We start from the raw sequence: 144179 nt of genomic DNA, 5'->3' as shown, positions 1-144179 counted from the left end.
TTTTTTTTTTTTTTTTTTCCTACCGTACGCTTACCGTAAGCTTACCGTACGCGTACCCCGTGATTTTTTTTAAAATCAATAAATGTTTTCTTTGTACTTTTCTGTCCTTCTTTGACCCCCTTACAAATGTTAGGGGGTCTGTAACTCTCCTCATTGCCCCCTTTCCTTGTTTTCACTCTTTTTTTTCAGAGTGAAATACACAAAATGGCGGCCGCCGCTTCCTGGTTTCGGCCGATTCGAATGTTTACTAAGATCTAAGAGCCAATCAGAATCGCGCTCGCGCACGCCACCGTACGCTTACCGTAAGCGTACGGTAAGCGTACCGTAAGCGGGCTCAGATATATATATTGATTTAAAGGCTATTTTCTCAGAATCTACTGAACAGATTTACACCAAACCTACAAAAGGCACTTCCTTGACCTAGGGACTACCTCTCTGCCAAATTTTGAGTAATTCTGTTCAGCCGTTCGGGCTGTAGCTCGTTCTAAAGGTCCTATGGAAAAATGCATGGGAAAAACGCGTTTTGGGACCCCCCTTTTATCTCAGCCCCCGCTTGACGGATCCCCCCGAGACTTTCAGGGTAGGAGCGGAGCGTAGCGCCCCACCTATTTTGAGAAATTCGCGAGGATTCGTCGACCGGCGCCAAAGTTATTCAAAATAGAATGTTGAGGTTTTCCTATGGAAACGTGGTCCTAACTATAACTACCTACTGGCGACCGCCAGTAGGTAATATATATATATATATATATATATATTTTTTTTTTTTTTAATGAATTTGTAACCCAAGTGAGCAACCCCTACAATTATGTGCTTCACTCTAGCCAAGTGTTCCATTAACTCCTTGTGCATCAGTTAAATATAATCTACGTAGTACACTGCTTCCTCATCAAAATGTTGAAGTAACTGTCACTCTTGATGGAAACAGCCCAGGACTATTCGTATACCCCTGTGGTAAACGTTAAAATTGTCACTAAGACCGAGAATGCGGTCAAGTATCTACTACCAGGTGCTATATTTTGGCCCAATAATCCATTTGAGATGTCTAGTGTTGGTTTGTATTTCTTCCCCGCAATGTTACTCATTAGTTTGGCACTATGTGCATTTTGTACTCCAAAAGTGCATGTGGAAGTGTTCAAATGTCTGCAGTCTAAGACTAGACGGTAGGAATTGTCTGGTTTCATTATGGGAAACAAGAGATTATTCATGGGTGAGGTGCAATTTTCTATTACACCCTGGTACTCTAGTTTGTCTAGTATTTCCCTAACTTGTTTTTTAGCTTCATTTTTTATTAGGTATTGTCTCTGGGGTTGAGTGACTGATTTTAATGGGATCTCATGATGAGGAGACTCATCATCCCACCCAACATGGTTTCGGTAACCTGCAGGAGCTATCGCCCACTCCTGCACATATGAACTTTTAACTGATTCTGGAACGAGTTCGGAGAAAGCCAGTAAAATTACTGTTTCTCCCATTGGGTACTCCATTATGAACCCAGCTGGCCAATCCTTTTCAGCGAAATGATTGTCTTAACCATAAGTTGGGCTCTACTAAAGGAGACCCTTAACTGTCCTGGGTATGTACCCATTTAATAGGAGTGTATTTTCGTATAAACGATGAGGGACACTTATCCTTGTATGAGGTGTTTTCACCATGATACGCTGTCTAGCATCGTCACTGCCTATTCCCCGTTCAGAATCGGAGTTCTCAGTAGTCTGGGCATGTCCTATTTTAATCCCCGCTACTTTCTTCTGTTTAGAATTGAGGTTTTTGAGTCTTTGGTTTGTCCTCTTTAAGGATGTAGTCTGAAGTGCGATGTGTTTCCCTTTTCGGCTTCACGTGCTCTTCTGATCTGCGCTCTAAACGTCCACCTCACTCCAAATGCGTATGGGACGAATCCTTAAAGGAATGAGAGGAACGTGTACCAGTATCCTGATACCGGTCAGGCTTTAAAATATTATCATGGTTTCTTAGAAAAAATTTTTTATCAGTGGGTTCCTGTTGAGGAGACCCACCCCGTGATTGTGTTTAATTTTGTTTATTGTTTTGGTTATTATCCCACTTCTTCCTGGAAGAATCGGGTGCTTGCTTGGAGTTATCCTTTTCAGAATTACGCTTAACCGTTGGTTTCCCAGGTCTGGCCCCTAAATTATTTCTATCCCGCGTAGCATAGGTTTCTTTAAACATTTTAGGTAGTTCTCACTCCTGTTGTGCAGGAGTGAGTTCCTTTAGGCGGTGGTGTACAGCCAACGCTGCTGCCTCCCCTTTTATGTTACCTAACAATATAGATGATACTGTGTCGAAGTTCTCTACCAGTTTCATCCTGAAGTCCAGGGCAGGTACTGCCCCATACTCATTCTGTACTTGTTTCAGTACTTCAGGTAGAACTGATATTGAAGGGGTACCATGTGTTCTTGTATAAATGTCAGCGAAGACTGTTCTCCAAGTGTCACAACCTTCCACCGTGATGGCCATCACCATCGGCAAGCAAATTGTTATTATTCTGTGTTTATCCTGTGGGCCTCTATGGGGAAAAACTGCTTTAAGCTGACCAATTTTTTGTGCTATCCAGAACGGACTTTGCTCCTGACTGGTGGGAACTTTACCCATATCAGCATTCAGTGTTTGAGGGCTGATACCCATAGCAGCGAATTGTGGTTGTGCAACCTGAGTCGCCTGTGCAGGGTTCACTGTGACTGTTTGGATAATGTACTGTGTGAGGTTTCAGTAAATATTTACTAGATCTTTGTATAGTATTCCTATTTCTGCCACATTTAAGTTAGCGAGATTAGGATGCGGTGTATAAGCAGCTAAGACTGGCCAGGTTACTCTTTCTGTACTGAGCAGAATGAGTCTCCCATTTTCTACGGTATAGAGGAGGGCGCCTTTAAACAAATGTATGTGTTCTTGGTAAGTTAACGGAATTTCTATGTCCACGTATGGGAAGTATTCCTCTGGTGTTTTATCCTCAATGTAAGTGTGAAACAATTGTGTATGTGCCACTGCTGGGAACTTAACCAAGAAGTAGAATACCTCTGTTTTGAATGTTTTGTGTGCCTCAACCATGAAGGTTGCATCCCCACCCGTTGCCGGGAGGCTGTAATGTAATAACTTCATAGTAACTGCATGACTGCAATTTTTTTTAATGTTTAGTCTAACTTCTTGATCGTCATCGTACTCTCTGTGTTCAGACATTGTGTGAAGCAAGAACAATTTTTGGTAAAAAACTAATTTAAGGGGAACGGGTGAGCACAATGTGGGAAGATTTTATCCTACAAGCTTGAATAACCTACAGCCAATACATAGGTATACCTACTTAGCTGAGGCAGATTTTCCCTACCACCACCGACTTCTCTGGTTTGGAGGGGAGTAGGGGTCTTTGAGCAAGCACGACTGAACTACTTGGATAGACTGTTGAATAAAAAACCCTATGTGAGAAGCTGGCCTGGTATATGATGTCCACTAATGAAAGTGGGCACCTTGCACCAGTCCATACAACCCTTATGGTGATTTAAGAGGTCTTAGATAACCTTAGAAAGCTCTCCAAGTGGTAGTTGTGGAGAGCAGCCTTCAGGCCTACTCCAGAAGGAGTGTAAAGCAGTGTGGTGTACCAGAATACAATCTTATAGTATACGTTAAGTGAAAAAGAATCACACCAAGTATTTACAAAAATATGTATTTATTATATAATCCTCTCTAGTACGTTCCAATATTTCCAAAATGGAAATAAAAACAATGCACACAATACTTTAACAAAGAAACACAGTAAATAGCATGAAATACACAGTGGCACCAAGAGGGGGGGGGGGGGGGAACCTTATACTAAGAAAGTGGTATAAGAACCACGACTCGAGTCAAGACCGTGTCAAGAGGATGTAGAAGTGCTGAGACCCCAAGCAACCACCCACGGTGAGTAGATAGGGACACTGTGGAGAGCGTGTGGAGTGTGGTAACACAAGCGGGTATGATTCTGACATGTTTGATACCAAACATGATAGGATTCGTTGCAGCCGTTTGAGATGGTCATCACATAATTATACGGTGCCCCTCTATATAGTATATGGCTACTTCACTGACAACCCGTAAGAATGGACGCTGTAGGCTGCAGGGGTGTCCTACTCATGCAGGGGCACCCTCTCACTTAGAACCAAGCACCCTACCTTCAAGATTGCAAAGGGCTACTATAGGGGTGGCATAGGTTTCAAGTGCAGTGACCATTTGATATAGTAAACGTATATCTTAAGTAAGTGGTGCAAGCACCAACTTACACATGCTGCAATGGCAGGCTTGTAGATCCATTTTGCATGGTCTACCATGGGTGGCATAATGCATGCTTCAGCCTATGAGAGACCTCTGGGGTATGTATGCCCTGGGTACCTTAGTCCCATGTACTTGGAACCGATAAGGGTACCCCAGTATCAAATCAAATCAGGGATCTTTATTGAGCGCACATATCACCCAAAGGTCTCATGGCACTGATGGACAACTCTGACTTTCCGGCTAGAGAAAAGATCTTGCTGGTTTAATGATCGAACACCCATGTTTTTAACTCCCTACAGAAGCAGTTGTGATCTGTTGCAGTGCGTAGGTGCGGGGGGGGGGGCAATTTGTTCCAGAGGGTGGGTGCCAAGAAGGAAAATGATTTTCCGCCATTTTTTGCAGTACGGACACTGAGAGGGGTAAGGAGAAATGTATTACTGGACCTCAATGGCCTTCGAGGCTTATACCAGCTGAGTCTCTTTGCCCAGTAGCTGGGGCACCTACCGTACATAATCTTGTGTGCTAGGCAGAGTTTTAAACCTGGTTCTCTTCCTTACAGGAAACAGGTGAAGGAGTTTTAAGCTAGGTGCTGAGGGTGATCTAGACAGGGGATTCAACACTAGCCTGGCCGCAGTATTTTGCAGAACCTGTAGCCTGAACAGCAGATCTTCGTTTATTGGTGTCAGCAAGGCATTCCCATAATCCATCCGGCTGATGATCCAAAGTACTCAACACAACAATTTAGGGAGACATCAGATAGACTGATCAGATAGGCTGGGGTCCTGATTAGCAGGATCCCAGTCAGACTAGTCAAAATACAGCTTAGCACCAGGCAAAAAGTGGGGGTACCCATGCAGAAGGATACTACCTTCCTACAACCCCCCCCCCCAACGAAAATAGATCAGGCTAACCTTGCCCTGTTGACTTTATTTCCTGAGTGGCCATATCAGGAAAGTCATGCAGGGATACTCCCTATCCTATGGTCCAATGAGAAGTTCCTACCCTGTAGGATCTTGGATCCTCTCAAAAATTTGGGGTCACTACCTATAATAAGCTGTTTGAGCCAAGAAAGGGGCTGGTGGAGTGTCTGATTAGGGAAGTGAGGCCCTAAGAGGGTTGGTCTCCGCTTCCGCAGAGCACTGGTCACCATGGATGCCTTTCTTTCCATGACTGCCTTATATCTATCCATAGGGGCCAAAGTCTGGCTGCCTACAACTTTTGGTTCATCCGTGCTGGTTGGAACAATGGAGGACCAGGTAAGGTTTGGAACAGCCTGGTCCCAGGTTTTACCTTTCCCAACAGAGTCCTTCTGGGGCATGTCAATTGCTAAGGGTAGGACGGATCCCTCAGAATGCTGAGAATTATCCACCTGGCTAGTACTACTAGGCTGGGGGTCCGTACTCTGTGGATGAGGGGATTCCTCTTGGCAGTGGGCCCTGTGGGGTCCACTGACATCCCTGACCTTTGCAGCCCTAGGCTAATCAAGGCTGGGTAGAGAGGGGCAGTATACCTGTTCCAGACAGGGTACCCCCTTTGAAGGTTTCCTTGCCCTCAGTGGCTCTGCCAGGACAGGCCTGACCTCCTCTGGGGCAGTTTCTTCACAAGGGGCAGGATCAGTCTCCTGAGGAGGCTGACACTCACCTAAAGTCTGGGGGGGGAAGACTTTCTACCCTGCTCTCATGTGGAGCAGAGTGGGCCATTCTTTCATGCTCCACTATTACTCTCTGGTTGAACTGGGGCCCTCAGGGGGTGGGGGGACCAAACCATATACTAAGAAAGTGGTATTCGAACCACGACTCGAATCAAGTCGAGAGGATGTAGAAGTGCTGGGACCTCAAGGAACCACCCAAGGTGAGTAGATAGGGATCCCACGGAGAGTGTGTACAATGTGGAAACATGACTGCATGCTCCGTACAACTATATGTGCAGGTCATGGTTGGATTTTTAAAGATTATGGTCCCTTCCCAGTGGACATTGAAGAAACCCCTTGGAAGACAGAATGTTGGAGGCCCTAGCAATCAGGGGAGCCCAAAAGTAACAAGTGTGACCCTCAAGTGGACCCACAGGCCAGAGGCACAGGAGTCGTGAGAGGACCTCAAGCAGCTCACCAAAAGATGCAGGGGAGGGTCTGGATAGAGGGATGTTACTCCCATGTCCTTTGTCGAGTTTTACGCCAGAGCTGGAGCCAACGGCTCCCAGAACTGGTTTGAACTGGACTATGCATGGGGACACCAACTGTGCCCCTCATACAGACTTTCTGGCACTGGCTAGCGCACCCACCCAGTCGCAATACACTAAATCCTGTCTGGGAGGTGGTCACACCTCCCTGTGACAGGATGCCTATTGTTCCACCTTCCTCTGCTCGAGCTTGGCTCAGCAGCAGGAGGGCAAGAAATGTGTCTCTGCTTGGAGACATACCTCCCACACAGTTTATGGTGGGGGGTGTTTGAATCCAACATGTTTGATACCAAACATGATAAGATTTGTTGCAGGCAATTTTGAGATGGTCATCGCGTAATTACGTGGTGCCCCTCTATATAGTATATGGCTGCTTCACTGAACCTGGGAGAATGTATTCCGTAGGCTGCAAGGGTGTCCTGCTCATGCAGGGGCACCCTCTCACTTAGAACCAAGCAGACTGCCTTTAGGATGGAAAACGGCCTGCTATAGGGGTGATCTCTAGGTTTTAAATGCAGTGACCCTTAGATATAGTAAACCTATATCTTAAGTTAGTGGTGCAAGAACCAACTTACACAGGCTGCAATGGCAGGCCTGTAGATCCATTTGGCATGGTCTCTCATGGGTGGCATAATGCATGCTTCAGCCCATGGGAGCCCTCTGGGGTAGCTATGCCCTGGGTACCTTAGTACCATATTCTAGGGACTGATAAGGATACCCTAATATCCAATCTGGAGTGTACCACAATATTCAAGACAAAACTTTAGGGAAAAAGCAGATAGACTGGGGTCCTGATTAGCAGGATCCCAGTCAGACTAGTCGAAATACAGCTTAGCACCAGGCAAAAAGTGGGGGTAACCACGCAGAAGGATCCGACCTTCCTACATCCAACCAACGTTGGTGGCACCATGTTGTGTAGTTCCTACTAATCCGTAGGATCTGTGCATTTGTTGGAAAACATATACTAGGGATTTGGGGCCTAGACTGATTCCGGACACCCAAGCAGGATATGTTGGCCTATAGACCAGCTAGCTCACTTTGCCACCGTAAGCCCCCATAACCTTATCTGGGAATGAATGGTTTCTGGCAACCACTGAACATGACAACCCTGACCCCTCAGGCATTGTGGAAACAGATCAAAACTCTTTGCTCAGTCACTTGTGCTTACTCGTGTTCCGAGAAATATACAGAATACACAGTGGGATGTTTTCAATATATTTATTGAACCCAACATTATTCTTGTATAGAATACATGTGCTGCGATAATCAGTAGAAAGAAGCAGTTAAAATTGATTACAAGCACCCAGAGCGTAAATAGTAGATATAGTTCTACCATGGTGCTAAAACGGTGTATATATGCAGGCATATAAACAAGGTAGTAATCTGGGGTACTACTTCTATGCAAGGCCCTACTCTAAGTGTACCTAGAGGGTGTGGGGGTGTAAAGCCAAGAATCCCTCAAGGGACAAGCCAACGCCATTATCTGGTGATAGAGAATGTAGGAGCCCGTCTTGGTCACCAACTGGATACCCCCCTCACTGAGCTGTCACACCGCTGCGTGTTGAAGTCTCAGCATGCAGGGACCTTCCGTGTCAACTGAAGTGCCTCCCCTGCTAATCTATAGGGATTCTCATTCTTTATAATAAAAAGCAGCCTTGCGATGTACATTGTAGATTAGCAATGTTATGGATATGTAGATAGCTGTCACCCATGGATGAATAGAGAACGGCATTTGTACATAGTGCATAAAGAGGCCTTGTACATGATGTTCGAGGCATTGTGATAATGTTGTGTGAAGCTAGATGTGTAAACAAAGTAGTTTCAGAGAAACTAATGCAACATTGTCATGCATGCAAATATGTGCAAACGTTCACTGCAAAAATTGTTATTGTGAAAAGATAGAACAATGTAAGAAATGAGCAGCTTTGCTACATGGTCCGATGCCAGGAATATAACACCACGGCCCCCAAACGTGAGAAACTGGGATCCTTGTGTGGGTGTTCATATTGACGTTTTGTACTAAAACTAACCATCTTAAAAGGATTATCAATCAAAATTGGCATTTGATTTCTAATCTGGATCAATATTTCACAAAACCACTGTTTGTGCTAAAAAAGGAGCACAGTATAAGAAGTCAAATGGTCAATGCATCGATTCCGCCACCATCAGCAAATAGCATTTTAAAACAAGTTTGAAATCTTACACGGATAGAAGGACATCACAAATGTGGAACGTATATTTGTTGCAATCAGACGATGGATGGCTTTGAATTTACACATAAAAATGTGGTTTATAAACGAAACCCGTTCATGAATTGTAAAACCAAAAATGTTGTGTATGGGGTAGTTTGTCATTGTGACAAATTACATATTGGAAAAACAAATCAAGAAGTGCATAAACGTATAACCCAACATAAATCAAGGATTCAAAAAAAGTGCTTACTGCTCTATTGGATCACCCAAAAAACTCAGAAAATGATTTACAATGGACTGCGTTGTCCATAATATGTCCGGATCCTCGTGGCTTATATTTAGAAAGATGATTGGTTCAATGAGAAGCCCATCTAATTGTGAAGTTTAATACCACAATAGATGGCTTAACCCCCTTCCATGTCTGGGACAGCCAGGAGCCATCCCACGTCACGGTGGGCATGTGCATCGGACGGCTCCTGGCCATCCTAGTACCCACCCACTGGGGACGCAAGGGAGGAAAGGATAGGGTTTTCATTTTCTCCTATGTCTCTTTTGAGCATTCCTGCTACACGATTGCGCATGGGGACCGATTGTTCAACAGGAATGTCCACTAGACACCAGCGATTTATTTATTTATTTATTCCATGTTTTTATTTTTAAACAAATTTGTAAAAAAGTTTTGTGATGTTTGCAGGGAGTAGCCCCTTGGGCAAGGGTTGCTCCCATTTGCCTGTTTCTGGCAGATTGGCCCATTTTTTAAATTTTTTTATATTGTGTGCCCCACTAGGGATTTTGTATTTAGGAATATATTTGCGGGGAGCGGCCCCATGGGGAGCATTTACTTTGGCCATTTCTGGCCCCCTGGGGGGCAGATCAGGTGTTTTTTTTTTTGTGGCCTACTAGGCCACCAGGGATTTCTATTTTAATGTTGGGGGAAACTCTATGTCTCTGAATGTATGGATGGACTAACAAGCAACACAAAATACATAGAAGAAATATTCTACACTGACTCTGTGGAAGTGAGAATTGTTTAATGAAGAATTTGTGGGTGCATTAGCGTGAATCATGTGGATGGTTATAAATGGTCTTATAAATTCCCGACCGTGTACGATCCATCATGGATATGATGTGATTGAGGCTTTTTTTACTGTTCCACATATGGATTGTTTTTTATAATGATTTTTTTTGTATATAATATTTGTTATACTTATGTTTTATGAATAATTTGGTGTATCTAGCCCTTTTTGGCTGGGTTTGGTGATGTGTATATTGTTGTGGTTTGTGTTATGGGGTCTTATGTGAGGATATTTAATTTGGGTTCTTAATGTTCCAGCCTAAGCAATAGGTGGTAATTCCATGAAAGGACTGTGTTCATGGAATTCACTTACTTACTGTGATCAATAATTTATAAATGTAAATAGTTTTTTATGTATTTGTCAGTGAATGTTGTTAATGTCTATATTTTGTTTTGTCAAGTATGGTCCTTGATGTCCTTGTTTTATGTGATTGATTTCAGCCATGATGAAGTTCCAGGAGTATATGGAACGAAATGCGTTGGCTGGATTTTACCGTTTCTATATATATTAAATTTAATAAAGGAGCTATTTTGAAATTCATATTGCAACTGGACTTCTTATTGGTGCACCTTCCTTTAATTTGCAACAGTTGCACATATTTGGAAAGAAAAACATATTTGTTGTGTTTACTCTAAATGAGTATTATTGTCAAGTATGAATGATTTTTTTGTAAGTGGTGTCATAATAGCAGCATATTTAGTTTGTTTTGAGTGTGAAATTCTTTTTGGATTTGTGCATGATGTGTTTTGCATAGTCTTATGCGTAATTTTCTTTTTTAGTGGGATATTGTTGGTCCTCGATGTGTCTGTGCAGAGTAGTTGGTGGTGAGTATAGTTGTTTCTGGCAAGTGAGTGGTATAGTTTTGGAGTATATAGGTCTTTGTGATAAAACCACATTTTGTTTAATACTTATTTTACGAAGTGTTTGTTGCTGTTGACTTGTTTGACAAGCTACCTATATTAGTAAGGATTATGGCTAGCCGCAGAATTACTACTCAGCAGGTGGTTGGTATGCTTTTTTTATCTTCCTCTGACCATGAATTTGAGACTGATACTGTATCTGAGGGAGAGGAGGAAGTGCAAGATTCTGGCAGAGAGTTTTCTGTCAATGAGGATTCATCTGATTAGGAAGCTACTTTCAGTGTGGATGAAATGCCTGTTTTAGAGGAGGACACTGATGTGTCGATGGTGCCGCAAGAGGCATCTGGATTGCAGGCTGGGGCTGCAAGGCTTCCCATTGGAAGTGCTGGACTCTGAGTTGATACAAACACGGTGCAGCCGGTGTTGCCTGCCTTAAGTGGTGATGCAGGGTGTAGAGTGAATTGTGAATTTATTTTGCCTATACAGTTTTTTCACTTGTTTATGGATGATGTATTTGTGGCTGAGATTGTTGAGCAGACTAATTTGTATGCTGAACAGTATTTGAGGGACAGCAGTGTCGGACTTAGGCCCCGCTCTAGAGCTCCCCGGTGGACTCCCACAAATCTGGATGAGATGAAGAAGTTTTTGGGTTTCACTTTTTTGATGGGCTTGATAAGGAGGCGGTCCCTGGCTTCATATTGGTCTACCACCCCCCTGGATGGCGTCGGCCATATTTCCTGCAATTATGAGTCTTGATCAGTATTTACTTTTCCTTCAGATGCTGCATTTTGTTGATAATGCTTCAGCGTTGTCACAAGATCACCCCGATTGTGACAGTCTTTTTAAGATTCGGCCTATCCTTGATTACTTGGCACAATCCACTCTAACCGTAAAGGTTACCCAAAAGAGCCCGTTTGCAAAAAGCTTCAGAGGGGACAGTGCAGTGCTTGTGTAGTGATGAGCTGCTAGCTGTGAAATTTGTGAACAGGAGGGATGTGTGTTTGCTGACTACCATCCATGATGAAAGTACTTCACCTGTGACTGCTTGGGGTCAGGTTGCAGAAGTGCGCAAACCTGTGTGCATTGTAGACTACAATAACCACATGGGTGGTGTCAATAGAGTAGATCAGAGGTTGGAACCTTACACTGCTGTTCGTAAAGCTTCCATTTGGTATAGGACGTTGGCCATCCATCTCTTCAATTTAGCAACCTTTAATGCTTTTGTTGTGTTCAAGGAGTGTTCTCCAGAATCAAGGATGACTTTTGTTCAGTTTCAGGAGCCTGTGATAGCCACCCTTGTTGTAGTGGAACAGGCAAGTGTTGTAGTTAGAGTAGTGGAGGATGTGGCTAGATTGAAAGATCGCTACTTTCCTGATTTAATTCCTCCCGCGCCCCCAAAATAACAATCCCTGTAAGAGATGTAGAGTCTGCTTGCGAAGAGGTATGCGGAAGGGGAGTCGTATGCATTGTGCTGATTTGTCCTTCTAATCCTGGGCTGTGTGTGCCCAGATGTTTCAGATTTGATCACTCAGAAGAGCTTTTGGGAGAAACAGTGAGTCTAATAGTGTACTGCCCAGTCTGTATGGTTTTAGATTTATTGTTCAGTTTCACGGTTGGCATTAGAATGATGTCTTTAGTTACCGCTGTTGTGTTTGTAGTTATAGGTTTGTATCTAGTTCCAATTGGTTTGTGTTTTCTCTCTTGTTAAAAAAGGTATTGATGACGGTGTGTATGGACTGGCACTTAGCTGGCGGTGTGCGTGGACTGGCAGTGTGGGTGGACTGGTGTTTGGCGATATGCATTGACTGGCACTGTGTGCGGGCTGGCATTTGGCTGCAGGTTTGCGAGTAGTGACTTGCTTCAGGTCGTTACACGCACTGCTAGCCAAACGCCACTGCACACATTAAGTCAATCGCCAGCCGGTGTAAGCTGGTGTCAGTCATGTGGGTGTATGAAAGTGATGGGCCCTTGAATGGCTCTGTCTGTGGATGTGGATGTGGATGTGGATGTTGTAATGTGGTGGGCCAGCAGCTGGCAGTGTGAATGTTCTTGTTTGTGTCAAGTATGAATGGTGTGTGAATGGCCTGTAAAGAGGTTGGTGCCTTGCCCTGGCTTTACAGCTCACAAGCTGCGAGTCATTGGTTCAGGTTCTTAACCTTTTAATTATTAACAGTGCATTTCCTTTTGGTGAAATCTCTTATTAAGAACATTTTACGCTCTGAACCTTCACTGACCCTCGTGCCAAATCCAACCAGTAGGTGTGTGTACTCAAGAAATAGTTCATTTTGAAGTAATATTTGTCTTTTCTGTCTTTCTCTGCCATGGTGTAGATTATCTCTAAATTGTCTGTTGATATAAGTGTTGTGTTGTCATGTGCTGGGCCTTCAGCTGGTGGTGTGAATGTGTATGTCAAGTATGAAAGGTGCATGAATGGCCTGTAAAGAGGTTGGTGCCTTGACGTGGCTTTACAGCTCACAAGCTGCAAGTCATTGGTTCAGGTTTTTAACCTTTTAATTATTAACAGTACATTTTCTTTTTGTGAAATCTCTTGTTAATAAAATATACATTTTGAACCTTTCACTCACCCTCGTGCCAAATCCAACCAGTATGTGTATGTACTTGATGAACGGATGGATAGGAAGTCATATTTGTCTTGTCTGTCTTTCTGTACTAAAGTGTAGTTTGTCACTAGGGAAAATCTGCCAACTTTAGATATTTTTGTAACCCAAAAAAATGGGGAGTGCTGGATGGTGTGCTCTCCTGGAACCCAACAAAGTTTTTTACTCACAATGCAATGCAAACCTCAAAATGTGACTATAGTCACACATTTTCCTTGCATTACTGAGTTATAATCTTCAGGTATCAGAAAAAGCACAATTTTCCTACCATCCAGCGTTATCTCCAGGTCTCCCGATAAAAATGGGACCTCACTTGTGTGGGTGGGTCAAGTACCCGCGACAGGCAAGGGCCCAAAACGTATATTGTGGTGACATCCAAATTACCTATGACAAAACAACCTGGTTTTGCAAGGGGGGGCACCTGGATTTTTGTCCCGGGCTCGGCGGAGATCTAGGGAAACCTACCAGACCCACACATTTCTGAAAACTAGACACCCGGGAAAGTCCAGGGAGGTATGGCTTTCATGGACACCCAACATTTTCCTACCCAGAAACCCCTGCATACCTCAAATTTAGCTGAAAAAAATCAAATTTTTCTCAAATTTCTGTGTGGGACAGTTGTGGAATCACCGGACTGACACAAATTTCCTACCACCCAGCGTTCCCCCAGGTCTCCCGATAAAAATGGAAAAATGGTAACTCACTCGTGTGGGTGGGCCAAGTACCCGCGGCAGGCAAAGCCCAAACATATTGTGGAGACATCAAAATTACCTGGTTTTGTAAGGGTGCATCCGGGCTGCCATCTAGGGAAACCTGTCAAACCCACACATTTCTGTAAACTAGACACCAGTTGGAGTCCAGGGAGGTATGGCTTGCATATACCCCCCCCCCTCAATGTTTTCCCATCCAGAATCCCCTCCAAACCTCAAGTTTAGCTGAGAAACAAATCAAATTTTTCTCAAATTTCGGCGTGGAAAACCAATTTCCTACCATCCAGCGTTCCCCCCGATCTCCTGATTAAAAATGGTACCTCACTTGTGTGCCTAGCAGCGAAAGGGTTAAATGAAATGACGGAGCTTCAAAATTTATAACACCCGACATCAGGTTGGGCCCTAGTTTGACCTAGATAGACACACTTAGATAGCTTGTGACCAGTTCAACAATCATCATAAATATAGACCCCCTATATCAACATATGGTATAGGTTTTGTTCTTTGATACGACACTGGTTTCAAATTATGTTCGAGTACTGTTGTACCTGAAATAGCTTTTTTTTTTTTTTTTAAATCAACATATGGGAAATGCTTGCCAAAAAACCACACATCCCAGAATTCTATGCATGAATAACAATCATATACTCACTATTGTATATGCATATTTAAATACCACTTTTTTTCTTTAATAATTAACAAAAAAAACAGAAAAAACTACAAATTCCAGAATGCCAAGCACGTGTAATATCAACTACTGACTTTACGATACTCACAATTTTAAGATAAGGCATTTCTAACCTCTTGTTAGTGGTTTGCCAATGAAGTTTAAAACATTGTGCAATGGGTAAAGATGATCAGTATATGTACATGACTGTTTTTCGAGTAATGGAGACCCTACCCCCGCTTCTGATGAACTGGCCATTACAAGGTACCGTTCTAAAGCTGTGGAGCAGCAAGCAATTCAGCTGTAATGAACGGAGACACCGAGGAGAATGCTCACGGCAGGAAAAATTTAAAAGTTATGACCGTAGTTGAAGTTTTTGTGTTTTTTCAACAATGCATAACAGGCACCCGCTGTACCGTGGAGCAAGTTTGTCACACCGGAAACAATAATAGACATTCTTCGATCGTGCTCTGAGTTCTGTTTAACTGAATGAGTGGATCAATAGCCACATGGCTCTAACATTCATAAAATCTTGCATAAAAGATTGCATTCGGGAGTTTGATTTAGCGTCTTTTTCAAATACGAACATTCTTGATGATTGTTAGATTGGGAGTTGGGAATAGTTTTAAAACTGATAAAGGTTATTTTGAATTATTGCAGGGGCATTACAAAGGTCATTTTAGATTGGTTCTTTCTCCCCCGGCGGGTGCTTCTTTGGAAGGAAAGAACCCTCTGATAAAATGGAGTTGTTTTACAGTTGATATAGGATGTTGTGTACTTAGTGATTTTAAATGTAGCTAGATATAATTTGGTACCATTTACATTTTTGCAGAGTGAACTCTGCCTAGTTAATGGGTTTAGGATAACCTTGAGAAACATTTTGCCGTGCAGTGCAAGTTAGCATGAGAATGAGAAAACGCAAAAGGTAATATGATGTGTGGTGGAATGTATAGTGTGTATTGTTTTGCATATTGGTATGTGCAGAGAAATTTTAAGAGTGTTTTTTTTAGTTCAGGGTGCTCAAATGGAGTCCTGAGGAGAACCCAAAAAAGAAAAGTGTTCAAAATGTGTCAACAGTTGTTTCATCAAACAAGTGCATTTCAAAATAAGTACTACTGGAGCTTAGAGCCATTAGAAATTTCAGTAGTAGTCAATTCTCCCCGAGTTCTGTAGAGGCACTGTTTTGCCATGGCACACTCAGTTAGGAGCTAAAAATTGAAGAAAATATATTGCGCTCCTTAAGGGTGGTAAAGAGTCAGAACTTGGGCTTAAGGAATGTTTAGAATCGTATTTTTTTGTGTTATATTGTCTAACTGTACAGTTTTAATGAATATGTATTGTTTTGTATTGATGCACATCAAAATAATTGCTGTATATGTTTTTGGATTATGAATGAGATTTTTTTTTCCTAAAGTCTTTTCAAAATTGATAAATAAATGGTGATCATGATGATTAAGGTGTGTGATCATGAATTAAAGTGAGAGTTTGTCAGTACTGGCATTTGTGAGGTTTGTTGAGTTCTAAGGGGGCCTAGCCTTACTGGTTATGGGCCCAACCCAATAAATAAAGGGCAAGCTCAGGGGGATAAGGTTCCCAGGGCCAAAATCAGGCCAGGGAAGGGACGCCACGTGGCGCCCCCCTTCCTTTGTTAAAAATGATTTTTTTTAAAGAATTAAAAAAAAGAAAAAGCTGGGCCCCAGCCCTAATCAGATTGGTGAGGGGGCTGCCCAGTTCCCCACCTCATTCTAAAAATACCTGGCCCCAGGGGATGGGGTTCCTGGGGCCAAAATCAGCCCAGGGAAGAGGGCCATACAGCCCTCCTTTCCTGATAATTACATTTTGTTTTTAAAAAGGTACCGCATGATGCCGCAGGCCCTACCCCCTTTCTTTATCATTTGGCAAATGTGCCTCCTGTTGCGCTGCTGGTTCAGGGATTAATTCCACTTTACTCCTGATCACCTCAAGACTAAAGTGGACTTCTTCCCCCAACCAGTAGTGTGCCAGGAGGCACATTTACAGAGTGGTGGAGAAAGGGGACGTGGCCTCTAAATACCTCTCAGCAATCATGCTGTGTGGGACTTAATGGAGGTAACAGGAGAAGTTGTTGGCCCCCAAGCACGTCCTTGGAGGCCTATAACTACCCCTCCTGTTACCTTCAGTAAGTCCCACACAGCAGGATTGCTGAGAGGTCTTTGGATGTCATTCCCCCTTTCTCCACCACTCTGTAAATGCACCTTCTGGCATACTACTGGTTGCGGCGGTATTTAGTCCTCTTTACTTCTGAGTGACTTTGGGGGCCAAGAAGCCCTCCTGTAAGTCCTACACAGCGGGATTCCAGAGATCTGGTCAGAGGCCCAGTCCCCTTTCTCCACCACTCTGCAAATGCAACTACTACTTAAAAAAAAACATAGAAATTCATTGAAAAAAACAAAGGTTACAATGACATTATAGTTAGGAATTATTATTGAAAAAAACCTTAGAAGTTCACTGAAAAAACTAAATGTTACAGGGACGTTATAATTCGGAAATAGAATTAAAAAAACATAGAAATTAATTGAAAAAACCAAAGGCTACAGGGACATTATAGTTAGGCTCTGGTTTCACTCATACACAACCAGTGAAATTCAGCAGTTATAGCTGGGCTTACTGTAACTGCCGCCCCCCACAATGCACTGCTTATGACCTCACATAGTACATCACTGATGACATGGTCAGTGACATCACGCATTACACCTCAAATGACATTACAAAGAGAGAGAGAGAGAAAGTGTTTATATTCACCTGTAAAATACTTCTATTTACAAACACAACCTTGATCATGCCTATGCCTTTACCAATCCTGCTATTAAAATGAAATTTGTTGTAAAGGCATGTGTTGTAAAGACATATGCCTGGTAATGGTAATGCGTTGTAACAGCACTTGCGTTGTTACAACCGCATTCTAAGGGGAATGAGTTGTAACGGCATGTGTTGTTCCATCATACATCCCTCTTTCCTGAGTGTCCCAATGATCGTGAGTAGAACGAAGTGGACTTGGGACTCATAGTGTGGGCATGGGACCTTCTTCTTATCAACCAAGACCGATGAGGAGACTGCTCCCTCAAATCCTTAGGAGCCATTGCCCGGCAGGTGGGGCTAGACTTGGAGTCGTGGTCGTGCTCGAGACACCACAAACAAACCAGGTGCAGGTCCATCACCAACATGGCGCAATGACAGGTGCTGCACGGCTTGAATCTTGACGTCTTCCTAGACATTGACTTCCCAAACATCAAGGGAAAAAGGGGTCGTAAAAAAGTGGCAGAGGGTAGCTCTTGTCACAGATCAGCACTTGACTAGCGTGGAAAGAAAAGAACTGACGAGGTGGTGCCTATATAGCTGAAGCAAAAGTCACTTCCAGTGCGGACAAATTCACACAGAGCCGATTAAAGCCTCATACTGGTGTGCAGGGGAATTGCTCAAAGAAAAATATTCCGGATCCAGTCTAATGCCAGGGAAATTCAGAAGTAAGGACTCTGGGGTTAGATGTCTCTATCACATTGTCTGTTTCTAACTTGGTGGCTTGTTTATGGATTGCCTTGAGTATGATAGATTGTTTTGCCATACAGATACTCCCGATAACTACTTGAAAATCTCCTTTAAGTGTGGGAAAGCAACATCTGCAGTGTAGTGGATGTCTATCTCTAGTGAGAAGAGGACTGCTCCACTGTAGCATGCAAGGTCTGTGAAGGAACACAGGGAAAATACAAAAGCCTGAGACCCACCCACTACCCATTTCAACTTCCCTAACTGGCTGAAAAGATCCAAAGCCCCCCCCAAAAAATGACCAAAGAACAATGCAGCATATTGGGAACCATCCAGCGGGGACAACAGAGGACCAGGCAAGCACCCCCGGCAGAGATAGTCTTGGGGGCCGAAGGAAGCAGATAAGGACACTAACAGGGGTTGGTGCAAGTACCCAAACTGGAAGAACGAGTGGGACCAACAATGGGACCGGCACCAACAACTCTGGGTCAATGAGAACAGCAGTTCTACAAATGTAAAGTCTATAGCAGGTAGGCGTCTATCTTACCTGCAGTGGAAAAACAATGGAGTGTAAAAATAAAAGATGTTGAATGTCTAGTTGTTGCCACTGAGGCAGCAGTCTCCGGCTTCTATGGCGTCAGGCTGAGGAGCTGTCTTGGTGATGGCCAGACAGCGAAAAAACTTCACGGCAGCCTTAAGATCTGTGAAGTAGTGTTGCTTTCCATCTAGTTGAATTCACAGTTTGTCCAGGTACAGCAGGAAGTAGGCAATCTCAGACTTTTGGAGTAAGTGTTTTACAGGGAGGAACTCTTGGTGGTCAGCCTAACCTGCGATGTTAAAATCCGGGTATATGGCAATGGTATTGCTTGGATACAGGGGGGACCAATGCTTCCTGGTAAGCCATAGGTTAGTATCCCTATCCCTGCAATTGAGGAGTTTGGCCACAATGGGTCTCCCTGGTGCCCTAGGTGGAAGACTTTGGCCCGCGCATGGTGCACTCTCTCAATGATGAAGACTGGCAACTAAGCATCCCCAAACAGGGAGCGCAGCATGTTTTCGATGTATATTTCCATATTTTTGATGGCTGTGTATTCAGGAACTCCCTGGATATGGAAGCTGTTACATCGAAAACGCGGATCTAGGTCTTCGTTCTTAAGCTTAATAACCTCCAGCACTTTCTCCATGCATAGAAGGTGTTCACCCGCAGTGGTGTGAGTCTTTGTTGTCAATGGAAGTTTCCAGTTGATCGAAGCGTTTATCATGCTGGTCCACTCTTTTAAGCGATCGATTCTGGTGGTCAATAAACTTATTTTAGTCAATGGTACAAAGCTGTTTTTGACATCAACCAGCATCTCCCAGATGTCTTGGTCCAGCGTGCCTGCACCAGTAGTGGGTGTTATCAGTGACGCATGAGCACTGGTCTGCATCCGTCATGCATGTCCGCTGTTTGCCCTCAAAGGGCAACTTAGATTGCTTAGTATTCTGCTTGCCCATATTGAGCGACCTCTGTGCACAGCTGTATGACGAGTTCCGCCTCACCTCAGGACAGGGAGTCTCAAGGGTTCCTTGGCGGCACAAGTAAATGTTAGTGTGTTCTTGGCAGTTACAGCTCGAACTCCCCTCAGTCCACTCACACATGGGGCACCCAGACAGTCCACCAGATGCCAGGTGTCACATGGGAGGCAAGTACAAACCAGTTGCACCCTCTTGACCCAGGACCGGCCGCCAGCATCCCCTCATGTACTGCCTCCACCCAGAACCCGAGGGACACAAGCAGACTCGAGGCAAGGAGCCATGTGGAGCCTGCCACAGAAGGCAGGCTCAGGGCAGAGTAGGTATGGGGTCTCCGATCCAGTGGATCGCTATCCTGTGGAGATCCAAGGGGGAAAACACCCACCTCTAGCTGCTGAATAAGAATGGGCCTATCAGGCCCACCCTCGCGCAGGAATGGTGAGAACATCCCCAAGGCACTCTGATGTTCAGGACCACAGTAACTGCAGAGAGGTGTCCGAGCCCAGCCTCCCCCACCACCCGTGGCAATCCTTATCGACTCGCCTCCGTGAGGGACTGTCCACCAGGCAAAGGTGGCACCCCTCTGCAAATTTCCTGGGGGCCCAGCAGCAGGAGCTGCTGCAGCAGCCACTTCGCCAGACATGGCCACAATCGGCACAGTGTGCGGCACCGGGCATCGGAGCCGACCACAATGCAGGGACTGGGCCAGGCGCAGCCTACGAGGCATGGTCACAAGACACTCCCCAGGACACACTAATTGGGGAAATCAGGAGTGCGTGCACCCCGCACTGCTCTCCGCTACAAGTGCTGGCCTGTGGAGAGAGAAAAATTGCCCTGACAGACACTGCAGATATGTGTCAGATTGATTCTTCGGTCAGTAGAGCCTCACTAGGCCATTTGAAGATGGGCTCTCTGGCACCCCCATGTCCAACTATATAAATACACAACACCCTGCCCTCTGTGCTGTCAGGGCCTAACACAGGGGTGACTTGCATGTATTGAATAAGGAAGGTTTGGGCCTGGCAAAAGATTTATTTCTAAGTAAAGTGGTCAAATGCACACCAAATGTAATCCAACTTTTGGTGGATGCTCCCAGGTGAAATTTAGGGTGCTGCCCTCCTGCATGCTCAGTCCCAGGCATGCAATATAATCCTGAATAAGCTGATGCCCACATGCGGAACAGTCAAGGTGCACAGCGTCGGAAATGTATGCATGAAAACCATAAACCATTTTTAGTCCAATTATGTCCATTTATTCTTCATGTTCATCTTATTTCAATCTTCTTCAAAGTTCATTGTGCTTTCAAAGAACTAATGCTTGCGAATTGCCAATCCAGGCTTATGACAGTAGTACGTCAAAATACAGGCAAAGGTCAAGTAGTTACAGAGTTAACCCAATGCATTTCAGGATTGTACCCTTTCTCAGGGGGTCACTGTAGTATGAGTGTCAGATCTTATGGCTCATACATACATGTTAACAAATCAAATATACTTAATTTTCAAACATATTGGTAACCTGAGCAAAACTAAGCAACTCACTTCGACTCTATTTGTAAATCCCTTAACCCAAAGATCATACCAACAATATATGGTACCAACATACAAATAGCAATCGTGTGAAAAACCATAGACCAAGGTGTAAAAATCATATGTTTCATGCATTGTGCAGTTAATAGATGCGGTGTACAAACTCAACATGCAAAAATTAAACCCATCTGTGCGTAGTGTCATCTAAATGTGCTTTAAAACAAACGATCTGTAAATCAATGTTTTAGTTCTAACCAGTATTCCTTTGTGTCACGAGGCGAGCGGGGACACCGGACGGCATGGGGCGGACTGGTGGGAGGTGCCGGAGGTCACGGACAGTGTTGTTTTTTTTTTTTACAGGAAGACGACTGGAGAGTGACAGCCACGGAAGAAACATCCTCAGACGTCTTCCCCTTTAACTGGGATCAGCTCCCTGGTGCGCACGCCCACAACTGTGACGTGGTCGACGAACATCCAATAAGATCGGAGGCAGACAGACCCGTGGTGTGTGGCTACACCGGAACGGAAGCAGGAGAGCGAAGTAGAACAGAGTCGAGAGAGACTACAGCAACGGAGAGGTCAGAGTCGAGAGAGACTACAGCAACGGAGAGGTCGGAGACGAGAGAGGCTACAGCGACGGAGAGGTCGGAGACGGGAGAGACTACGTCGAAGGAGAAGTCGGAGAAGGGAGGACTCCGCACCCACGTTTCGCCGAGCCGCGCCCACGGAGGAGCGTGGCTGACCCAGGTGCGTGAACGTTTCACGGGCTGGGTCGGGAGGAGGGAGAAGGCTGAAAAAGAACCTAAATGCCTCTCGCCGCCGCACTTGTAAATACTTCAAGCACTTGCTCCTTTCTGCCCCCCCCTTCACTTGCACTACCGTTTCTGAGCACCCCGGTCGTTTACAGAGGTTAGGAGATTGACACGAGAGCACCGGAGTGTACCCTTCACGTCCTGGGCCCTGTTCTGTCCTTCGCATAACCACCCTACTGATCACAGTCTTTGTTGGTTTTGTCTCCCCTATATCGGTGAGGCCGGCATCGGGAGTCCTCTGACGTCCACCACCGGGACCCGTCCTTTGGCCACTCCACGCCTAGACGAACTGGAAAGCCGACCCCTTGGGGAAGAGACGCCAGAACCTGGATAGAAAGCACAGAATCGTACTTCCGCAAATAAAACCCTGTCTAACTAGACGCCGTGTCCTGAGTCGTCTGTCCGAACCGTCCACACTTTGGTAACATAATTATTGTGTTCCAAACAAATGCGCTGACCAGAATGGGCAGCTCCAAACTAAACTTCCTCAGACAGGTGAAACTAATCTCATTTTAAACGTGCAATGTAATTAGCCGGTCACAAACCAACCTTGCAATAATGACAACTGAAAAATGAAAAAATGCGAGCATGAGTGACAAATGAAAATGAAAGAAATACCGAAAAATAACAACAAAAATATGAATCAAATTCTTTTTATCACCGGAGTAAAGTCTAAATAACACTAAATTAATATTTTAATGACACTGTACATCATAAATAAACGTGAATTCACCAGTCCTTTATTAAATGTTAATATAAAGTACTCCCACTGATGTATCGCTGTGTTCTTTGACGAAATGTCCTTACGTAGCTGATATCTTTTTTACCGTTTAAAAATTTTATCTTTTTAATCAATGGGGAGCAACCTGACATGTGGGACAGATTGAGACTAATCCTAAACAAGGCGAAATGCACTTGGTTAACAACGCTGTGACTACTTGACGTTTGTGTCTTTTTCGACGTGCAGCTGTACTAAGCCTGGATTGGCTTTTCGCAAGCATATGTACATTGAAGGCACGATGTCTTGATGTAAATTTTGAAGAAGATTGAACGAAGATGAGGAACATGAAGAATAAATTGACTAGAAATGGTTAATGGTATTCATACCTACATTTTCGATGTGTGCACCTTGGGACTCTTGCGCATGTGAGGATCAGCTTATTCAGAATAGGTATTTTGCCAGGTCGGTATGGCAGTTTTAAACTGCACACACAGGCTGCAATGGGAGACATGAGACATGTTTAAAAGTCTATTAAGTGGGTGGCACAATCAGTGCGGCATGCCCACGTTTAGCATTTAATTAACAGGCCCTGGATACATGTAGCACTACTTTACTAGGGACTTATAGGTACATTTTATATGCCAATTGGGGAAATGCTAATGTTACCATGTTTTAGGGAGTGAGCACATGCACTTTAGCACTAGTTAGCAGAGGTAAAGTGCACAAAGTTCTAAGGCCAGCAAAAACAAGATCGGCAAAAGTGGAGGAGAAAGGCAAACGTTTTGGGGGTAGACCACCCAAAGGCTGACAGGTCTGACACTTCATTCTGGCTAGGTTGACGTTGATAAGGGTAATCCTAGAAGTGGAAAACCGTCTCCGCAAATCTAAAGTCTCTGTGGTGGAGACCACAACAGGTAGACCGCAACTTCTGGAACTGGTAAAATTATACCAGTCCCTGATGGAACCGGTAAAATTATACCAGTCCGGTGGAACCGGTAAAATCATACCAGTCCCTGATAGAATGAATCAGGTGCATAGTCTATAAAGAATATCTTATGTGACAGCATGGGAAAGGGGGCATAGTGGCTGCCTTTTAGCCTGGCTGGTGAGATCAGACACCGAACACAAACCCACTGGTGCTATATGGCTGTCCACGGGGCAAACAGTCACAACACAAACCAAAATTAATCGAGCTTTCGTTTACTACTATATCACCTTTTATGTAGGACCAACAACCCCTCAACATCACCAAAGTGCCCTATTCCTGGCATAGACATGGATCCAGGGCCTCACATCCACACAGACTGACTCTTTGAACACAGACCCGGAGGTACAGGCGGCTATAGATCATCTGGTGAAAGGGAAGTCGTCAAGGATAGACAGGCTCCCCCCTGAATTCTATGCTACCTACTGGACTCGACTAGCGGCCCACTTGCGCACCAGAGCATTTAACACAGGGCTGCTCCCTGACTCGACCAGGGAGGCCACCACTGTCCCAAAACAAGGTTGAGACCTATTAGATGTCCGACCATACCGACCACTCTCCCTCCTGACCACAGAATACAAAATATTGGGGAAAATCATACCAAACCTCCCATTCCTACTGAGACTGATGCAGCCGGATCAACATGGTTGTCTGCGGCTGCTTTACATGTAAGTATCTGTCGCTTGCTACACATCACAAACCTACCTGGAAGGAAGGGTTGTGGAGGCATGGAGGCAGTCGGTAGTCTCACTAGACCTAGAAAAGGCCTTCAATACCCTACTATGGCCCTATTTTTTTAAGTAATTAAAAATAATGGGGATTAAGAGTAATCTGAAATGGACATCGTTACTATATTGAGAACCCCTAGCCAGGATACACACCGGGAGGGCATTTTCAAACAGATGGCAGTTGTAAAGGAGAATCTGACAGGGTTGTCCCCTGTACCTTCTTTTTTTTTTCCAGCCCTCAAGCCACTGGCGTGCCTAAGATCCAAAGGTCCGCAATGTGGACTAGAAATAGGAGATGACACCATGTAGTGGCATGATGTGTAGATGATGCATTACTGGTTCTTAGAGACCCAAAACATGCTCTACCCCAACTTGAGCAATTACCGAGTGAATCTGGGGACGTATCAGGTCTCAACATTAACTGTTCCCAGTTAAGAACACAAACCCAGCAGAATGGCCATTCTGCCTAGGACATTCCCTGAAGTGGGAGCCCACTCTTTTTAAATACCTGGAGTCCAAATTTACCGCACAGATTAGGACTTGAGCGGGTAAACTTGGATAAATGTATCTCAAAGATTTGTCAGGCTTTCTCATTCTGGCAGTCTCCTGCTCTCTCCTCTTGGATGAGTGGCTATATATAAAAAAAAAAAAATGTTTGTTCTCCCTTGTCTTCTATATTTCTTTATGGTTCTACACTTGAGCCTACCAAAATTCCTTTTCCCGTGAGTTGAAATCCATACTTTTAGATTTGAAATAAATGTATATGTACTTGTATAGCACCGAATCACCCCTAGGGGTATCTCAGCGCTGTACTCATACCGCTGAAGGAACCCTTCCTGGCTTTCCGTGTGAAGTGTCCACTCCTGGGCACCCCCATGGTGAAGCCAGGCATCCCAGCGCTGTTGGGGCCGTTGTGGAGATTAAGCAAGCTATTGCCCAGAGTTGCAGCGTGGGACCCATGATTAGAATAGGCACTGAGGCGAGAATATCCGGTCCGAGGAATTTATAGCCCGAGACCCTGCCGTGGCGGGAATCGAACCCTGGTCCCGGACCAGTGCTCTGCATCGAGATCTGCCGCTCTAACCATTGAGCCACACTTCTCCACTAAGATACCAAACGCAGATCCCTAGCAATAGACAAAGGGATGCGCCCCTTGGAGCAGAGTGGAATATGGCTCACAATCTGGGGACCTAAAATCTAGCGCACCAACTGGTCTGGCTAGTGAGGTGGCTCGCAGTAGAGACAGACCCTGAAACAGGATATTGGACACATACTGAATTTTCTCAAGAGCCAATTACATACAGAAGGGGTTAAGGCAATATACCATCGCGCCAACCATCACAGTGGGAAAGATTATTATATACTAAACATGGTGCATAGAACTAGAAGTTCAACTTTTAATTGAGAAAACCCTAAAACATCAATTCATTCTTAATGGTTCATCACCCCTTATTCATCAGTACTTATTGCTTGTTTACATGAAAATTCAGCACATCTTCCACTAAGTTATCGAATGCAAGAAGCTTACCTTCAGTGTATAAGTTGCATATTGTTGTAACCCCAGCCTGGTGGCATTCTTCTGCGAAGCAATTGTCACCCAACATTAGTTTAAGCAGGTAGCATATGTAATCTGGCACTGGAAACCTATCTGCAAGTTTTGAAACAAGTTTTGGATATCTCACACATCAACGCAAGTTAGAATGCCTCAACAGAGCGGCCCAGTGCATGGACCTGCGTGCTTTTTCCACAAACGTGAGTCGTAGGTCCCAATGAACCAACTCCCTAGAAAGTAATAGGTACAACATAGATGACATATGCAACAGCGTAGCATAACTCCGTAACAGGGATTTGGAATACAGCCTTGAAGTCCAGTGAAGACTAAACGCGTTAGCTACTGTTTTTAAGACGATGATTAAGAGAAGAAAATGAATAAAGAACTTTCCTCAAAAAATACCTAGAGGATAACGTGAATTATATGTATTGTATGTGTGGAATATCATGGGAATTGTGCTGAACTTTCATGTAAAACAAGCAATAAGTACTAATGAATAAGGGGTGCTGAACCAATAAGAATTAATTAAGAAATTTTCTCAAGGTTCTGTCAAAGCCTGTTGGGGTACATACTCCAGGAAACTGGAAACAAGTGTCCCATATTCCCTAGACCACATCTGGTGCGTTGGGTGACAATTACTTAGCCCAATAATGCCACCAGGATGAGGTTACAACAATAGGCAACTTATACACCGAGGGTAAGCTTCTCAAATTCGATCACGGAGAGAATATTAAGGGTTACATAAGGGCCAGCTCTGAAATACAGAGCAGTACAGAAAGTGATCAGTTGAAACTTGGGGAAGGAGTACGTTAGAGTTGCCGATGTCAGAGGCTCTGACCACTTTATTGACACATGGAATACAACGCAAGGCAGTGACCTGTCCGCACTGTGACTTGGCACCCACATTTCATACAACCGTGAACCCCCTGAAAAACAAATAGGAACAGAAATGGGATTAGATATCTCGGATATAGAATGGGGGCACATACTGGAATACACCAAAACAGTAAGTAGGAACCCCAGAATCAAACACATACAAATCAGTTGTCTACACTGCACATATCTCTCTCCAGCTGGGCTTGCTGAAATATACCCGGGGCTTCCGTCGGATTGCCCAAGATGTCAGACTATACTGGCAGATTTTTCCACATGGTGTGGGACTGCCTCCACATACGCACTTACAGGACGTCTATACTCAACCTACTGACGGATGAACAGCTACCTGATACTATGGAGGTGTGTCTCTTGGGACGGTCCACCAGACTGATGAAAGCCAAACGCATTCAAATTTACAGACCTAGCTTGGCTCATGGGGAAACTATGCACAGCAATGTACTGGAAGGCACCCTATCCTCCCCATGCTAGATCTGGGATCTGACTAAATGGATCACTGTGGAAATTAAAATTGACATGTACACACAGGCAGATGGGAGAGGACACCCCTCATCAAGTGGGATGCATTCCTACTGACACTGCAAGCTAAATCAGATGAGATGCCCCCCAAACAGCTGGGCCGAATATTCTACAACTGGTTTACGGAATGAGGAAAGTAATTGACCAAATGTAATGGGAAAATAGAGAGGGTCATATAGGATTCCATGTACCTGACCCATACTCGCTATAGGGACCTGCCGACGTGGGAGAGGGTGGGGGGCAACAGCAGCAACTGGCTTAACATGGGAACAAGGATTCTCCTAACTGCACAAACGCGCATGCGGATATATGAGAGGGATATTTCAAGGACACAAGATAAGAGAAGTATATTACAGACTAGGAACAGCACACAGCGAGTACACCAACTGTACTATGAGGTAAAGGTTACTTTGCTATTGTTAAACTCAAAAGCACCATATGTGCAGATATCCAGTGTACACATGATATGGAAGTCCTTTGTGTGTGTGTACAACCTGGAAATGCCAATGTAAACTATTAATATCATGACAAAACCCAATAAGGAATTTAAAAATCTAAGAAATATTAGATTCTTAGATACCATGAATGGTTTTATACGCTGCAAGTAATACACTTAGAAATGTCTAAATTGTGTAACGTCCTGAGCTGAAAGAGAAGGTCATCTAACCAAAGCAAAAAAATATATATTTATACATCTCTTGGGGACTATTCAAACAAAAAGCTTGTCTTTGTAGATAACAATGTAGGGCAGGCTAAATGAAAGAGCTTTAAGATTAAGAGTCTACTGGGAGAGGCAACTTCAACTATGACAGCTGTCTTCCAGGTTACAAATCTATGTTACATGAGGCCATGGAGTAAAATGGTAAGTGATTAAGCCAGGAAAAGGCACATTTAAGTCACACGTATGGATGAATTTTAGGCATTATAAATTAACCGGGCAGTGCTTGGGGCATAAATGTGCCAGCCGCCATCATAGGCTTCCCAAGCTTTCGTTTTTTTGCTGCACAAAAGGATCCATTCTCCTAGCCTTCTGGTGAGGAAGTAAAATGAGTCTACATGAAAGAAAGCTGGGATATGGGAGTATTTTTTTTCCAGAGATCCATTTAATATCAGAGGATTAAGTGAAGGGAATACTCTGAAAGTGGCACACAGGAGAACATATTCACATACATTTTTTTGTTTACACATCATTATTTAAAAATCAATTAAACATTTAAATCTGAGGGGCTTTTTAATGCTTTACTGTAAATGCCTTAGGGCAGGAAACAACTTGTACATCATGATTTTATTTTCAAATGTATGAGAAACAAGTTTGTACAAATCAGTCAAGTAGAAATCTTAAATTATCCTACAGAGGATTTACTGGCAAAAGGCTTCAGGGTCTAAGTTTTGGGACCTTGGATCTGATTTTCTTCAGCTGGCTTTTTATAAGAACCAATACAGTTTATTTAATACAAAATGTTTCATACAAGGATTTTCACAAAACATTTCCAATTTTAACATTTCATTTTTTTCCTTTTAACATTATGATAAATGTATTACCTTCTGTTTTACTTACATTTTTGATGACTGTTTACATGCACAATAATACAGAGCATTTAAAGGAAGACTCCAACACAAATCCAGTTGCAATGAAATTGTAATGAAATGGGAAAAAGGACCTTTATATCACGCTCACTTAAGATTGACACATTGGACTACTTCATCCTACAATATTGAATCTGACGAATGACTTGTGCTCACTTCCTAATAATATTAGATACAAACTTCTAAGCAAATATTTTATGGGAAAACCCAAGTATTGAACAGTGGGCATATAACATGACAAATATGTTTAAGTACAGATAATTACATGACAGAAACTTCTTTATAAAAGTAGCAAAGAGAAAGAACTCTGAAATGCAAACAGTAGGTCATTTATCAGACATTCAACATTACGTACACATATCAGTCAACTAAAACAAAACTGCCATACTCAATATCTTATCATTCAAAACAATAATCTTGAAATGCTATATGAACTAAGACATCAAATCTTTTTAACTCTGGTGGTCAATTATTCACTGGGTCACAAATTGTATTACACTGCCACTGCTAAACACTGCCACATTTATTAATAAATTTAAAATGGGCTTGTCAATTTTGAATAATAGATTTACACACATGCATCTACATATACGTGCAAATGCATGTATAATACTGAAAAAAGGCACACACAGTGCACCTTTTTAATATTAGTTTTTGTAAAACAAATAGCACATAACTGAACTGGCTTCCGTCGGAAAATGTATAGCGCCCGCTGGCTGTATAGAGTAAAGATACAATGTGGGTATTATTTATTATGGCAGATGTATAACAAATTAAACTGCAGCTGATCTGAATGGCTTCTTATAGGGAAATCAAACTTTAGAACTACAATCCTCTGGAAACTTGAAACTGATCACCATAAATAAGATCTGCTAACTTTAATTAGCAAAGCTTGTTATCAGACAAAAGGACATTCAGCATAAATGTATTCTATGGGGCAGTGTCAATTATTACATTGATTACGATTGCAATTTATTTAAAAACTTGAGGAAGGGACACATTATACTGTAAGAAAAATATGCAATTCTGAGAAAAAGTCATTCAAGGACGCTTATTCTAATATACACGTATCCATATTTATTGAAAAAGCAGTGCTATCAAAATATACCGGTCTACTGAAATCCAACCTTAATTGAATCGCCAACATCTTCATATATTTCAGCCTAATTGTGTATTTCCTTTCGAAAAAGAAACAAGGTATTTTACTTAACCCTTTCCAAACTAAAAAAAGTGCACACAAAATTGTGCATCTACTGAAAGTCTAGTAGAAAAATGCTTAAACGCTATCCAAAATTGGTATTACACTAGGAATGTGAACAGAAGACACTGTGGTCAAACCTTGACAATTTAAGAGGGCTACTACTGGAGAGGTGTGTAAAAGCTCGGTTTTTGCACCTTTATCAACACTCTTCATGGTCAGGAATCCAGAAGTGTGTGTCCACCATTAAATGAATGTGAATCCCTTTCTCTCCCTTCTTTTCCTAATATTACTGTCTATTTGTCCGTGCACACGAGGAACACAGTACAACTGCTCAATGCAAAAGAATAGGCGTGTCCAATTAGGCCAAGCATTAATATACTTTTTTAATAACAAAATACAAACCAAATGTATGCACTAAAGCCCTGTGGATAGCTTTAACGCACATTCAAAATGCACTCAACAAAACAAATCCATGCTTAACTAATTCTAACAATTCTATGTGCTACTCTTGCTAACTTGATATAGATGTCATATCATTTATCACATACAACTCAGTGCTTATTGATTGCAAGAGATGCAAGGGTAACGTGTAACTCCCATCACAAAGCAGTTAAATAGATGTCATTACAATAATTCCTACGTTTTCATATGCATGCACAAACACGCACACCAGGTTATTTTGAGAAATAAATGCGACAGTACCTTCCATTTCAAACGAAAAGCCAACAAAAAAAAAATACATATACCAGTTGTATGGATCACATAAAATAGATGTAGATTTGTTTAATCCTGGGAAAAACCTTACTCACTCACTGACCAAGTGAGTTACACTACTGTGCCATTCCAGATGATACAACGTATTACCATTCAGTCAGGACATCACAACTGTTGTTTGTGTATGAGAAAGAGAGAGCCAGGGAGTGAGAATGTCTTGTTTAACATAGGATAAACTACCGGGATCCTACCAGACTGAATATGTTACCTCAGTGCCCTCAGACTATTTATCAAGGTTGCCTACAAAAATAACTTTATGTAAAAAGGTGAAATCATGTTCCTGGTTCACAAAACCAGGAATGACCATATTTTACCCTCATAAATATATTTACTGGAAGGATTTTAAGTGGCAATATATACATCTCAGAGGCACGGTGGGCATTCCACGGCAGGAACATCTCAACAAAATGAGGTCAAGGCCCACAAATGTACACTTTTGTGGTTTTTCACAAATCTTTTGAGGGTATTTTCAACCCCTAGAGCCAGTGGGAGATTTACACTTCTCGAAGATAGGAGCGTATTAAAAAAATCACAGTCAGAAAAAAGAATAATAATAACAATGAAAATGTACTTTGGTTTTACAGACAGACCTGCTGGATTTCTGCATGTGAAAATGATCATGAACTGTAGTACTGCTCATCTGAACTTCACCCAAAGACTCAATTATTTTGTAAATTCCAAGAAAGCTGCAAATATAGGTGTAGTCATACAGCAGCAAATGACTAACCTACCTACCACTCAAATTGTGAACCAGTCATTAGTCTGCCTTCTTATTCTCTATAATATCAACTGACTCCTCTGTAGACTTATGAACCCTGACACCGAACACTTTTCATTATTTTATCCTCCAAATAATGCAACTAAATTTTGGTGGCAGGAAAATAAATCACAAGGATTAGAGCAGAGTTGTATGCGAGCGGAATCAAAACCAATAGACAGTATTATCAGACTATAATACAAGTGGTACTCTATGGTGAACTTTGGTAAAGAATTAAATTCTGAATTTACAATTGGTTGGAATCCTAATTCACTGGACTAAAGTAAATTTTACGAATTAGACAAAATGGGTTCTACGGAACTACACCACCCGCATGCATTACAATTCATGATACCACTGTAATTTGATCAATAACAGTAAAAAAACATGTTGTGTGTGTATATGAGTGTGTGTAAATACACAAATGAAAACTAGTGCACAAAGAAAAGAATACAAATAATTTGCAAAAATTATATGCTTTAAAAATAGGGCAAGAAGACCTTTCAATTTTGTGGGACGTTTGATAAAACTTGTTTGAAGAAAACCTTTACATTAACGTCTGCAATCAACATTAGCTTTTTATGAAATGAATAATACCAGTGTGTAGATAATCTTTCTGAAAAAACTCTAAATAAATAGTTTTATATATCTTGATTTATTCCATAAATCCTGAAAGTGTTATACCACTCTAAAGGTATTTTTCCTCATGATAAACAACTGTTAATGGTTGTTCATCCAGAACAATAATAAAAGTTTGTTTCTCAAAACCTTTATTATCTACTTTCCAAAATTACTAAAAATCCAATTATGGGAAGTTTAGGGACTGCATTTTAGATGTATTCAGTATACATTATGGTTGCCAATAAAGAAAAATACACAATCTTTTTCAAAGGGGATGCAACACATTTCAGTTATGTTGAGCACAATAAATCTATGAAAAAGAACATAATTGACTATGTTAATCAGTTTAGGAACGTAATCAACAGCCAGTATAATTTTTATCATCTAGAAAGATCAATTGTAGAGCTGGCTTGGAAGTATGAGAGAACGCAGGCAAAGTGTTCCCAGGCAAAATGGTTGTTATTTCCAAAAATCATTTTGAAGCAATATGAGGGGAAAAGTGGAACATTCGTCTGTACGTGTATGTTTTTCTAGTAAAATGGGTCCAGGTTAACTATTAAAAATAAAAAAGTTTACTGTGCTTCACTGTAAAAATATTTTGCAATATCATAAGCATTTATTTAGGTTTACTAATGGCTACTGACTGAGGGGATAATGGCATGATTTTGGTCACCAAATTAAACTGATGTGTTATGCATTTCAAAAGTTACATGATGTACCTTTCAAAAATATTTAATAATAAATGATTTGACTGCTTACTACCTCGAATATTTTACCACATAACTTTTAAGTACCCCATAAACATGATGTAATCTGACAGATTCACACTGCTACCATGTCAGCAGGCTAGCTGCATACTACAGCACAGGGATCAAATAAAATAAATTAGTTGAAGTTACACTTATTAGAAGAAAATGAGTCTCAAATTAAAGCCTTGCTAATCATTATGTAAAGCAAATAACAGGCAGTGAGGCCATTGTCAGCTTCTTGTCCGAGCTTGTCACAGGAACCAATAAAGGGTTGACTGCCTTGATGTTTACAGTAGTCCATCATACCTCTATACAGATTCTTTTTCATTAAGTGATAGAATATTAATTTCTCTTCATTAGTAAACATGTATTTCATAATTACAACACAGGTGATATATAAACGTCTTTCTTTGGTGTCCTTTCTCACTACTTAAGTCAATGTGAATATTTTAAAGTTATGAATAAATGATAGCAGTGCATTGTATTCATTTTTACGGTGCATCATTTTCAAAAGGTTACTTGTTTCAACATCTTATGAATACATTTGAGTTGATTGTCAATAAACCCACTACTACAATGTAGTGGCCATGATTACATAAATGGGAGCACACACTTGTGCGGCAGCTATATACGAATCCAACTGTACGTTTTCTAGCATGAGATAAGATACTTACCTCACATATTTAAATTAAAATGTGTTATAGAATGAAATACCTATGAGCACTATACATCAAATTCAGAAAAAAAATATTTAACAAATATAAACCAATACCACTGAGTAAATACAGATATCCATTGTGGTGTGGCTTAAGGGAAGAAAATTCTCACCAAAATGCTAAAATGATTTTTGCTGAAGTACCACAGTATGAAAGTAATCACAATTAAAGGTAATTATACGATATGTTTTGATATTATCTGACTGTACAAAGAAATACAATAGTGCTGTAAGAACAAGCAACATTGTGTATGACACCCACAATGCGCTATCCATCCACATCACATAACAAAAATGTAAAATTATGGATTAAATACTCCATATCTATGCCTCTAATAAATAGATGTCCCAAGTTTCTGTCCTAGAAAAAAACTCCTGGGTGCTCAAATTGACATAATCCAACCTTCTCTACAGTACGTACATATTGAAATATGTACTAAAATCAGGACTGTACAACGTGATTGCTTAGTTCATTTTGTAGCTGGTGTCCACTCCTTAGAAAGTAGGCGAACTTAAGTGCATTATAAAGAGTTTGTGCATATTTAATTCAGAATTCATCCATATTTGACGAAACATTGGGGGTTGCTGGGTTTGAATCTGGAGAAATGGCTGCAACGGTGACAATTCTTGGAGAACCTAGCACCTCAGTAACAGCCGGGTCCAGCTCTCCTGAGGTAACAATAGCAAGAGCTGTTCCACCACCTTTCTTGTTCTGATGTGTTTTTACATGTTTGGAGAGATGGTCACTTCTCATAAACCGCTTAGAACATTCTGGGCATTCAAATCTTTTTTCACCTGTAGAGGGTGAAACAAAAATATCAATTGATATTGGCAGTTACCGTTAACATTGCATCATCACTCTACACATTCACATGGGAATAGTTGAAAATATTTTGGAATTGTTTTTGTTATATTTTCAGTTAATGAAATAACTATAAGTTGATAAAACTGAAAGGAAATATTTAATTATGTAAAACAATCTTGTCAAGTATATCAGCGAAATGCTATACAGAGCAGAAACATACTGGGAAGAAAAATGGGAATCTAAAGGCTCTTGAAACGTGCTGCAGAGTTAAGTTAAGAACCAGATAAAGTTAGAGAAAATTAGAAGAGTGAAGCACCAAGAAATGATCAGAGCAAAGTGTACCAATCTAGCCAAGCAGACTTCACATACAATTCCATGAAGCTATACCAAACTTAAAACATATTGATCTTAGTGTTACAACTTATCGGTCACCATTTCCACAGATGTTGGTGTAGTCATATTATTCATCCAAATTTGGAAGCACATTTTTGAGTGTACTATAAGTTTCTCATACTAATGCATTTGGCAAAGTTAAAATGCTTGTTTGATAAAAAATTTTGGAGAGAGATTATTGAGATCAGATTCATGGGAGAAAGCAACATTTGTCTTTTACTTCTTCCTCACACTTTTTAACTATGTAACACTGGAAATACATGTGGAATCACATGCATGACAATGAATATATTTCCAAAAGGAGCCATCCAAAGATTTCAATTATAAAGTTTGTTTTGAGTCGACTCTTGGGAATCTTTTTTGAAGAATTGAAACTGACCGAAAAGGGTAATTAATTTTGCGAGGGGAGAACCCTTACCAATTTAACACAGTGTTCAGTGAGTCTGCTCAACCCCTTATAGCTGTGGTACAACTAGCAGGCAATGCCCCAGAGACATGCATGTTAAGTTCAAGCAGTACCAACAGTTTTAAGGTCAAGAAAACAACACAATTTAGAAAAACAGAGAAAAACACAAAACAATCATAATCTGAAAAGAGGAACTGGAGGCACAAATTCTAATGATTTAAGCCAAAAAAGTGCCAACCAAAAAATGCAGATGTTTAGTTTGTGGTTAACAGCGATTGAGAGACGTTAACATACGCCATGAGGCAAAATCAAAAGCCAAAACTGGCAAAGGTCTCTTGGTGTCTGATACATGGTTGTCAAGCTCCTATTTAAGTGGTTAGTTTTGATGCTACAAGTTCAGAGTGGGACACAGCTGGATTTCGTAGCTGCCAAGGATGCTTTGCTGCTGGGACAGATATGCCACCTTGCCCCAGTAAAAGTATTTACCTTTGGACTTATCACTTCTTTGATTCTGAAAATCCACCAGCGGACAAAGCTGGAAGCTGTACCTGGCCAAGTCTCCTGAACACCATTAACATCAGCTACCACTAAAGCAGCTTTCAGTGTGACAAAATGTTCCCAGATGGGCAAATCTGTTTTTCTTGCCCTCCAATGATACACTGTCCCTGGGGAAGCCTCAACATCTTATCCTGGTACTCTGGAATTGGGAATAAAATACTAAATCCTACTTTTCTTCAACTGCTGATCTAGTTTTGCCTGACACTCGTGCAGCCATCAGGTTCTTAGGGCAGGCTTCTACAGCCCAGGGCCATCTCACGTTAAAGCTCCTAGAAGTAAAGTCCTCAGTGATCAGCTAGGCCTTCTTGGAATTAGGAGTTCTGTTTTTGTGTCCATGGAGTAGGCAAACAGGAGGTCAACCGTTTGACCCATGGAGAGCTGTTCAAACCTTTATGTGCTAGCAGGAGACAAGAGTCCTACGGTCATCTTCTAGGCGTCAGGCAGTGTTCTCCTGAAAATATGTTTTCCTACCAGATCCAGGGACATCCAAGAAGTGGTGGTGCAGTGCCAGCCTTATCCAGTGTACTACCCAGTAATTGGAGAATACCGCTCATCCAAACCTACTTTTAACAAATCCTCCATCTCTGTTTTCAGCACTTCCCTCTAGGTTTACTGCAAGTTCTGAAACAAAATAAAATGGCTCCCATCAGCCCTCAACCTGGAGGAACTCTGGACCTTCCACCAGCAACTCCCATATTTGGATGAGGTACTGTTTCCACTGTCAAGGCCAAACCTGATTCTCCCTCGTACTGGGGTTAGAGACCAAGTCTGGAGCAACCCAAGGAATAAACTGTAGCAGTTCCTGTGAGCTCCACTAGTCCTCTGCAAATCAAAGGAAGAGTTCTAAAGGACAACTTTTGTTCCATAAACTGTCCCTGTGCCCTAAAGATGGATAGCCCCTCCTAACTGACCCCTTATTGACAAGACTCTCCCATTCCTGGACCCTGAGGCAAGACATTGACTTTTCAGAGGAGTACCTTTACCAGCCAGAAAAGTATATGTATTGAATCTCTGGAGATGAGAGGCAAACTGGATCTAAACCAGTAAGGCAGCACAAAGTACACTTTCTTAAAGTTACTTTTCTCGACTGTTTGTTTTTTAGTACATTGGACTCACCTAGCTGCCAGAAGGATGCACTTTTTCCCTTGCCCTTGTCCCTGCTGCACGTTTTTCACATTAACTTTGCCACACTCCCTGAAAGGATCGGGAGGTGCTGCGACCGGAGAGGGAGGAGCTGCCTGATCGCCGACAGCTGGAAAGTGGTGCTCTAGCGCTATAAAGGACGGCAACGCCTCCCGAGCTGTGGGACGTGCACAGGGCGTGCCCGGCCCGGGCAAAGATCACGCCCGTCTTAGCCCATCATAGACCGACAGAGGCCGGGCTGGCCCACCCCCTTAAGGTTGAATTGATTTACTATTCCTGTATTTAGATCACTGTACCCTTTTTTGTGCTTGCTAATTAGATAAATAATGGGCAAAAGGAAGGCGGGTTCCACACCTATTATCACCCCTGGAGCGGGCGGACAACAATCTCTGATGACCTATCTGACAGGAGCTAGGAGGGCTATTGAGGAACAAATTTCTTCTGTTGAAGAGACCCTTACGCAAGGTAGATTGAGCACGTTGCCTGTATCTATTACCCGGGCTAGTTCACCGGATACATCTTTAATTACAGCACTGGAAGGGTTAGCCGTTCAAACTGCTAAGAATGGATGTATTCAGGAAACAGATCACATTTATGTGGGTGATTCAGAGTATGATTCTCAACCTCCCTCGAAACGATGTAAAAATTCAGAGATTGATGAAGATTTACATGTTTCTAATCATGTCGAAATTACCAGGATTAATCCACCAAATAAGAAAAAGAAAAATGCTGGTAAACAGTTTAAGGTAGGAGAGGGTAGTAAGTCCGTTAGTCTAGGGAGACCTACGGTGAACAAGTTATTAGAGGGCCAAATCTCCAAAATTGGTAAAATTACGAGAAACATTGATGATCTCTATAATTATATGGTTGGCGCCCTGGGGAAATCAATAGAAAGAGTGGAAGTTATAGAGGGATCTCTAAGAGGTAACAATAGGGCTACCCCCAGTGAGGCGAATATACTACCTGAAACTTGTCAACCGTCTAGTTCACTCACTAAATCTCATCTAGATAATCCCCCACTTAGCATAGCTCGAGCAGAAACCACTATACTAAACCCTATGCCCAGCATGGTAAAGCCAGTCACACACAGATCTTCCTTGCGTTACTAATAAAACTATAACGCATAAGAAGGGAGTAAAAAACAGCGCAGGAGAACATATTACGAGATCCATGGAAACCATAGAGAATCAACTTGATTTACCACCAGCTGCTACACCATACGTAGTAATTTTAGCCAATGTCCCACCCTTACATACAGCAGTGTATGAACCTTGGGAGGCCCTACGGAATAAATCCCTCTCTTGGCTAGGGGGACAAACAGGATTATCGGATGCACATTTTGCTAAGTTTAAAATGGCTAGACGGGTTGCATGGGTGGGGGATGGAAGTAAAACTTTACAGGGCGATTGTATTGCATTTACCTTTAGCGACCCCCGCCTAGTACACGCTGTTTTGACAAGGGTAGGAAATGTACATATCAATGATACTGAAATTAATGTTTTACCTTTGGGCTTTTTTTTTTTTTAAATCAGCCCCCAGTGATGACCCACCATAGAACCCAAATAAGGGCCCATCACGTTAATATGTGGAGCTCCTATAATGTGCCGCTTCAAAATCGTTTTGAGCGGCTAACTTCACTTGAAGATATAGACTGACCGAGTGCACAGAATACTAAAGGGGATGGCCAAATTAGTCCTGAAAATCTATTAATCTCTAGTGATATCACCCAAGACCAGATTTCTGGGCAAAGGACCACTTCTAGCACGGGAAATGATCACAATTTAATTCCCCATCAAAGATATGAGGACCTGGACACTATTAAATACAACAATAATCCTGCATGGGAGGATGAACCCAGACTAAAGGACATAGTGCCAAGTACAACTGGGGTAGATACCCTCATTCCAAATCCAAAGTCTAAGACCCAGGGTAGACAGGACGGTAGAGAACCGGCATGTAAAATAATTTTTGGGAACATTGCAGGGTTGTCCACGAAAGCATCTGAGCCCCAATGGTTAAATTTTATAAATGAGTACTCTATAATCTGCCTACAAGAAACCTGGCTGGTCAATAGAAAAACATAACGGCTATCAAACGTTTCATACAGCGGCGGTTATCAGTGGCTACGGGTGTAACAGGGGTGGTCTATGCATCTATGTTTCCAATCTTAAGGGGGTGAACAAATTGAAATGTATTACCAACTCAAGAGTATTATCAGCCCCTAGTAATATACGTGACAGGAGGTTTTTGTGTTGTGTTACTCAATTTCTACAATAACATCCCCAAAGGGAAAACAACAAGTGTACTGACGACCCTACATAAAGATCTGAATATATTACAAGATGAGACGCCCGGTGATATATGTATCATATGGGGGGGGGTGATTATAACTGTTTTTTGTGTCAATATAGCCAAAACGGCATTTGTGGCCTAGGAAAAGACAAAGATGATGTCCCATTCCATTTTGCACATACAGTGGTGGGGGATATGTTAAATGAGATAGTTTTTCAGTTTGATCTAGGTTATGCTAATGACTTATGTATTCCCTCAGTACATTATGAGCCTACTTTTAATGGCAGAGGCTGTAACTCTATTATTGATTTCGTTTTAATCTGGAATCGATATGCCAGGAAGATTTGTGCTTCTAAAACTCATTTTATTGCAATGAGTGATCACTATCCGATTAGCATTGACTTTGATCTGGAGAGCCATGCTAGAGGTAAAAGTGATATGGGCACACAATATAATCCAAAAATTAGCCTTGCTAGCACGAATGGGTACTCACTAAAGTGGTCAAAAATAGATCCTATGGATTTTATTAAGCAACTTGTAAAAAGCTCCAAAGAAGACTTTGAAATTTGTCTTACTGAGGAAAGGGATGATGTTGTCCTAAATGCCTTCTGTAATATAAGCGGAGAGATCCAGAAAATACTAACTATGGAACAGAAACGGAGTATGAAAAAAAACAGGGCTGGTTTGACCGAGAATGTAGTAAGGCACACAAGATCTTGAAAATGGAGCTACACAAGACAAATAGAAATCGCGATAAAAGGCTACAGGCTAGATTTAAATATCGTCAGGCGTTGAAAAATCGTAAGGTGCAGCTTAGAGCAGAGGCATGGCAGGCCCTACATGATACATGCCTCACGAAAGATAGTAGCAGTTTTTGGAAAACTGTCAACGCGCCTTTTTTTACCACAAGAGACACTGACATCATAGATATTGCTATCAGTGAGGACTAAAGGGTCCAGTAGTTCAACGGTCTGTACAATGATGTGCCTAAGACATATGATAAGGCGCCTGACGATAGTGTCCAGCCCTCAGTGTTTCCTATAGATATGCTTTTTTTTTTTTGCATATTTATATAGCGTGAACTCGACCGGAAGGTATTGGAGCGCTTTACATGAGCACCGTATTTACATTACACATTCAGGCACGGGGAGATTAAGTGATTTGCCCAGAATCACAGGATGTGGACGTGACCCCGAGGCTCGAACCCTGGTTTCCAGCACCAAAGTCAGCAGTCTAGCCGACGGACCACATCCTCTCATCCTCTGCTTCTCTGTAAAGGAAGTAACTAGTGCCATAAACGAGAGTGCCTCTGGCAAAGCTCCTGGGCCAGATGGCGTCCCCGTGGATATTTACAAAAGTAACATTGAGCTGTGGTCACCACTTTTAACTAATGTTATAAATCAATGTTGTCGACATGGTTTTATCCCATCATGGTCGGATGCAATAGTGATTCCCATCTTCAAAAAGGGAGATAGAAATTAACCAATGTGTTATTGCCCTATCTCCCTTTTAGATTCCCTCCTGAAAGTGGTGGGAAGGGTAATTCTAAATAAATTACAATTATGGGCTGAAATGACAGGAGTCCTATCCAATTTACAATATGGGTTACGAGCAGGCCTCGGTACAATCGAGCAAGGACTGAACCGAAGCCTAATAATTAGCAAATATACCATAGCAAAGGATGGAAAATTGTTTTTAACATTTGTAGATCTTAGTTCTGCATTTGATTGTGTAAAGCATGAAAAGTTGTGGAGTGTACTTGAAACGATGGGAGTTGACCCACCTTTACTCCTATTTATATGGGAATTATATAGGGAGGCAGGTGCAAGGGTACGGTTTGGGAAGCTGGGGGAGTGTTCTGCCAAATTTCCAATGAGAAAGGGAGTGAGGCAAGGCTGTGTACTTGCCCTGTTTGTTTTTTCATTGTATATCAGGACTACCCAATTATTAATAACACTCCAGTCCCAATTTTACTTTATGCTGATGACGCGGTAATAATGACGCGGACACAAATAGAGTTGCAAAGAACGGTCACAAATTTTGCCTTTTTTATGTAAGAAAGGGGACTAAATGTGAATATCAGTAAGAAATACACAATGAAATGTGGAAAAAAGATGAAAAAAACTAATATTTTTATTCAGGACAGAAAAGTTGAATGTACGGATAAATTCTCCTGTTTGGGGATTACTTTTGATCATACAGGGTCTTGGACTGCAGCTATACAGGCAGAGGCACTAAAAATAGACTGTCTGACCTATTTAGAGAACAAGAGATGGAATAAAGAAAGGGAAAAAATAACCGTCATGGATAATCAATTGATGCTAAGTTGTTCAGGTTTACAGCCCTACTTGATAAAAGTACATGGAAGCTTTGACCGTATGCTCTTGACTCGTTTGCGTCTGGGGATATTACACAGACTGATTACTTTTCCCGAAGTCAATGATTGGTCATGAAACTTACTTCCATGTCCGTGTGATGACCTCTCAAATCAATCCACGATGCATACTATTTTATTTTGTAAATTCTACACATTACCTAGGAAAAGGTTCTTAATTACAAATTTAAAAAGCCTGGGTTTAAGACAATGTAGAATTGCTTACCTGAAATTACAATCGCTGGAAAATTAAATGATTATGGCGGCTGCATCCTCTTTTTTAAAAAGTGTTATTAGGCGCAGGAAAACTATGTAAATATGAAAGTTATGTTACTCTGCTTGATTGTTATGCAATGAAATGTTGGCATAAGGTAAAACAAGATACCTAAGAAGTGTCCGCTAGCAAGTGGTATAATTATGCATTGTTCTTCTAGTTGGAATCAGGTTTTTATATCCTTTCCTATTGTGTAATGTAGAGTAAGAAGAGCCTGAAAGTCCTGATTTCTCTTTTTAACCAAGTATATGATGTGATATAAATGAATGTGTATTTTTTATTAATTGTGCATTTATGATTTTTATCCAAAAACCGAATAAAACTATTTTTGGATTTGATTTGATTACTTTTCAAATAAATGTCAAAAATCCAATTTTACTATTTAATTAGAATTTTGAAACATGTTTTATTAATCGTTCTAGGATTTTTTTCAGGCCAACTAATACAATAATTGTATTTATAGCTAGTTCTGTTCCTGGTACAGATATACCAACAGTGAAAACACCTTTTGGACATTTGGTCCCTGATGGCGTACTATTTCTAATGTATGTATATTGCATTCCAATAGCACAGCACAAACATAGCCAAGAGGCAGCACAATGTTGTACATGGTCAATGTATAGTATGACACATTTTTATGCACCCAAATCTGAGAGCTTAAATGGAAAAACTTTAAGGGTGTCTTATCAAATAAATATAAAAAATGGTTTCCTGTGAGGCAAAGGCAGTCATGTAATGCTTTTTAAATTGCTGCCCCGCCAGAGCACAAGCTACCTGCAGCCAAACATTTTTGTCATATATGTGGTTGGTTTAAATACATACTGCAGCCTAGGTATTGGATATTTAACTTCCACGCTACTGGTGCGATTTCAGTGCCAACTGTCAATGCTCTTATTGGAGAATTAAATAGACCTATTGGATGAAACCAATTTAATAGTACCATTTTCAACACTGAGCATGCTCAGTGTGGAACTGGCAACCTGTTAATCATATTTAGATATCATTTGTACCTCATCTTCATGCTAGAATAAACAGCTTGAAAGAATCAAAATAAAAGCCTCATTGGTTGCTAGTGGGCTGAAAATGTTTAATAACCAGTATTGTAAGTTGTCCAGTACGTCTTGTTTAAACGCGTTTTATGCAAAAGTGTATCTACAATGCTTTATGTTTATCGAATATAAAAAAGTTGCCTGTATATATTAAATTAAACCAGATGTTGTTGTTCATGGTTAGAACAGGCTGTTCCTGAAACATTTCTTAGGAATTCTGAAAACATGGAAATTGGATAGCAACTTAGGTAGGAAACATGGATGATTTATCATCAGTACTTTGTCTTTATGAAACACCAAATATGGTTCCTTGCAACAGAGGGCTTGGCTCTCAAACCCTACGGGAGGTGGTTATGGCTAATAGAAAAGCGTTTTTCCAGGAAAAATGCAAAGATAATTCTTAAGAAAAACATACAAAAGGGGGACACACTATGTTAGATAAAAATATATTAAGTTCTCAGGAAGGAGAAGGTCTCCTTAGGGGGAGGCTATACCTTCGCAAGACCTTGTAAAGTCTTGAACAACTGTGATTTTGAAAAAAGAGGTTGTGACAGATTTTTCATGTAAGCGATAACAGCTTTTAAATGTACCATTATAGAAGAAACAGCAGGCCAGACTTCACTAAATCAAGAAGGCATCTCCTCTTTTTGAAATCAGGTAGGATAATAGTTCTTCTGTTTGCACAGAGGTAAAAGGACATCTGACTTCTCTTAAGATCTTTATGCATTCTTCTGGAAGGACTCAATAACCATACTGCAAGAGTTTAGAAACTGAACTGCCAGGCTCAGTAATGGAAGGCTAGGATTTAAAATTTGGCACCAGATTAGGAGATTTTGGGGTAGTTCTGTTAGGTGTAGGTCACTGTACCACCACTACAGTGGGTACTGTGGAGTTATGAGCATCATCCTCGCTTTGTCTTTCTTCAGGTTGAGGAGCACCGCTGGAAACAGTGGGATTGGAGGAAACATGTAGATACATTTATTTCACCAGATGTTCAAAATAGGATTCCTTCTCATTCTCGGTTGGTGGAACCTGGGTGCATAATTTGAGCAATTTTGGTTGTTGCATTTGCGATTAAGTCATCATCTGGAAAGCCCTATTCACTAAAGATGTAATGTAGAATTTTCTTGTTTAGCATCCAACCATGGTTCTCTTGTACTGATCTGCTGAAAGTCTGTTTCTGCATCTTGGATGCCCTGTAGATGAAATGCTGTGAAGTGCGGGTCCCTTGAAATCAGCCACTTCCAGGTTGTTCGGAACACTCGAGCCAGAGCTCTGGAACTTGTGCCACCTTCCTTGTTAATGTAATGCATTGTTGTTGTATTGTCTGTTTGAGAAAGCAGGGATGAAGCTCTGAAATGAGTAGAAAAGACTTGAGTGTTTGGTTGCAGATTATGAATATGGTAAGTTTTCTCCTTCTTTGACCACATTCACTGGACTTGCATTGGATAATAGTTTGAGGTGGATTCTTGGGTTGGAATAGGACACCCTTTGTGAGGTTTGCAGATCAGCAACACCAAGGACATGGGATCTAAACTTTTAGGAATTTTGACACTTTAGACCGATAAATCACCATCTCTCATCCAAAAGAAACATTTTTGCTTATAAAGTTTATAAGAAGGTTCCTGGGTAATGGACGGATTGCGCTGGAGTCGCAGTTGAAATGTGTGCTTAACTCAGAGTCCTAGACACTTGAAATACTGCAAATTCCATATAGTAGTGGTGCTGGACCTCTTGGGGGTGTTGCTGCCTTTATGAGCTGTTCATCTAGATAGGGATAGACAAATATTACATTTTTTCCTCAGATTGGCTGTGACCATCATCGTACACTTTGGAAAAACCACTGTGGTGCTGTCTTGTGGTTGAGTAACAGACATTTCCAAACAGAAATTATTTGCTTTTGGGTGATGGGGAATGTGACACTTAGCATCTTGCATATGGCTCTCAGCCAATCCCCTGGATGGAGCTAGGGTAAATTTGGTGATATGCCAATATGCAAACATTCTCCTGTTTTATTAATTTGTTCAGTCTTGTGATCTCCAATAGGTGCAGACTTCCACATAAAGCAGCTATTTATTGTACCGAGATTTCATTTTCAATTCTTTCAAGAAAGAAATTATTGGTGTAAACTTAGTTTGCTTTCTGGAATGGCGGGAGCAGTTTCACTGCTTCACTGATCGGGATGGATGGAGTTTCTTAAAGTCTTGGAAAATATCAATGGATTAAAGAGGAAGAATGTGGGAATGCCCTAGATGATCTTGGATACATAGTAGATCTAGGTAGCCTTGCTGATCTACAAAGTCAAGCCAATCTAGAGTGATGAGATCTAGAAACAAGGAAAAGGTGCTAGGTTGCGTAGATGCGGCTAGTGGCTTCAGCAATACGGACTCCTATAACGTGTTCTGGGAGCTTCGATACTGCCTCTTGAACATGTTGGACTTCTAACCGGTGTTGATAGAACAGAAATAGGCTGAGCAGATTCAGCTGGTGGAGGCAGCATATATCGAGGCACCATATGTGGTACAGGCATGGTCGTAAGGGTAACTACCAGTTTTGCAGAAGGCATAACCGAAAGTGACGAGGTACTGGTGAAACTCCATATTCAGGTGATTTAGCTAAAGTAGATGAGACTCACTGTTGGAGATACTTCTCTGACAGGAGAGTATGTCCCGGAATAGTCGCAGTAAGTTGACTGAAGACCCATTCTTCAGACAGATGGGATTATTCTTCTTTCAAATCATCCCTCAGCATCAATACAGTTTTTTATGTCGACTTCCTTGTCCTTGATGTTGCTCTTTTCTTCTTCTTGGCAGTAAAAAAGTAGTGAATTCGATGTTTTACCGCCAGACCTGTCCCAGGATGCCGGTTTCTGGTCCAGGGGAGACCTGGCTTGGCAGTTTGGGCTTGACTGTTCCCGAAGTGAGCTAAAGAATGATGATGGATTAAACCCAGATCTGTGACTGGGGGTGAGTGTCTGCAAAGTTTCAGCGCTCCATCCATCATCGCCTTGTGTATACTCCATCTTCAAAGTTATGATCCGTGACTTCTATCAAGTCCGCCTTCTTTATTTGGTAAAACAATGTGCTACATTTTCCTAATTTTTGATCACCATTCAGTTAAAAAAGTTTGTGAAAGAGTGCTATAGTCACCCGGTTATTGTAATGACTAGTTATGTTTAATTATGGTTTCGTTTTGAAGGGACAGAGCTGAAAATCGGCCCATCTAAACTTTCATGGGCTGATCTAAAGTATTTGTTTTATAGATCTGTTTTTCAAAATAAAGGCATATGTACTCTTAAGAGATGTTTTGTTAAATCCAACACTTGGCCAGGGCAAATGAGTGCTTATGACTATAATGAAGATCTCTTGGCGAATCATTTTATTATCCACACTGATAAGAGCTAGAGATTGACAGAAAAGACATAGCTTGCAGTCCGAACCGGGTTACAAGAGTCTCATGATAGAGCCCTTCTTTTTGAGGAAGGCAGACGGAACTCTGCAATAGCTCCATTATATAGTGACAGTAATCCTTGGGCAAAAAAAGTGTGTTAATTCCTTGTTAAATGTAATGATTAATGAGTATTTCACTGACAAAATGCAGTTTTTACCTCCAGACTTCCAAACAAGCCTTGCCAGGGTCTGATTCAATAGTTTCCCCTCACCGTATCTTGTAGCCTTCAAATATTTCCCAATGAATAACAATACCTCTTCAAAAAAAGCCAGGATCTCTGACTTTAAATTCTTTCAAGCTTAGTATAGTTTTCATACAGTTCTTCAGGGAGGGTGATTATTTTCTCCATATAAACGAACGGTGGCCTGTCTTATGTTTTAAAACATCAGGTCATTCAGCATCTTAGACAGGAACCTCCAGAAGCACCCTAGGGAGACCTTCAAGTGTACCGATACAGGTTTATAGCCGAATAGTGCCCTGGATAGACCTCACAGGTCAGAACGCCATCCTCGAAATCTCTTCTAATAACGGTAGTTGATGCACACCAGAATGCTGAGTACCCAGAAACAGAAAATATAAGTTTGAGTCTGGCTATTTCACATTTTCCATATATCCACCAGATTCACCATATCCACAATTTGGAACCGTTCACTGCTTCCAGCAGGGTCGCAGTAGCGGGATAAGACCTCTCCAAGGGTCATGCAGAAGTGTTCAAGTCATGCACGTTATCCCCACTATAAAATGATACATGCCTTCAGTTCTAGGCACCAGCACAACACACTTCAAAATAGCCCAGTAAGCCGAAGCCAGGGCTTAAGTATTGATCCATGTGACCTGTGTATCCATGAGCCAATGCTGCCCCACAAAATATTTGCCCTCAATGTCTGTGTGGTCTTCTACTCAATGCTCTTTTTGCTCAGAAAAGCCCCTCACCCCACCCCACCTTGAGTACGGGTTGTAAGAATTGAAAAACCTGCTGACTTCTTATTTACAGAGAGAAGACAGAGGCCACATGCTGGACAGTTGTAGCTCTGTCACATGGTGCCTCTCTAAGGAGGAGGCTTCAACATGAGTTATTTCCTGGCCCGAGTAAGAACCTTAATGTTATGTTCCAGCTCATTATATCGATTTTTGAAATCTACTTCAGCTGCCATGCTCTGTGTCTAATGTGGTCCATGCGTTGATATTACGCATCCTGGCAACCCTGAACCCCCATATAACCCAACACAGTTGTCTCGGTTACCAAGTTCATAAAACATAATGACTAACTCACAATTGGGGGCACTCTCATCCCCATCAATGTAAGTAACCAGTCTTTGTGTGCTATCCCTGCTCCCATATTTATAGAAACAACAATAACTGCTGTAAATGATTAACTCCAATCAAAACCTACAGCAAGTAACCCATCTGTCAGTGCTATTCCCGAACCCCTATCTGCAGAAGAAAAAATCACTGTTGTAACTGAAGATAATTGTTGCAAGAACTAATTCACCATTCTAAAGGCAAGCAGAATTTAGTCAAACAACTGCAATTTCAAAGTGCCAGCCCCAGCATTGGCAATAAAAGCCAGTAATCATCTGTGGACATCAGAACCAGGGAGCTAGCAGTATACTATGGAACGTACACTTTTACCGTTAACTGTGTCCCATCACCTTGAATATTCAAGAGGACTCTCCACTATGAAGAGTTGATGATCTAACCCTTGAGGAGCAGTCTGTTTGCACTTCCAACCCAGTACAATACATTTATCACACCAGTCTACCCTAACATCATCTATCCCTCCTCCTCATCATCCTCTCAATTTCTCACCCTCTGTAGCTCATAAGCATGCATGGTATCTGTAATAAAAACATTTAGAGGATTAATGTAAACGGCTGTCCTCAGAATAACCTCTGCATCCTCTGACCATCTCCTCCATGTATAGTATCTCATCATTGTTATCTTAAGGAAGCATCTCAGTACTTCAATGAGCAACTGAGTAATAACATTACTTAGCAAGCGTCTTTAGCATAACTTGTCTGTTAAAAATTTGGAAAGTGCGCACTCACTGTCAGTCATGGCATTCCAGATCACTTGTGTTTCTGAATGATAGGAGGTCAACTCATCTTCTCTCCCATGGATCTTAGCTCTGTCTCTTAGTTTCTGGTCGGTATTACCATCCTGCATATATGGAACATATGCACCTTCTCATTGTAATTACATTGAGCTTGACTGGGTTCTACATGACAGACGGGATGAGGCCTAAAATTCATTTTCACTGCTATGAATACACATCCATTCTCCTGCACTGCAGTGGTTAATACTGGGTATGCTGATACGTATGGCTAGGGTATCCCAGTGCTTCTCTCTGGTAAGGTGCAGAGCTGTGCCCTAATCCTTATAGATCAGAGGTGTGCTATTATGGGCTTGAAAGTGTATCGGGCTTGAGGGCCAGGAAGTAATATCTTAGTTTAATCATTGAACATGTGTTTTGTTCAGTATGCCGGCCAGAAGGAATTAAAAGGTTTCAAGCTTCCCCATATTTGTTATCTCCAAATTGCACAGAATCTTTATTTATTGCTCTTCGGGTCCTCGCTCTATACTTTAATTACTGCAAGCACCTTTTCTATATGAAGCAAATTTAAGTTACTGGCTACAACACCATCTTCTACTTCTAATATTTAGTATGCTGACATATCCAGACTTGTGGCTCGTTTGTTGAGCCTTTCCTTCATGCGATTGAGACATGAAATTAAACGGTCGATTTTACTGTAGATGGAACTGAAGAAATGGGAGGTAATCTTCAGACACTTGAGGTTCATGTTATCATTTAGGGGAATTGCCTCTGACTGTGCATCTTCAAAAGCTGAATTAGACACGCCTTTCAGCTCTGTGGCTTTCCTTATATTAAAAGGGAGAATAGCGGAGGAGGAGCCTAGCGCGCAACCAAGATGGCCGCGTAGGTGCGAGGCTCCCGAGGACCTCCGCAACCTCCTACGTTTATCCTGTTTTCATCCTGAATCGGTTGAGGGGACTGTGTCGGTGAGCCTGAGCCGAGGTGGTACCCGTTTTCCGTTTTCGAATTGGACCCCGGGTGCCGGAGTGAGCACCGACTGAAGTTTGCGGCCTATTTCTCTCCTGACCCCGGATTCGAGTTTGGGGGCAACCCTGTGGCGAAGTGAACAACAACGGCGGGCTGGGCCTGGCGAGTCGCGTACCCCACACTTTCACTTTCGCTTTTGAGTTCCCTTGCCATTATCGCGGGTGGGTTCACAGCGCTTCTTTGTGTTGGGGTGGCCTCGCTGGGAGACCCTGCCTGCCTGCCTGCGGTGGCCCGCTCTGCCGTCCTGGGGTGGCCCCCGAGGCTCTCGGCCTTGATTGCCTGCTCTCCACTGCGTGGCTGGTGCGGGTGTGGGATACACGACGATGGCCACGAAGCAGGATGGGGATCGGTTGAAGGCCAAGTCGACCCGGCGTGGCACCGCACATCAGGCCAACGTCATGGACCGCTACACCCTCCCGAAGGGGTCTCCCGGCGGATCGCACAAGTCCTCCGAGTGCCCCCCGGATGCCCCGGATTTGCCTACGGATTTGACTTTGCAAGACGTCATGGGCGCCATTGCGGAGATGAAGACCTCGGTGGGCCAGCAATTCGACACTTTGGCGCACAAACTCGACGCGGTCCTCATTGATGTCAACCTTGTGAGAGCTGATCTCTCCAAGACGAATGACCGGGTCGACTCCTTGGCCCACACCGCGTCGGGCCTCACGACTGAGGTAGCGGCCCTTCAAACGGAGGTGCACCGGCTCCGTCAGGCAAGTGCGCTCATGGATCGGCGCCTGGAGGACTCCGAGAGCCGGGCCCGGAGGAATAATATCCGTATCATCGGAGTACCCGAGGGACGGGAGGAGTCGGCGGCGGATCTCTTTGTGGAGGACCTGATCTCTACCCATCTCCAGCCTCGAGGACTGAGTGAATTCTTTGCTGTGGAGAGGGCCCATAGAGTTCCCGGAGGCAGACCGAAGGTCGGAGCCCCTCCGCGGCCTCTTATTGCCCGTATTTTCAACTTTCGGGACAGGGATGCGATTTTGCAAGCTTCCAGACTGCAAGGGCCGATTAAGCTGGAGAACATGGAAGTGAACTTTTATCCTGATTTCACGCAGGCGGTTCAGAAGCAGAGACTGAGTTTCCTGGGCGTCAAGCGGCGGCTTCGAGGCATGAACTTAAAATACGCCATGCTCTTCCCGGCCAGGCTGCGGGTGGAGGCGGATGGTCGCACTCACTTTTTTGATCGTCCTGAAACGGCCGGGGACTGGCTGGACACTTTGTCTGGGGGTCATGGTCGGGATGGGGGGGGGGGACGGGAGGAGAGTGCCCACCGGACCGGGTCTGAGGTACTGACACGGGGGCTCACTCCGGATGATGCCACTTTCGGCCAAGCTTAGGGTCTTTTGTTGTGTTTTGTCTCCCCTCCATTGGAGGAGGTGCTGGTTCTCGAGGGGGTTCTCCTTCCTCCTCTAGGGGGTCTTAGTAGTTTAAATCACATAGGGGCGACAGGCACACTGCAAGTTGGGGGGGCTGTTTGGGCTCATGCAGGGGTGCAGGGAGGGGGGAGTTTTGTTGGGGCTGTTGGGTTGGGGTTGGGTATTGTTTATTTGTACCACAAGGCAGCAGTATTGTTGTGCTATTTCTAACGTGCTCTCTGGGGGGGCGACTGATCAACTTCGGCTATGATGGGGGGTAGGGGACTGAGTCTTTTGTCCTGGAATGTTAATGGACTGGGGGACAGGATAAAACAGGGGGTGGTCCTGCAGTTCCTAAAACGGATTTCACCAGATATAGTCTTTCTGCAGGAAACACACCTCATTGGAAACTCCTTTCGTGCCATGAACAGACGGGGCTATCGCCTTATTGCCCACTCGGGCTTCACGTCTGGTTCGAGGGGTGTGGGCATTATGGCTAAGACCTCGCTCCCGTTGGAAGTTGATGAGGTGCTCCATGATGATAGGGGACGATACACGGTTCTGGTGGGTAGATTGGAGGGTAGAGTGATTGTTTTCGCATCTGTTTATGTCCCGCCAGGGTTGCAAACGACTACTTTTGCGGATCTGGGGCGCCTCCTTCTTGGCCTTCCGGAGGGGATTCTAGTGGTCGGGGTGGATTTTAACGCTGTGGTTTCCGGGACTGAGGATCGTCACCCTCCTAGGGATCTCCCCCTTGCCCAAGCGTGGTTGTCCGGCCTCTTGGATACCTTGGGGCTGGTGGATTGTTGGCGGTTGAAACATCCTACGCAGATACAGTACACCTTTCATTCCGGGGCTCATGGCAGTCTTTCGAGACTTGATTATGTCCTGATGCCAGCGGTGCAGACGGGGCGGGTTGGGGAGGTACGACATTTGGCGCGGGGTATTTCAGACCACTCCCCGCTCCTGCTGCACTTCGACATTGTCCCGAGGGGGGAGGGGAGGGTGGCCCCGATTAATCCCTGGTACCTGCGTGACCCCACAATTCGCGCAGATATGGTTAAATCTCTTAAGCGATATTTTGAAGACAATGTGGGGTCTGTGTCGTCCGCGGTCTCTCTGTGGGAGGCGTTTAAGACGGTACTCCGGGGGGAGGCCCTGTCCCTTATTTCCCATTCCCGGAGGCGCGAGCGGGAGGAGGTGACCCGTATTGAAACCGAGATAACCGAGTTGGAGGGTGATTTGGAGTGTGGGGTGACGGACGACAAATTGCATGCTCTCCGACTCAAGCAGGCGGACTACAAGGCCCTCGTCACGGAGGCAGCCAGGGGCCTCAGCAGAGAGCAACAGGGGAGACTGTATGATGTGGGTGATAAGGCTGGTAAATTGATTGCGTGGCTGGATAAAAAGGAGAGAGCGAGTCGAGTTGTCCCGTCGATTGAGAAATTGGATGGTGTGTGTGTCACTGAACCAGGAGAAATTGTTGATTGCTTTGCAGAATATTTCCGTAGGGTGTATTCCCCGGTATCTTCCCGCTCGGAAGAGGACTCCCATGCCCTGCTTAAAGACATTGCGCTGCCTTCCCTTTCGGAGGAGGATAAAGTGTTGTTGGACGCGACCCCAACATCTGAGGAGATTGCCCTCGCCATACGCTCGGTCGCCTCCGGCAAGGCCATGGGTCCTAACGGCCTTCCCATCGAATTGTACAAACTACGACCGGATACGCTGGCGCCGCATCTCCGTGCTATGTTCCTCGCGGCCCGCTCGGCGGGTTCCCTCCCGCTGGACCAGCGTCTGGCCACTATCGCGGTTTTTCATAAGGAGGGGAGGCCGCGGGATCGGGTCACGTCTTACAGGCCCATTTCGCTGTTGAATGCGGAACCTAAAATTCTCGCCAAGGTGCTGGCTAATCGGCTGGTTGGCGTGGTGTGCGATCTGATTCACCAGGACCAGTCTGGCTTTATCCCTCATCGCAACACCGCGCTCAACCTGCGGCGTTTGCATGGGGTGCTCGCGCGGGTCCCGTTCATACGAGAGCCGGCCATTTTGGCGTCCCTGGACGCCACTATGGCGTTCGACACGCTTGAGTGGCCATATATTTGGGCGACGCTGGCTAAGTTTGGTTTTGGCCCGGGATTTATTGGTTGGGTGAAACTGTTATACTCCGGACCGCTGGCGCAGGTGGCGGTAAACGGTAGAGTGTCGGCTCCGTTTGAACTGGGCAGGGGCACGCGGCAGGGCTGCCCGCTATCGCCGCTCCTCTTCGCGCTTGCCTTGGAGCCCCTGGCGGAGTGGCTGCGGTGGCACCCTTCTATCCGTGGTCTCCGATGGACCCCCGAGTATGAGGATCGCGTATCCCTTTACGCTGATGATATTCTCTTATACCTTGCTTCCCCTCGTAAATCGCTGATTGTACTTGTGGATGTTTTGCATTCATTTGGCCGCAACTCCGGCTTAGTCATCAACTGGGCTAAATCCTGTGTGTATGTCCTTTCCGGGGAGGCTCCTATCCTTCCGCGGGGTTGTCCTATCCAGATCGCTCCGCAGGGATTTAAGTACCTGGGTATCTTCATTACCCTGGACGCTGAGGCCCGATATAAACAGAACTTGCTCCCCCCCCTCCAGCGCCTGAAGGAGGACGTGGCGCGTTGGAGGCGCCTGCCGCTCTCACCGCTCGGCCGTGCGGCATTGTTTAAGATGATGTCGCTGCCACGTTTCCTATACGCTTTACAGAACACGATGGACGTTGTCCCGGCGCGCTACTTTCGCGAGGTGGAGAGTCTGCAGCGACGCTTGTTCTGGGAGGGTAGGCCGCGTATCGCCCTTGCGAAGCTGACGCTCCCGTGGTACGACGGGGGGGGTCGCCCTCCCGGACATCAAACGATATTACTGGGCCTCCCAGCTGGCTGCTATAAACCACGGCCTTTATGGGCCCGCTCTTAACCCGGCCTTTGAAATGGATAAACTATTACTGCCGGGTGGGGACTATAATCGGGCGCTTTATTCTAGATCGCTCGATGCACGTCTGACGGGCCCTACGCGGGTCGCGGTACGGGTGTGGCACGCGGCAAACTTGGCGATGGGGTGGAAGGATCGGTTGACCCGGGCAACGCCGCTGTATGCATCTGAGCGGCTGGGCTCCCTGTGGACCTCGAAGGGCTTTGAGAAGTGGGATATGATAGGCATCAGCAAGGTGGGCGATCTCTGGACGAGGGGGGGATTCAAAACGTTCGATGTGCTGCAGACTGAATTCCAGTTGCAGGACAGGGAGTACTTTCGATATATTCAGGTCAGTCACGCGCTGTGCTCCGTATTCCCGGATGTTGCCTCCATCCCGGAGTCTTCCCCTCTGGAAGATAGAGTGCTAGATGGGCATGTACCGGACGGCACGATTTCATTGATTTACAAAAAGCTCATCAACGATCGCTCGGGACTGCTGACTAGCCTTCGTGAGGTGTGGGTGGCCGATGGACTGGAGCTGGATGACGAGGATTGGGTGTCTGCGGTGGCCTCCCCGAAAGAGGTGGCCATACCGGCTCGCCTTCGCTTCGTCCAGCTCAAGATACTCCATAGGGTCTATGTTACGGGGCCGGGTCTGATGCGTATGGGATATGCCGTGGATGGGTTGTGTAAGCGTGGGTGTGGTTCTTTAGGGACCTTCCTTCATATTTTGTGGGAGTGCCCGGAGGTGGCGCGATTCTGGCGTGATGTGCACGCGGTGTTGCAGGCGGTCACGCATGTGACGCTGCTTCCCGAGGCGAGGAGATGTCTGCTAAATGTGTGGGAGCCGACTGACTATTCAGTGCCGCAGACGTGGTGGGTGACTCTGGGATATATGGTGGCCAAACGTGACATTGCGCAATTGTGGGGTTCCCAGAGGTTGCCAACGGTCTCGGCGTGGAAGGACAACATGGATTGGTGTATGTTTCGGGAAAAGGTAGTGTATGTTGCGAGAGGTAAGCCTGGGAAATGGGTGAAAGTGTGGGGCCCCTGGAACACCTACCGTGGCGGAATTTGTACCCCGCCGCTGACGCCTGATCTGGCACTGGTCCCGTCTCCTTAGTCTGCTTGTCGCCTTGGTTCTGGGCTTTGAGTCCACTTTGTCGCCTATCCCCCCCCCCCCCCGCTATTCCTGTGGATCGGTAGGGTCCTCCCCAGGGGAGCTCATACTGTTGCTTTGACTTTTGGCTAAATAAAAATTGAACCGCCATGTGGAGGGTCCGGACGGTGTGGCCGCCAACGCTTCTTTCAACTCCTGTGACCTCTCTCACGCTGCAGCGACTGTTTACTGACTGTATTCTATGCTCATACTGTTTGCTAGCGGCCGGCCCGAAGGTTGTAGGCCCATCTTTGTATATCTTTTGAATTCTGTAATAAAGGTTTCAAAAAAAAAAAAAAAAAAAAAAAAAAGGGAGAATAGCATGTTTGCCATTGGTTCCTTCTCCAAATTAGGATCTAATTTGCTAATCTAGGACAGCTGAAGAACAAGCTACTTACAGGTGGATTCTCTATCAAAGAGTAAATACGAGTGGTTGCACTGAAAGTGTCTGAGATTTACTCTAACAATTTTCTCAATGTGGAGGGGAGTAATGACTGTTGGTAAGAAGGCAGTCTGATTCCTCAGCACAAATCTCTCCTTGAAAACGGTGGTGTAGAGTGGTTGCACTTAAATTGCCTGAGGTTCACTCACTCAATGAGTTGAATTAATCCCAATGAGGAAGACAGCCTTCAAGGTCAGGAGATGCAGCGGGCAGCTATGCACTGGCTTGAAGGGTGCACACAGAAACAAATGCTAATACAAAGTTAAGGTCCTATTGTGGCATCACAAATGGTTTGGGAGTAAAAATGTGCCAAACCCGGAACAAATCTCAATGAAACGGGTGACTTGAACAAAGAAGGTTGGTTGGCAAACGTACAAAGGCCCAACAAATGACCTTTCATAGTGCCCATCGCTAGGCCTTAGGCTAAATACAAAATAAACCACAAAAGGAAATGTGGTTACAAATTTGTCGCAGCACCTAGCATAAATTGATTTAGTGCAAGAGCACCTGGTGGCAAGGATAACATTCACCACTATAGTCATCGAATCAGATGCAGCCTATTTCTACAGCTCAGTGTCTACATATTTTAAGTGTAGTTGAGGCCATTAAGATTATCATTTTTCATTTTCTTCAGAATTCGAGACAGGAAGAGTACAAGCATTCTGTGTTCCATTCCAGACGGAATTTGTCTCCTTAAGAGTGCTCTTGTGGAAAATTGAATGCGCAAAATTATTGGCACTGTGCATTCTTGGCGGTGGCAAAAAGATCTAGCTAAGTTTCTCCCGACAGTTAGAAGACGCTCTATGCCACCTCCGGAGGTAGACACCACTCATGATCTGGCAGACAAAATATACTCCGTTCATCCACTCTGGCATAGAGGGACCTGGCAAGGTAATTTGCAAACAGGAAGATGCCAGGGCGCTTCACCTCCCAAGAGGGAAAACCCCTTGGCAAGGACCCAGAACCTCACTCCTCCCTGCTTTAATGGACAATCACATGGCAGTGGTGCTGTCCGTGAGAACCTTCTATATCCTCCCCTTAATGAATGGCAGGAAGGCTCTCGGAGTGAGACGAATGGGCCAGCAGGTTGAAACCAGAGTGCTCAGATCTCCACCTTCTCCACTTGACATCCCCAGACCAGTGTGTCAGATTTCACCATCATTTCTGAGTGGGAAAGGGTGAGGGGCCAGCCGCTGGACCAACTGTGTTTGAGTAGTCTCCTCCAAGACCTGAATAGTGTCAGAAAGGTTGTCTTGATGCTAGAATCACTGGAACTTATAAGTTCCATTGCAGAGCACTTATTTTCCAACTGGCACAGTTTACAAGGAAGATGTAGAAGGTTAAGACCGCAGAGCCACTCTGACCATAATCCAGGATCAAGCTTGAAACATCACGATCATAGTGCATATGTCCTTTCTTCGCTGCTGCAGAGCAAAAGCCCAGAACTTCACTGTGTCCAGAATTGCAGCGATGAATGGAAGTTTCTGCAAAGGAATCAGGTGGGATTTAGGGTCGTTTACAGTAAACCTCAACAATGTCAAGAGATTCGCAATTGTCTGGAGGTGGTCCCGGACTGACTGTATCGAGCCGGCCTTAAGTAGCCAGTAGTCAAGGTATACAGAGTCCCGACCTCCAAAGATGACCAGCAATCACCACAATCACTTCATGAGCACCTGGGGGCGCTGGTGAGGCGGAAGGGGAGCACAGCAAACTGAACATGCTCTTGGTCCACCTCGAACCACAGAAAACACCTTTAGTACTGCAGGAAAGTTATAGAAAAATATGTGCAAACACAAGTATATGATGACCGGATCTCTGAAAATATGTGCCCTGCAAGTTCAAAGATTTCATCCATTCACCTGGGTCCAGACCAGACAGGATCTGTGCCAGCGTGAGCATAGTGAATTTGTGCTTCCGATTGACAACATTCAGGGGTCAAGGATATTCCCCTATCCTGTTTTCGGTATGAGGAAATAGCGACAGCCATTATTTTTCTGAGTCCAGGATCCTCTTGGCGACACTCTTGGAGAGCAAGATGCGTACCGTCTGTTGCAGTTGGACAACCCAGCCCCTTCTGGCTCACACACTGTCTGTTAGACCTGCCCCCAAGACTTGAAACAACTGAGTTGCCTGCTGCATCAATGACTGGGAAGGTTGTCCCTGTCTAAAGGCCAGTCCCCTATAATAGCCACTGAACTTCTTGAACTGATACAGAAGCTGTTCAGTAAGGTTCAACAGCCACAGGGAATGTGCCATAGCTCTGTTGTCCTCAAAATGTTCCAATGCAGAGCCCGCCTTCTCTCCAAAGAGGCGGGACCTATCAAAGTGCATGTCCATCAGGAAAGGCCCGTACATCAGCTGAGAATCCAGTGGCTCTCAACAATGTGCATCCATGAAGGGAAATCCATGATATCTAGGCCTGAGTGTATAATGTATTCGAATGCGACCAAAGAGGCCGTATGATCTTCTGTGGCCTCTGACAAAGTCTTGCAGGCCATGTCCCAAATGGCATGTGTGTAGAGGCCCAGCAGGCATACTGCGTTCATCAATAGCACGGCCGGACTCGAGGAAGACCCATCAGGAGTAGTTGGAAATGAGTTTGGATTCACTTGACTGATTAAAGCCTGTACAACAAGGCTCTCTTAAGCAGGGTATTTGGTTAGCAAATCAAGGTCGCCTGTTTCCAGTCTATGTCCCATGACCACCTACATATTCACGGGGTGAAAGAACATGGTTTCAAACAAGTAGTCATCAGAGTATCTGTGGGGGCATAATTAAATGGAAATAGAGGCTTAGAGGTTTCTGGCCAAGTAATGCCCTTCTCAATGAAGGGCAGCTGTAACATAAGTACCTCAGCTGTACTTCGAACAAACGGTGATAATTCAGTATTTTCTTCTGTTGGTGACCATGGTGAGTCAAGCTCTGTCTAAGGTGAGGCATCACGCCCGCTGACATTCTGTAAATGAAGGTATAAGGCAACATTATAATGAGGAGGAGCAAATCATCCCCTTCACCATCATCATCAACACCCTGAGGTGCATCCAACTCTTGAAAATAATCAGTCAGAACCACAACAACAGAACTTCTGCTGGTAGTTGTGACATGGAAGAGGCACAGAGTTAGGGTCAGGCTGAACGACGACCAGTTTTGCTTTTGTAATTTTACAGTCAACATTGGTCTAACTCAAGCCAATGATTCAGGGCCTGGAATTGACATTGGCACCAGATCATCCTCCAGGGTGGGTGGCATCAGCACTGCTGCCGGAACCAGCACAGATTAAGGGGCTGGACTGGAAGTCTGTACTGGAGTCAGGACAGCTCAGTAAAGGGTTCCAAGGATACAGACGGCCCCAGGGAGAAACCCACTGGAAGTAACCTGACTGGATGCCTCTGTGTTTCTGTGGGGCTCAAAGATGTGTCAGAGGGAGTAAGACATGCAATGAAAATGTGCAGCCCGGTCTCTTTGTAGGCCTCAATTTGCTGCAGGGTTTACATTTGCCCAGGGAATTCAGGGCAAATTAGGCTCAAATGAGGAATCCATTCTGTGGCCGGATATCTCAAAGGAGTGCAACTTACATTGCAAGGCTCTTGCACCTTCACTTTGGTCAGAATGGCGGGATGGGGTAGAGATCTTCTTTCGTTTGGACTTGGACTTACCAAAGGATTTCAAATTGTGGGACTAGTACAGAGTCTGGGCCTGCCACTTGGAAAGGGAGTACGACTTATCTGAAAGCATCGAAAACTTCTTTTTTTCAGTGACCTACAACTTCACCTCCTGCCCGTGTATCCGTGTATCGCCTTTGGGTGCATGCCAGCACACTCATCATTCAACCTAGAGTTGTGTCCGAGTATCTGCTTCCTGCAGCCACAGCATTGCTTGTAACCTGTCATTTTAGGTAAAGATATTTTTCCAAGCACACTGTCAAACCATTTGGGAAGTTGTTGGAAAACACAGAAAATTGGTAGCAGAGCTCTATATTCGTATTGGAAGGCACAGAATGAAAGCAAGGGATGTCAGTACACAGGTGTGGTGCTCATATGAGACCCCACTCCGTTACTTTTAAGGAGGTCTGGAATTAATACAGAGTCGCAAGACTCCCCTTAGTGCACCACAGGAGCACTGCTATGAAAACTCTACAGATACAGTTTCTGAGATTATGTGTTTAACCCCTGAAAAGCCATTTCTCAAATGGTCTTAAGGGGTGGCTGGCTGCTTGCTTAATTGAAGAGTCAGAAACGTAGTGCCGTACCTAGCAGTACCTACATTTCTCCTCTTCAGGGAGCCAGTAATCCAGTTGAACCTTTTCAAATAATTGTAGTTCTTCTAAATTGTACAGGCCCCATATCCTTTTGCCTTCTAGGCACTCTATTACATTTTTACCCTTGATAGCTGGTGTGAAGTCGAGGTTGCCTATAAACAATTCTGGTGGGTTTGTGTACTTTTGGCAGTGTATAAAAATACAGGATGACAGAGTTGTTATTACACAGGAAGTGCCCTTTATGTCAGGCTTTTATCGGAAAGAGGGAACTACTACAGTATCCTTCCCCGGGACTCAACCCCTGAAATAAGAACAGAAATAGCCACTCTAGTGGAGGAAACAGTGAACAATGACTGGATTTCACAACAGGAAGGGCTCTTCCTGTGTAATAACAACTCGGTCATCCAGTATTTTTATACACTGCCGAAAGTAGACCTCCACCAGGCAGACCAATAGTGTTGGGGAGTGTTGGGGATCGGTTCAATACTTGAACTGCTGTCACAGTTTTGTGATTTTGTTCTTCAAACCATTGGTACAGAAAATGGAGGCATATGTGCAGGACATGAGAGGTCTTAAACCTAGTCAAGGACATGACATTTTACCCCAACAAAGGAATTCCTGGTAGGTTTGGACATTGAATCACTCTATACCAACATCCCTCAAAGAAAAACACTGAGGGTGGTAGAGGATTTACGGTTTGCACAAGACTGGACATACAGTACCCCAAGATCTTTCTATATTAAACCTAGCAGAAATTGCATTGACTAAAAACCTTATTTGTGTTTGAGGGTACCATTTACCTGTAGACGCATGGGACATCAATGGGGAGCACATTTGCCCTGAGCCTGGCAGGACAAGATGTGCCAGCAACACATTTTCACTCATGACAGCCACTGGTCGGACCACATAAAATTGTGGGGACCGGTTATTGATGATGTTCTGCTGATCAGGAAGGGTGACAAACTATCGTTAAATGATTTTCTGCACTGGCTCAATAGTCGTAACCCCTTATTACATAACACAAACTAATATACCGTTTTTAGGTCTCGCCTGACCCAGCGCATGCGCTGGTCTGGCGAGACTTATTGAGAGGGCTCCAAAAAGTGCTACCAGGCCAGCCTAGAGCCACAGTGCAGGTGTGCGGGCGCGCGCGCCGCGCTTTACCGCCATTACTTTCGGTTTTGCGGGCGCACGGCCGCTTTTCATAGTCAATAGGTCTCGCTTTTGGGACCTTATAAGTATTTAGTTATGCAACTGTTGCATGGCTAAACACTTATAAGGTCCCAAAGGCGAGACCTATTGGCTATGCCAATGCTTGTTGCATTTGTTATTGAACCCAGGGAAGGAATATGAACTACTCGGGTTTTCATAAATCCACGGATAGAAATGCCCTTCTATTATTCAATAGCTTTCACCCCAAATCTGTTAAGGAGAACCTACCGGTGGGTCAGTTCTTCCACCTGCGTGGGAATTGCTCAGACAGAAGAGATTTTCTAAAGGAATTGATGGACTACCTGAAAAACTCTGGAAGAGATTATCCAGATAGGGTGATAAAAAAAAGCACAGAAGACAGCATCCAACTGCAATAGGGAAGCCCTCTTGGAAAAAACTGAAAAACCTAGAGTGAGGAATAGAATTTGCGTTACCACCTTCAATACCGCATCAAATAATATGAAACGCATTGCACTAAAAAACTGGCGCATTTTGAACTCTGATGACCTAAGGCTTGAAAACCCCTTTTTTTCCTTTAAGACAAGTGCAAACATGAGGGATGTTGGATCTCCCACCAGTAACAGGACACACTAGAGGTGGCACCTGTGATGTGTGTAACCTCACCAAAGATACGAAAAGTATTGACATGGGTTTAAAATATCCATGGGTGCAGAAAAAAAACATACAAACTGCAATTCGGAAAATGTAATGTACCCGATAGAATGTCCCTGTAGTCTCTTATATAGAGAGATGACAGCACATAAAGTAAAGATATGAATCATGGAACATAGAAGCAACATACGCTGTCAGAAAACCATGACAAACTTTACTACACATTATCTGGAAGAAAAACACATGGTGGACGATATCTATTGGACAGTGTTAGATGAACCTGATATTCAGCGCAAGACATCAAAAGGATCCTGCTTCTCAGGGAACAGAAATGGATATACAGGATCTGGAGTAATGTGAGCAGTTTATGAAATCCAGGGGCACTCACTCAATAATGATAAGGATAATGTTACCCAGTAAGCATCTGTTCATGGCATGTAGAGCTGTAGATGCACATGCTTTGCATACTCCTGCCATCTAGTGTTGGGTCTGGATGTTTGCAAAAATTTGTTTTTCCTTCTTAGTCTTTCCAGTTACCAGGTAAGGGAACTCCTCCTTTCGGTTATAGTGCGCATGGGCATCGACTCCATTGTTAGATTGTTTTCCCACAGAGGGTGAGAATGGAGTTAGTAAGTGTAGAAGAGAGATGTCCATGCGTATGCATGTAAAGTAGGAAACTGCAACAACTATAGGTACTCAGAGAGGCGGGTGGGCACATGTGAATCTACAGCTCTACATGCCAAGAACAGATGCTCACTAGGTAAGTAACATTATCCGTTCGAGGCATGTGACCTGTAGACCACATGCTTTGCATAGACTATACAGCTGTATACTCCCAAAGCGGTGGCTAACCTGTAGCTGTTGCCGTTGTTTGAAAAAGTGTTTTAAGTACTGCCTGGCCTACATTAGCGTGTTGCCTAGCTAACAGATCTGCATAATAGTGCTTGGTGAATGTGTGCGGTGTAGACCATGTTGCTGCCTTAAGAAGGCCATAGAAGCCCCTATTCTGCGAGTGGAATGCGCTCTAGGGGAATTATCAAAGTTCTTTTCGCTTTCACATAACATGTCTGGATACATTTTACGATCCATCTTGCAATGCCTCATTTAGATATGGGATTGTGGATTTGTAATCCTTCCATAAAGGCTTTATTTCACTGGTACTTTGAATAGAGATAAGGGTTGTCTGTTTTGTAAGTATGCAGCTACTGCTGCTAGATGTAAGCAAATGGATGTATAGGCTAGTCTAGATTGCTGTAAATGTAACAGATGTTTTGCACAGAAGTTGCAAGAGAATTGATATTGTTATTGTTGCAATAGATAACAAACCATTTCCATTTTGCTGCATAACATGCCCTAGTAGTAGGTTTTCTGGCCTCTTTTAGGATATTCATACAGTCTGGTGGTAATTGTAAATAACCAAACTCTATGACTTCGGAAGCCAAATCGCCAGGTTGAGTTCTTTGGGATTTGGATGTCTGATTTCTCCATGGCTCTGAGTGAGGAGACTGGAGTTGAGATGCAGCTTTTGGTGTGGAACTACTGAGAGCTGCAGCAGGGTGGTGAACAAAGGTTGACGTGCCCATGCGTGAGCTATGAGAATTAGTTTGAGGGATGTTTGTCTGAGCTTCTGAACTACAATAGGAATTGGTGGGAGAGGCGGAAAAGCGTAGGCAAATATCCCTGACCAGTTCATCCATAGGGCATTGCCTTTGTAGAGCGGGTATGGGAACCTGGAGAGAAAGCTTGGTTATTTTGCCTTTTGAGCTGTGGCAAACAGGTCTATGTCAGGAAATCCCCATTCCTGAAAATATGGGAGGAAAATTTGGAGATGAAGGACCCACTCGTGGATTTGCTGTCTTGGTCTGCTGAGAAGGTCTGCAATATGATTGTTTACTCCTGGAAGATGTTCTGCCAGGAGATAAATCTTGTGATGTATAGTCCATTTCCAAATGGCAGGTGCCAGGCGTGACAGTTGGAGAGAGTGTGTCCAACCCTGTTTCTGTATATAATTCATAGCTGTCATGTTGTCTGTACGGAATAGGACAGCTTTCCCTAGGAGGTGAATTTGAAAAGCTCAGAGTGCTAGAAACACTGCTAGTAGCTCTAGGTGATTTAAATGGAGACCCTTCTTCTTTAGACTCCACAACCCTTGGATTGTGTGATTGAGTAGGTGAGCACCCCAACATGTGAGCGATGTGTCTGCTGTTAGCACTATCTGTGGAACAGGGTTGATGAAAGGCCGCCCTTTGGATACAATTTGCGGATTCCACCATTGCAGAGAGCGATGAGTGCGGCCATCCACCAACACTAGATCAGTCAACTGACCCTGCGACCGGTTCCGATGACTTGCTAAGCATTCTTGAAGGGGACGCATGTGAAGTCTTGCGTGGGGAACAATTACGATGCAAGACACCATCATTTGTAGCAGTTGCATAAATACTCTTGCTGGTAATGATTGGTTTGGCTAAAACGGAGTGAGAAGGGACTTAATACTGAGAATTTTGGCTGCATTGGGAGAGGCTAGAGCTCTTTGAGTTTCTATGGTGGCTCCCAGATAGGTTTGTGTGCTTGAAGGCTGTAGATGAGACACGTTCACTGTCAACCCTAATTAAGGGTTGATTGTGTTGGAGACACTATTGGTAAGTGCTGGCTTTGAAAAGCCAGTCATCCAGAAATGGGAAGACATGGACGTGCTGTCTTCTGAGATGAGCTGCGACTACTGCCAGGCATTTGGTAAATACCCTGTGAACAGTGGTGACTCCAAACAGTAGTACTTTGAATTGGTAATGATGTCCAGCTATCATGAATCGGAAGTATTTGCGATGAGCGGGATGAATATGAATGTGGAAATATGTGTCCTTAAAGTCTAGAGTAGACAAAGTCGCCCTGCTGTAGAAGTGGGAGCACTTGTTGAAGTGTCGCCAAATGGAAATGCTCTGACAGTATGCAGTGATTTCATTCTCTGAGGTCCAGAATAGGTCTCAAAGAGCCGTCCTTTTTGGGAATTAGAAAATACAGGAAGTACACGCCTGACCCTTGATATCGTAACGGTACAGGCTCTACGGATCCTTTTAGCAGGAGAGACTGGACTTCCTCTTTGAGCAGGTCTAAATGTTCTGGTGACATTTTGTGAGAGCGGGTGGAATGTTGGTGAGCTCCAGGCAATAACAATGTTGGATATTACTATCACCCATTTGTCTGTGGTTATGGACTGCCAAATGGGGAGGAATTGTAGAAGACATCCCCCGACAGGTGTTAAATGATCGGGGGGAAGTGTATGCAAGTCACTGTTTGTTAGGGGAGGGGGGATTGCGTGGTGTAGAACCTTTGCCCCTACCTTTGCTGTTGTTACCTCTGTATCGTACTCTAAAGAAGTCTCTTGAAGAGGATTGATTGTTGCCTTTGTACGAGGCAGCCATATTGTCTGAGGATATGGTCTTGGACCCCCCCCCCACGATAGAAGGAGCGACGAAAGGAGCCCCGATTGGGAGACTGTAGTTCTCCCATTGACTTAGCCATTTCTGTATCTTTCTTCATTTTCTCAAATGACTTATCTACTTCAGGCCCGAAGAGATGCTCGTTGTCAAATGAAGTATTTAAAATGGATTGTTGGACTTCAGGTTTAAAACCAGAAATTCTCAACCATGCGTGCCCTCTCAGTAACACACTAGTGTTGTTTTTTCTAGCTGCGGTGTCAGCAGCATCTAAAGCACACTTAATAGAGGAATTGGGAGATGAGCTTTCCTCCTTGCTCTGAATCCTGAGCTTTAGCCTTGTGCTCATCTGGGAGATATTGGAGCAATTGCTCCATTTCGTTCCAGTGTGCTCTATCATACCTGGCTAGTAGGGCCTGAGTGTTGGCAATGCACCAATAATTTGCTGCTTGGGCGGCTGTTCTTTTACCAGAGGCATCTAACAATTTTGACTGTCTGGAGGGGGGGCATACCCCGAAGTTTCTGGATTGCCCGTTTACGGGCATTATAAACGACCAAAGAGTCTAGTGGTAACTGTCCTTTAATAAAAGCTGGATCAGATGGAGCAGGCTTAAATTTTTTGTCTATTCTGGGGGTGAGAATACGAGAACGAACCGGGTCTTTGAATATATCATCGGCATGTCTCATTATGCTTTTGAGCATAGGTAGAGGCTGACTAGACCTTTGTGTGTTACTGAGCTTTTCAAATAAGTAATCTTCCTCTAGGGATTCCTTGTGTAATTATACCCCATGATATTCTGCAGCTCTAGCAAGTAATTCTAGATATCCTACATTATCATCAGAAGGGGAAGGCTTTGCAAGGTAAAGGTCTGGGTCACTGTCTGTGGGAGAATCTTTGTTGTAGTCTTTCCTGGGATCTACAGGTAAAATATTATCCCCACCATCTCCATCATTATAGTCATCAGGTTGTGGTGGTGGAGAGTTAGTTAGTGTAATAAGTACTTTTTCTAATGGTGGGGAAGGTGGTGTAGGGGAATGAGGAGGAGGAGGAGGAGAGGGTTAGTACCGACATTCTTCCTCTTCAAAGGAATGTGATAATGTGTGTCGTCTGACCGTGGATTGCGCTTCTGAGGTAGTTTAGTAGGAACATGTCCTGTATCTGGATTAATATTAAATTCCGTTTGTTTTGGGTCAGATTTGGGTGGTGGAACGTCGAAAATCAGATCCTGCAGCTTCAGAGGAACATTTTTCGGTTTCGGCACCAAGGACTTCGGTGCCGGGGTGGAATGACTTTTCGCCGTGGAAGATTTCAGTTCCAGAGCGGTCTTTTTGGTGTCAGGTGTTTCGGCTCCTAAGCAGTTTTTGGCTTTGAGCCTGAAGGTTTCGGCTCAGCGCCAGACTTTGGCCAAGTCGATCCCGAGCCAGAAGGCTTAATAACATGTTTCGGAGCCAAGCCAGAAGGTGGGGCGTCAGAAACAACTTCTCGGTATTGACTGTGGCCCGAAGGCAGGGGTGGAACCGAAGCCTTTTGCTTGGTCTGAGTTGGATTTTGGGGCAAGGGGTGTTTAGTACTCATGGGACGTTGACCTTGCAGTATGTTGTCTTCCATCTCGGAGTCCGATTCCGGAATGGATACAAGTTCTTCCTGTTCTTCTTCAGCCCCTTGTGCATCGAATTCTTCTTGCTCGGATCCTTCACCGAAGATGTCCGGCATGTATTAGATGTTTTGGCTTTGCATTTCATGACGTCGAGCCAGACTATCGCGGAGGGTTGTGTTCGATCAAAGCAATCTGCACGGGTCTCAGTCCTGTTCGTTGTGCTCCGGAGATAAGCACAAGTTGCACACTTCGTGTGAGTCGGTGCACAGATGCTTCGAGTGGCACCGTGGACAGAATTTGAATGGGAATCTGCCCCGAATAGGAGCATCCAGCCCCGGTTTAATCTCCGTTTGAGTTGCTGTGACAGTCTCCTATCGCCGCTACACCAAGGCCTCGGTTCTATGCAGTGACCATGTTGCTGCTGCACCAATAACCTGAACACGCCATCTTCTCTCAAATACAGGGAATTTCTCAGCATGCGATCGCCATACTGAGTCTTCTAAGGCTGTAGAGTCTTAGATGGCACTAGATGGAAACTCTCACAAGGGTGTCAATGCCGAATTTCTGAGGGCCAGGGACGGAGGTACTGGAAACACTTCCTAACTTCCCATCATCTTAGGTTCGCCTCCTACACCAGTTATGTTTTTAAGTACTACTTCATTCTTCCTACACAGCTACTCAAAGACACAGAATCTGATCTGTACCATTAAGTGTTTAAAATAGCTAAAAGGTCTACAAACATACTGGATCCAATGACCACCTCAGATCAGCATGTGATAGTTTGCAAAATATACTCTTTTAAAAAACATTTTATTGGCATTTTGCATTATAAAAATTGCAGGATGACACCACAAAGTAAGGCACATCCTACAGATCATGATATATTCTGTTTGTATATAAACTCTATATATCTCTCAGTTAACTGATGTTCCATATATCTTGTGTATAATTACACCTCTTGAAACCTCAAGCTCAGTTCCTCTGAACCAACCCCCACATATCTTTGGGTATTTCTGTGGGCATCCCATAGCTTTTTAGATCAAAACCCCTAGGGTCATTCGAGTGGGCTAGTCGCTTCCACTATACCCCAAATAGCTTGTGCACCAATTCTAGCTATAAGCAATCTAGCAACTAATAAACCCATCCACAGTGAATGCCCTCTTATATATGTTGGCTTCCAAGCCTGGCGCGATGTGGCATAATGCCAGCTTTGGGTCTTTCATCCTAGTATCTCATTCAGTGTACGATAGACTACCTCCCAGAACGGTCTCAATTTACAACAATGTCATATCATATGCATTAAATCACTGAACTGGTTGTTAAAAAAATCTCAATACATTTATACTCGGTACATCAGCATTACAAGTAGCCATGTCTGGCTCTATGCTTGTAAAATGGGGCCCTAGATTTATTTAATTTCTCAAGACAAATAGCTTGTTTGTTTTGCAATTTCTTTACGAATTTGCTTAAAGATATGGTTTGTGGCTGAGGCTCCTAGACCTACTGAGCTCACTATATCTCAGGAAATGTCTGACAATAGCAAGCCCATGGATAGGACTTATCTACATCAGTGGTCTAAACCTACTTCTAAACTATCTCTTTAGCAGAGCTTGTGTTCACTTTCAAAGTCCCAGCAGCAGGAACTGCAATGCTCTAGAGACTAGAAAATGACTACATCAAATTTCAAAGATCCTTCGCCACATGTCTGGAAAACATCTATTCTCAAAGACAGGCCTCCCTCCTCAACTGTAAACTACATTGTCCTTGTCTGTTGTCTAACAGCATCCTGTATGTTAACCCAGCCACTCTTACTTGAGACATCTTCGTGTGGGTCCAGATTCCGGTACTCTCCATCAGTGCTGGAGGATGGACAGGTTGCCCATCTCCTAGGTGAGGAATTTTATTGTACCACCTGATCTCTCCCTCTAATATGTATCCTCACTACCTAAAGGTCTCTGAGGGTATCAAAGGGCAGTTAGCAGCACGTCACAAAAACAATAATTAAATAAAATAAATATAAGGGAGAGAGTTGCAGGTCTCTGGAGAGTGTGTGGAGCTACGTTTTGACTGCTAATTAAAGTTTGGACTCCAGCTGGGGCTGTTCTGTTTTCTTGACCTTTCCAATAATGGGATGTTGGAAGGTACAGTGGGGCAACGAGGAATGGTAAAGAGCAAACCCTGCTGAATAATTTGCAGGACCCACTTGTACTAACTTATCGTCTGTCGGCCTGTCAGAAAATGTCAAATCCTGCCTCCGACATGGTGACTGTGTGCCATAAAGGGCATACTAATGATGCTTCGAGATGTGGCAGGTGACGGGAGCAGATTACTGGGTTGGTGGGGTGAAATTGCTGTACTGGCTGGATCCACAGGCGATACTGAAAGCCCCTACCATAACCACAGTGTGGGCGACATCCGTGATGCAGCTGGTGCGGAGGAACAGATAGGCCCGAAGGAGCGCGCTGTTGCCCTGCTATCATTAAAGTGCTCCAGGGCTATCTCTCCTTAATCCCCAAAAAGACAGGACCTGTCTAAAGGCATGTATAAAAGACTGGCCGGCACCTCATTGGAAAAGCCAGTAGACAACATCCTGTGCCTGCGAAGGGCCACACTTGTGCCTATGGCTCTATCAAGAGAGTCTAGGGTGTCTAGCCCACAGCCAATAGTAAACTTCGCTGCATCACAACTGTCCTGCATAGCCTGAGAGAGGATGGCACAAGGTTACTCAGGAAACGTAGGTAACACCTGGGCAACTGAGTCCCGCAAGGCATGTGTAGCAGTCCATGCGCCAGCTGCCATTCACAGAATGAAAGGACAAACTTGTGAATGAAAAGCCCTTTTTTCAAAGGTCTCTATCCTCTTCGATTCGCAGCCAGGGGGAGTAGACCGGAACAAATTTAAGTTAACGTTGCAGGCCAAAGCTTTCACCATAAGGCTCTTTGGAGTGGGGTGCTGGGTGAGAAAATCTGGCTTGCCCAGATTAGGGCAATAGAGTCTTGCAGCCTGCCGACTGATAGACCAAGGTTTTGCCATGGTCCCCAAAAGTGTGTCTGTAAGAGCCACATTAAAAGGACGTATGGGTTCAGGAGAGCTGTGGATCAAGAAACTCAGCCAGAGTCCACACAGCCATTGCAAAGGAGGCACTTTTTTCTGTACAGGTTCCAGAGGCAAAATAAATCCAGTGTCCGGGGAAGTATCCAGACAACTGGCATCCTGGAGCTCCTAATACCAGCTGTCCCCATGATAGGGTTGGACAAACTCATCTTCAGCATCATAGCCAAAATTATCAGAATCTGTGCCAAACAATTCATGTAGGACATGAGCTGTTCCGGAACGCAAGGCCACAATATTAGAATCTGGAGGGAGGCTAAAAGGCTTAACAGCGCCCAGCCTCAGTCAAGGTCAGGATGGCATTGTCTGAATGTCGGGCAGCGCTATGGTCTGGCAGTCGGCGTCTAGAGTAGATGGCACCAGCATCGCCGTTGGTGGATTGTGTAACTGGATGGGTTGTGCAACTGGGGAAGAGAACTGGTGGCGAGGTCGGTCAGGAACCCAGAATAAAACCAGAGGGCCCAACTGGTGCCAACGGAAGATCCAGCAGAGGAAGCAGAGTTGGGATGTCTTGCAGCTCCAAGGGGGTCCGCTGCCGTGTCCGAGGAAGCTGGTAACATGCCAAAAAGCCACCACATGGCTTCCTAGAATTCCCTGCTTTGCAGACGGCCCTGAAAATCCAGGATGCGTCGGAAAAGTGTTGGTATCAGCTACGAAGGGAACAGCTTCGGGATGAAAAAGGGAGGCACAGTGAGCCCCTCAAGCCTTCTCTGGTGTTCAAAAGTAGCAGGACAGGGTTGAGTCCCACTTAGACTTCTTGTGCTTTTTATTCGACTTACCCCAAGATTTGGACCACATTGATGTTCGGTCACCACTTGGAGTGTTGCGGTACTTGGCTACGAACAGCTTTGCTTCCCGATCCCAAATGGCGCAGTCATTGCAGGCCTTGGAGTCATGGTGGGGCCCTAGGCAAACCATGTGCAGTTCAGTAACAGACATTTGTTTGCAACATTCCCCACATGTTTTAAACTCTGTACATTTATGTGGAGACATTTTTCTAGCACACTACAGAATTTTTTTAGGAAGAAGAAATCAAAAAGTACAATCTCGAAAAAGACGAGGGGTAGCTCCGTATCCACATCTGTTTGCGCTTAAAGAAGACAACTGATGTCTGAATAGGGCCCAAGCATCACTTTTGGACCTGAGCAACAACGGTGCAGAGCTGCATGGCGCCGTGCAGCTTAAGATTTTCAGAATCTAGTCTGATGCCAAGGGAAATACTCAAAAGGTGAGGAATCCGTGGACCTCGAGAAACAAATTCAGAGACCTGTTTGAAGTCTTTTCATTTAAGATTATGAAAGGACACAAAGCTATAGAGCGCAGAAGAGAAAATACTTATCTAATTGTTAACCAGGGAATTGTCCTTATGAGATAGCACTTGTTTAGGGATAAATGACTGCCCCGAAGGCTAAACTCCTAAGCGATTTTTGTTTTCTAGAAATCCCCTTAAGTACTGAATGACAACCAATTTTGAGGATGAACCGCACGTTGATCTGCACACTCAAGTCTTAAAATAGATTGAAAGCTATCTGCAGATCCTGCAGTACTTTCTGATTGGAGTCGGCCTTGGGAAACCAGTCGTTCAGTTAAGGACTGACAGTGAGAACTCTAGAGGCAAGGCTGCTACCTCTACCATTAATTTGGAAAATGTTTGGTGTGGCTGTTAACAGACCAAAAAGAAGTATGTTGGTTTTGGTAGGTTGTTTTCAATTTTGAAATTGGAAATCTTTTGTGCATTTTACAGTCATGGATGTCAAGAGCATCCATACCTGCTACCTCAAAGCCAAGAGAATGTTCTCCAGTCCAGACCACATTCTTCTCATAAGAAAGGGGCCAATATGGCTTTCCTGTGCAACATCTCCTTGAAAGGCAGCTACATGGTTCACTCCACACACATTAACTTAACACTACTATGTGGATGTCCCAGCTTGCCAGCAAGCCAGAGTTGGCCAAATGGTTCCTAAGAGTTTATTTCAAGCATCTGCACCATCCACTGGCTGACCACTGTTTAAAGGAGTACTGCTTTACAGTCTGTGCAGAGCATGTGTATCTACAGCCAATCATGCTACCAATTGATAGCCGACGCCCAGGACATATTGTTTGGGGTCAAGGACAATAGGTTTATATGTTTATTTTGTCTTCGGGACAAGTAGGCCCAACCCCCTGTAGCACAAACCCTTTGGCTGCCAGTTTACACTAAGACAATATGGATCAAGGAAGGGAATTGTCTGCTGCTAAGGTAATATTTGTGCCCTTATGTTAATGCTATTTGAACTTGTATTTATAGTTCATTAATATAAAGCCTCTATTATTAGGGTGAGTGCTCAGAGGAAATATTGTAGCTCTACGCTGCACTACTGACAATGGTTTGTGTATACAAATGTGTACATGTTTGCTAAGTTTAAAAATGTGAAGCTACATACAATGCTCTTGAAATGCTATCTAATAAGATGCAAATATCTACAGACGCTTGCAAGCAAAATTGACGATTCTTTATTGCAACTAGGAAAAAAAAAAGTTTTTGCTAAATTTCTGGAAATTTCAGGTACCATTTCTTTGAAGCATCAGTTAGTAAAATGTTTTGATACATGCTAGTATTTCTCAAAAAATATTCATAACGGAAAATTTGTGTAATCAGTTTCAACAAGATTATGGGAAACATGAAAATAAACCGGCATTGGCAATTGGTGGTCAGCGTTTTGGTTTTGTCAATGCGTGTCTTGTTTTGACATGGTTTTTGTAATACTTTATTTATTGTTGTAGGAGCTGCCGGACCCTCGCCATTATATCAAACATTGGTAAAATAAAAAAATATTTTTGGCCTCCAAAAGTACACATTGCGACAGCAGTTCCTGGCAGTGAACAAAACTTTGTGTGCTGATATCCTTCTTGTGAAAGAGCAGAATCCTGTCACAGTGAAAGCCGCCAATAAAGCAAGAGATACACTTTCAATAAAAATAAAAGATTTTGGCTAGCACCAGACCGAATTAGATGCCCATTTCTTAATGAAAATCACAATGGTGCATCCATGATATATGCCCATGAATTCGTGCAGATTTACTGCTTTCAAGAAATCACAAAAATTTACAGAAACAGGCCTCGATATCCCACTTCTAGAAAATATTTGTGAACCCCATTTTAGCATGTCAAAATAGGCATGTGAAGATTTGCTCATGCAAAAATCTATTGAGTGGTAACAAGTTCACTTTCCCTCCAACCACTTTTTCTCACAACCCTGGAAGAAGTTTTACTTCTGCACTTGTCAAGTGGTAAATTTCCAACCTTCCTCAGTATGGGTTAAGAAAAGAGAAGATCTGCTGAAAACCCCTAAAACATGCAAGTTAGTAAGTTTCAGACTCAAAAGGGCATTCCAGCCCTGGAACTATTGCTTACTGCTACCTTCAATCCCAGTATGCGGATCTACTGAAAGGTGGCAAAATAAGGGAATTGCTAGTATTCAGACCTTACTTTAGTATGAGCCCTGGCATAATCAGAGAGGCTATTGTCAGTGATCTCATATAATGAGACGGCTGCTATAATTTGTTGCCGCACTACAGGGCACCAAACGGGACAAGTGGATTTTGTTACAGGACAAGTACATTTAAGAAGCAAGCTGGTAGACTTGGCATCTTTGGCGTGGTTTCCCCTGACTTTTTGCCTCTACCTACTGTATTTTTGATGCTGTGCTGGCTTTCGTTTTTGCTGGCTCAGATGCTTTGGGCACTTTGCCACTGCTGATCTGTGTCAAAGTGCAAGTGCTTACAAAGCAAACACAAGGAGATGATGGACGGAGTGCTGAAACTTTTCAAACACTCACCCCCAGTCACAGATCTGGGTTGAATCCATCATCATTCTTTAGCTCACTTTGCCACCCCAGTTCAGACACAGCTATATGCAAATCAGTCTCGACCCTGTGCCTCATGGGAACAATCCAGCCGGAACTGCCAAGCCATGTCTTCCCTGGACCGGAAACAAGCATCCTGGGACCGGTTTCGGGCTAACAGCTAAGTGCAAGGGCTCCCTGTGTAAATTGTTATTACAATTGGTTCTCCCCGATTGGCATATTTGATTTACTGGCAAGTCCCCAGTAACGTGCATGGAGTGTGCCAGGGCCCGTAAATCAAATGCTACTAGTCAGCACTGATTGTGCCACCCATATGAGTAGCCCTGAAAAGGTATCTCAGACCTGCCACTGCAGAGTCTGTCCGCAGTTTTAAACTATCATGTCAACCTGACAAGTGCACCCACTTGCCAGGCCCTAACCTTCACTTTTCTTACATGTAAGGCACCTCTATGATAGGCCCAAGGTACCCCCATGGGCAGGGTTCAGTGTATGTAAAAGGCAGGACATGTACTGGTGTGTGGGACATGTCCTAATAGTGATATACTACCAATTTAGTGTTTCACTATTGAAAGGCTGTCTGTCCCATGGGATGGAATGGGAAATACTTTGTACCATCTTACAAGTATAACATTCCATTGGGGCAAGAATTTAATAACACGTTCAGTAAAGATGTTTTTTAAATTGTGTGTTTGAAAATGTCTCTTTTAGAAAGTAGACATTTTCTTGTTTAACCATTCTGCGTGCCTCTGTTTGTGAATGGACTGTTGGGGTCTGGAGTGACAGGGGCTGGAGATGTGCATTCACTGTAGACAGCCACTGGGGCTTGGGGGGGTGGAGGTAGAGGAGTGCCTGGCCCTTTCTGGATGACTCCGAGCTGAGCAGAATGGGATGTGGTTGCATTTAGAGTAGTGGGAGGAGATTTCCTTGTACCTGAATAGGGCCTGTCTCCCTTGCACAATGCTGTTTCCAACCCCTGTGGTCATACCGCACCAGTGAGGACAGAACTGGTTTGGACTGGGCTCAGAGACCCTTGCACACACAGAACAAAGACAAAACTGGGTATAAGTAGTAGACATTAAACCCCACAACTTTAGATCAATTCTGGACTCAAGAGGAACCTTTACCTCACTGAAGAGCAGTGAGGAGGAGCACTGCCCCTTTGCTGTGTGGGGTTGGCTTGCAGTTGCTGTTTCTGCCAAGGAAAGGACAAAGACTGGAACTTTGCAGTGCACCTGCTTGAAGAAGAATCTCCAAGGGCCTGTGTGTGCTGGCTTCCTGTTCTGAAGTCTCAGGGACACAAAGACTTCACCCCCAGCTCTCCTGAACTCTGCTGCTGCTGCTGAGAGGTCAGACAGGCCAGGAGGTGCCTATTCCAGTTTGGGGCCTCTGGAGGTTGTTCCTGCTGTTGGGAGCTGTAAGAAACCTGAAGAACTGAAGAAATCAACGCATCACCCTTCTTGCAGCTGTTTTCCCGACACAGCACCGCCGTGAGAGAAGAAGCTCCACACATCACTGCGCTTCTGCAGAGACGACGCAGCGCCTGTCGCGGCTGCTAGAACCGACGCATCGTGGGATCGCGGCCGAAGAAACTGATGCAGTGCTGATTGCCGCCGCCTTAACGATCGCCATATTCAAAACATAATACCTCTGACACCATTGATACCAATCTTATTTTACACCAGTTGGATTTTTTATTTATCCCTGGGTTGCAATTGAATACACATCAAACGTAGTTTTTGTCTTCACCAAGGCATGTTGTCCCTGTGCAGGGCTTGCTAGAAAACTAGCCTGTTACTTAGAATAGTGTGTAAATTATGTACAAGAAGAAATAAATACTCAAGACATATAAACCATAATTACATTAAACTTATATCTGTACATTTCTCAAGACAAACAACTGTACAATTTACAAACATAAAACTGTGCAATTCTACAGGCAAAGGATAGTCCTACTCCTTTCCTAAATGGAAGTACGGGGACTCCTTACATTAAAGGTCCTCACAATACACTAATTTTTTATAAGCCAGTGAGAGGTCGCCTCAAAGTTCGAACCCAGAGTAGGGCCGTGCAAAGTGAGCTCTAAGCTGTCAAAAGTTCTGGACATAGATTTGTCCTGGGTTCTTTAGGCTCGCCCCTCAAAAAAGTATAACCAACGCGTTTCGACCTTCTGCGTGGCGCTTCTTATACCAGAGGTCTTCATCAGGGTGGATGTTTGACAAGGAGGACTGGTGGTACCAATTCTGGTCTTTAGATGGCGTGAAACTTCTTGGTTCTACAATCGATAATGGTCTTGGGTTGAGAATCCTGGCGTGTGGCTTAAGTCGCGGCCTTTGGGGGAATCACCCCATGCAAAAGCTTCTTCTCGTCCCCTGACTGAGATCGAGCGGGAAGCGGCGGAGCAACGTACTTCGCTCGGGCACTCGTATAGTGAAGGGGCCTGGAGCAGGGAATACATTTCTATAGTTCTCACGCTGCCAGTCTCTCGCAGTGGTCCTTCGATCCAGCCGCGGAAGCTTTTGCATGGGGTAACCAAAAACTACGTTTGATGTGTATTCAATAGCAACCCAGGGATAAACAAAAAATCCAACTGGTGTAAAATAAGATAGGTATCAATGGTGTCAGAGGTATTATGTTTTGAATATAGTTTAGGATTCTCACCCCTATACTCCCTAACAGAATCATTCCCCTGTTTTTTTATCCACCTTAACGATCGCCAGCACATCCTGGATTTCCACTTATCGCACACGTGCGGCACGTTTTCCTGATACATGACTTGCAGACCAGAACCGTGTTGGAGTCAATGCATCACTTCCCTCTACAGTCCAGATTCGAAGCATCACTTCTCCTGAGTGCAGCAGAACTGTTGCATCGCCTCCCCGAAGACTCAGGATATGATGCATTTCTTTGTTTCTCAACGCTTCCCTACTCTGCAGCGGTTTAGCCTTGTGAATTTTGATGCATCTACAGGTACTTTGTGTAGAATCATGCAGCCATAGTTTTCTATGGACCAAGTTGCTTGAAACCTTTTAAAAGTCCTATTCTTATTACATGTATGTTGGATTTTTGACGTTTTGGTCTGGTTGAGTTTATATAAAGATACTTTATTTTTCCTAAATTGGTGTGGTATCCATTTGTGGTGTTATCAATGTATTACTGTGTGTTTTGAGTACAAATACTTTACACATTCCCTGTGGGATAAATCAGTCTGCTCGTGCCATGCTACCCAGGGGGTGAGCAGGGGTTATCTAAAGTGTATATCCCCCTTACCATGACTAGAAGCAAGGGTCCCTATTTGGACAAAGGTACGTAGCTCTGCCAACTAGAGACCCCCATTTCTAACACAACCTGCCCCATGGAGAAGTAGATATTTTATTAAATTCCACAGCCCTGCTGTGAGCATCTGTTCATAGCATGTAGTGTTGTAGATTCACATGCATCCACTTGCTTTCCTGAGTCAGTAGTTGCTACAGATTTAGTTCCTTTCGTGATACACTTTCACGAATTGTCATCAGGATGTCCTACACCCTACTCCATCAGTCAACTTACTCGCTGTGCGAAAAACATCTAACAATGGAGCCGATACCTATGCGCATTACCAACTAACAGTGGAGTCGCTATACGTTAGGACTCAAAAGACTTCTACAAACAAAACAAGTAGCGGACGTCTGAGCCCAACACTACATAGCAGGAGCATCCAGAGCATGTGTGCCCACAGCCACATGTGCTGTGAACATGGAGTTACAGAAATTCTTAAAGAGACCATATACAACTTTTATTTTGTCTAATGAAAGAGTTTAAGATTTTATCAAAATTAGAAAGGGTAGTAGTGGTTTAAGAACTGTACATCTCAGAATTTATAGTATAGGGAATATATATAAGACTTGTGAACCATATATGGAAGGAGCTATAGTGGTACAATAGCACCTTACTATCATAGGTGCCTTAAAACATGTCGATATACAATACCTCCATGAAAACGAGAGAAAATATTTAGTACCAAAGCACTCAAAAAGTCCAAGAGTAATTTTAGTTATCACAATTATTCCCATACATGTTGATTCAAATGAGACGAAAACCAAACGTTTGTCATCAGCAACGTGCATTCAACAGAGAAACAGCCAACACGTGTTTCGCGGTGACTTCTTCAGGGCTGTAAGTACATATACAAAAAACACACATTTTTTTTACAATATTTTCCAATGACATTACAATTTTTCATGAAGTGGAAGTCACCGTACTTGTCACCACCAAGAGAGAAGGGATTTGAATCAACATTTATGGGAATAATTGAATTTGATAACTCTATAGGACTTCTTTTTGAGTGCTTTGGTACTAAATTCAGTCTCCGATTTTACTTTCTGTTTTTCAATCCTATAAGATGGCTAGACAATTGCGTTTTGACTGAAATGTATGTTAGGACTCATTTTTCTTAATCAGGTTCATCTTCAAAATGATAAAAACTAAAAGAAAAAGGTTTCCTCCTTAAGGCAGATTTCTAAAATACACTGTAAAATATGTACTGTGTATTCAACACTTATGTGGAAATACTGTATTGTTTATAAATACAAGACAGAATCCCATGATAGTCAAGAAGCGTGGCAGCACCAGTACTATCCCGCAGCTAGATAGCCACTGCTTCATAATACAGTGGTGTAAATCTCCACAATGGTCTCCCATAACATTCTGTAGTGGGGTAATAGGAAATACTTGCTCTGTCCAGGATTCACACAGGATGCAATATTTTAATAAGGATGTAACATTTTAATAATCAACGAAAAACTAAAAATAACGCTTTCCTTTACCATATAATATACAGAGTGGATCTAATGTCTACATTACTGGAAAAGCAGTAACTGATTGTGAATATGTTTCAGTACCATAGGTACAAAGAAAGCCAAGAGCTTTTGGTTTCTCTTAGTTACATGTGCTATACATGTGGTTTTAATGAAAGTTTAGGGCCTTCTTTCATACTACAATGCAAAGAAGAACATGCACAGCTACATAACAAACATCTGACCCTGGAGGCATGTAATAAGAGGCCAGTAGATAAGAGAACAAACTTGGTTCTCTTTGCCCTTTAGCAGTAATTCTTACAATCAAGATCTCGAGTTGTTTCTCATCACATTTATTTGAACTGTAAGTTCAAAAACAATATACTTAAATTAAATCTGAGACATTCCCACCTGTGTGAGTTCTTCTATGCCTCTGAAGCTCATCACTCCGTGTAAATCTTTTGCCGCAATAAATCCAGTTGCAAACAAATGGTCTTTCTCCCGTGTGCCAACGTAGGTGTGCCCGTAAATGAGACGTCTTGCCATAAACCTTTCCACATCCCTCAATGTGGCATATGTGTTGCTTCTTTTTTCCTGGTTCATTAGTGCTTCTAACAAAATGAAAAAGTTAAACCTAGTTTAGCCTAATAAATGTAAAGTTCATAATTAAAATAAAACAGTGATCATAACCATTAAAGCAATGCATTCAAATCAACATCAAATGTATTAATTGCGTAAATAACTGTTTAAGCAAAATAAAGAGACATAAACGTCTACAAATGAGTAGATGTGTACCTTCCTTCACCTTCCCGGCAGTTCGGACATGAGCATGCAACTCTTCTGAGCCTTTTGCCAGGTGTTACTTCCTGGTCTGAAGATTGCTGGGACTGCTGCAATTGCACTTGGGCGATCTGGTCTGGACTAAGAGCACTAATTGTGGCATTACTAATTCCCCCAACTGAAACGGTCACTGGGGTTAATGTGGCTTGCTGCAGTTTCAATCCTCCTTCCTGTCCTTGCTGTTGACCTGTAAAATAGTAATTATCAAAACTGATACAATAGAATGTCGAACTTTTTGCAAAATCTATGAAACGTCAGTCATTTGCTGTAATTCCAATTTGTGCACGGCCTCCATTCTCTGGCTGGAATAGGACTTCTACTTTAGAAGTTAAAAATATGTGACGCTAGTAGATATCGTGTCTTCCTAAGCATCCTTGGTCCTAGTGCTCTACATTCCTTGCACGTCATAATTAATGGTTATGAATTTCAAACAGTCATCAAAAAAACCGTGAAGGACATTTGTGGGCTGTGCATGGTAGGGTAGAGTTAGTTAAGGAGAACTGCTAACATATTTCATTTAAAGACTTAGTTAATTAAAACAACTGAAGTACTGTTCATACTGTAAATACGGATCTCTTCTTTTTAAAACACGACAAACTAGAAGACACAGTGGGAATAAAGACAGTTTATGTCAAGCATCATTTGAATATATTACTCAGACTGTGTGGTCCCAAGCACATGCTGTCAGCCATGCACTCAAATGCAAGTAGGTTCGCCATTTTTTCATACTCTGGAAAAATTTATGTATTTCTAGAAGTTCACAGAAGAAACCTCTATTCTGTTCTACAGGGCGATAGCACCTTTTTGGAAAGTATTCCTTTTTAATTCATAACAATAAGAGAGATGTGTGATTCTATCCAATGGTAAAGAAAAAAGTCTAGAAAACGCTCTAGTGATAATCTCATTACTGTCAACCAGCTCAAATAACTTGGACGAGAAAGAAACTATGTCAGTTCCCTTTGGCCAAAGAGTAAAAGTTAGTCAAACAACAAACTCCTAAATCTGCCCAGAACAAAACTCTGAATGAAAGCAAGAAATGTGAAAGACCTGTTTCCAAGCCTATTGTAGATAAAGGCTGCGAGTGTTCTGGTGTAGTCCGGGGCTTCTTGGTATTGGGATGGGCGAGAACCGACGTTTACTACTGGTGTTCCAGGATCGAAAAACAAATGTATTTTAACAGCACAACCAAGTTACTGTTTTGGGGTAGCTGTCTATCTAAGTGTCACAACAGCAACGTGGCAAGCAATACTTGATATAGAGGAAGAGATGAAAACTCACATATAGTATGATTTTTATTTTTAAATGTATTTATTGGGTGTTCCATTAAAAACAACATTTGCAGCAAGGTATGCCTTCCCAAGATACACTGCTGGCGAGCATGCCATGTAAACACACATTGATGTAGCAAAATTGTAGAGTGGAATATACAGAGTATGCGTATATCAACAAAGATCATGAAGGATTTATTGGTATGGGCTGGTGAGTACTACTTACACCCTGCCGCAATGTAAACTGGGGGTGAGAATAGGAACTGGGCATGTAATAGAGATAGCGGTGGCAGGCTGAGACTGTTGAGAGAGAAATGCGTAAACCTAGGTAGATGTGCTTGTTGAGATGGTGTTACTAAGTGCGGCTGGGCAGGAGCTGCAGCTGAGTGGGTCCATGTTGAGAGGAGGGGTGGGGATAGAAGAGAAAAGCCTCCCAGGCAACCCTTCCTGTCGTACAAACTAGGGAGGGCAAGAATCAGCACATCAATCAAGGTCTTCAGATATGTAGTCCAACACGTGCGCGTGGCAAGTGATGACCACTGGTTTGGCCAGCATGGTTCACAGGGGGAGATCATCATTTCCCACCTCTTGAAGGATGTACACGCTAATATTCTCACATTATTGTGTAATCTCATGTTCTTTTCTTTTCTCCTATGTCTATACTTATCTATGTAATTATGGAACCTGTAACTCACTGATCCTCATGTAAGGCGCTCTGATACCTTCGGGTCTAGACAACACTATATAAAACTTTGCAAATAATGCTGCGGTGCCCGTGCAACTTTGGCTGATGCCCGGTGGAGCGGTCATATGCAGCTATAGAGGAGTTTGGCTCTGGCTCACCCCTCGGCTGGCACCTACCCAGCCGGACATCGACATTGTTTTCCTCGCCTCCCCATTGTGTTTTCCTCCCTGCATTCCCTACCCCCATTTACCATTCCCCCTCTACCACTTCACTTCCCATAAGAGGCGTGTACGTGCTAATAATCTCACATTATTGTTTAATCTCATGTTTTTTCTTTTCTCCTATGTCTATACTTATCTATGTAATTATGGAACCTGTAACTCACTGATTCTCATGTAAAGCTCTCTGATACCACTGGGTCTAGCCAGCTCTATATAAAACTTTGCAAACAAATAAATAAAAAAATTGTGTGAGAAGGGTAGCCCACTGAGGAGAGATGGGACGTTTGAGGAGATGTTGGACCTCCGCATAGCGTAGGGCTCCTTCAATGCCACGTGCCAAGCCGCTAGCGATAGAGCAGTCAGCGATCGCCACAGGACTGTAAGCATGTGTTTGGCTAGGAGGAGAGCCAGGGCCGCGCAACTTTTTTGTGAAGTGGAGTTCAGGAGTGAGGGAGAGGGCCGAGATCCGACTCGGGCTCAGCTTGGGAGCAGCGGGGCCTTCAGCCATATGTCAGTAGGCACAGCTCTAAGGTAGGGTCGGGCTCCAGGCTTCAAGGCTGCTGCCGATCAGTGCCGCGTATGTCGCTCTCCCCACATGGCTCGAGTCGGGCACCAGGGCAGATGCAGTGAGTGGGGCACAAGAGCGCTGTCAGATATAAGGCCAAGTTCTACTGAATGTCCCCCTGGGTCCAGCCCCTTCTGGAACGAGCCAGCAGCGCAGCGCGGGACAACTCAGCTGCCACTCACTGGCTCGCAGCGCAGGATCGCTGAGTGGGCACTTCTGTCTTTGGGTCCGACGGGGCAGGTAGGCCTCAAATGTTAAATCGGGATCCATCCACTCCACTGCGGAGATAGCAAGGGCCTCACAAGTGAGGCAGCCAGAATCGTCCAGTGGCCCACGGCTGACCGTCCAGGAGCCCGGGGGCCGCAAGGCTTGAATACGCTGTGCAGCTAGGGGACGATAATGGCAGCAAAGGGGGTCAGGGCCACCATGGAGTAAGGTGTGGGGGTCTCCAGGCACCCTAGGCAACCACGATGTTGGGTCTCTGACCTAGATGGAGGTCAATGTACGGGCCAACGAACGGAACTTCACCAAGTTGCGCCCCTAAACTCGCATTTAGTATGATGCAGTACATATCACTTTAAAAACATCAAAGTCTAATCATTACTTTGTTTTAGAAAATACATAATAATATTTTACAGCTAAGTAAATAATTCAGTTTAAAAATCTACAATTATAAAATCAAAAGGGGCTTGCTCATTCTGGGATGAGATACTACAAACGTTATAAAAGCTCCTTAACACTGGGTGCTATGGCCTGATTTAGAGTTTGGCGGATATTACTACATCTCAAGCGTGACTGACATCCGGTCTGCTTTATTACAAGTGCATTATATCCTGTAGGACTTGTAATAAAGGCAGGCGGGATATGAGCCACATGATGATAAACTCTAAATAAGGCCCTAAATTTCAGTTAACACTAGAAGCAGGGTGAGGCTTGCTTTGGGACATCTCTAGAAATTTTGAAATACCTTTTGCCTATAGTTCTTAGTAGGAGCAATCTCTCACTGAAGATTCTGAAAGAAGAGCTACAGATGCAAAACTCAATTCCATCCCCCAAAAATGTAAATCCCTAAACCAACCACCAAAATAATCTTGGATCCCAAAAAGCAAAGAGTCTCTGGTACTGAAGTTGATGATATATTAGTGACTTGATACAAGACCACTGGATCCAGACAGGCTTACTCTCCAAGTGTCTTATGTCACAAGAATTAATCAACATTTCAGGACCCAAATTGTAGTTTTATTTTTGGCAAGGCCTAAATGGACTAATGAGCAGTACTTGCTAGGTAGTCTATGGGGTATTGTCTCCTTTAGGGCCTATATATCAAAATCGACTGGTTAAGCTTTTCCAGTGGTAGGCATACCCACAGGACACGTGGCAACCACAAAACCAGGAGGAAGAATTGAAGTGAATGTTGCAACCAGGACTAACTCGGACATGGTCTTTTAGGCTTGCTGTAAACTTTGTCTTTAATCTAGGATATCTCTGGAACCACAAGAGCCAGAGGGATGGGTCAAAACGATTCTGGAATGATAATGACCCATTCCATTTATATTGTTAGAACAAAAGTCCCTTCCAAAAGGGAACTGGTTATAATATCTGTTAGAATCCGGGGTCTCTGGTTGGCGCAGGTATGCACTTGCGACAAGCAGGGACCCTTTCCTCTAAGTCAGGGCGTAGGATTACCTCTTTAAAAATAACCCCTGCTCACCCTCTAGGTAACGTGGCGCGAGCAGTCAGGCTAGATTCCAGAGGGCATTAGGTTAAGCATTCAAGGTATCCCACACAATAATCACCACCCCACCACACAAAGCCACAAGGCTGTATTTATATCAAAATAAAGTTCTTTATATAAAAGATTTCTTCAAGCAGGATATCCAAATACAGTTCTCTCACTTAAATAAAGTTCCAGTTACTTTCAATGCTTTCAGGCAGTCCACAGTTCTTAGAACGGCACTATTCTCTTCAAAATAAGCTTCTTTGGGGTATTGTGCGCTTCGTAGCGCCTCCGGTACGCTTCGTACCGCTATTTGGGCGTGTCGTGCCGTTTCTCACGCTTCTCGCGTGAGGACGCGTATGCTGGACGCGAACCGTACGGACCGTACCCTCGTAGGTACGCGTCGTACACGTTCGGGCCGTCTTGTGCCAAACCTCACGCTTCCCGCGTGAGCGCCGGCAATGCTTCTGGTGCTGTATGGACCGTACAGATGCAGGGACGCACCGCACACGGACGGCAGAGCAGGTACGGCTCGTACAAAGGACAGTACGAGTCGTACCAAGGCGCGCTGATCACAATACCGTGGTTCTTTGTAGAGGGGGTTTGTGGCGGCCTCGTAGTCCCGCACAAAGGCGTCCCACGTCGCACTTCAGTCCCGGATCTCCAGGGGACGGTGAGGCTTCGTGGGGCGCTCGGGGAGGATCTCAGTGGCCACGATGATTTCAGGAGCGGGAGGGGCGGCTCTGGAGTGGTTCTTAGCGCATTGCAGCGCTGTCGGCTTTCCTCAGGGTGGCGAACCAGGTGCTCGGTGCCCTCACAGGGATCTCAGCGGCGCAGGGTCGCAGAGGCTCGGCGTTTGGGCGTCTGGGGTCTCTTCTTTGCGTTGCGAGCTACGGCTCGGGGGGCAGTTGCTTGCTGGGCTAGGGCCAGGTAGGCCGGCCTTGGTAGTGCTCACAGCAGCCCCGGTGGCAGACGTCGCGGGGCTCGGAGAGAGAGGGGAGCACAGAGGTTCTCTGGGGGTCAGCGTGACAGGATCACCTCCAGCAGCTCCTCTTTTCCTTGGGGGAAGGTAGCACCCACTGTTCCTGGGGCGCAGTTCAGGGGGCAAGTTCACCAGCAAGCCCTTGGAGATTGTTTAAAGCCCAAGTTGATTAAAAAGTCTTTTCCTTTAGTCTTTTCCTCTCCTTCTTGCAGCAAGGCACCCACCACAGGCCAGTCTCACAGGTCAGAGACAGTAGTCCTCCATGCAGCTTTCCCAGGTCCTTCTCTTCAGGCAGAGTTTCTTCTTGGCGCAAACAGGATCTGCTTTCTTAGGAGCAGGACTCCTTCTTTTATAGCACAATTCTTTTGTTCCTTGTCGCCAGGGGGCCTGGGCCTGGCTCAGTCCAGTTCTGGAGCACTTTGTTGTGGTGACTCTGCTCTTTCCTTTCAGCAGCAGGGCAGAGACATCAGCCGCTCCACAGGGGGCGGAGCCGGCATTGTGGTGGCAGAGCACAGGTCTATTCAGAGTCAAAGGTGTACTCCTCCCACCCATCCTGGTGTAATCTCTCTACCCACCACCTGGCAGCCAGCCTGTCTCCTGGAATTCCCCAGCCCTGCTCCTTTACTGTTACTAGGCAGAACACACACAGCAGAGGCAGACTGAAATGGCCAGGTCAGTAAATACTAACTTTCTAAAAGTAGTATTTACAAACACAGGATATTAAAATAAACTTTACTAAAAGAAGTATTTTATTATTCTGAGTTCAGGCATACTAAACTTGACTTTCTACCATGCTCTCTGAGTCCACTGGGATTACAGCGTGTAGTAATTCCAGCAGCCCATTCTGGCCGATGGAGAGCAGGTAGCCTTCAATAGTGAAAAACGAAAATGGCTGTAATTCACCATTAGGACATGCCACACACATCAGGGCATGTCCTACCTTATACCTACAATGCACCCTGCCCTTGGGCCTACCAGAGGGGTGACTAATATGTAGTTAAGTGAAGGTTGGGGACTGGCAAGTAGGTGCACTTGCGCAATCAGCGCGACAGTACCAGACCGCGCGCAGGTTCTGCAGTGGCAGACCCTAGACACATTTTACTAGGCCGCTTCTGTGGGTGGCACAACCAGTGCTGCAAGCCCACCAGCAGCATTTGTATTTACAAGCCCTGGCACCCTGGTGCACTTTACTAGGGGCTGATAGTAAACCAAATAAGCCAAACATGGACACCAATCAATGTATACATTTTACCATAGGGATAGCATATGCACCTTAGCACGATCAGCAGTGGTAAGGTGCCCAGAGTCATAAAGCAACCATCAACAGGTCAGAAAAAATACAGGAGGAAGGCAAAAAGTTTAGGGATGACCCTGCAAAAAGGGCCAAGTCCAACAATATCATAGAAATTGCAATGAAAAACTATGTCTGTTTACTCCAAGTGGAGACTTTTATTGACAATCATTTTAGAAAAATTAAAACATAAATGAATTAGGGGGTAACACAATGCGGAAATCAAAGGATTTCCAAATTTCAGGCATGTCGGTGACTTGTAATACAATACACTTATAAGTCACAATACATGAAAAAGTGTCATCGCTTAGTACACATATAGTTAAGAAAATCAAGCCAAAACACTGCGGTTGACGACGTTTCGATCCCCATTTACAATAAGGGGGATCATCATCAGGACACAGAATTTATGCCTGAGAATTATGCCTGTGGAGGAGATAAGAGAACAATAAATGACTTAAGGGGATAGGAAGGGAAAAAGGAGGAAGGATGTGAAGAAAATAAAAGGAAGATCAAGGGAATGTCAGCAGATCTCAATCTATTATACTGATTTGGTGTACCCTGATATGCACGTAACTGCTTTTTTGCAAGGAATTCCATGTGCCAAATTGACTGACGCTCCATGTGTGGGAACACAACACATGTGTGGGGACACAAAACAGTCATGAATGGAATCACAATTGGTGAAATGAAGTAAAGTTGCCCATGCCATACAAGTCCAGCATTGTTGAAAATAATTATCACTGTACAGGAACTAGATATACAATAGTTGTAAAAAACATACCCCCGTTATTAACTCATAATGACAAGCTCTAATTTTCAATTATGATTTAAATCAAGCGGCGAAAAGTAATGGAATGGATCCGCTCCAAGTGCGGTTTGAATAAAAAGGGTGATTCGAGTTAATCATGGTGATAACAAATTTGGCACTTGCTAAAAAGTATGTTGAGTAAAAACACTTACCCGTGCCGGGTCGGTGGAAGGCTTAGCAGAGTCCTAGAGTGCTCAGGTGTAGTTAAGAGGGCATGTGAGGATAACCTTGCCCGGATCTGTAAAGGATCCCTAAAGGAGGATTCCGTATTAGGTGCGATCACAAAAAGGGGACGCTCAATGGATGCGGGAGCTGGGTTTGTCTTAAGGTGCGTCAAGGCTGGGAGCAACGGAATTATGACGGAAGTCCGGATGGGTAAGGATGGGCGCATGCTCAGACCTTGTTAACAGGTTACTCATCTCTGCGGGCGAATAGTCGCCATAGTTAAGAAGGCATCATGGTAAATTCATGTAATGACTCATGATCGTACAGGAATTGTGAGTGACCCAATCTATTTGGGTTGTTCATATGTATAACAACATTGCGAGCAGTAGAGAAACGGCACAATAGCGCAGAAAATATAGTCCCAGTTGGGATACCATGGGTCAAGTAGAATTGTCACTATTCATAATTCTAATGTAAAGTAAAATGTATCATGCGTTCAGTGACAATAAAGTGACAGCAGAACAACGCATAATAAATCAGAAAGGATAGAAAAAGTCACAAAGTAATCAGTTGGTAGTGGAAGGAATGCGCATCGGCAATCTGAATCCAGTAGAGCCAAAGGCAAAGAGAAATTAGATACAAAAGTGACACCATCTAAGGAAATTACAGGACAAAAAGAAATAAGTTAAGGGGGAGCACTTATCCGCATCAATACATGAAAGGTTAAAAGAGATCTCATTGAGCAGCCAAGAATGGCTTGTGCAGCATATATAACAGTCCATAAGCCAAGGTACATATTTTCATATGGCAGAGATGTAACAGTAGGCCTGACCAATCATCCATTTTGTTTAGCCCAGTATGTAGGCTATCAGTTCATATCATCTATTTAAGTTCTTAGTGACCTATTCCAGCCAGCAGGACCATATTCCATGTTTAATATGTGAAAATCAGCGCCCCCTGTTCCTCTGTGATTGAAGTGCTAGAGGCTGAGGCACTTTACAGGCATGCAATGGGTAAAGCTCACCACTCTCAATGACAGGAGATAAAGTGGTGGCTCCAAGACTCAGATGATGCTATCAGTGATTTTTTCTCTGAGTCAGCTGTACTGCACCACTTGGGTGATCTCAGTCCAGAGGGAACACAACCCCCATTAGGTATACCTTGTGGAGGCATTCCTGTGGATCAAGTTGGGCCATCTAGGACTATGTAGTCCAGCTGATGACTGAAAGGTAGGCTATCTTCACATGTCATGGCAGCAAGGCTTACTGGTTGATTCTGAAACGTAAGCTGAGTTTGTAGGGCGGGTAGCACAGATTCTTCTCCTGGTGCAATGTCTTCTCGCCTACACTGGGGCCCAGATCTCCATGAAACCCTGAGGACAAACACCAAACCCTGTTTTGTCAGAAAAGACCAGTACATACTCCTCTCATAGGCAAAGCAGGAGGCTAGGGCTAGCCAGCAAGCTTGCAACACCTAATGTTTGCATGCTCCTCCAATCCTGCCACTACTGTTATACAGAATTTTCAGGCTTATAAGCAGATAGTCCCCATTCGGACCAATAAGGGTTGACTGCGCTAGGTGTTGCATGTATTGGTTAAAACACAGGAAACGGGAAAGGGTCAGTGAATTCCTCCCAGGACTGGGAACATTTCTCCAGGTGAAGTGAATGAGCTGCAGATTTCCTTAACCCACAAGATTTATATAATTTTGGGGAGGTGAGAAGATACCAATGTAATGTAGGCTGTTATGGAATTACTAGCTTGACATAAAGTTGACCATCATTTTGTGCAGCACACAGACACAATATACCGCTTTCATGTATGCCCAAGGCTTGATAAACTTAAAAGAACCCCGAGTTTCTTATTCAGAGAGACGGTACACTTAGTGTCTCTGTTTCTTCAGAGTTCAACCTCTAATGGCAAAAAAAATACAAATAATAATAATTATATAGCACCTTCAGTGGAACCACATTATTGTCGAGCTCATGGAGTTAAAATACAGAGTAAATGAGTAATAATACTTATGGCAGGCAGGTACAGCATTACCAAACCATTCAAGAACTTTCATCCCAACAGGCAGAAAGCTATCAATGTAGTCCTAAAGGTTCTTTGTAACCGCATAATAGTCGACGCTCTAGAATGACCGAATAGCCTAATTAATAGGTTGGCAATAGTAACCAATTTAATGCAGTGGACGAACCTTTCACATCCACAACATTACTTCTGTAGTGTAGTGGATATGAACGGTTCATCCAAAACCCTAAAGGAGACAGTCCTTCGGATGCAAGAGCCAGAATATTTTTTTTTTTTTTTTTAATGGCATGCCAGAAGAAAAGAGCTTCCCTCACTTCCAGAGATTTTTTGGGGGTCAAGTATCTTTTTACTGATTTTAACAGATATTGAGATATACAAGTATGTAAAAATAACATGTAGGGGAAGTCAACCCCGATGTACAATATCAGCCGAAGAGTACAGTGTGCTAATAGATCATACACAGTTTGTGAACGAAATATCGGCAATTTCCATCTAGCTTAAGCAAAGATCATTTAGGTATCACCCAAACCGCCTCCCCCAACCAATGAACATAAAAAACATAAACTGGGGTGTCACGGTCAGTAAAAGAGTTGCACAAATAGTTGCCGTATTAGGGCACAGCCTAGCCGACAGAGAGCCCCTCTGTCTGGGGCTGCCCTTTTAGAATTGGAGAATGTTAGTTGGAATCTAAACATGAAAGAGGTGGAGAGCTTGTAACCTCGGACCGCATGCAAACAGGGGTAAGCCCTCAGATAAGTATTCCACCAAGGGGGCCCACACATAGTCAAATCCCTTGCGGGGGTCTTCGACGATGTCTGGCATCCTCTCCATCGCTAATGCCCACCACAATCTAGCGTGCCATTGTGTGAGGGAGGGGGCCTCTGACTTTTCCTATGCTGTGGCCATTGCCATCTTGGCCGCCCTGAGGCAGAGCCACATTACCGAGCGATCCCCCTGCATCTGACACTTTAACTGGGTATCCTGGATCCCCGGGAGTGTGTGTTCAATCGTGTCTGGGAAGCGGGTAACCTGAGATTTGCTTGATTTGAGCTAGGACCTCCTTCCAAAAGGGCTTGATGAGGGGGCAGTCCCACCAGATATGTCTAAAGTCACCCAGCTGCCCGCAACCCCTCCAGCACCTGTCTGAAGCACTAGGAAAAATAGAGTGTAACCTCTGGGTGTGGCGATACCAATCAAACATGATTTGATAGTGGGCCTCCCGCAGAAACATTAGCGGTTAAACTTGGAGATATCCCTGTTTAGCGAGGCCCATTGTTTCTCCTGCAGTGGAGTGTCCAATCGCATATCCCAGAACCTTTGGTGTCTCAAAGAGTGTGGGGCGCTCTGCTTCTGTAGAAAGGAGAAGAGAAAGGAGAGGGTTCCCCTCGAGGAGGCCCCAGATAAAGCAAATTTCTCAATGGGAAGCAGCTCCCGGGTAGCGGCCAGCCATACCCGTGGTTGCAGCGCCCAGTGTTTAAGTTGTAAATAGTGGAATTCCTCAGCAGGTGGGAGCTTAAAAGCCTTGGAGCACTCCAGGAAGGAGAGTAATTTACCCCCTCGAACAGGTGAAAGAGCGCAAGACAGCCCCCCCTCCCGCTGGACATGAAAGGGACCCTCGTACAAGGCCGGGGGGAATTCTGGATTAAAGTGTAAAGGCGTGAACGGGGATGGAAAAGTGGTGAGGGGAGTGGATCTGTTCAGGACATCCCAGACCCCCAAGGTGGTCGCCATAGGTGTGCTAATGTAGGCATTGCGTGAGCGATGTTGTTTGCGTTTCCACAGCAGGTCCCATATCGTTCTGCTCGTTATTTGCCTGTCCATATGAAGCCACAGTTTATCCGACTCATAAAAAGACCACTCCGTGATGACCCTCAGTTGGGCTGCCCTGTAGTTACCCAGGAAGTTCGGAAGGGCCAACCTTCCCTCCTCCCTCAGTCGTGTCAACATTCGGTTGGAGAGTCTAGCTCTTTGCCCCTGCCAGATAAACTTGGTGACCATTGTTTTCAATTCGGAGAACAGTGCCCTATCCACTGGAATCTGAAGGCCCTGGAAGAGATACAGTAAGCATGGAAGGATATTCATTTTTATAGCTTTTATCCGGCCTATCCACGAGAGGTAGGCCGTTCGCCATCGAGGGAAGTCAGCTTTAATTTGGCGCAACAGCAGGGGGAAGTTTGCCCTATAGAGATGCTCCAACTTGGGGGTTAGTTTTATGCCCAGGTAGGTAATGTCTTTGTTGGTGATACGAAAGGGAGTCGGGCCCTCAATAGACTGCATAGTGTCCTTAGGCACTGTGAGGTTCAGAAGAAAGTATTTCGAGTGGTTCACCTTTAAGCCCGAGGCCCACTCATACGCCGAAAGCTCTGACAATAACTCCGGAAGGGAAGATAGCGGTCTTGTGACCGGTAGGAGCACATCATCTTATGCTCGTTCCAGCCAAACGGTACTCGCCCTATGTCTCTGGGTTGGCCCAGATGCCCTCCGCAAAGGGTTCGATGCGGAGCGCAAATAGGAGGGGGGATAGGGGGCACCCTTGGTGGGTAGCCCGTGAAAGATTGATTTCGAAGCCACCCCATTTATCAGGACCTTAGAGCACGGCGCATGGTAGTTCGCCGTGACCATCCCAATAAAGGATTCAGCAAAGCCGAATCAGCAGAGAGTGCGGGTCAGAAAGGACCAGTCCACCCGGTCAAAGGCCTTCTCCGCGTGCAGCGTGAGAAGAACCGTGGGAATAGCTTTCCTTTGCGCTTTCTCAATGATATGGACGACCCGTCTAAGGTTGTCATGGGTTTGCCTCCCCTTATCAAAGCTCGCTTGATCTGCCTGTACCAAGAAAGGCATAACGTTTTCCAGCCGCGTGGCCAAAACTTTTGAATAAAGTTTGGTGTCCAGATTGAGAAGCTCGATCGCCATTTAAGAGGCACAATGGGAGAGGTCTTTCCCTGGTTTGGGGGTGACAGAGATCAGGGCTTTGCCCATCAAGGGGGTCACCTGTTGCGTAGCAGCGATATTGTTAAAAAGGGTGACCATGCGAGGGACGAGATCCGGAGCTTAAGTACGATAGAAGTAGGCATTGAGACCGTCAGGCCCAGGTGCTTTTTGAAGCTTGAGCGAGTCAATCGCCTTTTGAACCTCTTCCGCGGTGAAGGGGCTACTCAGTTCTTCGTTCGTGAGAGCAGATACCTGAGGCAGGATAAGATCCCCTAAGTATTGGTCATGAGCGCGCACGTCCAGTTGGTCCACGGAGTATAAGGTGCAATAGAATTCCCCGAAAGCTTTGGCCTTACCCGGTTCAGTCTGTTGGAGGACGCCCTTGTTATCCTCTATATGTTTAATGTAGTTCTTCTCCTGCCGTATTCGTAACGGGCGAGCCAGTGATGAACCTACCTTGTTCCCTCCCTCATAGTTGCGTGCCTGGAGGCGTAAAAGAGTTTTTTCAGCCCCATTAGTGTAGATCGCCTGGACTTTCCCTTTAACCTGGGTAACTTTACGGAGTGTCTGCATTGAGGGGGAAGCCTTATGGGTGTCCTCAGCAGAGCGAAGTTCGCTCTCGAGGAGGAGGTGTTCACCTTTTCGTTGCGTCTTAAGCGTGGCCTCTAGTTCAATACATTTTCCCCTGATGACCGCTTTGAAGGCATCCCAATTGTTAGCTAACTAAGTGTGTTCTGGGTCATTAAGATCAAAGTAGTCCTTAATAGATTTTCGAAGTTCATCTCCGAGGAGTCTGTCTCTGCACAAGTAACTGGGAAATTACCACCTGACAAATTGGAGCGAGGAGCAGGCCAATTGAGGGTCATTTCCAAAGGCGTGTGATCTGAAAGGCAGATCGGGTGAAACTGAGAGACCGACTCAGAAAGATATGGTCAATTCTGGAGTACGTCCTGTGCGCTTGAGAAAAAAAGGAGTAATCTCGGGCCGTGGGATGGGCAGTTCTCCATACATCTGCCAAACCTAGCCCCCGTAAAGTTGCTTGCAAAGGTTTGCTAAACACCCCCCAGCTGCCGTATGGACGTGTGTGGTATCCACCAAAGGGTCCCATATCAAATTGAAGTCCCCAAGAAGTACAATGTCCCCTCGTGCAAACCCTCCCAGGGTAGATAAGAAGGAATTGAGGAAATCATTTTGCCCTGTATTGGGGGCATAAAGCATCGCAATGGTACACTGTCTGCCCCATATTTCCCCCCGAACCATCACAAACCTCCCCTCTCTGTCAGTGGCAGCGTCTTGGTGAAGAAAGGGGGTCGAAGTGTGACAGAGCAGCGCCACCCCATTGTGTTTAGTGCGTGCCGAAGAGCGAAAGATTTGAGGGTAAGCAGTGTGTTTCAGTCAGTGACCCTCTGTGCGATGAAGGGGAGTCTCCTGGAGGGCGGCAATTTTAATCTGATGGTCCTTCATGCTTCTGCAGGGAGCGTGTTAACCAGGAGGGCTCTAAGGAAACACCTGTGCTTGTCCTTACCGAGACTGGCCTCGCTACTATCAGACGCTAAAGAAGAGCCCTTAGCTTCATGTGCAAGGGCCCAGTTACAGCATGTACACTTAAATTCATTCTCCTTCCCCTAATCCATAACATCACCCCTACAGTGCAGCTCTTTACCTAATTGGCAGAGCACTGCCCCATCATACAGCAGTCTCTGCTCCATGTCCCTGCAAGAACCGGCAGCGTTGCCGGTCACTTATGAGCTTGCCTTAGGAGCGCATTTGGCGATCCAGCGGCGTGTCCGCGCAGCGCCTCTGATTTTAAGCATAAGGACTAGGGCACGTACTTAACCCAAAATGGCGCTGCTCAGTGTCCAAGCAGAAGTAAACATGGCCGCGTTTATTCAAACTCCCAATAGGAGTTGTCCCCTCCTTCCAGTGACCAACCGATTCAATGAACAGTAACTCCAAATGCTCAGCAAAACTTTCACCAGTTGCATTAAAAAACAGATAAAAGCAAAGCCCAGTCGGGACGTGAGCAGGGAAATGCAGATTCAAAACGGAAAAAGACCAACAATGTGGACAACAATTATGAAAGCTTAAGCGTGAAGTGCCCCAAACATCAAACAAGGGGCTCAGTACATGGATGGCAGTCTCAGCAGCTAAAAGGTGATCCACTTGCAACAATACTGTGATTCATATTTTGATTGTGTGATCCTTCAAAGCCCTGGCATTACAAAAAGGCAAGGCCAGGTGATAGACTGGTGATGCATTGGCTAATTATATAAATAAATTGGACCATAAAAGTCTCTCTTGCACAGCAATGGAAAAGGCTGAAGTTACAAGTTTCAGAACAAAGTTCAGAAAAGGGCAAATGGAGCATGGCTACATGATTGGTTGTGATCTTTGGGCCATAAAGAAGCAACCTGGTGAATACCAAGCTGATAATCACAATCCAATAAACCGGACTTCTTTTAAATTCCAACATTAATGGAATTCACTACATTTTCTGACTCCACAGGCAAAAGTCTTCAATTTCAAACTTTTCTAGGTTCGCTATGCTCATGTCTTCATTTCCCCCTTCATTAGCAATACTTCCCTACCCACTCCTCTTTTTGTATTACAATTTTTTCCACATTGTGGGAGTACAACTCTCTTGCTTTCGTATATCATCGCACTTCTACCATATTCAATCTTGACTTCCTTCACATTTCTGTTTTTTTCGTTTAGGCTACCAGTAGAAATGGAAAACAAATAGGCACATATATGTTCTGAATGTACCTTTTATCCCCCTTTTAGCTTTTGTGTTTTTGCTTACTTTTTAGGACTTTTGAAAGTTTGAGCCTTTCTGTTCTGTTTTATTAAAACCTGGCTCTAAGATGTATTTAGTCATTTTGGATTCCTTAATTTGCTCTTCGTGAAATACGTTTTGACTACACCACTTACCACAGCAAATAAAAATGTAGTTCAATGTATCAAAGGAAGGCTAAGGTTAAAAGACCAAAATCTTGCCAGCGGAAAGAAATGTGGGGTGTGAAAGTATACTTTCCCCCTCAAAAAACATCCCCAACACAAGAAATAGGTTTGCCCCCTGCATGACCGCAGTCGCTACCTGGATGAAAGCCAACTGGCTCAAGCTCAACACGACAAGATAGAAGTAGTGATCTTCAGCAACAACACCTCGCCATGGAACTCCAACTGGTTGCCGGACGAACTTGGATCTACAAACATGAGGGGAACCTCAGAATCATCATCGACAGCCAACTGAACATGACAGCAGAAGTCAACGCCATCACTGCATCTTGCTTCCACAACAAGAAGATGCTGAGGAAGATACTCAAATGGCTCCCAAGCAACACCAGAAAAACCATCACTCATGCCCCAGTTAACAGCAAGTTGGATGACTGGAGCCCTCCACGCCGGGATCACCAACACACCAGAAGACTACAAACCATCCAGAACTCAGGAGCCAGACTAACCATCAACCTCTCATCATAGAACTCAAATCACACTACACCTCCAGGTGTTCCACTGGCTCCTGATACACAAATGCTTTAATTTTAAACTACTCACACACATTCAAGACACAAAAAATCGTAGGCCCACCTACCTGAACAGTTGCATCTCCTTCCACCAACCACCCAGACACGACCACTTCACAGGACTCCAATTTGCACACATCCCATGTAAAAGCATTTCCCAAGTGCGCTGGAGGAGGTGGAGTGCTGGTGCGAGCAGCGGCGAATCTCCGATATGCCGCTGGAAACACCGCGGGGGACACCGCCGCTTTTGAGATGGTTCAAGGCAGTGTGAGACAGACTGAAACGGCATAGGACAGGGATGACCAGGCACTTTGCTTAGGGTTGCCCCGTCAAAAAACAGCCAGCATTGGGAAAACCACTAGCCTGCTACTGCCTCTTTCGAGCCCATGACGCCTGCCAGCTATGCGTGCCTTGGTCCAGTCCTCCTGGGCCAACAGCCAATTGCCCAGATAACCTCCCGGCCAAACCCAAGGGAATAAAGCAAGGGAAAGTCACCCACAATTTGGAGCTGGATACTCCAGCAGCTGTATCCGAGTGAACGTGAGTGGTCTGGAGCCGGTGCAGCTAGAAAGAGACTGCAGGGGGAAGGTGGCACGCAAGGGGACTCAGTAAGGTGGTTGCTTAGAGCACCAAAGAGGGTCGCACCCTGCCATATGGAAGCGGCCCCACTAGGCTGGGGTGTGACTTGTGTGGCCAGTGCTTGCTCCTCCCTACCTCAACCCCCCGGATCATAGTTGAAGAAAAAGCTAGGTAAAAATTACAGTCTAAGACAGGTAGAGCTACACCATATGGAGAGTCCTCAATAGTGTTTCACTGCCCGCACTCCTTCAGGGACTTGGCCTTCATTGCGCCTGGGGTGGGACTACCTCCCCAGACTCTACAGCTTGGCAGTTCCTGCTGCGCGTAGCCTGGAAGAGGCTAGGCCGGGCCATCTCCCTTGGCTAGTCTATAAAGAGGTACGGTTTTATGTTTTGCAACTTTACTCACCCTGATAAGAGTGATGGGGTAAAAAGCTAACTAGGGCGGTGCTTCCTCGCAACCCTTTACTGTTAAAATTACTTCCATTGACCTGATGCTTGAGAGGGCTATTGGGGTGTGGGCACTGAAATAGCCCTCTCAGAGAGGCAGCTATCCAGAAACTTATGCTCTACCCCACCAGTCTCTCATCCCAGCTCAGAGTTCTGCGTAGTATCGGACTCCACCACTTCTCTGCAAAGAGATTCACTGCCTGATCCCTCTCAGCTCTCTCTGGGGGCCAGTGATGAACTTGGGGTAAGTCTTACTGACCAATCCACATCCTCTAAGACTAACACAAAGTCCTTAAAGGGTAACCCATACAAAACAACACACCAAGGGCAAGAAGGCTGGCAGACATCCCTAGTTCCACACACTCTAAACAATCCAAATACTTTGTAAGCGGATCTTCTCAGTGTTGCGAGACAGACTCCTCCATGTATCCTTGTGTGTCCAGAGAAAGTTTAAAGTTATTAGCTGTGGAGTTTATGGAGAATTGCCTAGGGAAATTTAGGGACATCCTAAAGGCTGAACCGCTAGTGGCCTGTCTCGATCTGCTAGAAAGTAAAACTGAGGCACCTAGGGCTATGCTTCTCCCAGGTGTAGATAATCCAGTTAATTAACACAAGTATGGCAAAATAGGGAAAGGGCCCTTTTCCTATGGCGTAATGGGCGAGAGGAATTTCTTCAAAGGAGTACAGCCTCCCGTGTGTGCAACACCAAATCACGATAAGTACTCTTTGGGTGCGTGGAATTACAACACGTTTTTCTCTATAATAAACCTTATTGAGGGTCCGGTGGGAAGTCCTAAGATGAAGAGACCCACTAAGGAGTGGGGAAGGAAATAATTCCTTTTGTTTTAATTACCCTCACACACCCTAGTGGTGTCATGCTTCATCATCGGGTCACCCTGATGCCTAAAAGTCAGGGTGGGCTCAACCGTATTTCAGGGAGCTCTTTATGAGAATATGACCGGGGGAATAAAGATTAAAAACCCACAAGCAAATCCCAGTAGCCCTTTATTCTTGGATTTGCTAGGGTTGTTAACAATGTAAAATAGGGGGTCAAATTGGAGTATTTATGGTCCTATGAACCTAATGCCAACATGTTTCAGTCCTGCAAGGGCCTCAATAGGTCCCGGACTTTCTTCAGGGCAATAAACAATCACCCTCCCTGGAAAGGTGCAGAAGGAGATTCCCTATACTGCTTTTAAATTAAAGGCAGGTAGCTGCTCCTTATTTCTTTATAAACAAGATCATTTATCCTTTTTAATCCTTTTAACACTCCATCCATAATGGGAGAGGAAACTCATCTCCAGGCACAACATGAGTTGAAAGGGCAGCCCTGTAGTCACACAACCATCAAGGGTCCTACCCCGCTCTGCCACCTACTTGGTGCAGGTTCCCCGGGCTTTTGCAGGTAATCCAGTGACACTCCCTATAGAGCCCCAATACCAGCATGGGCAGCAGGCCACTGGAGGAGATAATCTATTACCCTCATATCATCTTCCCTTCCTGCCTGGAACCAATGGTAGCCAGCGCTCAGAGGGTATTCCAGGGGGGTATGGTAAAGTGCAGATGATAAACTGGCAGGCAGAGGGATGGATGTTCCAATCAGCCATGTTAGCATGCCCTCCAATTGTCCCAAACTTCCCCCAGAGTGTATACCCTATCTGATTGTTTTGAGGGACGTTCCTGCACTACCTCCCAACACTATTGAAAGCTTCGAGACTTCATAATAAAACAGTTCATTGCTTGAAATCAAATGTGAGGTGGCCGTTTGACATACTCAGGATGTCTTAACTGTCAGCACAGTCCCCTGGCAGGAGTGTGGAATTTAATAAAATATCTATTTGTCCATGGGGCAAGTTGCTTCATAAATCTGCTTGTCCTGTAACAAAATCCACCTGTCCCTTTTGTGCCATGTAATGCGGTGACAAATTATGGCAGCAATCTCATTATATAAGAGCTCTGAAATAGCCTCTCTGATTATGGCAGGGCTCTTTCCATTGTAGGGTTTGAATACTAGCAATTTTCTTATGTTGCCACGTTTCCGCAGATCTACATACTGGGGCTGAAGGTAGTGGTAAACAACAGTTTCAGGGTTGCAATGCCCTTTTGAGTCTCTGCAAACCTATTAACTTGAATGTTTTAAGGGTTTTCACCAACTCTTCTCTAATCTTTTCTCATACTGAGAAAGGTTGGAAATTTACTCCTGACAATGGCAGACATAAAACAACCAGGGTTGTGAAAAAGGATGTTGGAGGATTTTCGCACGATCAAATCTACACCTGCATAATTGCTCATGCTAAAATGCAGTTCACAAATATTTTCTGGGGGTACTATTTCTTGGCCTACTCCTGTAAAGCCTTATGAATTCACGAAAGCTGTATATCTGCACTTAATGCAAGGGCATGGGTGCACTTTTGAGACGTTAGTTAATAATTGGTCCCCTAATTAGGTCTGACATTAACCATTACCTGTTGTGTTTATTAAAATTATGTCTGTGTCTCTATCTATCGATCAGCTAACTTCACTGTGAGTAACAGCAGTCTGTTCTTTCACAAGAAGCAAATTGACACAGTCGTTTTGTTTAGTGGCAGGAACTACTGTGGCAATATGTACTTTTTGAGAGCAAAACAATTTTTGCTTTGCCATTGTTTGTTATAATGGTGAGGGGCTGGCAGCTCTCACACCAATTAGGTTTTCCGAAAACCATGCCAAAACAAGTCACGCATTGACAAAACCAAAAGGCTGACCAACAATTTCAGACCTACTGGCTTTAGCAATGCTGGTTTGTTTTTATGTTTCCCATAATCTTATTAAAACTGGTTAACTGATTTTCCATTATAAATATTTTTGGGTAATACTCGCATACATCAACACATTTTACTAAATGATGCTGCAAAGAAATGGTACCTAAAGTTTTACAGTAGTTTAGCGAAACGTTATTGCATTTTCTGGTGAACATTTTATTTTGAAAGCAAAGAATCATCAATCTTGCTTTCAAGCTTCTGCAAATATTTGAATCTAATCAGAGAGCATCCTGGGAGCATTATACAAAGCCTCATATTGCTAAACACTGAAAACGGGTGTACACATTTGTATACTGGAACCACCGTCAGTAGTGCAGTCTGAGCTTGCAGTCTGAGCTTACAACATTTACTTAGTGCACTCACCCTAATAATGTAGGCTTTGTATTAATGAACCATATATACATGTTTGCACAGCATTAACACATGGAAACAAATATTGCCTTAACTGCAGGCAATGCCGCTCCCTAATTCATAATGTGGTACTGTAAACTGGCAGCCAAAGGGTTTGTTCCATAGGGGGTTGGACCTACTTGTCCCAAGCACAAAATACACATGAATACTTATTGCTGTGTTGCCCTTGACCCCAAACAATATGTCCCGGGCGTTGGCAATAGAAATTTCACATTCCCTGCCCTGGGTTGGCTTTCACCCCAAAGATTGCAAGGCAGACTGTGTGTTAATGAACTTTAAGTCTCCTAACCTGTTTCAACTGCTTCTGGGGCGCATAAGTCAGTTGGCATCTCCTGTTGGTCTCCTGGTGGTCCTATTACGGCTGTACCGCTGGGATATTTCTATAGACCTACCATGGGTCTAGGCCAAATAGTAAATCTGGCATTGGGGGTAGTACACCCTTCAATATTCCCACAAAACTTCTTTGAACCATTGTGTCTTCTGGATAGCTAAGACTGACAGTGTCCTGGACTCGTTATCGATGCCTCTGTTCCTACCCCAAATGTGAGTGTTTCCCAGAAAACCTTTGTCATAGTTCCAACTACAGTCACCAGTTCATCACCTTCTACTACCATCTCTAGCCTCACCCCTGATCTGGTTGCTCCCAATATTTTGGATTCTCCTGCCCTTGGAACAAAGGATAACCCTCTGGTTGAAATAGTCGAGACGGCTTTATCCCTGAAGAATTTGGTTCCTCACGTTGAACTGTTGACCCTGTCTGCTACGTTTAACTTATCAGCTATAGTTTGGAACATACTATCAAGGAATGTTGCTGGCCTCAACTCCAAGCTGGCAGACCTGGACTGGGAGCCATTTATTGACTCTTTTGATATCTGTATCCTGCAGGAAACTTGGGGGTTCATTAGGATGTTGGTTAGAAAGCCTCCAACCGCAGGTCTGAAAGACATCCATGGTTTAAAGTCCAACCGCTAATTACAATGAAGGCGGTCGGAGTTTAAACCGGCCAGTCATTCTGGCTTACTTCCGATGGGCAGCCTGTCAGCCAGTCGAAATTCACCACATAATCCCTTACGTACGTTGAGGGATTATGAGATTGTGCTGCAGGCGGGAACAGCCTGCAGCACAAGCTCCCATAGAGAAATTGGAGTTTCATTATACAGTGTTAGCAACCTACGGTCGGTCGGTTCCCAAAACGAAACAGTGTTGACATCGTAATTAGGGCCTAGGTGTGTTGAGACGGTTTATATGTCGGGGTTTACCACCTTCTTCTGTCCAGCTACTTTTGGTGGCAGGGGCAGGTCAGCTGGTGATTTAAATATGTGGTTTAAAAACTCGCTAGCCCTCACCATTACAAGGCTTGATATCAACTTGTGTGACGTATTGGAGGTGTCCCTTGCAGGGGTTGGTCCTCATGTCATGTTTTAATTATCTATAACAGGTCAGGGGGGCTAACATGTCATCTAAAACTCTGCATGCACTACACAGTGCTTTAGATGCCCTCCCACATCATGACATGGTGATCGCAGCTGGCAACTTTAACGTTACTTTTGAACCCCTAAGTTATGCGCCCTTCAATTTAACAGAAGAAGATGCTGCCTATGGTGTCCCACAGTTAGATCTGGCCTCAGTTAAGAGTTGTTCCTCGGTTGCTTCTCAGCTGCTCAGTTTATTTCTTCATTTTGGCCTTAGGCTGCATTGATTATATTTTTCTGTCTCTACCACAGTGGCCCTCTCTTAAGGACATGATGGTTGTTAAGCACGTTGATAGTGACCATAATGCTCTTTATTTGACTTTGAGTAGGCTTGAGCCTGGTGCCAATCTGTGTTGGATCTCCAAATCTAGGGCCGAACATTAGTCACAAATAACAAGCGGGCCCTAAATTGGGAGACGGTCTGCAAAGACCCAAACAGGTTGGCCTAGATTTACGGCCTGGTGGCTGATACAATGGAGGCCATGGGTGTCTGTGGATTGAGAACTCCTGACCCTGTGGTTGTCACCAAGTCTCATGAAAAATTGTATTGGTCACTTGAAGGCCCGCTTTGTAAGGTTGGTTGTAGGGTTCCCAGGGAACACTTGCGTTGCACATGGTTTAAAAGTCAATTAAGGAAACTAAGACAAACCCTTATCCAAAGTTTGAAAGCTGGAAACAAGCTAGCTATTTCTAGTGACAGGAAGAAGTACAAAGAAATACTTTCCCAGGCTAAACGGGATTGGGAACTTAAGTTGTGGTAGGAACTGGCTGCAGCCGGAAAAGATAGGTGATACCAAGTCACTCCTGGAAATAGTGGCTCATGGTAACCGCAACGCAGTCACCAGTATGGAGTGCAACCTATAACCGCAGATTCGGGTGGATAATTTTTCGAGCATCTTTGCAGCCAAGCCAATCTGTGGAACCAGTGAATTCCCGTTCCTGGTGGCGGAAGCACTCCTCTGCCCTTTGAGTTCGAGGAAATTGTGGAGGTAATAATGTCTCTCCCCACTCACAAATCCCCTGATCCCGATTGGATCCCTGGAGATTTAGTTAAGGCTGAACCTTTGATTTGGGCCTCTTGTTTTCAGCTGATCTTCTGCTCTTTGTTTGAACGTAACCCTATCCCAAGATCTTGGCAAACTACAGAGATTTTAGCTATTAAAAAAAGGTAGTAAAGATGATCCTGGGAATTATAGACCCATCAGCCTTATCGATGCCTCTCTGAAACAACAACTCATCCAGGGGCAGTTATTGGACTGGGTCATGGATAATTACATTCTCTCCAAGTTCCAGACTGGCTTCGGAAACAGGGTTAATACACTGGACCAAATTCTCCACTTCTGTGGCCTCTGCAGAAAAACTGTAACACTCGACAAAGGCCACCTATATGTGGTTTTGGTCTACTTAAAATTAGCATTTGATTCCATTTCTAGAGGCAAGTTGTGGGAGGTTTTGAAGTAGATGGGTATCCCTAATAACCTTCTCTCTGTACTAATTAGGCTCCATGAGCATAACTCAGCCAGGGTTAGATATGGCACCAATGGTGAGCTCACCAACTCCTTTAACATCAGCTCCGGTGTTCGCTATTGTGTGCTGGCCTCTATACTGTTCACGCTCTACATTAAAGACCTACTGCTTGAACTCTACTTCCCTAGCAGTGATGCACCTAAAATGGGTCCTCATAAAATCGCAACACTGCTCTTTGCAGATGACACGCTACTAATATTTAAAACCTTGTGTGGTCTGTAAGTAATTGTGGATAGTTTCTTACATTTGTGCAGCACACAAAGCCTTGAGCTTAATATAAATAAAACAAAATTTATGGTGCCTATTTCGTACAAGATTGCCAGGGCTAAAATTGTGGCACAGGGTATTTCCCTTGAACAAGTCCACAAGTTTGTGTATTTGGGGGGTTGTTTAATCAATAAAATGTGCTGTTCCACACATATAAGAACAAGCATTGGCATAGCCAATAGGTCTAGCCTGTGGGACCTTATAAGTGTTTGGTTATCCAGCACAATATCCTTGGTGAAAGAACATCAACTGTTGCATGGCTAAACACTTACAATGTCCCAAAGGCGAGACCTATTGGCTATGCCAATGCTTGTTATTTATTTTTTATTTTTAAAAGACCCAAAGCTATGTATTATAGCAAAAAATAGCTACATTAAAACCGCAATGCAACATATACAAGAAGGAAAATGAGTGGCAGTTCAACACAGGCGCATGTAGCCGGACTGGCATAATAGCATGTGTGATGTTGAATGATAGAACGTATCCAGGGAATTGAGGTCCTGTGGTTTAAAACGCCATGTAGGGAGTTTAGAACTCCTCTATGTACAAGGATGGTAATCCTTGTTAGCTTGTTATTGACAGAAATTATGCATCAAGAAAACGGGGGCCCCGCAGAATACTTGAAGGAAACAAAAACGAAGTGCAACACTGTTAATGCATCTGATCCCTATGGACAGGCATGATAACTTGGATAATTACAATTTCGAAGAGTGCACAAGCTTACAAGCGCGTGCGCCTTAGCGCGGGACTCCTCCGTTATTCAAGTTGTGCACGAGTTCTCCAGCACAGGAGCTGGTGTTCTCTGATCTCATCTGATAATGTGATGCATCCCTCAGATGCAGCGCTGTGAGGTGCGTGCCTCAGATGCAGCGCTTTTAGGTGCATGCCTCAGATGCAGCCCTGTGAAGTGCATGTCTCAGATTCAGCGCTGTGAGATGCCTTCCTTCATGTCTGTACAGGAGCTGCTGCTCTCTGATCTCACCTGATAATGTGTACCCTAGTGCTCAGTGCAGAAGTAGGCGCTGCTTGACCTCAGATACAATGCCAGGAGAAACAGACCATCCACTGTTAAGTTAAAAGCGATGTTAAGAAAATAGGAAGACTCAGAAACTCCCTAATATTGCTAGCTCACTCAGATACGAGGGTAAGGAAAAGAGCTTCCTCCGAGTGTCATTTGTGGTTTGTGGAGATGCTAAACTGCTCTTCTGGACACTAAAGGGCCTGCTGTATGGACTAGAACACTTTAGAAGCGGCTCCTTCTCTTTTAACAGCAAGTTCAGCCAAAAGGCGGCGTCGCATTGGACGTGTGTGTGCTCGGCGCTGAGATGACTCCTGGGAAACAACATTACACTGGCTGAGGGAAAGGCGAGCCTGTGGTCCAATATGTAACAATGCTCTCACGTACAGCGTTATTATAAAAGCTAATCGCAAACTCTGAAAGCAAAAACAATCCCAATGAAGTAAGTTGTTTGTTAGGTAGGAAACGATGCGTACTAGTAGTTATCTATATAATAAGTTTAAACAAGCACGTGAAACCGAAAGCAGAAGTCACATTGCAGTAGATAGGGCAGCTACTGTTCATTTTATCAGAAGACGCCAGCTCCCGTGGAGGAGGATCGTGCATTATCACTGCCCTCTTGTGACCAAAACGAGTGAATACAAGCGCGTGCGCCTCGAAAGTTTAAAAAAAAAAAAAAAAGTGAGGAAAGCCAGATGGCGCCTGTGCAAGAGAAAAGCCAGATGGCACCAGTGTGCGTAACTGCGAGCATAACCGCACGCTTGAGGCCACACAAAAAGTGTGTGGTCGGATTTTTGAAGCCCACTTACTAAAAGTCTCGCCAGTGCAGCGCATGCGCTGGCTCAGGAGAGACCTAAAAAGTGCACTGAAACTTTAACAGGAAGCTGGGGTTGTGTCTAAATTGCGCAAGAAGGCCCATGCACATTCTCTTGCCACAGTGGTGGAGATTTACAATCTTAAAGTGTAAAGCTCTATTATGTATGGTGCAGAACTCTGTGGACATGCAGGTTCGAATGAACTCTGTAAAATAGAAAATAGGTTTGTGAGGAGTGTTCTTAACCTCACACAAAGTACTCCTCATCTTCCCGAGCTCCTACACTTGGGTCTTTATCCTATTAATCACACTATTATGGCTAGATCCATCTTGTATTGGCATAGACTCTGGTCTACAGAGGAACTGGAATCCTCCAGAACTTAGATTAAGGTACTCATAAATTCCCTGGTGTGGGAAAAGATCACCTGGCTTGCTCACATCAAGTTCTTGCTTCACGCACTTGGTACGTCCTCTCTCTGGCATTCACCGGGTACAGCTAAGTCACTTACTCGCTCCCTGATTAAAAATCGTTTAAAGGAGCACTTGTGGCTGAGGGAACTGAAAAGTGTCAAAGCAGGGAGTATGACGGATTCATTTTTGGATATTGAGATTAAACCTCCTTATGAACTATTCTTTGACACTCTCACTGGATGTACCCCATTACAACTCTACCTAAAATGGAGTTATGGGATCCTCCCGGTAAATCATTTTTGAGCGAAGTGGGGAGTGAAGTATTGTAGCTCAAACATGTGCCCCTCCTGTAACCTGATGGAAGAAACCCTCCACTACTTTGCTTTCTTTTGACCCGCTTACAGCAAACCCTGTAAGCAATGGTTAAAACTTTTGAGCAGACTCCGAGGCTTTCGGCAAGAAAAGCCTGCTGTTCACATTCTGCGTTTTGACACTAGCAAGGTGATTGTGGTTGCTATGACCAAGTTTCTCCTTGCTGCTTGGCTTTCATGCATCCGTAATGTCCAATAATGAAGTAACAATCGTTGCGTGTCTCCCTTTGTAACATTTTTAGGGCTGTTCGAACTCTGTACTCTAGATTTAAGTTTTATTATTCTCTCTATCTACATCAGAATTTTTGCTGCTCTCTATTTTACTCTTGTGTGCTACTTTTTGTATTGAATGGCTGCTATCTACTGGTATAATTTCAATAATGTTTTTATCCTGTTTTTATCCATGAATTGTATTTCAGATGTATGTGTTTAATGGATTTTTAATCTGAAATAAACATTTTAAATGACATCCCATGCATACACAGAACCACATCTGGAGAACAGGTATTCTCTACCATTGTTCCTAAAGCGTGGACTGACTTTCCAATCCACATCAGAGCCTCCACCTCTTTTCTATGATTCTGGAAGAAGCTGAAGGCCCATTCTTTCAATTAACCAATCTAAGCTAAGTAGGGCTGGGAACACACACTACCTCAGTGCCAAAATACTCTCACCAGTGATGGTGTGCTTTACAAATACCCATAACTTAACAAGAACTGAATGGGGGGGGGGGGGGGGGGGGGGGGGTTGATAATCGGCAAAATGATGCAGCCTGATTTCTTCTAGTTGCATGAATGTTTCTTCTTTCCATTCCGAAAAGTCTACTTAAGGTACTTATACTTGTACAGCATGCTTCAGTGAGTCGGAGTATTTCATATACTATGTGATACAATCATCAGCTGCATGTAAGATAGCTAACAGGCTCAAAGAAGGAGCTCATCTAATTTTATGGAAGCTACTCGAGGGTACAGCAGAAGCATAGCCTCAGATTTCAGAGAAAACATGAAAGCTTTCAGGCTCGGAGAAAAGCAGCTCATATGCCCAGGACAAAGTGATCTTGGACTTGGACATGAACTAGCACTGGAAAAAGAGGGCATGCAGAGAAAAGGTATTGCTACATACAAGACTTGAAGCTCACAGGTAAACTCTCTGGTACAGTTATGGCAGGGTTGGAAATGAGCAAAAACAGCAATATCAACCACTCATCTTCTCAAACTAAGGACACGAAAAACTAATTGGTGGTGCATCTAAAACACCTACAAAAACAATACAAAAAGCATATGTGATGCCTCTTGATTATTCACTTGCTGTGGAGCAAATTACTCATCAACTGTAACTTTAAAATTCCACTATCTACTAAGTATATAAGGGTAATCTACTCTTCTTTTATTTCGTAAGAGAAACAGCAAATGGTATGTTGGATAACTCTCTTCCTTAATATGGGCATCGTCAGTCCACAAATTCACTGATACCCCTCAGCCATAGGACCAAAGATTGGTCAAATTAGAAGTCGATTTATTTTTATATTTACTATTTTTATACAGCACTAATGCTGACCGAGGAGTTCTTAAAAGTGCTTTGTAAGGATAGAATATACACAAATAGGGGAAGAGAGCATTGAATCAAGAGTGATCATAATCAATAATAAACAGTTCTCTCCTTAAAGGAGGAAGGTATAATCCAAAAGTGTGTCGAACCAGATAAGATTTCGGGGCCTTCTGAATCTCAGGAAATGCTCTAGTGACAAATATTTGTAGCTCACAGGGATGGCGAAGAGTGCATTTTGGGTAACTAACTTTATGAGACTTGTCAGACTGTAGGAAGTCAAATGTTTGGACATTTTGTAAGGTGTGTATTATTGAAAATGTTTGTGCAAGAAGCAGTTTTAAATTCAATCTGTTGATTAGCTGGAGATGAAAAAGAAATGTGGTCCGATTGCTTCTTTCAAAGAATAACATGGATAGCATGATTTTGCTCTTTGGGAATTTTGGAGTACCCTATTATCTGGTACCTCTCGATATTCAATTGTAGTAATTGATTCTATTGATGACCACGGGAAAATAGAGATTATCTGAAGCAGGAGCAGTAGCACTGAGGCCACACAGAGGACGGGTAGGTGTTAGAATTAATTGTATAAGTGATGTTTATCGCCTTCTGGATCGGAGACGGTGTAACTGGGCATAACTTCCAAATTCCTCACATTTCGGGAAGAAGTCAGTAGAAGGTACAAAGCAAGAATGTAGATGCGTTGTATTTTCCCAGAGGAAGGACCATTGACTTGGATTTCCTTTAAAGGCCTGTTTTTGACTGTGGTGGGAGGAGGCAGTAGTGGCTGAGTAAGAAAGGTGCGGAGTAAAGGAAGTGCAATCGTCCAGAGAAGAAAAGTATGATTTGCACCAAACATGAAAGGTATACTACTTATTTAATTAAAAATAAACATTCTTTGGACCTTAAAAACAGCTGCTAGGGAACTGATCCCAGCGAGGCTTCCCCTTGTTCAATTCAAATACTTCCACAGGGTTTATTATACGTCTGTCCTTCATAGAGTGGAGCGTGGTCCCTACCAGACCTACACATGTTGAAGTGGGGAGGTGGGTATATTTCTACACATTATCAGGCATTTTCCAGTAGTTCAAAGATATTAGGCCAAAATTCATCCACTCTGGCCCAGGTTACCGATGTGCGCCTCGATTGAGACCCCAAGGTTGCTTTGTTGTGGATTATGTCACAGTGGGACAGTAACTGGGCTGGGAAAAAACTTTTAGCACTGGGACTGCCAATTGCCAAATGGGAACTTGCCCACATGTGGAGGGCTCCTACTCAGTGTGACCGGACCAGATCCAAGGACTTGTATGCCAGAATGGGGAAGAGAATATACTTGGAATAGGGCTTCCTCCAAAAATATGGTACCCATTGTGAGAAATGTCCTGGCACATTGCTCCATTCTGTATATAATCAACCAACAATGTGGAGCACCCAATATTCCATGGTACTCTGGTAATACAGTCATTAAAGAACAAAGGAATCACTTTGAATCAAGTTTGTCTGGCCTTAGTGTCGTCTCAAGTAAATTAAATCGATACAAATTCATAGATATTTCACATTCTTTATGGAACAGTGCACGTGCAGGAAGGTGATCCAAATAATGGAAAACACACTCTAGGATTAATTACGAGTCTGGCGGTTCTCGGAATGTCAGACTCGTGCTGGGACGGAGGAGGCTGCCCTGGGACCGCCGACTATGACAGGAATCTCCTGTTACCTGGCATTGGCGCAGCGGGCTTGGGGAAGTAATATGCTTGGCAGGACTGCCCAGAAGTCTTTCCACCATGAAGCCAGTGGAGGTGAGGAAAGAAAGGGGGCCCTACAGGGTCCCCTTGTGCATCACTCGATGTGGATGCACAACATGTGCCCCCCTGTGTGCATGCACCCCCAGTTCCAACACGACATAGACTTCGCAGTCCATGCCATGCAGGAAATTCCTTTGACGTTCCCACTGCAGTGCCTATTTTATAGACACTGCCGTGGGAACGCCCAAAAAACACCTGCCAGTGACAAAAAAAGTCATTATACGGTGGGCGGGCTCACGCAGGTTTCACGGAGCGGCTGCTGGACGGTCCCGCCGCCTCACCGTTAAACTCGTTAATCGGACCCTCTGCGTTTTACATTGTTTGTCTCACCTTCTTGCACTGCGCCTGTAACTTGGAGCACATACTTTTTTATTCTTTTGTAAGTGATTTGAAAATGAAGGAATTTATAAAGAATGTGGACTATGAATGAATTTGTAATGATTTAGTATACCTGGGACGACATTAAGGCCAGACATACTAGATTCTGAGTGATTCCTAGGGGAACACCAAACTTGCATGACTATTCTGTATATACTCAGGCACAGTTCAAGGGGAATGGATGTCACTGGATGAGGGGTGTTCTGCGTGTATTTCCAGTTATTTAGTTTTTTTCTTTGTCATTATATGGTGTGTGGAGGCAAGCCGTAGTGTTCCAAGTGTTTTTCACTGTTTTCCTGCATTTTATGAAACGGAAAACTCAATAAAAAGAATGACAAAAGAAATAAACATCCCATCAATTGATATTGCCCTCGGATCAGCAACTCTTTAAAGTGAATAAAGAAATCAGAATGGCAAATAAACTGCAATTGTCTCAATCCCCTGACTACTTCCATAAAATGTTAATGAACTATACCACAAAGCTTGACATAAGATCCTGAACCTCAAACAACTAAAGTTACTTATAATCTAGACTGAGAGAATACCAGTACAAATATAAGGGTGATGAGCAAATAGTACTCGTCCATCAGAGTTCAAGAGCTTGAAAACTTGTCAGCTAAGTTGTAGCAAAAGCTTTGAGAGCCAATTGTCTGTATCATGACTTTTACCCACACAAACGTCAGAAAAGGAGGCGGATGAATGGAGGATCGAGACTTGAGAACTAGGACCCAAGACTTGAATAACATACTCTACAATCTTTGCAATGAAAGTTAACTAGAGCTAGAATTACTTTTATGCTTCAAAGTAGTAATACTAAATTTTTTATTCTGGCTGGAGGCAGTGTTGCAATGCTAATATAATCTATAAAGAGAGGCTATGCAGGTACACCTCCCTAATCCATTGGTTGTTAAGTCATCAGCCATCGGTTAATCATCAAATATCGAGTTCTGCCAATTAATTAACAATACAATTCCCAAAGGGACAAGTCTCCTTTCTTGCCAGCATTAATGTATCTTCTAGAGTCAGCCAGCTGCCCCCTGTCTCTGAGGAACAGTACTCTCCAGCTGCACCATTCCCACTCAGAGGCCTCACCTGAGGGTGATGCTGATCCAGTGCATGGCTCAAAGAGTCCGCAGCCAGTGTGCACAGCTCCATATTCTTCCATCCTCAAGACCCCATCTGCTGTCTGCACTAGCTCCCTTGGTGCAATGCTGATGCTGCTTGTCGTGGCTGTACACTAACTGGACTCACTCTTCCCTAAGGGAAATGCCATTACTGGCATAGAGATAGAAGAAACAAAACCAAAGGTTTGAACGGATCCTGGGTCAAAGAATAAAGAATGCAAGTGAAAGATTATTTCTCATAGGGTTTTCAGGTGTGGCTAGTGTCATCTTTAGTAGAATCCGAGAGCTCATGTAATCTATATAAAAAGGGAGATTGCTTGTTGGGTCATTCATCAGCCACTGTAGTAGAAACTGTCTGTTTATGCTAACAAAAGTGGCATTCACTATCTCCTGATATTTCCCATGTTACTGGAAGTATCATTTATATCCATCGTTTGATTGCAACTCTCATTCATGATTCGTGGAGTTTTGCCATTGCACAATTAATTTAATTAGTGCAGCAGGGAGATGGGTCTATGCACAAAGACATTTCCTCTATTCCCTGTTTTGCCCACATTAAAATGAAAGCTTTGATGTACGTCTTCCTTTATTTTCCATGCAACAAGTTAGAATTCATCCAGTGCCGTTTATGATAAAGGGTGAAGCCCCAACACATATGCAACAGTTTGCAAATGTCTTTCATCATAATGATCTTAAAGCAACCTTCGTATGAGGTCATATAAAATATTTTAGAACAATGAAAACAAATCATATTTTCCAATTAGTAATATATATTACACACTATAACTCATTTATGAAATATGTATTAAACTTCTGGTTTTTTAATTTTAATCACTTACCAAGCAGATAATTTCAAAAATGAAATATAATAAATTTCATAGCAAAATCAACTTTTATTTTTTGTATTTGTGGATTATGGCCACTCAAATTACTTATGGTGGTTCAGCTGAAAAGGCTCTTTCCTTCTGACTTTGGCATTTTTCCATTTTTGTTTCGGCCTGCCTTCAGGTCATGCGACCTGTTCGAACTTCCCCCAAGGTATATCCCACCTAAACTAGACAGATCAACAATCTATGCTTAAGTCATTCGGATCCAGGAGGAGATATCTCTGGGGGATTTCACCAGTGGAAAGAGACTACTGATGCGCTGAAGCCCCACCTGTGCTCTGTTTTTTACTGTTGTAAGCTGCATATCTGGTTATGAGGCTTACACAGATGGATCTAAACAGGGCTCTCTTTGACTCACTCAACCAAGTCCACTGTCTAGTAGCACCCGAGTCCTTGGCTGCCAGAACCCCCACACCCCTTTTAAGAGAAACAGCCCACTGTATATCAGACCACTCTTCCAAAGCTTACATGTATAGTTTTCTAAAGGAGATACCTTTTACCATTGGATAAAGTGATCCAGCTTCCTCACTCACCTTATCATCCTTTTCACTTACAGAACCTCTCCCATCAGGGCATCCAGCCAAGACATTCAATTAGAGGGTAGGGAGGTTAAGAGCAACTTCCAGAGGCAAGTTCTCAATTTGGGGGTTTGATGCTCTTGAGTCAGAAGCCTTATGATTGTCCTGGGATGCCTCTAGCCCGCCCATGCCCATTCTACTCCAGTGATAAATCAGCCAACTACCCATCACTTTCTGGAACCCCAATAGTTAGTTACCATTTCCCACCCAGCTGGACTCTAGACAACTACTGGCCCCACCTCATACAAAATTCGACATAATATTCTAGAGGATGTCTGGAAGGTCTGGTTTCCTGAGAGTAGTACATATGTTGTTACTTTAGGCCGACCCCCATAGACCCTTAAGAAGCAGGTGATTTTGGAAGCACTGCCTTACTGACAGTTGTGCGCCCACCTCCCTTTGTGGTAGACAACATAGATTCCTGATTTCCTGGAGGTTTTTGGATGTGCGTCTTCATCTAGGATGAACATTTGCCCATATTCGGTGAACCCCATAGAATCTCACTAACCTTGTTGGTCCTTAGATACCTGATACCTGAAAGCGGACTCCTCCAGCATTAAACCATGCAGCACTAGATGGCCTCCATAGCACCTTGAGCAGTAAGTGAAACCACAGACGCTAAAGTACCTGGTTAGTTATAAGCTGTGTCTTCCAGTGGGTTGTGCCATCGCCTCTTCAAGGTGGATCCTTAGATTCTTAAGCGGTTGGTGACAACTGGAAGCTGCATCATCCACTGTCTTCTTCTAGTAAGTCGGGCTTCTGCCACTGCCTGGCGGGTCATCACACACCAAACAGGGGTTCCAGCAACCACTAAGACCCTAGGATGTCTCATTTCTGCATGTTCATCTGTTGAATTTTTCCCTGCCAACCCTTTCTTGCCTCTTTAGCCACTCTGACCCCATCTCTACTCTCGAGTCTATGTCCCTTTTCACCTTTGTACTCTATAGGGACTTTCTTTCTCCTGCTAACTGATCAGTTCCCCTTCAACCTACCTTTTACCTTGTATAGGAACTCGGTTCCCTCTCACCCACCCATGCCCTACCTTTCCTTCTTCTAACTCTTGCTTCTAATTTAACTTTCTGCTCCTCTCTTGGCACTCAATACTCCTCCCACCCTCTTCACCTATCCATTCCTTGCATACTCTGAACTCAGTCTATTCCTGCAAGCCACTATATCAATAGCCTTCCTACCAGTCCCACCTCCTCAACCATTCCAACCCCCTCACTACCCCATCTGTGCCCTTCCTACCCTGCCTTCCCTTTCATTGGTGTAAGAAAAGGCCTCTTTTGTTTCAAGATCACCCTCACTTTGTTTTGCATTGATGCTGTTGGTGTTTGGACTCTGTACACTGGGACCCTGCTAACCATGCCTCAGTGCATGTGCTCAGTACCTAAAAACTTGGTAAATCCTAACTGGCACATTTAACTTACCTAGAAATACCTAATATGTGGTACTCAGCGTAACTAATGGCCCGTAAGTTAAATGTCACTATTGGACTGCAGCACCAACTGTGCCACCACTATAGTGACAATACAAAGCATGTTTACAGGCCTGATCTTGCCTCAGTGTGCAGTTTCAAAACTGAAAATTAAACCTGGCAAAATAAACCCTTTGTTTGGCCTAAACCTTCCTTTTTAGTTCGAGCATTCGAGACCTCCGGTATATACTTTAGTATATACATATTATATACTTATATGTGGGTTCTGGAGATCAGCCCTAGGACTTGTCTGCTTCCACTTAGGGACTTTTTGTCTGTTCAACTGCTTCTATTTGACTGCCTTGATAGAAAACGACCAGCAGAGGTCAGTAAAATACCAGAATCAAGAGGCATTCTCTAGATTCCAGTCCATAGAAATGGTCTTCCACGAGCATTCGTAGACAATAAGATTTTTTACAAATCTTATATTTTCAGTGATATGACCACCGAAGGCCCCGAGTTTATATTACAAACAGAGCTTTGGACTATACCATTTCCTGCTGAAAGGCAATATTTATCTCCATGTGTTCCCATACATGGCGTGTCACGCAGTTTGGTGCTTACTTTCTCTCCATTTTAAAGAACAGTAGATGTTTCAGCACCCAGGCTAATATGCTGCATAGCTAAATAGATTTAAGGTCCCAAAGGCGAGACCGACTGCATTGCAAATGCTTGTTAATACTTACAAGTAATCCCCAAAGGTTAGTCCTAAATTTCCACAGGGTATTTGGTATTTAAAAGGTAGGACGTGTGCTTACGTTTTATATGTCCTGTTGGTGAAAAATCACCAAAGTTGTGTTTCACTCTGGCAAGGCAGACTCTCCCATAGAAAAGCACTGGATTACATTAGAACACTGTATAATGTAACTTCAGTTTAGGAATAGCTAGAACCAGGATTCAAAGACTCAAATTAATAGTGATTTATAATCCAAAGTAATGACCAAGTTGAATTTTAAAATACTATTTTGAAAATGCCATTTTTACGAAGTTGGCATTTTCTTGTCAAAAGCCTCTAGTAGCATTTCCAGAGTTAATCCTAAACTGTCACCTGGCAGCCTTCTGATCCCTGCAATGGGGTGTGAATGGCTCCCTGGAAAAAGAACAAAGGGACTTGAATGGGAGGTGTGACCTCCTCCTGACAGGATGACCTGGGGTGCCCACCAATTGCACAAACTTCAAAAGGGCATCCCCTGTCACAGTCAGATGTAACTCACAACTATGCCTGCCCCTGCAAATATCAAAGTAGCCAGTGTTATCAATCCCAGTGGGGAGAAAACCTGTTTCAGAACTGGTTTGCAGAGGGAGTTTTTTATTTTTCTAGACACACTTCAAGGGTGTGCCCCAAGCTCCGATCAGGAGAAGAAATATTCTGCCATTTTGGATTTTGGCAGACCAGTGCACTGTGGGATTGGTTAGGGCGAAATTCTCGGGATGTGATGACAAAGTGGGTAGGGTAGTCCCTAGGAACTATTTCCCTATTGGTCAGGCACCAGGCATGAATGCGGAACTCATAGATACTTTCTTTAGAACACTTCTGGACCTGTGGAAGAAAGAAGGAGGACTGCACCCGCTGTTAAACCTGTGGCAAGAATCTCCAAGGGCTGGACCAGTTCCCCACTTCTACCCAGGACAAAAAAGTGAACTCCAAAGGCTAGTTTGCTAGCTTCAGAAACACAAAAGCTGCCCGACGTCCAAAACTAAACTGCACCCAGCTAACCAGTTCCAACTGGATTTGCCCGGGTCCCTGCTGGTGACTTCTGAGAGATTGAGTCCTAACCCCCAAGTGGTGCCCAGAAGGTCCTGGACCCTTGGCCAGTGTTAGAGTGTACTCGTTTCCTCTTTCATATTGTAAGACTAGACATTCAGAAATGTTTCTGAACGTTTTGCAAAACGAACCAGAGGTTAACAATAGACAACAACCGCCACCGTCTAACTGCTGATCGGGCTCAACTTGCTGGTTTGCCCGTCTGAAAGGATCCTGATTTCCAGAACATTTCTAAGGGCCTTATTACGAGTCTGGTGGTACATGGACCACTGGAATCGCGGCAGTGCGACTGTCGTATTATAACATTTGGCAGTCGGACCACCATTTGACTACCGCAACGACCAGGGAAGGTGTTGCAGCGGTCAGGGCCTCAGACTATGCTGGCGGTGCTGCTACAGCACCTCCATGCATATTTTGAGTTTCCCGACCACCAGCCTTACATGGCGCCATATAAAAGCAGGCGGTGGGAGACATAGGGGCCCAATGGAGGCAGGGGGGTACATATTATGCACCCTTGTGTGCAAGCACCCCCCCCCCCCCCCAGTTCCAGCCTGGCATGGACTTTACAGTCCGTGCCGTGCTGGAACGTGCTGTAGCTGTCTTAAAGGTTCATTGAGCCTTTTTACTGCACCGCCACACTGCCCGCCTGCCAGACAATTTGTATCGTAATCTGGCGGACAGGCAGCGTTCCAGTTTGGCATTGCAGGAGCGGGGCAGTGGTGAACCACCCCGCTCCTGCACCGCCAAACTCATAATGAGGCCCCTAATCGAATAACAGACCACCTACACCAAGCACCACCCGAATGATGACGACACCTTCATGAGACTGGCGTTCACCCACCCTGTGTTTTCTCGATATTGAGAGCCTCGAACTTCTCGCTCAAGTCAATGTCCCACTAAGGTCTTGCACTTCAACCGGTCACCGTCGATGGACCCTTCTTCCCATCCAGGTGGCACCTGACCCGTGGACAAGGACTTTTAACTAAAAAAACAACAAAGTTAAAAGGTAAACTTTCCACGCGGATGAAGCTGGAGCCTGTATCTGACAGACACTCCAACGTGACTGGCCCCAACGTTTGACTTTGACCGGGTCTGGTGCGAATAGAAAAATAGAGTAAAATGTAATTAACAAACAGCAGAACAGGACCTAGGCACAATTTGATGTTGACCATTATGGAGCGTGGGCCGGATACATTGAACAGGTTTGTTCAAAGATTTTACCTTTTGACTTTAGTTCTTTCCGTCCCAATCCACCACAGGGGTTCACTTCTAAAGCAAGGAAAACCTAATCACTTTGGGCATTTTAAAGATGGCCAAAGTCTTTGGCCACACTAAACTTGGGCTCCGAGGGCTTGGGGTGTGCGTGAATAGTGTACTATGGTGATCCAAGCAGCTTCCCATATCGAACACTAAAATCCACTTTTAGGCAGTCCCCGTGCCCCCAAATTAGGGACAGAAGTCTGGCAGAACAAAGCTGAGTTTTTAGCAACCGGACAGTGATGCACACAAATTATTTTAACATTCTGCTTCCCTCCTTTGAAGTGTGCCCCAAATATTGTGTGAGCCCAGCACAGCTGTCAAACAGGCTTTGGCACTGTAATGTAAAAAATAGGCGGGCTGTATTTGGGGCCTTTACTGGCGGGGGGTGGGGGGCGGACAAAAGAAGGGTCCTGCCCAAGTGTCACCTAACATCTGCCTGTGATAGGGGAAGCCTTGTGGATGTGCACCCCAAATGTCATATGAAATACCCCAGCAGACCTGTCAAGCAGGTCTTGACACTCCAGCAGGATCTGACACTGTGGTAGAGGCCAGTCTGGCTGGAGGTACAAAAGAAGGGTATAAGGCTGGGTGTCAGCTACTTCAGCTTGTGATTGGATAGGCCTCTTTGAAGCCAATCAAGTCCTTTTGGCCAGCCTAACGGCCATCTTGTCAAAGGCACACCCCCCCCCCACCCAAACACCCAATGCTTTTTGTCCCAGTCCTGAGAACAAGTTCACATCTCATTTACGCATACTGAAATGCTAATTATTGGCTGGCAGAAGTGAGAGAACAATATGCAGATTTAGCTTCCAGGTACTCCAAGCAGGGCAAAGATAACCTATAAAAGTAATCTTTCCAAAATATTTCTAACAAATCCAATTTCACCAGTGAACTGGGCTTGTAATAAATATTACAAAAAGTCCAAAATGTAATTTATAGCTGTTTCCTAGGTGTAGATAATATGTATTATGTGTAATACTGTACCCAATGATTTCCTGTGAAACAGCCAACAGTGCTACAGTGAAATTAGCTTTTGGGCTTTTTCACTATAAGGTCTTAATATTAGGCATTTAACTTTTACACATCCTACTTTTAAATACCATGCATCCTGCCTTTTGGAAATTAGGGCCTACTAGAAGTGACTTATTAATATTTAAAAATAAGGTTTAGGCCTGTCAAAAGGAATTATTTTGACAAGTTAAATTTGCAGTTTTACAACTGTACAGTTTGGCTATAATGGTAGGCATGGAGACATACTTTACAGTGCCACTACACTGGATGGCACTGTGAATGCTGCAGTCCACTGGAAGCATTCAATGTTTAGGCCCTGAGAACACTAGATATTTTATGCTAGGGACTTATGAGTAAATTAAATGTACCAATCACGAGTATAACAATTTTTCAGTGTTGAAAGCAGGAGCACTAGCAGCTTACCAGTGGTTAGCACAGAGTTCTATAACCACCAAAAATAGGGTTCAGAAAAAAAGACAACAAAATCTGGAGCAAGCTTTCAGAAACAGTCTGCCATCTCTCAATAAACAATGTCCAACTGCAATATCTCCAGATCTCTCTAACCCGGTCAAGAGCCTTTTCCACCAGTTTGAGCTGAGGCTTGAGTCTTCTACCACAACCTCATCTCCCACTTCTCACCACCTGCATACTCCCACATCACAACAATTCCTTACCACTCAGTGCATGCCCCCACCACTTCCCTGTGCCATCTCCTCAACAAGACGGAACTCACTAATGTTTACACCATGATTTCTGACTCAGAGCTGAAATCTGGGTAGTACAAAACAAACCACTAGTCCGCCACGAAGCCTTCACATCTGGACATGGGGTCCTCACCATAACCCACGCTAGAATAACAGAGGGGGGTTAGCAGTTATTTTTAAGAACATATTACAGGCCTAAAGCTGTCAAGATGCGAGTCACTTCCTATTCTCTGGTCACCTTCACACACATCCTCCTGTTCATTTCTGTGTATTTTGGAGAGCGCTTTAAAACAACAGAGCATTACAAGTTGCATTGCTGCATGGCATATTGGACATCACAGTATGCATTATAGCTGAAATCCGAAGGAACTGAATATCAATATCACTACAGCAACTTGACTAACACCGATCTGTCAAGATAAAACTAGAGTTCATTTAACAAACCCAATTTGTCTCCGGAACAACACATCCAACATGACATATCTATAGTGTAATCTTCGTTCCACCATAAGAGGTACACTAACAGGAAACCTTCCTTAAATCTGAAACAACCGGAACCTCAGCTCCTCTTTGGCTAATCTTCATACCTGATAAAATACTATAGCATGATACCAATACGACTACCTTCATATAGTGGAAAATCTCAGTCTCGGGACACTTGGTACCAGATGTACGACACATTTTACCAGTCGCAAAAACGGCCCGACCTGTAAAATGCATTTTCTATTGTACCAATCCTATTTTGCGAGTCGGTAACCTATTATTCACTCGCAAAATAGGGTTTGCGAATCGCTATTAGGAAGGGGTGTGTAAAAGGCATCCCTGCCTAATAGTGAGTTGTGCTGGTATGTTTGAATTTTATTGCGACCGGGAATGTGGTCGCAAAACATTTGCAGATTACCACCAATTTCAAATTGGTGATAAGTCCTTCCCCTTCCCCTTTGTTAATGGGAGCGCAAACATTTTTTCAGAGCAGGCAGGCCCACTGTAAAAAAAATAAAACTGAAAAGAAAAGAAAACTTTTAATTTTTGAAATACATCCTGATTTCCTTTAAGGAAAACAGGCTGCATTTCAAAAAGAAAAAACCTGCTTTATTTAAAAAGCAGACAAAGACATTATGGTCAGCTGACCCCAGCAGGCCACCATTCCTGTGAGTGCCGGCATTCCAAAATGGGTTGCAAATTGCGACCTGCTTCTTGAATATTAAGGATGCAGGTACCTTGCGACCCATTTGGGAATTGCAAACAATGTCTAAGACATTGCTGACAATCCGGTTTTGTGACTCGCAAATTGCAAGTCGCTAAAAATCGCAATTTGCGAGTCGTAATACCTGCCAGTAGTAGATGTGGCCCTTGGTTCTTATTTTAGTACCATCTCTCCTGCAACTGTAGTTGGAGTGGAATAGCTCTAACAACCGCTGAGGGCTTCAACAGATTAATGCCCTAGAAGATATTCACACGCCCTACACGCAAAAAGAGAACCCCATGTCGCCATGAAAAGATAAAAAGCTGAAGATTGAATAGGATTCTTTACATTGTCAGTGGAAGAAATCAAGTAACCTAAATGACAAAATGCTGTCAACAGCAGAACAGAATCTATACATCCTCCATCAAGAATGCAAAAGATTCCACTACACCCACCAGACCTCCAAAGCCAAATGCCCCTCCCCAAGGAACTACATAGGATTATTTCAGAATTCTTCACTTAAGTGTAGAACTACTAAAATTATAAAGTCGCAAGCCTTATGCTGCACCACTGCAACTATATAATATCTCAAACACAAAGAACCAGTAACAGGACTTAGAAAACAAGAGGCTCAATGGCCAGTGTGCAGCATATGATTAACAAATGAAATGGCAGAGGTAGTAAAGTATCTCTGGTCACCTTTAAACACAGGACTGGCTTAGCAACTGGTTACGGCAAAAGGGCCAGATGGCTTCCTATCAGACTATTACCAGTCACACATTTTTAAGGCCATCCTACTCTCCACGCCTGCCTCCTACACACACTATTTACATTAGCTCACATAATTCATACATCTTCCCCTCCTCACTTAAGACCTGTTAATTCATACCACTCAACAAGAAGGAGAACGTTATCTCAGCTTATCTACTAAGTTACTGACTGATCTTCAAAGGACAATGGTTAGGAAAACTGAGTTGCCTTCACTCAGATCTTCAGCTTCAAAGAAGGAATCATCACCATCATCTTCACTGTAAGCTCGGATAGTAAAATCAAACAAAATACCGCATACAAAATCGATTGACCTGCAAACATAATAAATGAGCAACCAATTGATTAGAACTCCAGAAAGACCTAACAGCTATGTCATAAATTTGAAAAAAAAAATTGAATACAGGGGTGTGGAATTCCTTAAGTCTGCCGCCGAGGACATCTTGTTTGGGGTCAAGAACAAGACGTTTTTGTGTTTATTTTGTCTTTGGGACAAGTAGGCTCGAACCCCTGCAGCACAAACCCTTTGGCTGCCAGTTAACAGTACCTCATTATGCATCAGGGAAGGTACTGTCTGCAGTTAAGGTAACATTTGTGACCGTATGTTAATTCTGTTTGAACTTGTATATATGGTTTAATAATGCAAAGCCTTTATTATTAGGGTGAGCGCTCTAAGGAAATGTAAGCTTGGACTGCAATACGGATACAAATGTGTACACGTTTGCAAATTTATCAATATGAGGGTATGTCTAATGCTCCCAAAATGCTCCATAATTAGATGCAAATATTTGCAGAAGCTTGAAAGTAAGATTGATGGGTCTTTGCTTTCAAAATAAAATGTTCCTAATAAAATATGCACCTACTGTGAAATTTTAGGTACAATTTCTTTGAAGGAAAATTTTCAAAATGTATTTCCAAAAAATATTCATAATAGAAAATAAGTGCAGGCAGTTTCAAGAAGATTATGGAAAACATGAAGATAAACAAGCATTGGCAAAGCCAATAGGTCTTACACTGGTGGTCAGCCTTTTGGTTTTGTCGATGTGTGTCTTATTTTGACATGTTTTTTGTAAAATGTCATTGTTGTGTGAGCTGTTGGGCCCTGATCATTACAACAGACATTAGTATAAACCAAAATTATTTTTGGGTATCAAAAAAAAAATCCACATTGTCACAGTAGTTTCTCGCACTGAATAAAACTACTTTGTTTGCCGATATGCTCCATGTAAAAAAGCAGAATACTGTCACGAACAGTGAAGCCATCCAAAAGATAGAGACAGAATTTTAACAAAAACAAAAGTATTGGTTAACACTCAGTGGCACAATTCTAAAAGAAAGTCACAAAAGTGCACCCTTGCTGTATGTCCTTGCATTAGTGTAGATGTGCGGCTTTCATGAATTCACGAGGAAATCATACTCCTAAAAAATACTCTCCCCCAAGCAAAGTTCACAGCGTCCTACGCAGCTGGAGAGGTAGCCTGCTATATTATCCTGTGTTGGGGAGGGGTCTTCTCCTCCACCCCCTCCTCACTGGTTCCAAGGGCGCAGGTGCACTGTCGTGGGTTTTGTCCCCTACAGGCAGAGTTCACGGCATCCTGCGCAACAGCAAAGGTGGCACGTTCTATTGCACTGTGCTAGGGAGGGGCTCTTCTCTGCCTCCTCCTCGCAGGGTCCTAGATGCCAGGTGTAATAAATAGAGTTCACGGTGCTCAATTATCCTGCCAAGTCACATCTTTGGCAGTAGGATCCCACCACAGCCCAAATTCACATGCCAGAGGTCAGGCACGAGCAGACCCAACCCTCCCCACTGGGGCAAGAGGAAACATCAGCCCTCCTGGAACAAGAACAGAGTCCCTCTGTGGTCTAAGGGAAGGCCAGTTTGCTATGTTAAAGGGTGGGAGCTGGGGTCTTTAGTCCATTTCCCAAGTATGTCAATAGGGCCCACTCGATCCCGTCCTTCACACCAGTCGTGGAAGACCACCGTATCTGGATGGGGGAGGCAGTTACCTCAAAGGCACTGCTCCTGGTGTGTAGAGTAGGTGGGTCAGGAGCACCCAGAGGTGAGCAAGGGGATCAGCCGACCGATCATGCAGCCTAGCAGATGTGCCACAGAGATCCTCTTGTCCACCGCAATCAGGGCTTGGACTTCAAGAGCACCATCCAATGTGCAGCAGAATCCCCAGAGCAGAGCGTGACAGTAGACAGGTGAGTTCAGGGGCTCCCGTACAGTTCTTTCCAAGCCTGCCTTCCCTCCAGGCTGCCCAGTCGGCTACAATGGCTACACCAGGAAGGAATCTACTCTGATCAACCAATCGGGTTTGGTGAGGCAGAGAAACTGAATCAGGCTTGCAATTCACATAGGATGATGTGAAAAAGACCGGACAAAAAAGGAGTGACTGCTCTACTATTAAAGGACCTGTCCGCTGCATATCAAAAATTCAAATCAGATTGGCTGAAAAACATCTTTCTCCCATAGCCATGTTTTAATTTTACAAACTGGCTGTGGCCACGGACCATGTAGAAAATAAGCTTTCAAACGTTTGCTCAGTTTTTGTAGGGAGACAAAAAAAATCAGTTCTTAGCTCATCAACCTGGCTCAGGAACTGGGGAGTAATTTAAGCCTGGAGCACACTAACCCACACCCCACCCTCTTACCAGCTACCGTGCCTATCCCACGGGCTTGCAGGCCATGTGTAGGTGCACCATTTCTACAGTTCTTCATAACAGTTCACCATCCAGGTAATTAAGATAGGTGTTGATCTGCTACAGCTTCCTAGATTATGGGTGTCAACATAAAATAGTCTACTTACATTGTTCAATGATGATAGTTGAAATGTGTAGTAGGGTGAATGTCCTGATGTGAATCAGTTGGTGTCCGCAGGCTGAGCAGCTAGGAGGCTGCTCCTGGTGGGGCGTACATACAGGCCTACTTACCATCTTGGCTATACTTCTATCTTCTGTAACCTGTACCTGAATAAAGGTACTTCCTGGAACCACAACCTGGCCTCCTGTGAATATTCATACTACAACAAAATGCAGCCTTCATTAAATATATATATCTCCATTGGAGGGCGATCTAGAAGCTGATTAATAGCTAATATTTATTGACAGTGACTGGAAAAGCGAAAAATGTATATCTAAATACGAATATATATGCCTCTATCATGAGTAAGCACATATTATAGACACATCATAGCCTTAGGTCAAAATGTTCCATCGCTATTTTTGTGCTGACAAATTTGCAAGAACTTTTCCAGCAGGTCACGTTTTTACAAATCCATCTAGGGAGGGAGGCCAAAAATGAGTGTTTTCCATGTAGGAAACTATACTCTCCATTACTGCAGACATTGCCCGTGTTTGTCTTACATAATTTGCAGATCTAAGTTTGAGCTCATTGATCTGCAAATTCGTGGGATATAATTTGTGTGCAAATCCTGAAGAATCAGTGCAGGAACAAATATGAATGGAAATGACCATGTACACTAAACACCGAGGACCCTGGGATGGTTTAGACCCTGGCAATAGGCAGGGTTGGCTATCGACAGAGGATTGGGTGCTGGGCCTGGACAAAGGCTAGGCTCTGCAGTAAACCCCCACAGCACTCCAAATGCTGCACACAATGGGGGTTTTATAGGGGGGTGCTTTTTCAGAAAAAGGCTGTATATCAGTGGTCCGCAACATGTGGCTTATGAGCAACATGTTCACAGCACCCTAAAATGTTGCTCAACCACAGTGATGTTTTTCTTACATGCTACACTGTGTATGCATCTATTTTCTTTTGAAGGGAAAGATTAGGAAGCTTTCCTGGATGTTTTTTCCTGCCTGGCTGCTTCCCTGAGGTCTTTTCTCCAGGGCATTGCCTGGCAGAATCATATTTTCCAGAATCTGAGGCATGGGGGTTGCATCCTTTAATTGCGGGCCAGCATCTCTTTAAGGGTGCTGCAAGCTTTATTCTAAAGTCCTCACAAGAGTGAAGAGCAGGAGGCATAGTGTGTCTGCAGGGTTCATAAACTGACTGTAAAGCATCTGGGAACAGGTTGAAACTGAAAAAGATAAAAGAAAGAATATCCCTTCTTTTCAAACATGTTCCTCTTGTATCTGCAACAGAGCAATTTCTCTGCCCGTACTAATACGTTCTCTTTTCAAGACAGACGGACAGTGGAATGCAGTTTGTATAACAATTAATGAACACCACTGGCAGTCTGCCACAAGTAAAGTCACTGTATGCAGTGCAGAATGGACAAATAATGTGCACTGTTAGCACCATGGGAGCTTGCAAAGTGAACTAACAGGAGAATTACGGGAAAAAGCAAGGTGATGTCTAGGGCATTTTGGAAAATCGCAAAATGTGCTGGCAGGACTTTACAGAAAGCTGCAAAATGTGCTAGATGTAGAATCATGGAAACTTACAAACGTTATTTGTTAGAATTTGGGTTAGTTATGGACTTGTGGAGCTGGATATCTAGCTCCAACGCTAAAAGTAAATGCCAGGCAGTGAAGAAAAATCCAATGAATCGGAACAGGTGTGATCAAGGATCCAGGCCTCCTAAGGATACATATACATCAATTCTTAAATCTGAGAAATACTGGAGTCTGCCAGTGGCCTTCCCAAAAAGACCATTGTGGTATTTGCAAAAACAGTACAGCAGTGGCACTGTAGAAGGCATCAAAACAGAGTATGCTAAATGATGCTTTATTAAACTTGCATGGTCTGATACCAGTGGAATTACAGAAAATTGCTACGTTTTACTCATGTAACGTACTCTTGCATTCTGCCAAGATCAACAGTATTAATGGCCTATTTTCCTATTAAATCCAACATTTCTCACCAAACCTCCTACAACGTATTTGAATAAAACTCTGACATCCCTTCAAAATGGCTTTTAGCCATCCCCAATCCTCTATGTAGATTTGCATTTCAATCCAAACAAGTTGGTTCCAATGTTATCATCCACATTTTCTTCAAACTGGAATATTTGACAACATATTTTCCAAACATGCATGGGGAGGGCTTGCAGCGCACTGGTAAATAACTCTATCATTATAACCAATTTTGAGCAGATTTTGTGACCAAATGTGTTTTAAGATTCACTATTGAACATGATTTTAAAAAAGAATTTGAGAGCAACCCATGCTTTCTGTAAAATGGTCTTGAACGTAAGCCCCTTTTCCACTGTCTTGGTTAAGACTGGCTGAAAGGTACACTCTCCGCCCTTGGTAGAGCACAGACTGTCCATTGATCTTGCCTTGGGCAGGGCAGGATGGAAGTGTGATGGGGGACAACACTTACTGCACTGTGGCATGGGGACTGTTTGTGTTCACCCCACACTAATTTACATTTACAGAGTTTTCCACTTGGTGACTATGGGATTCATTATGATTTCCTAAAATTAAGAAATCTACTCCAAAACTAAGAATAACTATAAGGGAGTATATCTGATGCTTAATCGACTGGTAATGTGAAACAGGCCTAGCCAGTCTTTATAGAAAAAGGAGGAAATCATTTATGATAAAGACCAAAAGCTTGAAATAACAGGAAGTCTCACTGTAAACTGAAATGTGAAGACCTGCATAAATATTCCTTCAGGAAGAAAATTAATTCATTTGTAAACATAAAGGAACTAATTGGTTTACTAACTAAAGCCAATGGGTAATCTCGTGTCTTCCAAGGGATGACCACTGTTTTTTCCTTGGGTTGGGAGAGACCGTTTGGGTTGATACCTTGATCACTCCTCTTGAAAAGGCTGTCATCCAGAAACAACCCTTACTTGTTGCAACACATCTGTTCCCGTGCCTGCTCATGCACCACTAAGTGGTGTCCACTGCCTAATTACAGACAGAAAAGTGTCACTTTGAGGTACTTTAACTTGAGTGGTGGCCCTGCTGTCTGAACCTGAAGCACATAAGATCTGTGTACCAGAGGGATTGCTCAACATTCAGAGGGCATGCATTTTAAAACTGTGAAGCAGAAAGGATTGCTCCATTTATCTGCAGACTGGGCCTATGATACCAGAGTAACATGAAGTATTGCAATGCATTCTAATCCTGTGGTCGGTACAGTAAGGCCTGAGAAAACTGAACCATTGCTCAGAGGAAACAGATCATTTGCTTGGCTACAAGATACAAGAACTCTGCTGCATGCGACTGTATGATGTAGCTGTCCTGAGGGATTGACCTCTGTCTGATGCCTTGGCCACTGAGATCTATGTATCCCGAGGAACAGCTCATAACTTGAAGGTGAGCACAGTATGTTTGTTGATGACATTAATTGAATTAAACAGTGTTGTCTCAGGATACTATAAATGGACAGTGTTCGGAACTCATTATTGACAAGACCGTGTCCAACCACAAAAATGTAGCAGCCAAACTAGCAACTCAAGTGAAAAATCATTTTACTAGTCAATGCCACACCTGTATAACCTGACCTTTGTTCTGTACTCCACCATGGGAACCCAGATGTGGATCAGGGGTAAGGTCTATATGTTAGACCTGTTGCATGGTGATATTGTGTTACACACAACATGCTACAACAATCTTGCATAAAACTTCTTGGGAGTACACTCGCATCCCCCCATACAGTCAAGACATGTGAATCGCAACTTAAGAATACCAAAAGTGCGTTCAGTGTTGGCTGTTAGACCTGTTGCATGGTGATATTGTGTTACACACAACATGCTACAACAATCTTGCATAAAACTTCTTGGGAGTACACTCGCATCCCCCCATACAGTCAAGACATGTGAATCGCAACTTAAGAATACCAAAAGTGCGTTCAGTGTTGGCTGTTAGACCTGTTGCATGGTGATATTGTGTTACACACAACATGCTACAACAATCTTGCATAAAACTTATTGGGAGTACACCAGCATCCCCCGCCATACAGTCAAGACATGTGATTCGCAACTTAAGAATACCAAAAGTGCGTTCAGAGTTGGCTTTTGTACAATTGTTTTCCCTTTATATGTCTGTTGAGGTAGTGTGGTTGGACATCAGTATGGTGAGAGGAGATAGGGAGAAAGTGCATACCAGGCAACACCTGCAACAAAGGTATGTGATTTTTGTAAAACAAAATGTAATGCATACTATTACATATAGGTAGCAGCAGACTAAGTCACATGCATATAATGTGTTTGTAATGAGTAAGTATGTTTAAGATGCCAAGCCGAAGAGCGTAATGCAGACGCAGTGTGAAATGTTCTTACTTACCAATGAGCCACATGTCATCGAACTCTCCAGCAACAAACATACGTGTAAAGGGTGACTGACAGAAAACTGAGCTGCTGTGTGTGCTTCCAAGAAAGGCTACACACACATCAGTGAAGCAGTCCCTTGCATCATAGACAGCCTGCAAATTGACTGAGTGCCAGCAATGTGGGTTGCGGAACAGATGTGCTGTATGGAGAAAAGAGACTGCAATGCAACATGGGTGAAAATCAAATCCACCACACAAGGGAAGTGGGTAAAAGCATAATGTTCCCTTCACACCATTTGCCTTTCCACCAGTGTTTGTAGCTTGGCAGTACACTGCTACACACTTCTGTATTTCAGTACTCGATGCAAGCATCTAGACTTGTTTGTATGTGAGATGCCAATATTGTCAGAGGTGAACCTCCCTCAACCCTTCTACTTCTTTTTACATTTGGTGAAACCCCTCCCCCCACCACATCCCATCGTCCTGCCACCATTAGGAACGGCATACCCTTGTTCTTGCCTTTCGGAATGCCCTGGGGTCATGAAATGGAGTGCAACTATAACTTTGACATAGGCACAGCCATCCAGAGAACAAGTGATGGGTGAATCAAGGTACTCCCTCAGTCTGCAACCTTGTCAAGGATCCCAACAGGTGAGAAGCAGTATCTCACAATGGCTACTTTACTGGACATGCCAAAGGATCACTTGTCTGTAAACTCCCTCTCCTCCTCCTAAAACAATTGTTTCTCAAAATGGGGGAAATTCACTAACAGAGTGAAGTCAGAAATGGTTGGAGTACCTTTCTTAATTGGTCAGCCTGCATGTGATTGGTTGGTGTTGTACTGTGTTTCACCTGTAGTTGGTTGGTGGAGTCCAGAGCTTCACATCTTGCATTACCAGGTGTGTTGCAAGTGTTGTAATCCCTGGATAAAAACTATTAAAATAAATAGTCAATTATAAATCTAACATTAAATAAAAATTTAAAAAATCCCAGTCATTTCTCATTTTGCCCTACTGTTATTTGTGTTACCCATTATTTTCAATTAGACCGTTTTGCAGTATCAGTGGATAACCATGTAACTTCTGGACTGACTCCATGGCTGAGCTGGAGTACACTTACTGCAGCTTTGGGGCCTTTTTGACTGTAGTAGTTTTTAAAGAACAGTTTAGGAATAGCAATGGACTTACTCTTTTTTGAAGGGTTGATTTTTTCCTCCCTAAACCCCGACCACTTAGGAGCAATTATTCCGCGACTTCCAGCCCCTTCCCATGTTATTCCGCGACTTCCAGCCCCTTCCCATGGTTCCTCCCAAATTTACTACTAAAACATTTGCATACATGTGAGGACATCTCCGCACACATGCCAGAGACTTTTGCACACAAAAGATAGGAGCGCAGAGGGGGAGACCTCCGCACAGAAAAGATAGGAGCGTAGAGAACTTTGCACAGAAAAGATAGGAGCGCAGAGGCAGAGACCTTCGCACAGAAAAGATAGGAGCGCAGAGACCCTCGAACAAAGGTATCTTGTAGTACGCGAGTAGCACTACTGTAGCACTACTAAACGTACTACAAAGTGCAGTCTGTGAATAGGCCCCATAAATTCCTTTGGCTCACTTGCTTCCTTTGGAGAAGAGGGTTTTGGCGAAGGCTCCACATTCTTCGTGATAGCATTCTGTCTGGTGATATACTAGATCCTGTAACAATATCTAAACTGAGGGATAACAACACTTAATCGTGGAATCGCAGTCAGAGGGATTATGCTGCAAGGCAAAACTAAATTATGTGCAAGTGTTGACTAAACGATGCGACATAGGAAAGGCAAGTAGGCAAATTATGTAGCAAGGAAAGTTAAATGATATAATAAATGGTTCCATTAAAGGCAAATTATGCACTGCATTCTGTGACTTTATTATATCCTCTTCAAAAAGGTTATGCACGAATAATAATGATTTGGTCTCGAACAAAAGTACATGAAAACTATTTTATCAATACTGCCCATAATACATCTCAAAATTCAAGTCTATGAAAACATATACTATATTTAACTCAGGCGAATTAAAACCTACAAGTACACATTTTCCATAATAAAATGTGCACCTCTTTAACTTGGTGCATCCAAGTTAGGTTTTAAAACACGTCATCTCTTTTGGGTTTAGAGAACGTTCAAGATACAGTGCCTTTAAAAGCACATCTTTCGACTATGAACAGCACTGCAGATCAAACTGTACTTTCAATATTTATGAGGTATTTGCAAGTACTTCAACATTCAATATGATAGACCTTTAAAAAAGGTACTACTCTAAGTAGCTACAGCTTTGAGAACGGTGTCTGAAAAGTAATGGCTGCTTATACCAAAGCATCTTTGTAGTAAGCCTAAATAAGTTCTATAAAACAGTGGCAAAAACCAATACGATGGCAAAATGTGAAACATTAGTTTCAGCATCCTCGCAATACATTTAAGCATGCAAGTTATACCTTACACATACAAGATAAAGGCCAAAAGGTCAGCCCGTTAACTGGGGACTTTAAGACCACAAAACGGTCACCTCTTTATTGTTTATTGCTCCAATACAGCAATCAACAGCTGGAAGATGACAGGATCGCTTTTCTAAAATGACTAGCACATTATTCCAACCAGAATGCAGCTTTGGAATAACTTTTGATCAGACTTGAGTTAGAGACACGTTTGCTAAACAAACCAAAAAATCCATATTGTGTAGCAGATGGCTATATAAGTGGCAAGGGGGTAGAAAACAATATGGCTAAGAAATCACGGTTATCTAATGGTCCTGTCCATAATATCTGTGCAAACAGGAAGCTGTTTTTGGTGCATGATCCCTTGAGTAACGAAGAGGGAGGCCCTTGTCTTTGAGACTTTTATCTGTAAAGTCTAAACAAACCAGGCGATAGCTCTTCTGTCTCGTATGAGCTGTTTAACCTACTGGAAAGACCTTTTGCCGAAAAACTGTGCCTGTAAAGACCGGAAAATGTGAGGCATTTTTACTTGATATTATTTGTAGCCGGGACCTAGTATTAAAGGTAAGTGGAACACTACATATTTCAGGTAATTAAGAGATGCTGAGACATGCAGTTGCAGTTACATTTACAAGGAAGAACAGTACTGCTCTACTATTTGGGGTATTGGTCTATGTTTCAATAAACTAAGAATTAGCTCTTCTGGTTATGGCTCGGTAGACACTAAGATGTGTGCTCAATGAGGGGTGGCTACTTAGGCTGTCAGGGTCTTGAATATGTAGCGTTTGATAACCTATGGGATAGATATCTGGTAAGATGCTTAAGTCAGCAAGTATGGTATACCCTGCAAAACTGTAGATGGTGTGGGTACCTGAAACCAGTGGAAGTGGATATTTTGAAATAATGTTGTGGTGGCAGTAGTGCCATGAAGCCAGGAAATAGAAACGTTTGTGTGCAGAGTGTCTAGGTGTACAAATTGAAAATCTCGGGCTACGCCCTTGGTCCTGAAATAATGTAATTTTGATAGGGGTGGTCTGGAAATGGAAGGTCAACCTCTACATAATCCTTAAAAGAAATTTGGAAAAAAAAGGATGCTAACGAAAGTGGGTATGAGCTCTCAGAATACTATTTAGTTTTCATGGTGTAACATTCCTATACTGCTTTTTGCATCTTCATGCACGTTTATAACCAGCTTGTAAATCAGTTTACCTTTAATAGTCAACACTCTATTTTAATGAGTTTGCAAACATGAACCTGTATTTTAAAAACATTGTTTCCTATAAACATATTAGGCAGACGGTAGAAACATTTTCACACACAAATACAGGAGTATCGTTATATGTAATAACTAATTGTTACTAGAATGTGGACTACTCAAGTAATATCCCAAAGTCAAATTGCAGACATCTATTGTGGCAATTACTTTCATGTGCACAGCACAACAGTTAAAACGCATGCATATTAAGAAGCTGTACATCAACTATGCTCTCTACAGAAAGAAGCACTAATGGCATAACTAGCTTACCTCCAACACTGGTGATGGTAAGTGGGAGGCCTTGTACTTGAACACCTGCTGCACCCAGGCTGGCAACACTCACTGTCTGGATGTTAGGCACTGAAGAGAACTGAGCAGTGTTGAGAGTGATGGGTGTACCAGTAACAGTCACAGGTGCAATCTGGGCAAGAGATGTGCTGCCACTTGAAGACACTGGGGCCAGGGTCAGTTGCTGGGGCAACCCAGAGTTCTGAACTTGCAAATTTGAAAGGCTCTGTAGATTTTGAAGCTGCACAGTTTGCCAGCTGATCTGCCCTGACGGTGTCAATGTTGGAGCCCTAATGAGAACCTGAGTTGGGCTTAATGCTTGAAACTGAACATTATGCAGAGGCTGTTGTTGAAGAGCCTGCAGAGTCTGTCCTGTGTGTAATTGGAAAGTCTGTTGTGGAATACCCTGGATTATCTGCTGCTGAGGCTGCTGGATCTGTATTTGTTGCAAAACCGGCTGGCCTAAAATTTGTACCTGTTGAAGTGAACTTGATTGATCTTGAGAATTCTGTAACCCGTTTGCCTGTAGCTGACTAGTACTCTGAACTTCTGAATCTGCAATTGCTGTCTGTGATTCTTCTGTAGCATGTTCTGTGCTGGTAGGTGTGCTTGCATACTGGCTTGTTTCCACAGAACTCGATAAAGTCTCACTACTCGTTAGAGATGTGGAAACCGTGGTTGTACAGGCAGAAGAGGAGGGAGATTCAGGCATGGTACTGACAGAAGTGGTGGTGATGGGTGTTGACATCAGTTGATTACCATTGGAAAGCCCTCCATCAGTGGCCTGGACAATTTGCCCGCCCGCGCCCACATTGTTTATGACAGGCAGTGCAAGTGTCACTCCCCCAATGTTTATAGGTAAGGTTGTTACTACTTGAGTCTGAGCGCCGGAGATAGTTTGCAGCTGCAGTGGTATAGACATACCTGGCCTAATTTGGACAGGTAAGGTCTGATTACCAAGGTTTTGACCAAGGATATTGCCAGAAGCTGTCCTGTTTGCGGTTGTAATAATAGCTTGGTTATTCCCGGCAGGTATTAATTGTATTTGTCCCTGTAAATCTTGAAGCGACGTAGCATTTGCGGAAGCAAACTGAATCTGTTGTCCTTCCATCGACTGGATTTGTGGTATCACTTGGTACTGTACACTCCCATTCGGATTTTGCACCTGGATAACTTGAAACTGCCCTGGGGCAGACACAGAACTGCTCAGTTTAGTTTTGGTGGGCGAGGAGTTCCCATTATTGCTGCTCGTGGAGCCTGTTGTGCTTGTAGCAATAGCCATGGCTTGGGCTATGTTGTTTTCCTTAGAATTAGGAGCAGCAGCCACAATCTGCCAAGTATTTCCACCAAGTTGAGTAGTGACTAATTCTAACTGCTGTGGCTGATTTTGAAGCTGTACCAGAGCTTGGCTTGGGTCTATGATAATTTGTTGAGGTCCAGCTGCTTGATTTTCGCCTGTTGTCCCTATTTTGCTGCATGTGGCTGCGAGCAAGGCCAGTGGAGACGGCTGGGAGTCCTACTCAGAGAGAGAAGGGGGAAAATGGGCGGGTTTAGACGGAGCCAGTAGATGTGACCAAATTTTCTGACAGCTCAATTTAGGAAGTGAAGTCAAACAAAACATTAACCTCCTCACATACTCATTAACTTGCCAAGCATAACTAAGTACATTAGTCTGGAGAAACGTTTAGTTGTAATGTTTATCGTAGGTCTCCAGATGCACCAATCTTTACATAAATGAAATCAGGTTTGACAACCACACAGCATCGATGACGTTTCCATACAGAAGCTACATTCGTTCAGAATACAGTTCTGGAGGAACGATCTGTAACCACTCCTCCAAGTACAGTTACAAAATTACATAACGCTTCTGGCAATGACCCTATGTGTAAAAAGCAGCGAAGAGAGAAAATGGGCCTATCTACAGTAACGCTCAAATTAAAAGTGCAGTGAGTGAATGAAGTTGTGTGTTTTCTGAAGGGGGCGTGGGGAAAGGAGTCGTGGGGCGTTACCTGCGAGCCTGATGTTTTGGGTTTTTTATTACATTCTGCATCGGTTGACTTCCCTCCTTCTGTGGCCATAGTTTCTTTCTTTATATCTGAAAAACAAGGTATCTCGTAAATATTTCACAATGTGTTTAGGCCAAATGGCGTGTGCTCTCGCTGCTATAGTTCTGTGCCACTGTTTATTTTTTTTAAATATCTGAACCGTAAAAAAAAAATGCCAAAGTGCATGCGAGGGAGCCACCATCTGAAGCCCGCCCCAGTGTTTAGTAACAGCCTGGAGGTGGTGCCCACAACCTGAGACAGCAACAATATCACATGAAATGAACATTGCTTGAGAATGGAGGTGTTATGTATGAGGGGCAGGTACAGTACATACCGCTCATCCTGCAGCATTAATACTAGGCGGTGTTTCATGGCACTTCGGAGATGACAGATGGAGTTAGCAGAACCTGGGAGGAGGGTGCAATGGGAAGAAGGCCGGGCGCTGTGTCTCGGAGGCTGGGAGAGTAGAGGGAGGGAGGGGCGGCCTCCTCCGCCTCCTCTCGTCCTTTCCCTGGAATGGCGGCCGCTGGGGCTCTGCCCCCTCCCTCGAGCCCCTCTGCCTCTCCCCCTCCTGGGCGGCGGGTACGGCTCGTCCTCCTCCCCTGGTAAAGACAGGACGGCCTGTCCGATGAGGGCGGAAGTAGGGCGGCGACAGGGCGTCGCCAGCGGACACAATGTCTCTCCCTCTTCACCCACCACCACCACCCACCGAGAGCCGGGGATCGCCCCCTTTTCCCTGTCAGCTGCCGCCTCCTCCTCGGGCAGCGGCCGCACCCCGCTCCTCCTTCCTGCCTTCCCCCTGCTGCCCAGGACCCACCTCCCAAGGAGCGGCCCCGCCATTGCTTACCCGGGCGGCGGTGGGTGGACCGATGGCAGAAGTGCGGGACCAGGCGTTGCCAAGGAACCCCGTGCCCCCGCTACCCTTCCTCTCGTTTCCTCTTCGCTCTCCGTATTTTATTTTTCTATCAAAAATGTATTTCATTTCCTGCCTGCAGCCCCCGCCCCTCCTTTCGGCACCCAGAACTAGGCGGACGAGGCGGTGACGCAGTTACAACACTCCGCCCCCCGCACCCACTCCCGGGTCGCTCATTGCTAGACAGGAGGTGCAGGTGCTGCCGTACCGCCCAAATCTAGTACAGAATGTGCTGCTGAATGCCCTAGCGGTTGTTGTCCCCGGCAGGAAGTGTTAAAAGTACAAGAGAATAACCGATAAAAACGATTCTTTATTATACACTTTAATTCGGGGAGTCTGCATTCTTGTTGGCTTTCGCCTCCTCTATCTCCTTATTGGCTAGTTGCGCTGACAGCCCCCAGTGCATGTCGGAGAACGTAGTTCTGATACTATCGCGACTGGGCAGCTGTGGCCAGCAGGCAGGCCAGAGGGAGTGGCAACGGGAGCTCTAGAGACATGAGGGCAGGGCCGTAGGAGTTTTCTTGATGCTCGCTGCACCTATTCGTAGAATATCCGTCCTGCTAATTTGCCTACCTCTTTTTGTAAGCTGATTCGGTGTTACAGGTATCAAATAGTGTTATCTTTAGTGCTCCAAAGGAAGCAGAGGAGACGAAATGACAGACCGAAATTCCAATTAGATGCAAGATAATTATAATCTTAGACTCCCAGTGGCTCGTTGTCCTTGCATTTTAAGCTATTTAATCTCCTCCTTTCATGCCTGTCAACCTTTTCCCAAAAATAAAATGCAGGCGGAATTAAGCATTTAAGAGGATGATCACACTAAGGCGAATAGAAAAGTCGCACTTTTTCAGAGACTGATGTAGGTTTGAAAAGTGGGTGCCTCCATTGAACTTTGCAACCCCATTGGAAATCGCAAATAGTGTCTCAGTTTCAAATTGTCATGGTCGCACATCTGGCCCTTTATTTTTTGCAATTTTACATAGTGTTAACAAAAAACTGATTTTAGAAAAACTCTGTTTTTGTTTGCACTAAGTTATTAAACTGCCAAAAATGAAATGCTGATTGTCTGTCACCATACATACCAATATTCAAGCAGATTAACTCTGCTTCATTAGAAGCCAGTGGGGAAAATACGATCGATCTCCCAACTATTTGTTTTCAAATATCTCACTTGCCGTCTTTAAAATGTTGGCATGTATGACAATGGCCCACTCGACAAACTGCTCTCCAAAAGAAGAACCAACCTCAACAACCTAGTAATAATTAGCTGCTCACACGAAAATCCACCTAATCTAGCACACACCCTCTGTATTTCAGGCACATTACTCAGCTTAAGATTTGCAAATGCTCACCAGCCACAAATTGCTGACCCGATGGAACAAACACAGCTTTGCTGCATGACAGAAACATGGCTGAATTAATCCTTCCAAAACATCATGGACTCCCTGCTCCTAGCAGCATACTCGATTTAAGTCAAAATTGACGGGGAGAGGCAATAAACTTCAGAAAATCTACTGCCAAAAATTAGGTACTGCCTCCAACCCATCATTCAATTGCGTGAAAATGGCAATGGATGCAAATTCTTCCTTAATTGTCTACCTTCATATAATCTATAGACCGCCAAAACCCTCCAATAACTTTGTGGAACACTTCTTAGAATATGTCAACCTTAACCAGATGCTATCCCTAAATAACATCTAAATGGGAGACCTGAATCATACCTCCACTGAGAACGGCATATTATGAGTCTGCACAACCTCATTCAAAGATGCACAATACTGTCTTGTTACTTTACCGGTAATCTTCATTACCCCGATTAGGGTCCTCTTTGTCCCAGTCCTTACAAAGTGAGGCAATCCTGCCTCCAGCCAGCCAATCAAAACTCTAAAAAAAACAAAAGTCAAAGGTCATATAAACCCCTCCCACCCACCGCCATGCCTGTTATCAACAAGTCCCAGACACAAACACAGCGGGAGGGAGGGAGGGAAGAGGACTGGGACGAGGAGGACCCTAATCGTGGTAATGAAGATTACCGGTAAGTAACAAGACATTACCCCCTCATGGGTCCTCCCCATCCCTGTCCTTACAAAGTGAGGAACTCACAAGCAGAGAACTAAGAACAAAAAACGCAGGACACCAGGGATCCATGCAAAAGTACAAAAAGTAATCAAACAAATGATTAATGAACAGCAGCGTTCAAAACGCCAACAGCAAAACTGCCAACAGGCATGTAACACATCAATGGGAAAATGCCGAACAAACGTGTGATGGAACTGCCAAGCGGGTGCCTCACAAATCTCCTGGATAGGGAACCCAGCCGCCTCAGTCCAGGAAGTGGACACAGAACGTGTCGATAGACCCTGCACCTGAGACGAAGTAGGCAGACACACAAGATAGGCAGACCTCCAAACGCACATAGCGAGAGTAGGGGACAGAGAAACCAACCAACCCCGATCCACACTCCCACAGGAGACAAACAGGGCAGGAGAAAGACGTAACCTCAAGGCACGGAAGAAGAAAAAAATGAAGGGTGCGAACATCCAAGAATGAAGGAACAAAGGAATCCCCAACCCCAGGAAAAATAGAAAGGAATCACTTCCAGATGCAAATGGAACATGGAGGAAACCTATGGAGAAAAACCGGGCCCAGCCGCAAAACAACCCCACCCAGCAGAAATTCAAATAAGGGAAGGATAGAAGCAAAGCAGCCAACTCACCCAACCAAAGCGCGGAGGCTACGGTCAACAAAAAAGCCACTGTTGTGGACAACCACAACAAACTACCTCTAACAAAGGCACAAAAGGGGGCAACAGCAGACCCCACAAAACAGTAGGCAAACCCAAGAAGGCACAAGCACAGGAGAGATCAGATGTGGAAGCCGAAAACAACACAGCATCCGACTCACCCAAGGAGCAACAACCTTCAAAGAAGCCCGAGACCCCGACAAGCCTGAACCACAGCCCAATGAGCAGACAAGGCGGATGGGGAAAGGTCCAACAAAAACCCATCTCAGAGAAAGACAAGAATAGAAGCAGGACCACCAACCATGGAACCAGGCAAAGAGAAGAGCACCAAGAGACAAAAGAGCCTCAACGCGCACCACAGTTCTTAAGTGTGGAAGGCCGACACGACAATGGAATGCCACAGGCCACTACAGAAGAACAGCCCAAAGACGCCAACGACAGCTGCTCAAGAGCTAGGCTGACAGATACAGGCGACAAAGAAATGGAAAAGACAGGTGCGGACACAAAAGCGGAGCTGGAGTCAAGAGAAGCCGGACAAACCCCCCTCCCTACACCAGCAGGAGCGGAAACCAAAGGCAGCGAGGACAAAAAGGAGCAACCAACAGCACAGACACCTCCATCCTCCCGAATCCTCTGGAGCACCCCCAGGAGGAGGGAAATAGGAGGGAAGGCATACAGACAGCCCTAAGGACAAGGAAACGAGAGAGCAACCCCCAAGCCTGAGGACAGACCACTTCGGAACAAAACTGGTGGAGAAGAGCGTCGTCAGGGGAAGCAAAAAGACCGACCCAGAGAGTCCAGATCTGAAGACAAAGGTCCTGGAACAGACAGACGGCACAAAACAGAGGACGGGAGGAAGTGGCCCAAGCCGTCCTTACGAAATTCAGATGCCTCTGACCATAAACAGCCCTCAATTCCAACAGATGAGATGTCACCAAGACACAAATCACCGAAGGCAGCAGATACAGAGACGCACACCTGGACCCCCCAAAAAGGCGCAAGTAATAACAAGCCACCTGATTGTCGGGATGAACCAACAGACCTGTCAGCCACCAAAGACCACAACGCGGCCCCCCAACCCCAAGGACAGGCGTCCGAGGACAACAAGAGGAGAGAACGAAGTAGAAAATGCACCCCCACACCAGGGTGGGAGAGCAAAGCCACCATACCAAAGAAAAAACACAAGAACAGGGGAGAGAGGAACCAGAGCCATGCAACCTGTATGGGAAGGGACCAAACGAGCCAACAGAAGAATCACCAAGGATCTGAAGCGCAGGCAAGCTCAAGGAATCACAGCCGTGGAGGCAGCCACCAACCCCCGGACCTGCAACCAACCCCAAACCGGGCAGACAGGCCACCCAGCAGGACCCGCAGTAGAGTCAAAAGGGCAAAGAACCGAGCCTCAGGGAGAAAACAGCCCCCTGCAATGCGTCAAACAGGCCTCTGAGAAACTGAAGTCCCAGAACAGGAACCAGATGAGAAAAGGCCAGATCCAACATGAACCCCAAATCCTGGAACAAGGCCATCACCATCACCACTGCCAGAAGAGCCACAAGGGGAGTGGAAGCAGAAACCAGACAAAAGCAACATAGGGAAACACAGGGAAAACCCAGACTCGACAAAAACCAGCACAGCAGGAGCCAACACAGTGGAAAAACCCGGGGAGCAGTAGAGAGGCTGAAAGGCAACACCAGAAAATGGTAAAGGAACCAGTCCACCGCAAACCGCAAAAACCGCGGACCTGCGGGATAGACCAGAAAGTGAAAACAGTGGACATCCAAACTCAGGGACGCCAAAAAATCACCCACCAAGATGAGGGTAATGATGGAGAGCAACGGGAGCATCCAAAATGATCACGCCGCACCAAACTGTACAAAGCCCGGGGAACAGAGAAAAATAGAACCCCAGGCCCCGTTCCGTCACCAGAACCAGCACAACAGCACCCCAGGACAAAAACAGGCCTACGCCAGAGAAGATGGCAGAGTGCATCACGGGGCCAATGGACAACAAGGTAACCTCAAAAACAGACCATAAGGGGGAAGGTCATGGAGCGGAATCCGATAACCAAGATCGATGACCGACAAGACCCAGCAGGCGGAAGCCAGACCCACCAACGATCCAGGAACAACTGAGCCGAGTCCCCAAAATTGCAACAACACCAACAATGTAGACAGGTGACCCACAACCAGGGAAATACCAGGAGTTGAACACATAACCTCTAGAGGAAGGGACCGCAACCACAACCACCAGGCCACGGTGACACCACCTGGGCAGAATACAAAATGACCAACACCCAGGGGCAGCTGCATGCGCTGCAGCGGCCTGGAACCAAATGAAATGTAGCCCCCGACTCCTGGCCCGGCCATCAAAGGGCCGAGAAGAAGACAGAGCACCCGGAAACTCCAGAACATTGAAAAAAGACAAGTCCCTCCGCATAAACTGTCTGGAGAGCAAGCCAAACAAACCTGAGATCCACAAAAGGTAGGAAACTTTACCATCGTGCCCGAGCAGCAGCAACGCACCAAAGCACGGTCCAGAGAAACCTCCTAGTAACCGGTGCCGCCCCAGCAGCCGAGGAGAGGGCCCTCAATGCCACAAAAGTACAGCAGACAGAAACCGAGTCAAGACTTCCACCAGTGCCAAGACAGGAGTGAGATCCCCCTGACCCAGAAAACAGTCAAACAGGTACCCAAACCCTTAGAATTGACCTGCGAAGCATAGGCTGAAGAAGCGCCAGTACGCACCCCAAAAGAGAAGTAGCAGAAGAAAGCTTAAGAGCGGACTCCACCACCCACACAACTGGGACAGCCCAGGAAGGGAAAAAGAACCCCCTGCATGTCAACAGCAAGTCATACCACTGCCAGAATATCTGTGAGGACATGAAGAAAAGGCAGAAAATCCACAACCGAGGAACTACACAGGGAGCAATGAGAATAGTCCATGGCCACACAAACAACCCCAGCCCAGTTCGCAGAAGGCTCAAGCAGCCCGCACAACAGAATGAAAGAAATCCTGCAAACAGACCATGAAAGTCGCAAAAGGACATTACCTTGCATGGAGAAAGATGTCTCAGGCACTTTGAGAGGAATACTCAACACCCATGGTCACAAGCAGGAAGAGCAAACCATACAGGAAGCCCAGCACACACCAGGGAGTGCCCAGCCGCTCCACTTTAACACAGTCCCCAAATAACCAAGTCCTGTGAAACACAAGACATGGAAAACACAAAGGACAGCCCTGCAGGCACCCCTACCCCAGCCACAGAATAAAGCACCATGGCCGTGGGAGCTTGACGCTGCTGGAAGACCCCAGTGCCAGAACAACACGGGGCCAGGACATCAGGAAAGCTCCCCGCCTCAGCCCAGCACATGCGCGGGGAGCGTCCTGACCCAGGGGCAGGAGCGCGGTCGACCGGTACGGCCGCGCAGATACAAACAACAAAGCCAGAATAAACAGCATGTTTAAGATCTTCAACAAAAAGAGTCACAAAAACTCACGGCACCGCAACATGACCTGCAACAACCGGAAACAGCAACAGGAGACACATAGCACCAGCGGTCTGACCGCTGTCGGAGCAAGAATAAAACAGGCATGGCGGTAGGTGGGAGGTGTTTATATGACCTTTGACTTTTGTTTTTTTTAGCGTTTTGATTGGCTGGCTGGAGGCAGGACTGCCTCACTTTGTAAGGACTGGGACGAGGAGGACCCATGAGGGGGTTATGACTCACAATGGAGGAAAAATAGTCGACCTCTTCTTCTCATCCATCAAGGGGTGCACTTTCCCCCCCCCCCCCCCCCTGCTGAAGTAGACCGAAACAATCATTTCCTGCTACAGTTCAGCTTTCCAATAACAAAACATGGGCCAGAAACAGTAAATTACTCACCTCTGAGTCCGTGAAAGAACATCTACTACCTATGCTCAACAAGATTAATATGGATGACCACAAATATATCATCTGAGCCCAATACAAGAAGGTTATTGAAGAATTTGCTAACTTTACAGACCTAGGAAAACGAAATGGTCAGAAACACATCCCAGCAAACTATAGTTCAATGAAGCCATACATAAGAGCAAAAAAAAAAGTCTAAAAGAATATGACAAAAAAGTAAAATCATGCAGATCTAAGTCTAAATTAAAGAGAGGCAAAAAAATATGCAAAACAGAAATCAGAAACTTAAAAACAACTTTTCTCCAGAATCAAATCTCCCAATTACACAACCTCTTGCAAACCTTATTCTGTATCGTATGAGATAACATGAAACACAAGAAGAAAGTCCTGCTCTCTCTACAACAAAATGTAACAACTGCCTTTCATTTTCTGTGAGCAACATTGCCAGAATGAAAGCAGACCTCACCACTAAACCTTCTTTATTACCTATCATCACCACAAAAATAAGAAACACGTGAGAATCATTCCAGCAGCTCAACACTGAAGCTCTCTCAAAAATAATAAATTAAATACGACCCACCCCATACTTTAGAGACATATCAGCAAAGACAATCAGAGAACTTTAACATTCCTACTCTAATCTGGCTCAAAATAATTAACACATCTCTCTCTCATGGTCTGTTCCCCAACAACCTGAAACTGGGTCAGTTATCACCTGTACTCAAGAAACCAAATGCCGCCTTCAACATCCTTGAAAATCACAGACCTATCGGCAACCTCCCCTGGTTAGGAAAAGTCTTTAGAAATGCAGTGCTTTCCAGCTAAACAAACACATAAGCAACAATGACTTACTTTTCCAGTGGAACATGGCGGCCAGCTAAGCGTGCCGGCCGCGAGGGCTCGCATCTATGCCTCTCTACCTGCACTCACCATGTCCACGCTGGCCTCCAGGCTCACCCTCACGCTCCTCTAGATTACTGGTCTATTTCTGCCACCAAATCCGCAACAAGTGGTGCCTCCTCAACTTGCTTGAGGGTGAAACGAATTGCAAGGGCAGACACAGGTTCCCTGTGCCTGCTCGCTGCCCCTGAGCTCCGACGTGATCGTCGAGCAGCAGCTCGCATCAGCTTCCTGGTCTTTGGGGGCAGAGTCCGCACTTTCCACACTACGTTGTCTGTTACTTCGAACTGCACAGAGACAGACGCGGGGAGAAGAAAACTCCCTATCTCACCTATGACCCCCCAAAAAAGAGCAAAAACCCATACCTGCAAAAAACCAAAGCCTCCTTCTGCCAGCAAAGCGTCTGACATTGCAGGTTATGCAATATCAGCCAGTAAGGGGAAGACGACTGGCCTGCCAGAAGGGATACCAGCTGATTTCTCCTCTACCCCCGCTGAAACAGGTAACAATAGATATACTTTAAGGAATGCAGATTTTGTGGGGAGCAAGCACTTTTTGCACAGAGTAGCAGGAATAATCAGAATAATGAGAAGCTTGCTGGAACAACAGTCTCCCCCACTGAGGTCAGTTAGAAAGCTTTCCATAATCAACCCCCTCTACAAGTAGTCACCCAAAAGATATCCAAAAGGGGTACAAAAACCCTGCAACCTTCTGCCACTGTTTTGGGAGGGAGAGGTAAAATAACCCCCTCTTTAAGATCCTATTTTAAAATTAAGGGCACAGAAAGTCAGCGTAGCAAACTTGGCAGTGTCCAGACCACTGATACCTCCTACTCCCCTCAGGAGATGGAACCACCAGCGAAGCAGTATATATCTCAGGACCTCCAAATTTCTAACAGCTATTCTGCTCTCACTAATGAGGAGTACCCTAATAACCCTCCTGAGGATAGCCCTATAACACCCCATGAGATAGGAGCGGAAACCTGTTCTAATAACACTGGAAGTACAGCGAAAAGCACAAGACAAAACCCGGGTATAATGAGAGCAAGCATTCTGGAACAAAATGAAACCCAGAGTGCGGATATTAGTCTGATTCTGCTCTCCCTATCCAACTACATCAATGGAAAGTTTGCTATAACGGAGCGTAATCAAATAAAAATCCAAGAGGCCTGCGATGGATTAGAAGGAAAGGTTGGTTGATATCATGGAAAGGCTTCACACCATGGAAGTCTCCCTAGGGGCCTTGAAAGAGGAAGTGAAGAGTAATCAAAAGGAGATCCTAGCACTAAAAGCAGGAGAAAAGTAATTAGAGACAAATTGGAAGTCTTGGAAAATAATTCCAGAAGAAACAACTCAAGGATCCTGAATGTTCCAGAGGGCACAGTGGGCGAAAATGTAAAGGGGATTGTAGTCAACCTACTCAAAGAATACATTATGGAAGTGGCAAAGCAAGACTTAGTAATTGACATTCATAGGGTTCATCGCGACCCCTTTAGAAGAATCCCAGAAAAAGGGAAACCAAGGAAGATTATAATAAACTTCCGCATTTACTCAATCTAAGAACTAATCCTTACAGCTGCCCTTAGGGCCAAGCATTTTAGAAAGCACAACTGGTTCTTCACTATAAGATCAGACTTCTCCAAAGTAACTCAGACTCACTAGTGGGAGCTAGGAAGACACATTCAGGGTTTGAAGACTCTAGGTGCAATGGTACAGTTGAAATTTCCGGCAACGCTGAGACTAATGTGGAATAATTAAATGTATAATCTAAGAGAGGTACCCAAGGTCAAAAATCTAATTTCTCAGATTAAGACTCACAATGACTAATTAAAACTCGCAAACAAGAGGTTGGAGATACGTAGCTCAAGGGGTATGATGGAATACCCAGTTTGGGAAGAGGTGTGGCGCCGCGGCCAGGGCGACTGACGCCAGAATCTGGGGATCACGGTTCGATCCCCGGCACTGGCGGCAGATTAGCCCAGCACCATGTGACTCTGGACAATAGCTTGCTTAATCTTCCCGACGGCCCCCCAGCGCCTAGAGACCCTTACGGGTGAGTGTTCACACTTTACAAATGTGGATATTATTATCAAGGGAGGTGTAGGAGAGTAGGGTCTGCTATCCTATGGTCACCCCAAATTTTTGCTTTTTGCTTCACTGGTTTTTGACATATTGAGGCTGTGGGCCTGCTAATCAGACCCCCAGCCTGCTGTTCTCTCTACTAAATTGACACTATGCACCATAGGTGCATAACCAATTGGAATTGGATCACCCTGTGAGCCCCTGTACCAGTGTACACTAGGTACCCAGGGCATTGGTGTATCTAAGGCCTACCAGGGGCTGAAGCATGTATTGTGCCACCCCTGGCCTGGCCTAGCAATTTGACACAACTGGCTGATCACTCAGCTGGGGTAAGTTGCTGTAACCACCTCTTACTTAGGTGTAGTATCCCTATACCTAACCTTAAATGGGAGACATGTTAACCTATAAGTCACTCCTATGGCAGGCCTTGACAATCCTGAAGGTAGAGTGCT

At 44.3% G+C, this 144179-nt stretch overlaps 1 protein-coding gene across 2 annotated transcripts; it reads right to left on the bottom strand.

Annotated features, from left to right (window-relative positions):
- Window positions 1–28541: 28541 nt before the first annotated feature.
- SP4 (Sp4 transcription factor) lies at window positions 28542–134193 on the bottom strand. Of its 2 annotated transcripts, none has more exons than XM_085631594.1 (6): window positions 134048–134193; window positions 133165–133250; window positions 131138–132671; window positions 79098–79329; window positions 78714–78913; window positions 28542–34528 (listed from the first exon to the last, which is right to left on the bottom strand). In XM_085631594.1, exons 2-6 carry the CDS (start codon window positions 133231–133233, stop codon window positions 34281–34283), a joined length of 2283 nt encoding a protein of 760 aa, XP_085487720.1. In that variant the 5' UTR covers window positions 133234–133250; window positions 134048–134193; the 3' UTR covers window positions 28542–34280. The 2 variants fall into 2 exon arrangements, with proteins under 2 accessions (XP_085487720.1, XP_085487719.1); XM_085631593.1 differs by lacking the exon at window positions 134048–134193 and adding an exon at window positions 133535–133987.
- Window positions 134194–144179: the final 9986 nt, after the last annotated feature.

Source organism: Triturus cristatus, chromosome 10 (genome assembly GCF_964204655.1).
Source record: "Triturus cristatus chromosome 10, aTriCri1.1, whole genome shotgun sequence".
Classification (NCBI taxonomy): domain Eukaryota; kingdom Metazoa; phylum Chordata; class Amphibia; order Caudata; family Salamandridae; genus Triturus; species Triturus cristatus.
Note: the sequence above shows the minus strand (reverse complement) of the source record. Positions and strands in the feature narration are given on the sequence as shown.

Excerpts from the sequence above, each read along its gene's own strand:
- SP4 (XM_085631593.1), bottom strand. Across the intron at positions 79,330-131,137 it reads TACCATCACCAGTGTTGGAG|GTCAACAGCAAGGACAGGAA; the intron begins GTAAGCTAGTTA and ends ACTATTTTACAG. Across the intron at positions 34,529-78,713 it reads GCATAGAAGAACTCACACAG|GTGAAAAAAGATTTGAATGC; the intron begins GTGGGAATGTCT and ends CACCCTCTACAG.